Source organism: Procambarus clarkii, chromosome 90 (genome assembly GCF_040958095.1).
Source record: "Procambarus clarkii isolate CNS0578487 chromosome 90, FALCON_Pclarkii_2.0, whole genome shotgun sequence".
Taxonomy (NCBI): domain Eukaryota; kingdom Metazoa; phylum Arthropoda; class Malacostraca; order Decapoda; family Cambaridae; genus Procambarus; species Procambarus clarkii.
Window position 1 is genome coordinate 4,265,047 of NC_091239.1, and position 144,179 is coordinate 4,409,225.

Here is a 144,179-nt window from a genome sequence, read left to right on the forward strand (position 1 = left end):
GGCGCTGAGAGTATCCTTCATATCTTTGAGAGTGTACTTCATGCATCTGAGAGTATCCTTCATGTCTATGCGAGTATACTTCCTAGGGACTGAGAGTATCCTTCATGTCTTTGAGAGTATTTTTCGTGTCTCTGAGAGTATCCTTCATGTCTATGAGAGTATCCTTCATGTTTCTGAGTGTCCTTCATGTCTCTTAGAGTATCCTTCATTTCTCTGAGAGTATCCTTCATGTCTCTGACAGTTTCCTTCAGGTTTCTGAGGGTATCCTTCATGTCTCTAAGAGCTTCCGCCAAGTCTTTACGAGTATACTTCATGTCTCCGAGAGTATCCTTGATATCTCTGAGAGTATCCTTGATGTCTGTGAGAGTATCCTTGACGTCTTTTAGGGTATCCTTACTGTCGCTAAGAGTATCTGTGATGACTTTGAGAGTATTCTTCATGTCTTTGAGAGTATCTGTTAAGTCTCTGAGAGTATCTGTTAAGTCTCTGAGAGAATCCTTCATGGGTCTTAGAGTATCCTTCATATCTCTGAGAGAATCCTTGATGATGCTGAGAGAATTCTTAATGTGTCTGAGAGTATCCGTGATGTCTCTGAGAGTATCCTTCATGTCTCTGAGAGTATCGTTCATGTCTTTGAGAGTATCCATCATGCCTCTGAGAGTATCCTCCATGTCTATGAGAAAATCATTCATGGGTCTTAGAGTATCCTTGATGCCTCTGAGAGTATGCTTCATGTCTCTGAGTGTATCGTCATGTGTCTGAGATTATCCTTCATATCTCTGACAGTATCCTTCATGTCTCTGTAAGTATCCTTCATGTCTTTGAAAGTATCCATCATGTCTTTGAGAGTATCCTTCATATCACTGGGAGTATCTTTCATGTCGATGAGAATATCCTTCATGTCTCTCAGAGTATCCTTCATGTCTCTGAGAGTATCCTATACGCCTCTGAGATTATCTTTGATGTCTCCGAGAGTATCCTTCATGGAAGTCTGAGAGAATCCTTCATGGGACTCAGTGTATCCTTGATGTCTCTGAGAGTATCCTTTCTGTCGTTGAGAGTATCAGTGATGACTCTGAGAGTATCATTGATGACTCTGAGAGTATCCTTCAAGTCTCTGAGAGTATCCTTCATGGCTCTGAGAGTATCCTTCATAGGTCTGTGAGCACCCATAATGTCTCTGAGAGTGCATTAAATATCCACCCAGCTCTGCTGACCACACCGTCTCCCACTCTCAGCATCTGCTGATATAAATTGTCAGGCTTTACAGTTAGTCAAGTATATATGCTAATTATATGAAAATGTAGCACTCTTAAATATTGCTGCTGGTGTCTGTCAACACAAACTGTTAGTTCGTGGATAGCAAGACAATAATGCATCAATCTGCACTAAACTGTTATAATGTTTTGTTGCACTTATTACCACTTCAGCTTTGGTCTAAATCAGTGGTCTTCAACCTTTTATAATGTTGTCAACCCCTAGTGGTGATTAAGTAGAAGTTGTCCACTCCCACCCTGAAAAAGTTTCATTAAAAATCTCAAATTTTAATATTTAAAATCTACTTTTCATATATCATTTCTATGACTATGTAAACAGAAAAAAGCAGTCTCTCTTATTTTTTTTAACTTTTACATATTCATCCATATATTTACACACCTCGTCTCTAACTAAGAGGATCAATATACACAAGATAACATTAAGTATGCCATTTAGACGCATTTTCCTTCACTGAAGTAGCTCTTCAGTGAAGGAAAAATTCTTCTTCATTTTCCTTCACTGAAGTTGCTGTGGCTCAGTAATGCACATGCGTTGCTGAGCCACAGCAACACGTGGCCGGGTACTGCTAGTCTATATAAATAAAAATGGAAATGTTCGTTTGTTTAAAATCGCTAATCTCCAAGAGTTCTTTACCGATTACTTTGAAATTTTCGCACAACGTTCCATCCGAGTTAGTTTTTATATACATATTATATTGATGTCACATCTGTGACGGGAGATTGTGGAGCCCAGGTACACAAACTCGTGAACGGCCTCCAGCACATAGTCTGCTATATTTATACAGGGTAGCTCATTGACATCTTGTCTCATCACTTGTGTCTTCTTCAGGGTGATTGTCAGGCCGAATGCGGAACAAGGCTGCGGCAAAGCGGTTGAGTAGCTGCTGCAGGCCTTCTGCTGTGTGTGTGGTGATTGTTGCGTAGTCGGCGAAGAGGAACTTCTTGAGGATTCGCATCTGTACTTTTGTCTGTGCTTGTTACGACCCTGGGTTCTCCAGTGGAAACCAGAGGTCAAAATTGAGCTATTAAACTTCCTAAGTAGTACAGTTGGCGCATTTCGAATGGAAATTGTTTGTATCTTCCCTGCCAGACGTAAGACTATTATTGTTTCTCAAAGAGCATTTAAAGACTGAGCTGGGGGTTGATTATTAAATAATAACATAGGCACCAACTTTGCTTACTAATACTTTCTAATCATTCATAAAGTAACAATACGTTGCATAGGGGAAGATCTTTAATGTGCTTAGCTGCACGATCAATTAGGCTCCTCCGGCACCACGACATGAGGGAGGCAGCTGGTCGCTAGCTCGCCTTCTCTCTGGCTGGTGTGTGTGGATAAGACCTACTCTGTGGCTGTCCCTACTCTCCTTCCTTCTCCTCTTACTTATTTCCCTTACCTGAAGTTCCTGTATCCTTAAGCTAAGTACAGGGCATTAGTGAGTGTGCCTACTCTGGTAGTAACGATTGGTGAGACCTGGGGATAGTATTTTGCCAGTGTTTGGGTACCCCTAAGTGTTGTGTTTTGTATTAGGGTCCCACGTGGTTCACTACCCTAAGCTGCATCCAGCTTCAGTGCTTATCCAGTAGTACTTTACCCTAGCTTGTTATTAGTGTAAACCTTGTATCCTGCCTATGTGGACCAAGGCTTTTAACGTAAGATAGTGTGGTAAAGTTATTATTATTATTGTTATTGGTGTGAGTGTATATGGGGGGTTGTTAAGGGTTAATAAATAAGTACATGAATTACAGAGTATCTCTTCTTCCAAGGTGGGAGCGCAGTGATCAACCCTTAGACTAACATTATGGTCTTGTAGCAAGTTATTACTACTGTGGATAGTTTATTTTGGGGGCCGGGCCTTTTAGCTCTCCCATATTTGATACTCTTGTCTTCTAACTACCTTACCCCTTAATAGTACCAGTACCCCATAGAAGCCCCACTCATATCATTTGTAACAAGTGGGGCCAGTCCGGGAGGAACATTATAAGTGTAAAAAATTAGATTCTTGAGTGCCAAAATTAAAATTTTTTATTTCCGCAGAACGGTTGTGTGCTAGCCTAGGGTCCAGCTCATCTAGCAAAGGACATTCTTGCACTGACTGGACACCCAGCTGGATCCCTTCACGATTAAGGTTAGTGTGGCCTTGTGTTAGGGGCCGTGCAAATTTTTGTTTTTTTTCCAATTTTTATTTTTTAATTTTTTCTTTGGCTGGGAGCTAAAATTATTAGTGATGTCTTCTGAAATGCAGAACTGGCAAGGGAGCCTTCAGTGGTAGAGATAAAGAAACTTAAAAAGTCTAATTTAGTATTGTTAGGCCAGGAATTTGGCCTAGAATTAAATGTCGCAGATAAAAAGTGGACTTTGGTGAATGAAATATTACAACATTGTATTGATGAACAACTATTGGCAAGTGATACACCTTTATGCCAGCCTAGCCAAGCAGAAAGTGCAACTCATAGGGAAAGTGAATTAGCTTTAGAGTTAGCAAAAATAAAATTAGAGGAGCAAAAACTCAAAACCGAGGAGGCTAGAATTAGAGCGAATGCCACTGGACCTCCACCTGCCGGGGATTCAAACCCCAGGCATTATGAGAAAAAGCATAATTTGCCTGAATTTTCCGAGTCTGACCCTGAAAGGTTTTTCAACCATTTTCAGAGAGTGGCCACGTCCATGAACTGGCCAAAGGAAGAGTGGGTGAAAATCCTACAGGGAAGACTTAGGGGTAAAGCACAAGATATTTTTATAAACATGCCTGACGACGAGTGTTTCGAATATGATAAAGTCAGGGAATGTATTTTGCGGGCATATGAAATTACTCCTGAAGCTCACCGCCAAGTTTATCGTAACCTTAGGCCTACTCACAACCAACCGCTCACTGAATTTGTGAATGATCAAATTCGATTATTTGATAGATGGATTCGCTCGGCGAAAGCCGAAACATACGAGGCTCTCAGGAACTTAATTTTAATGGAGCATTTTATAGATGTTATGCCAGAGAATGTTCACAGTATATTAAGGAAGGATAGAGTTAAATTCTAAAATAGGGGATTTGGCCAAGTTGGCAGAAAACTACCAATTGGCGGGCAAAAGGCCCAATAAAAATAATTATACCCCACAGAGTAGCAAACCTTATACCCACAGCCAGTCCAGACCAGCTCATTCTAACCCTTTACCTAATGCACCTTCTGTTTCAGACATAACTAACCCTGTTAAAGTGTCTAGCCCAACGGCACCTAAAGGTGAACCGAAGGGTAATTCTGTTAGTAATGTCTCTTCTCCCCGACGTTTTTGTGGTCACTGTAATCGTCCAAACCACACTATTAGCCGTTGTTGGCAACTGCACCCTGAAAAAAGACCCAATGCTCTAGTTGTGACACAGGGCTTGAGGCTTTCAGAAGGGTTAGGGAGTAAGACCTCCAACCCACAGTGGTTGGACTTGCTTACCCCATTCTTATCGAAAGGGAGACTACTTTTGTCTGAGGGTTCTTCCTGGAAGGACGTGGTGATCTTCCGAGACACCGGTGCCATCCAGACTTTAATTTTAGAGAGTGCGTTGCAAGGTGCCAACACTCTCGACACTGGAGAGGTGGTACTGGTCGAGGGTGTCACTAGTGATACTCGGGCAGTACCCCTCCATAAGGTTACCCTGGAATCTGATTTCCACAAGGGTGTTTGTACAGTCGGAGTCACTTCATACCTACCTTTCCCTAATGTTGATGTAATAGTTGGTAATGATTTAGCAGGGGATAAGGTAGGGGACTCCAGACTGCCTATTATGTTGCCTACCCCTAAGGTTTGCCTGGATCCACCCGCCGCAGAGGATAATGTTGTGTACCCTGCGTGCGCGGTGACCAGGTCTATGGGACTTAAATGTAAGGGCAGCCCTGTGCTTGCCAAGGTGGTAAATCCCGAGGTCACGAGGAGCTTTCCGAGTGGTGAAAACCAAGTGGACCTCGCGGACACATTCATGGCCCGACTCGATGACGTGGCCGAGGACATTGTGGAGAGCCTGCCACCGCCATCTACCGAGAGTAGTGGGGAGGTGGAGAGAACACTGTTGAGCCTCGGCCAATGGCATCTGACCAAGGCCTAGATGCCTCCTTGAGTGAGTTACAGAAAGCTGACCCCACTCTTGCAGATTGTCATGAAACAGCCGTCTCTATGGAGGAAATTGTAGACGCAGCAACTGGGTACTACTACAATGATCGGATTTTGATGAGAAAATGGAGACCACAGAGTGCTCCCTTGTCAAATGAGTGGGAGGTAGTCCACCAGGTTATGTTGCCGACCTGCTATAGAGAAAGAGTTTTGGCAGCTGCTCATGATGATCCTATGGGGGGACATCAAGGTATTAATATTACGTATCACAAAATTTTAAAGTATTTTTTCTGGCCCAAGCTGAAAAGCGATGTGGCAAAATTTTGTAATGCGTGTATTGTTTGTCAACTGGTTGGGAAACCAAACCAGACTCCACCTAAAGCTCCTCTAAGGCCTATTGTCGTGCCAGAGGAACCATTTTCTCATGTGGTAATGGACTGTGTTGGACCATTACCTAGAACTAAGTCTGGTAATATTTACCTAATCACGATGATGTGTATCACTACTCGTTACCCAGAGGCTTTTGCTGTAAGGAACATCCGAGCAAAAACTGTTGTTGCTCGTATGTTGCAATTTTTTTCCACTTTTGGACTGCCTCGGGTCGTGCAAACTGACAATGGTACTAATTTTAAGTCTGATGTTTTCGAGCAATTTTGTAAGGAACATGGAATAACTCATAAGGTTTCCAGCCCATACCATCCACAGAGTCAGGGGGTAATTGAACGTTTCCATCTAACTCTGAAGCAGATGTTGAAGACATCGTGCGAGAGTTCCCACACCTTCTGGGATGAGAATTTACCGTATGTTTTGTTTGCGGCTAGAGAGGGATTACAAAGTTCACTGGGCTGTTCTCCTTTTGAGTTAGTCTTTGGCCATAAAGTTCGTGGACCCTTGCAAATGTTACAGGAGAATCTGTTAGGGAACGTAACGTTATCCGAAGGTTCGGCTTTCTTTGCGCAACACCACCAGAGACTCAAGGACTGCAAGGCGGCTGCATTAAAGTATCTTGGCAAGGCCCAAGAAAAGATGAAAGAACGTAACGATGCTAAATCTAAGTTACGGGTATTTCAGCCTGGCGACCCTGTCCTGGTATTAAAGCCTCGACTAGGGAACACTATGTCCCACAAGTACGAAGGCCCCTACATTGTGACAGAAAAGACTGGGGACCTCACGTACAAAGTGAGGCACTCTGACAAACGTAACCAGGTAATGCTCATACATGTAAATCGACTGAAGAAGTTCCAGGGCCCCAGGCCCATTGCACTAACCAATGTTTCCATTTCCAGTGAGAGAGGGGATGATTGTTCTGGGGACCCAACTAATCTCATTTTCAATAATTCTAGTTCTGTGAATGCTGTGGAGGAACTGTCCCATTTGCAGATGGCCCAACGTGAAGAGGTGCAGTCGTTGGTTGATGAATTCTCCAGTCTGTTCGGGGAGGTCCCGACCCAGACTGATGCCATTTGCCATGATGTCGAGTTGACGGACTACACTCCCATTCGCCTTCAACCCTATCGGATGAGTCCAGAAAAGAAGGCCATCGTACGGAAGGAGGTCGACTTCTTGCTCCAGCACGGCCTCATCCGGCCGAGCCAGGGCTCTTGGTGCTCGCCCTGCCTTTTGGTCCCCAAACCAGACGGCTCCTGGCGATTATGCACCGACTATCGGCAGCTCAACAAGGTGACCATTGTGGATGCCTATCCGCTGCCCCTCCTCGAGGACTGCATCGACGAGTTGGGAAATGCCAAGTACGTTTCGAAATTCGACCTCTCGAGGGGGTATTATCAAATCCCACTCACTGAACGTGCTAAACAGCTCACTGCGTTCGTGACACCCGAGGGTGTTTTTGAGTATCAAGTGTTACCGTTCGGCTTGCGTAATGCCCCTGCCACGTTCCAGAGACTCATGAACTCTCTACTCGCTAAGGTGCCAAATTGTCGGGCGTATTTAGATGATATCGTGCTGTTTGACAGTAATTGGGCTGACCACATAGCTAGGTTACGCCAGTTGTTTGCCATCTTGAAAAGGGCAAATCTTACCTTAAATGCTAAAAAGTGTCATTTTGGCCAAGGCACAGTGACGTACCTCGGTTATGAAGTGGGCCAAGGAAAAGTGTTACCTCGGCAAGATAAAATCAATGCCATTCTGGAGTATCCAGTACTAAAGTCTAAAAAGGACGTTCAAAGATTTATCGGTATGTGTGCGTACTATCGACGTTTTTGTCAGAACTTTTCCAGTGTTGCCACTCCTCTCACAGACTTGTTGCGGAAAGCCGTTAAATTTAAGTGGTCATCAGACTGTGCAGAGGCATTTAAAAATTTGAAATTGATCTTAGCTTCCGCCCCAGTGCTTGCTAGTCCAAGGTTCGACCGACCGTTTAAAATTCATGTTGACGCGTCTGACTCGGGTGCTGGTGCAGTGTTGTTGCAAACTGGGGATGATCAGGTGGAACACCCAGTATATTATTACTCTGTGAAATTCGACAAGGCGCAACGCAATTATTCAGTGGTAGAAAAAGAGGCGTTGGCGCTAGTGTTAACATGTAAAAAGTTCGAAGTTTACCTCACAGGTAATATAGTGGAAGTGTACACGGACCATAACCCACTAGTCTTCCTGACTCAGATGAAGGGTAAGAATAAACGCATCCTCAGGTGGGCGTTGTACCTACAGGACTTCAATCTTTCCATTACCCACCTACCGGGCAGACTCAACGTGATAGCCGACGCTCGAGCTCCTCTGTCCCGGTTGCCTGAATACATTCATCTGAGCCACAGAAAGCCATTTACCAACTGTCATGCTTTAGTTATTTTTTTTTAGGTTCTCCTGTGACATTAAATATTCCGTGTCCAATTTATTTACTTCCCTGTTCTTTTATTTTTGTTGTGTATGTTTTTTTTCTTTCAGAGAACTCCTTTGTATTTTTTTTTTTGCAGAGAAATTGCTTTTGATTGATTTTTTGTTTTTGTCATGTTTTTCTTTTTGTTCTCTGTATACTCTTACAAAAAAAATATGACTACTATTCTAGTGTCACATTTTTTTTTTTCTCTGAAGGGGGGAGGAGTGTTACGACCCTGGGTTCTCCAGTGGAAACCAGAGGTCAAAATTGAGCTATTAAACTTCCTAAGTTACAGTTGGCATTTCGAATGGAAATTGTTTGTATCTTCCCTGCCAGACGTAAGACTATTATTGTTTCTCAAAGAGCATTTAAAGACTGAGCTGGGGGTTGATTATTAAATAATAACATAGGCACCAACTTTGCTTACTAATACTTTCTAATCATTCATAAAGTAACAATACGTTGCATAGGGGAAGATCTTTAATGTGCTTAGCTGCACGATCAATTAGGCTCCTTCCGGCACCACGACATGAGGGAGGCCAGGTGGTCGCGAGGAGCTCGCTCTTCTCTCTGGCTGGTGTGTGCGTGATAAGACCTACTCTGTGGCTGCTCCCCTACTCTCCTTCCTTCTCCTCTTACTTATTTCCCTTACCTGAAGTTCCTGTATCCTTAAGCTAAGTACAGGGCATTAGTGAGTGTGCCTACTCTGGTAGTAACGATTGGTGAGACCTGGGGATAGTATTTTGCCAGTGTTTGGGTACCCCTAAGTGTTGTGTTTTGTATTAGGGTCCCACGTGGTTTCACTACCCTAAGCTGCATCCAGCTTCAGTGCTTATCCAGTAGTACTTTACCCTAGCTTGTTATTAGTGTAAACCTTGTATCCTGCCTATGTGGACCAAGGCTTTTAACGTAAGATAGTGTGGTAAAGTTATTATTATTATTGTTATTGGTGTGAGTGTATGGGGGGTTGTGAAGGGGTTAATAAATAAGTACATGAATTACAGAGTATCTCTTCTTCCAGGTGGGAGCGCAGTGATCAACCCTTAGACTAACATTTATGGTCTTGTAGCAAGTTATTACTACTGTGGATAGTTTATTTTGGGGGCCGGGCCTTTTAGCTCTCCCATATTTGATACTCTTGTCTTCTAACTACCTTTACCCCTTAATATTACCAGAACCCCATAGAAGCCCCACTCATATCATTTGTAACAGTGCTCAATGTCTGGATAGTTTATAGAGCTTTCCATCAGATCTTGTACGAAGATAGATGCCTTCTGTGGTCCAAAGGCATGCTTGACGAGGATCACGAAGATGATGCCGAATAGGGTTGGAGCAAGAACACACCCCTGTTTAACACCACTGTTGATGTTGAATGGTTTAGAAGTTGACACGTCGTACACGACTATCCCCTTCATGTCCTTGTGGAACGATTGTATCATGCTGAGTAGGGTGGGTGGGCAGCCAATTTTGGCCAAGATCTTGAAGAGTCCGTCCCCACTAACGAGGTCGAAGGCCTTTGTAATGTCAATGAGGGCGATGTACAAGGCTTTTCTCTGCTCCCTGCGCTTTTCTTGAAGCTGTCTCCGGGAGAACACCATGTCAGTGGTCGACCTTTCTGCTGGGAAACCACACTGTGACTCGGGTACACTCTTTCGGCAAGAATCTGAACCCTGACCAAGACGACCCTGGCGAAGAGTTTGCCAACGACGCTGAGAAGGGAGATGCCGCGATTGTTGTTGACATCGCTTCTGTCACCTTTATTTTTGTAGAGAGTGATGATGTTTGCATCTTTCATGTCTTGTGACACCGAGCCCTCCCTCCAGCACTGGCACAGAAGTTCATGCTACTCAGTTTTAAGTGATCCACGAGTGCACTTGAGAACTTCAGGCGGAATCCAGTCGTTTCCTGGGGCTTTCCCTGAGGAAAGTGAATCCACTGCTTTCTAAACTTCTTCCACAGTTGGTTCAAAATCAAGTTCTTCCATGATGGGCAGGCATTTGATTGCATCCAAAGCCGCTACGCTGACCAAGTTCTCTCTGGAATAGAGTTCGGAGTAATGTTCCACCCATCGATTCATCTGTTGATCACGGTCTTTAATGATCTCTCCAGTGGCTGACTTCACAAGAGCCGTCCTGTTTTGTGTGGGGCCTGTTGCCTGTTTGATCCCTTCGTACATGCCTCTTATGTTGCCAACAGTGGCCGCAGTCTGGATGCTGAAACAGAGTCGAAGCCAGTAATCGTTAGCACAACGCCTCGCAGTTTGTTGAACACTACTACGGGCAGTAGGGATCTCTGTAGGTTCCTTTCTGAGGGCAGGGTCTTGTAGGATGAGAGAGTTCGTCTCTTTTCCTCTACGAGGGGTAACAGTTCCTCTGCACTGGCCTCGAACAAATATGCTGACTTGTTTTGCCTCTTGCCGAAGGTGGGCATGGCAGTGTTGAAAATAGTGCCCTGAGATGTGACCACCTCTCACTTGCGCTATCGCAGGGTAATACAAGAAGGGAATTTACCAGTGCCGCAGTGAATTCCTCCACCTTGTGAAGGTCACGGGTCTTTTTTACGTTAATGCGTGGTCTTCCCTCCTACTTTACTCGTGGATTTTCCAGGGCTGGAATTTTACTCTGCAAACGACAAGAGAGTGGTCGGTGTCACAATCTGCGCTCTGGAAGATGCGGGTCAGTTTGACGTTTCTCAGATTGCTATGTCCCGTAAGCACCAGGTCGAGTTGATGCCAATGCTTAGACCTGGGATGTCTCCAGGAAACCGTATGCTGGGGCTTGGTGTCGAAGAAGGAATTGGTGATGAAGAGATCATGACGGCAGCAGAACTTCAGGAGGCGTTGCCCACTCTCATTCATCTTCCCAAATCCAAACTGGCCCAGGCAGGAAGGCCAAGAGCTGTGATCAGAACCAACTCTTGCATTCAAATCTCCCAGGAGAAAGACTGTCTCTTGTTGAGGTATGTCTCTGAGAGTTAGGCCGAGGTCATCATAGAACTCGTCCTTCGCTTCGGTGGAGGAGGTCAGTGTTGGTGCATTGGCATTGATGAAGCTGATCATTCCTGCTGCTGTATGAAGCTGAAGTTTGATGATCCTTGCAGACCCCTCCGTGGGTGGTACTATGGACCCTAACAACCTGTTCCAGATGGCAAAGGCAACGTCATGCTCCCTTACCTCTTCTGGTGGTTTGCCCTGCCAGAAGAAGGTAAAGTCCTTCTCCCGTATGCTGCCGGTCGTGGGCAAACGTGTCTCCTGCAGGGTGACTATGTCCATCTGGAGCCTGCGCAGTTCATTGTTGATCACAGCTGTCTTGCGGGCGTCGTTCACTTCCAGTAGATCTTCCGAGAGACCCTGGTGTCATTGTCAAGAACTAACATGCTTAAAAGAAATTAGAACTAGAGACTGCTATGGGGAGTATATCTTCGCCAGCTTCAGAGTCAAAGGTGCCGAGTCTGTCCTGTCTGTGGGTGCAGTTTATAGAATTCCTAACACTGATGTGTCCGAATTCAACTCAAACCTTAGAAATCTAATACTTGATAACAGACTGAACAAAAAACCACCTAATTATCGCAGGGGACTTTAATATTGACCTCTGCGAGCCAGAACACCCTACTGCTGTTAGCTTCCTCAACTGTATGAATTCCTGCTTCCTCATACCCTTAATCACTAGACCTACTAGAATCACTGATAGCACTGCCACGACTCTAGATCACATCTGGACAAACATAACCTCTATGCTTACTTCAGGTATAATCACCGATAGCACTACAGACCATTACCCCACATTTCTCTTAACTAACATTAGCAAACCACCTCTTGAGTCAAGAGAGATACGTTTTAGACTACACAATGAAACTGCTATAGACAATTTTATAACTGCTACTGATAATGTCAACTGGGAGTCCGAGTTAGGTAACATAGAGGACATCAACCTAGCAGTTCAATCTTTTCTTAAAAAAACTCTTAGCCTTTATAATACCCACTGTCCTATGCTTACAAAACAAGTCACAACCAAAAGGCTTAACAATCCCTGGCTTACAAAGGGAATACTTAAATCTATTAATAAAAAACATGACCTTGAGAAGAAGTATAGGTTAGGAATTGTCTCCAAAGAATTCTCAAAGAATTACTCATTATTGCTATCTAAGATAATTAGACGAGCCAAAACTAAATACTACGAAGATAAATTTACCCAAATAAAGAGCAACATTAAATAAACTTGGAGAACAATTTCACAAATATTGGGATCAAAGAAGTCTATAAATAACAAACCGACTCTCCTGTCTAATAACGATGGTCAGTTTTCAGCCTCTGATTCTGCTATTGAGTTCAATAGGTTCTTCTCTTCCATTCGTTCATCCCTTGCTAATGATATTCCATCTTCCAGTACTGACATTAAGGACTATCTTACAGGTAACTATCCACAGTCTCTGTACCTAAAGCCTATTAATTCCACTGACTTCAATGAGATAATCCTTTCCCTTAAAACCAAGTCTGGTGCCCTTGAGGAGATACCAACTTTAATCTACAAAAAAGCCTCCAGATCTTTAGCCCCTGCTATTGCTTTGCTCTTCAACAAGTCACTTGAACTCCAAACCTTTCCAGATATTCTAAAAAAAAGCGAGAGTAACGCCTGTCCACAAATGTGGTGATCTCACAGATGTTAACAACTACAGACCTATATCAATCCTGCCAAACTTGTCAAAAAATTTTGAAAAACTAATCTATAAGCAGCTTTACTCATATCTAGCTAAACTCAATATACTTAGCCCTTGCCAATATGGCTTCAGGCCCAAAAAAAGCACTAACGATGCACTTATTAGTATGCTTAACTCGATTCATACAGCTCTTGATAAAAATGAGTTCCCTGTTGGGTTATTTGTGGACCTGCGTAAAGCTTTCGATACTGTCAACCACCAAAACCTTCTTCTTAAATTACATCATTATGGTGTCAGAGGCCTCTCCCTACAATACCTCAAATCCTACCTTACTGACAGGCTCCAATGTGTTTCTGTGAATAATACAATTTCTCCCACTCTACCCATCAACATTGGTGTTCCCCAGGGCAGCATACTTGGCCCTCTCCTCTTTCTCATCTACATTAATGACCTTCCAAATGCCTCCCAACACCTCAAACCAATTCTATTTGCTGACGACACAACCTTCATTTACTCCCGTTCTGATCCCCTTGCTCTAAATGCCACAGTAAATACTGAGCTTAATAAAGTCTATCTGTGGCTAACTGCCAACAAACTCACCCTTAACATTGACAAAACTTTCTATATTCTGTTTGGCAATAAATCCTCTAATCAAATAAATCTCAAAATAAACAATACCCAAATTTGTAACAAATTAGATGGCAAATTCTTTGGCATTCTCATTGACCACAAGCTGAATTTCCAGGGACACATTCTAAACATATCAAAAAAAGTTTCAAAAACTGTGGGCATTCTTTCTAAGATCAGATATTATGTACCACGCCCTGCCCTGGTGACTCTCTATTACTCCCTTATCTATCCATATCTCAACTATGGTATTTGTGCTTGGGGCTCTACTACCCAAAATCACGTACGTCCTCTAATTACTCAACACAAAGCTGCTATTAGGACAATATCCAATTCTGGCCCCAGACATCACTCGGTACCCCTACTCAAATCTCTGAATATGTTAGACATTAAGTCACTGCACATTCTCTCATGTGTATTATACATATATAAAACGCTAAACTATAATGCCAATCCTGATCTCAAAAGCTTCATAGAAGGTTGTAACAGAACCCATGAGCATCACACCAGAAATAAATACAGTTTTGATATTCCCAGAGCACGACTTAATCAAACCAGAAATGCTCTACAAATCAAGGGGCTCAGAATGTGAAATGACCTTCCCAACCATGTTAAAGACTGTACCTCTCTCAACCAGTTTAAGTTAAAAACGAAGCTATACCTAATAAATTCCCTGTAACCCACCTTACCCCTCTGTTGTCAACCCATGTATGTTTTTTGTTTTTCAAATCAACGCTGTTTGAATGTAATTTTCTGTAATAATTTGTAATTGTATTTGTGCTGCTTTTTCAACAATGTTCCCCCCCTCTTTTACCTCTATTTTTATTTGTACTCAACACATCTTATTCTTTTTACCCATTAGTTTTAAGCTTTAGTCATTAATGTTTTTCCTGCCCGAAACGCTTTGCGTAATAGTGGCTTTAGGCATTGTATGTACTAGCTCTATCTATAAAGCCAACAAACTTTGTAAAATCTCTTTATGCATGTACCTTACCTAAATAAAAATTATTAATATTATTATTATTATTGTCCTTACATTCCATGTGCCCAATGTGAGAGCTGGGTGGCTCTCAAACTGCCCAGCTTGAGGCGGGCAGTAGCTGTCCTATGAAATCGGATAATTTCTCCCACCGACGGAAGCAACCCCTGGCGCCTCACTCTACACCAACTGAGTTGTAGGCTGATCACCGGTAACTGTCGCTTCCCGTGTTCAGCCATCGCCAAGGCGATGCTGGAGTGTCCTCTCCAGCGGCACAGGCCTGGGCAGTAATTATGGAGGACCAGCTGTTGCCCATGCAGCAGATCCACCCTCTCCACGCCACCGATGTGATCCAAGGGAAGGGTAGGCGCCGATACACTTGGCACCAGTGTCGTCTCAGGAGTTGCCAGAATGTAGTTGTAAACAGCTGCAAACTGCCTTAGGGACTACGACTCCGGATTTTTCCTCAGGGTTAACTCCCGAAATCTTTCCCATGAGTGGGGTTTAGCCGCAAGATAGCAGAGGTTTGAATTCGGGGTTTTCCTTCCCCTAGATGAGCTGCCTTTCCAGGCTAACGGTTAGAGTCCCATCTGCCCGAAGCAACTCGTTTTAAGGTGCCAGAGACCCGCCTTCGCCCCTTCCTCTGTTGGTAGAAGCAGTTCCGCCAGCTATAAACGCTAAGCCACACATGCAGGCCAGGAGCTGGACTTGGTTGTCATTGGCTATTTGAGACGCATGCCTTCAGGAGCACTTTACAGGCTGTGGGAGCTTATCTCCTCAATCCTTCCACCCGGCTATAACAACTATTGGAACCTGGCAGTTTTAGGAAGTATAGTTCTGATAAGCCACCCAGTTGTCATCATAATGCCAGATCTGCTCTTACAGCCAGGGTAGGCCAGGTATAAAAACATAAGAACATAAGAACAAAGGTAACTGCAGAAGGCCTATTGGCCCATACGAGGCAGCTCCTATTCTATAACCACCCAATCCCACTCATATACTTGTCCAACCCGTGCTTGAAACAATCGAGGGACACCACCTCCACAATGTTACGCGGCAATTGGTTCCACAAATCAACAACCCTGTTACTGAACCAGTATTTACCCAAGTCTTTCCTAAATCTAAACTTATCCAATTTATACCCATTGTTTCGTGTTCTGTCCTGTGTTGATACTTTTAATACCCTATTAATATCCCCCCGGTTTTGTCCATTCATCCACTTGTAAACCTCTATCATGTCACCCCTAACTCTTCGCCTTTCCAGTGAATGCAACTTAAGCTTTGTTAATCTTTCTTCATATGAAAGATTTCTAATTTGGGGAATTAACTTAGTCATCCTACGCTGGACACGTTCAAGTGAATTTATATCCATTCTATAATATGGCGACCAAAACTGAACTGCATAATCTAAATGGGGCCTAACTAGAGCAAGATATAGCTTGAGAACCACACCAGGTGTCTTGTTACTAACGCTGCGATTAATAAATCCAAGTGTCCGATTTGCCTTATTACGAACATTTATGCATTGATCCTTTTGTTTTAAATTCTTACTAATCATAACTCCCAGATCCCTTTCGCAATCCGACTTCGCAATCTCAACACCATCTAGCTCGTATCTTGTAACTCTATCATCATTACCTAACCTCAGAACTTTACATTTATCAGCATTAAACTGCATCTGCCAATCCTTTGACCATTTCAAAACCCTATCTAGATCAACTTGAAGTGATAGTGAGTCCTCCTCCGAATTAATTTCCCTACCGATTTTCGTATCATCGGCAAATTTGCAAATGTTGCTACTCAAACCTGAATCTAAATCATTTATATATATTATAAACAACAGAGGTCCCAGGACAGAGCCTTGAGGCACTCCACTTACAACATTTTCCCACTCTGACTTGATTCCATTTATACTAACTCTCTGTTTCCTTTGGTATAGCCATGCTCTAATCCAGCTTAATATAGCACCCCCAATACCATGAGACTCTATCTTTTTAATCAGTCTTTCATGTGGCACTGTATCAAAAGCTTTGCTAAAGTCAAGGTATACAACATCGCAATCCTTACCACTATCAACTGCCTCAACAATGCTAGAATAAAAAGATAACAAATTTGTTAAACATGAACGGCCATTTATAAAACCATGTTGCGACTCAATTATTAATTTATGTTTTTCAAGATGAAGACGAATTTTATTTGCTATTATAGATTCGAGTAACTTTCCCACAATAGACGTTAGGCTAATTGGTCGATAGTTAGACGCAAGTGATCTATCTCCTTTCTTAAAAACTGGTATCACATTAGCAACTTTCCAAAACTCTGGCACTCTGCCTGACTCTATTGATTTATTAAATATGGTTGACAGTGGGTCACAAAACTCCTCTTTGCATTCTTTAAGCACCCTGGCAAACACTTCATCCGGCCCTGGGGATTTGTTTGGTTTGAGTTTTACTATTTGTTTAAGAACATCCTCCCTGGTAACTGCTAAACTCGTCAACCTGTCCTCGTCCCCACCCACATAGACTTGTTCGGCTGAAGGCATATTGTTAAGTTCCTCTTTAGTAAATACAGATACAAAATATTTATTAAAAATACTACTCATCTCTTCATCACTATCTGTTATTTGACCTGTCTCAGTTTTTAATGGACCTATCCTTTCCCTAGTCTTAGTACGATATAACTGAAAAAACCCTTTAGGATTTGTCTTTGCTTGCCCTGCTATGCGAACTTCATAGTTTCTTTTTGCTTTCCTTATCTCTTTTATTTTTATTTATGCATATACAAGAATGTACATAAGGAATGTGAGGATACAATTATGGTAATTACAGTCTTGTAAAGCCACTAGCACGCGCAGCGTTTCGGGCAGGTCCTTAATCTAAGAAAATTTTAAGGAGGTAAATACTTGCAAAATTTATAGACAAAAAAATGATAACAGATTACATGGAATGAAAAAAAAAAAAGATGAGAGAAAATTATAGGTACAGTATATTAAAGCACATAGGTAGCTATGATTGATTGCAATGACAGCTTAAAATGGTAGTTGACAACAAATTGGTAGGCACAATACAGCAGAAACAATATAAGATTGATTGCAATGACAGCTTGAATGGTAGTTGACAAAAATTGGTAGTCACAATACAGCATATGGCTAGCACATAAAAGAAGACAGCAATGAACACAATGATAAGGTTGTTTGATATTACATAAAAATTAGGAGATTGGGTACCACTAGGTACAGAGCAAATTAAAGCTCAGTGTAGGAAACTAAATAGATGAAGTTAGGTACTTTTTGGTTTTGCTTTTAAATAAGGCAAAAGTTTTACAGTTTTTCAATTCACTAGGGAGTGAGTTCCATAGACTAGGTCCCTTAATTTGCATAGAGTGTTTACACAGATTAAGTTTGACCCTGGGGATATCAAAGAGATATTTATTTCTGGTGTGGTGATAATGGGTCCTATTACATCTATCCAGGGAGAGTTTCAGAGCATGGTTTGCATTTAAGAACAGGGTTTTGTAAATGTAGTTGACACAAGAGAATGTGTGGAGGGAGTTAATATTTAGCAAGTTTAGAGATTTAAACAAGGGAGCTGAGTGTTGTCTGAAAGCAGAGTTAGTTATTATTCTGATAGCAGATTTTTGCTGTGTGATGATGGGCTTAAGGTGGTTTGCAGTGGTAGACCCCCATGCACAGATACCATAATTAAGATAGGGGTAGATTAGTGCATAATATAGTGAGAGGAGAGCAGAGTTAGGAACATAATATCTGATTTTGGAGAGTATACCAACTGTCTTAGAGACTTTCTTAGTTATGTGTTGAATGTGGGTGCTGAAGTTGAGTCTCTTGTCTAGGAATAGGCCAAGAAACTTGCCATCATTTTTATTACTGATGTTAATGTTGTCTATCTGTAGCTGAATTGCATTTGATGATTTGTTTCCAAATAAGATGTAGTAAGTCTTTTCGATGTTTAATGTTAGTTTGTTCGTTGACATCCATAAGTGGACTTTTTTTAATTCATTATTCACAACATTATTTAGTGTATGTGGGTTGAGGTTTGAGTAGATAAGGGTAGTATCGTCAGCAAACAATATAGGTTTGAGAATATTAGAGACATTAGGCAGATCGTTTATATATATAAGAAATAGAAGAGGTCCTAAGATGCTGCCCTGTGGCACTCCAACGGTAATTGGTAGAGTGGAAGAAGTTGTATCATTGATGGTTACATATTGGTGTCTGTCACTAAGATAGGATCGGATGTAGTCAAGGGCAAGGCCTCGGATTCCATAATGCTGGAGTTTAAATAAGAGGTAGTTGTGATTAACAGTATCAAAGGCTTTTCTTAGGTCAATGAAGAGTCCAATCGGAAACTCATTTTTGTCAAGGGCTGAGTAGATAATGTCAAGGAGACTAATGATTGCATCATTGGTACTCTTTTGGGACCGGAAGCCAAACTGGCAGGGGCTGAGTATGTCGAATTTTACGAGGTAGGAATAGAGCTGTTTGTAAATAATTTTTTCAAATATTTTTGATAGAATGGGTAGATTTGATATTGGTCTATAATTGTTTATGTCCGCCGGATTGCCTCCTTTATGGACTGGCGTTACTCTTGCTTTTTTGAGGATATCAGGGAAGGTGTGACACTCTATAGATTTGTTGAACAGTAGTGCTATGGGTGGGGCAAGGGCATGGGAGGCTCTCTTGTACACAATGGACGGAATTTCACTGGTGTTCCCTGCCTTGGTTTTTAGAGAGTGTATGATGGACACAACATCTGCCGGGCTGATTGGTGAAAGGAGAAGAGAGTTTGGATAGCTGCCTGAGAGATATGTGTTAATATGTGTCTGAGTCTGTGGGATTTTACTGGCAAGATTAGCACCAACCGATGAAAAGAAACTATTAAATTCATTTGCCATTTCTAAATCAGTTGACGGTATATCCCCATCCTTGTAGAGTTTTATTTGGTTATGTGAGTGTTGTTTAGTTCCTAGGATACTAGAGATAGTTTTCCAGGTGTTTTTCATGTTACCTTTTGCTTCATTGAATCTATTCACATAATATGCAAGTTTTGCCTTTCTTATGATACTGGTAAGCATTGATGAGTACCTTTTAGCTACTTCCCTTGAAACTAGGCCAATCCTAACTTTCTTTTCATATTCATGTTTCTTGTTGATTGAGTTGAGAATGCCATTTGTGAGCCATGGATTGTTTAATCTTTTGTCAGTTACTTGCTTTGTAAGAAGGGGACAATGAAGGTTGTAGAGGCTTAGAGTTTTGGAGAGGAAGAGGTTAGCTAATGAATTTATATCATGGGTATTAATGAATTCAGAATCCCAGTTAATATTGTGAAGTGCCTCTGTAAGATTGTCTAAAGCTGATTCACTGTGTAGCCTAAATGAAAATTTCTTGCTTTTTGGTGGTGTTATGTCCATGTTCGCTATGAGAAAGGTAGGATAGTGGTCAGTTGTTCTGTCGTAGATTATACCAGATACAAGGGGAGCTGTTATGTTTGTCCATATGTGGTCCAAGGTAGTGGCTGATGTTTGAGTAACTCGGGTAGGTTTGGTGATAGTGGGGATTAGCATACAGGAGTTCATGCTGTTAAGGAAAGAGTCAACTTGAGAGCAGTTTTGTTGACCCAGGTCAATATTAAAGTCTCCTCCCAGAATGATGTGGTTTTTGTTGAGATTGTTGTTTATAATAAGATTCCTTAGGTTGTCTGAGAAAGAAGCTATGTTAGTATTAGGAAATCTATAGATGGCTCCAATAGTCAAAGAGGATTTAAGGGATTTAATTGTAAACTGAGCAAAAGTATATTCACAGTAGTCATCTCTGTCACTAATAACACTGTTGCAGATAAATGTATCTCGGTAATATATAGCTGTGCCACCACCTTTTTTATTAGGCCTACAGTTATGAATGGCTTTATAACCAGCTAAGTTGTAGAGTTGGGTATAGTCTTTATTTAGCCAAGTTTCTGTTAAAATAATGAACGATAGGTTAGTACCTAGTGCTGTGAGTAGTGCATTTAAATCGTCAAAATGTTTACCAAGTGATCTAACATTTTGGTTATAAACTGATAGACAGGTGCTATTTTGGAGTTTGTTTTTAGCCTGGTGTGCTGTGAAATACTTGCAATAATGATGATCAATGTGCTGGTTGGTATAGATATGAGACAGAAGATTTTGATCAGGATCAATATCAGTGTGCATAGAGATGCAGAGGGATCACGATACAAGATACACGATAAAGCAAAACACAAGAATAAAAGCAGATACAATAAAATAGTAACAATTTAGAAGTAAAATAAAGATCCAATAGATAGCCAGGGAGGACACAGAAGTTACATAAAATAAAACACAAAAAATCAGTAGAGACTGACAATATAAATGTAAAATAAAAAATAATAAGAAAAATAATATTAATCATAAAAAAATGATCTTGAAGATAATTAGCTTAGTAATGGTTAATTAACAGGGTAATAAAAAGCCCTAGGTTTAGTGACAAGGGGATTAACTAAGAACAAATAATTAAGAGTATAAAACAGGCAAAGATGACAAACAAAAAATAAAGTAAAAATTAAAATAAAAATAAAAATAAACACCTTTGGAAAGGAAAGGCAGAGCTTAAGTACACTTTGGTTGTATGTGAGACTACAAATTATGTTCTGGTTATTCAGCTGATATCCCACAGTCATCCAGGAAAGAAGTGAGGTGTGCCTCAGTGGTTATGACATAAGTTTTTCCAGAGTCAGTCTTCCTAGCTATTATTTTACCATCGCGCACAAAACAATGTTTAATAGCAGTGGATCTATTGCGAATTCCACGTAGTTTAAATAAGAGATTTTGTCTGAATCTGGTAAGACATTCGTTCACATAAACCTTGGATTTCCTAGCGACTGCAGCAGTGATAAGGTCTGCCTTGCGGGAGCAGCTATCCAACTTCACGCGTATCCTTCTGTTGTTTGCACCAGATGATTTGGTACCCACTCTATAAGCTGACTTAATGTCTCTTGCTTCGATTGAATAATTCAACTTAGTACGCAATTCCTGGATCACGATGGCAGTACAGTCTTCTCTGTCAGTTTCATGGGGAAAATCCTGTGATGAGATGATGACAGAATCAAGGAGCTTAAGTTGGTCTGATTCGTCTTGGGTTGCAGTTTGTTGCTGTTGTAGGGAGTTAAAGTGGTTCTCTAACTTTTGTAACATCTCTTCTTGCTTCTTAGAGGTTTCTGCTGGTTTAAAGTTAGTAACCGAGATCCGAAGAGAGCTTAATTCATGTTCGAGGTGGCCGACTCTGGCAGACAGATCTTGGTTAGCCTTGTGCATTGCCAAAGCATCACTCTGAAGCTTCATTATCAGGTCCGACTGCTCTCGGATTATAGACTTTTGGTCATCATGTATTTGAGTCAATAATCTGAGCCATGGATTATCAGCGGGACGCTTAAAGTCAGTACATGGGGAGGCAGCTCGTTTAAGTTGCTCCATATGGTTACATAACTGTTGTAAGGCTCGAGTCAGTGACGACGCTTCAATCAGCTGAGAAGGTTTGTTATTGTTGACGCAGGGAGGGTCGGTACTCCCCCCGGTAGCCCCTAAGGGGGAGTTTTAACATTTTCTTTAAAAAATGTTTTTTAACATTTCTAACCAGTTGTACGAATTCCTGTTCTAAAGTGACCTCCCCATTTTTAATCCTTTTGTACCAAGCTCTCTTTTTACCTATAAGGTTCTTCAAATTCTTTGTTATCCACTTTGGGTCATTAGTATTCGATCTATTCAATTTGTATGGTATACTACGTTCCTGTGCTTTGTTTAGAATATTCTTAAATAAGTTATATATTGAATCCACATCGAAATCCCCATTTAAGTCACCTATCGCTGGGTTCATGTCTCGCTCCAAGACCGGCCCATACCTCATACCCAAGACTTTCCAATCAATTTGACCCAAAAAATTTCTTAGGCTATTAAAATCAGCTTTTCGAAAATCTGGCACTTTAACAGAATTTTCTCCTACTGGTCTATTCCATTCTATGCTAAATCTGATTTCTTTGTGATCACTGCTCCCTAGCTCACTCCCTATTTCGATGTCATTAATTTGCGTTTCCCTGTTAGTTAACACTAAATCTAAAATATTATTTTCCCGTGTTGGTTCCTTAATGTGTTGCGTAAGAAAGCAATCGTCAATTAATTCTAGAAAATCTTCTGCTTCAATATTCCCTGTTTAATATTGTTCAACCAGTTTATTCCGCTAAAATTAAAGTCACCCATGACATAAATACTGTTAGATCTAGATGCTCTAGATATTTCATCCCATAGATGCTTTGCTTCCATTCTGTCTAAATTTGGTGGCCTATATATTACTCCTATTATAATATTATTAGCTTTTTCGTTTAATTCAATCCAAATAGTTTCTGTGTGTGGCTCTGTTTTGATTCCCTCTTTGAGACTACATTTCAAATTGTCCCTAACATATATGGCTACTCCACCTCCTCGTCTAATATATCTATCTGTGTGAAATAGTTTAAATCCATATATTTGATATTCAGCTAATAGTTCTCTATTTTCTACATTCATCCACGTTTCGGTAAGTGCAATAATATCTATTTTTTCTGTGCAGACAAGAGCATTTAATTCGTTAATTTTATTTCTTAGACTTCTACTGTTAGTGTAATATACCCAAAGTGAATTGTTATTTTGCGGACCTTCTCTTTCCCTGATCGTTTTGCCAATTCCTTTCTCCCACAAACACATACTTTTATTACCTCCTTCCTCCAAATCAATTCCCATACCTCTATCTACTAACAGTTTAAACCCAAACAAACACCTCTAACCACTTCTTCTAACGAGTTCGCAACAGCAACAACCCCAGCTCTCGATAGATGCACCCCATCACGAGCATACATTTCATTTCTTCCATAGAAGTGTTCCCAGTTGTCTATGAAAGATATTGCATTTGATTTGCAATATCTTTCCAGCCGGCAATTGACATCAAGTGCCCTCGATATCCATTCATTTCCCACTCCCTTTCTTGGAAGAATGCCACATATGATCGGGATTCCTCCCTTGCTCCTAACTAACTCTATGGCTGTTTTATACCTCTGAATCAGTTCCTCACTCCTAACTCGACCAACATCATTTCCTCCCACGCTAATGCAAATAATGGGATTGTTCCCATTACCAGCCATAATATCATTCATGTTGTTTATAATATCACCAATGCCAGCTCCGGGATAGCAAACCCTTAACCTGTTCCCCCTATCTCTAGCACAAAACGTTCTATCCAAATACCTTATCTGGGAATCTCCCACAACTAATGTTTGCTTAGGTACTTCCTTTACTTTCTGAGGGGCCTGCGCTTCCTTTCTCTTCGTTGCTTTCCCTTTTGCGCGATCCACAGTCTCTCCACAGCACTCGTCCTCCAAAACGTCAAATGAATTAGAAGTTGCTATGGCGTTTGAAGGCGGCTTTATCAAAGTCTTCTTAAGGCCCCTGTCTTTCACAACTCTCCAAGACGAGGTCCCTTTACTGCTGGTCTCCTCCTTCGTTACTTCTAAAACAGTATCTTGTAAAAATAATACTTCTAAAACAGTATCTTGTAAATGGAAGGATACTGTTAACCCTAGTTGAGCCACATCAGGTTCGGAAGGTTCGTCAGATGTTAAACAATGTGGTTATTGCCACAAAAGAGGACATGTTGCCCGTTATTGTTTTCAATTGCATCCAGAATTAAGACCTATACCTAATGCCTTGAATGTGAGTAAAAGAAGGCAAGGAAATCATAATTCTGAAATTTTGTGTAAGGGCAAGCCACAGTGGTTCGCTGGTTTCGCTCCTTTTATGATTAAGGCCAAAATGATTGGAGTTGTGGATAAGTGGGTTCCTGTAGTCATGTTTAGGGACACTGGGGCGGAACAATCTTCGATTACTTCTCGTATGTTGTTCCAGGTCAAGAAAATTGACCTGGAAGATGTAATGCTTTTACAGGATATAGCAGGAGCAATTCAACGTGTTCCACTTATGCAAGCATTCGTTAAGTCCTCCTCAAATCTTCCTATACGCATGATCTATGTATTGTAGGTGTGTGTAATACTTTGCCAATACCTGGAGTCGACATCATCCTAGGGAATGACATTGCTGGTAACTTGAGAAACAGTCATCTCCCCATAATGGTTGCAGATCCAGGTCGAGTTTTCTCAGAAGTGAGTGAGATTACTCCCATAGTAATCTCGTTCCCGTATGTGCCGTAACCAGATATCAAGATCCTAAGCCCAAACGTTACGATGTTGATGTTGATGATGGAAATGATGCTAATGATGGAAACGATATTTCCATACTTACAACCGGAGGGATGGCTGGAAAACCTCCAAAGACAGAACCGGAAATCAACTTAGCAGATACTTTTTTAGCCCACTTGGTTGAGGTTAGTGCAGGTGAGTAAGTGTTGCCATGTAATAAAGGTGTCCCCCCTGTTACTACCTCTTCTTCTTTTTCTAATGTTGAATCCCACACTCTGGCCCAACTTCAAAAGAGTGAAACTAGTTTGCATGGAGGTTTTTCTGAAGCTGTTCCAGAGGAGGATGCTTTGGCTGATGATGTTGGATACTTCCTCTGCTGATGAGACGATGGAGATCTAAGATATCTTCCTCTTCAGAGGACAGTGAGAGTGTTACTCAGCTTGTAGTCCCCCAAAGCATACCAAGAACAAGTCCTTGCAGCTGCTCATGACGATCCTTTAACTGGTCACCAAGGAGTCAATCGAATGTTGTTCCAGGTAACAAAGTACTTTTATTGGCCCAAACTTAAAAGGGCTATTGTCAGATACTGTAGACAGTGTGTAACCTGTCAAGTGGTGGGGAAATCCAACCAACTGTACCTAGAGCTCCCCTTCATTCAATTGCCTTTCTTCGTGAACCTTTTTCTCACATCTTAGTTGATTGTGTAGGCCCTTTAAGTCGGACCAAGTCAGGTCATGTATATATGTTAACCATTAATGTGCAACTACAAGATTCCCGGAAGCATACCCAGTACGTAATATCCGGGATAAGACAGTCATCCATCACATTTTTAAATTTTTCACTTTGTTTGGACAAAGATTGTCTTTGTTTGTACATTCAGTCGAACAATGGGAGTAACTTTTGTTCAGCTGGGTTCCAACAATTTTGTCGATGGTACAATATAAAGCATCAGCGTTCCAGAACGTACCTACTGCTGATAACCAAGTTTCCGTTCCAATATTCAAAAATAATAACTAGTGACAGTTTGTTGACCAATAAGGAGACGGAAAATGGTTTTCTGAAACTTCTTCAAACTTAAGTTTTATTTATTTAGTTTACATCGTTAATGAGCCATCTTTTCATAATTGATTAACAACTTAACATTAACACAAATAAATTAAAACAATTAATTTTATTATTTATGCAATTTTAGGTTTTCATATATGCTTTAAAAATACAGTATTATATTTCAATAATTGTTCATTTAGTGTTAGTATGGTTCATTAATAGCATTTGACCTTCCTTTTTTACAATAGCGAATAAATATATGTGGATTCAAAATGTTGACCAATTTCGTTCAAATTTTACATACTTTGTAACGCGTATACATTCTCCAAGATGTAGAAGCTATATTGGCATTGGGCAATAAATTTATATGATATATAACAAAATACAGCATAATAACATACTAATTATTATTTGTGTTATTATGAATTACCAAGAAGGAAGAGTGATAATTATTATTTGATTATATTATTATTATAATAATTATAATAATTATTATTTAATAATTATAATAATTATTATAATAATTATAATAATTATTATAATAATAATTGATGTATTTAATAATTATCGCTCTTGCTTTAGCTTTGTCTTGAAGGAAGCCAGCTCCGGGTGAAAGAGGGCTGTGACGATCTCTGTCTGGAACCCGTAAGTTTGACTGGGACGTCGACCTCCTGGAGCTCGTGCGGCCCAGGCTCTGCTTCAGGAGGCTGGGGTCGTTCTTGCCCTTGATGGGGTTGTTGTTCTCCGGCCCCGACTACGGCGGTCTCCGGGTTTGGAGATCCTGTGCGTTCTTTCACCAACTTTGAAGTCAACTTCGGAGCTCACAGTTTCTGCGACGGCACTGGAATCAATCGTATTGGTGTTTGCCTTTCCATTGGAGACTTTCTGCACCGTAGAGAGGGGGGAACCTGCTGTTTCGGTAACAGCGTCTCCTCCGTATCAACCTACATTGGCTTTGCGGCCTGGAAGGGCCACACGAGACCGACAAGCAGAGCGCAACTCCATAGTTTCCTGAGACTGATGGATGTCTACTACTATTATGAATTACTCAGTAATGCTAGAAAGGCACCAGCTGCATATCCACTTTGTGGATCCTCCTTACTACTATTCTTCTTTGTGCATTGGACAGGTGCTTTCATCTCTTTATCATTGCATTATCCTTCAATTCAAGTTAATAGGAGCTGTTCTTATCATCAGCACTTTTTTTTATTCATATAAATTCCATTTCTTAGGATATTGGGATGAAAGTTTCACGGTGCTGATGCCAAATAATTAGAGAATTGCGTAACTTTTTAAATAATTTATCATGTTACACAGAAATCACAATTGCGTGATGCATCAAATGAGCAAATCCACATGGGGGGAGTTGTGTAAAACCCTGGTTTGTGCCTCGGAGAGGCTGCAGGATCCAGTAAGTTCAGTAAAACTTCGGTTTCAACTTCTTTTGACCATGTCGTAGCTCAGTCGATTAAGGCAGTGTCTGGGATGCACCTCGGACGCACGTTCGAATCCTCGTCATGGCCCTTGTGGATTTGTTCATTTGATGCATCACACAATTGTGATTTCTGTGTGTAATGATGTAAGGGCGAAGAGGGAGAACGGCCTATTGACATAGCTCGAGTGCATGGGGGTGAGTTGTGTAAAACCCTGATTTGTGCCTCGGAGAGGCTGCAGGATACAGTAAGTTCAGTAAAACTTCGGTTTCAACTCCTTTTGACCATGTCTTAGCTCAGTCGATTATGGCAGCGTCTCGGATGCACCTCGGACGCAGGTTCGAATCCTCGTCACGGCCCATGTGGATTTGTTAATTTATCATATAATTCGAATATTTTTCCTTTTCCGGCCCCTTCTGAGCTATTATTTAGACCAGTGCTATTCAACCTGGGTGGACATGCTACCTTATAGTGGACGAGATTAAGTGTGGGGTGGACAACTGTCTAAGGGTAGACTACTAGGTGGATGAGATCCTCACCTGCACGTTTCTCTATAATATACAAGAGACTCTCTCTTTCTCTCTCTCTCTCCTATATTTCTTAAAATTCATATTACAAATACATATTTACCTATTATAACATCGAAGTTGCCACCTCACCTACACGCACGACTCGATAGTACAACCACACGAGGGACTGTCTCACTATTGGTTGTCACTATTGGTTATTGACTGTCACTATTGGTTATTGGCTCAGCAATGCATGTGCGTTGCTGAGCCTTAGCAACCTTTCCCTGTTCCCCTGTCCTCCCCCACCATTCCCCCTCCCCCGTCCCCTCGTCCCCCAAACATTACCCACTCCACGTCCCCTCATCCTCCCCACCATTTCCTTCTACACCGTCCCTTCGTCCTCCTCACCATCCCCCACTTCCCCGTCTCCTCATCCTCCTAACTATTTCCCACTTCCCTGTCCCCACGTCCTCCCCCACCATCTCCAATGTCCCTGTCCCCTCGTCCTCTCCACCATCCCCCACTTCTCTGTTCACTTGTCCTCTCCACCATTTGGTGGAGAGGACAGAAACAATGGGAGCCGGTCGGCCAAGCAGACAGCACACTGGACTTGTGATCCTGTGGTCCTGGGTTCGATCCCAGGCGCCGACGAGAAACAATGGGCAGAGTTTCTTTCACCCTATGCCCCTGTTACCTAGCAGTAAAATAGATACCTGGGTGTTAGTCAGCTGTCACAGGCTGCTTCTTGGGGGTGGAGGCCTGGTCGAGGACCGTGCCGCGGGGACACTAAAAAGCCCCGAAATCATCTCAAGATAACCTTAAGATAACCATTCTCCAATTCCCCGTTCCCTCGTCCCCAACATCCTCCACTCCCCCGTCCCCTCATCTTCCCCACTTTTACCCTGACAGCCCTTCGTCTTCCCCATTTTTACCCCCAGCTCCGTTCCCTCGTACTCCCCGCCATCCCCCACTCTCGTCCCTTCGTGTTCCCTACAATTCCCCACCCCGTCCCCTCCCCTGTCCCTTTGTCCTCCCCATCATGCCCCACTCCACCGTCAACTCATCCTCCTAACTATTCCCCACTCCACCGACCCCCTCTTCCTCCCCACCTTCTCCCATTACCCCAGTCCCCTCATCCTCCCTACCGTTCCCCCTCTCCCCCCCCCATCCCCTTGTCCTCCTCACCATTCCCCATTCCCCTGTCCCCTCCACCATTCCATATTCCCCTAGTCCCCTCGTCTCCATCATCCCACACTCCCCTGTCCCCTCGTCCTCCTCACAATTACTCCCTCCCCTGTCACCTCGTCCGCCCCTCCATTCCCCACTCCAGTCCTCTCTTTCACCTTTCCCCACTACCTTGTCTGATGCATTCCCAAATGATCTGATGTTTCAATCAAATAATTGCAAACATCAAATGATCTGATGTTCCCATCACTGAAATATAAGAAAAATAGTTACAAAAAAAATAAAAACAATGAAAACTGAAAAAATAAACAATACTCGCAAAGTGAACAGTATAGTAAACAACACAGCTCTTTCCAATGCAATGTCACTCAAAATAATTAAATCAAATCGATAATAAATGGAAATCTATGAAAATTCAATATGTCAATGTAATCGAAATCATTGAAATGGAATTGTAACATATTTAGTATAGTGTGTGTTGCTCTTATGTGCGACAGATGGTGCTGTTTCTTACAAAAAAAGATACCTGTTTTTACCTGTCACAGGTGTGGCATTTATAATTAAATGATGGTAAACAACATAGCTCAATTCCATCGCAATGTCACACAAAATAATTAATTCAAAATGAAAATAAATCGAAATCTATGAAAATTCTATTTATCAATGCAATTGGAAACATTGAAATGGAATTGTAACAAATTTAGTAAAGTGTGTGTTTCTATTACGTGCAACAGATGGCACTGTTTTTTTTTTTTAAAAGCATGATTTTACCTGTTACAGGTGTGGCATCTATATAGTAGGTACATAAAAATATGTGTGTGTTCGAATGCAATGTTGTGTCAAAATTTTAAAGCAAGTAGTGAAGAACTTTTGGAGATTACAGCGTGTATTGCTTTTATGTCAAACAGATGGCATTGTTTATCAAAACATGCATGTTTTTCCTGTCACAGGTGAGGCATGTATGTAGTAGGTATATAAAAAGACTCACCTTTTCAAATTCAACGTTGTATCAAAATTTCAAAGCAATCTGTAAAGAGGTTTTGAAGATTTCCCTCACATGAAAACACAGTTTTTCCGAAAAGCATGTTTTTCCCGTCACAGATGTGACATCTTTTTTTTTTTTTTTGAGATATATACAAGAGTCGTTACATTCTTGTACAGCCACTAGTACGCGTAGCGTTTCAGGCAGGTCCCTGGAATACGATCCCCTGCCGCGAAGAATCGTTTTTTCATCCAAGTACACATTTTACTGTTGCGTTAAACAGAGGCTACAGTTAAGGAATTGCGCCCAGTAAATCCTCCCCGGCCAGGATGCGAACCCATGACATAGCGCTCGCGGAACGCCAGGCGAGTGTCTTACCACTACACCACGGAGACTGTTAAATATAATATAATATGTAATATATAATATGTATAATATATAATATGTAATATATATAATATATAATATGTATAATATAATATAATATATGTATGTAAACATCAATATAATATGTATATAAAAACTATCTCGGATGGAACGTTGTGTGAAAATTTCAAAGTAATCGTTAAAGAACTCTTGGAGAATAGCGATTTTAAACAAACGAACATTTCCATTTTTATTTATATAGACTAGCAGTACCCGGCCACGTGTTGCTGTGGCTCAGCAACGCATGTACATTACTGAGCCACAGCAACTTCAGTGAAGGAAAATGAAGAAGAGTTTTTCCTTCACTGAGGAGCTACTTCAGTGAAGGAAAATGCGTCTAAATGGCATACTTAATGTTATCTTGTGTATATTGATCCTCTTAGTTAGAGACGAGGTGTTTAAATATATGGATGAATATGAAAAAGTTAAAAAAAATAGGAGAGACTGCTTTTTTCTGTTTACATAGTCATAGAAATGATATATGAAACATAGATTTTATATATTTAAACGTGAGATTTTTAATGAAACTTTTTCAGGGTGGGAGTGGACAACTTCTACTTAATCACCACTAGGGGTTGACAACATTAAAAAAGGTTGAAGACCACGGATTTAGACCAAAGCTGAAGTGGTAATAAGTGCAACAAAACATTATAACAGTTTAGTGCAGATTGTTGCATTATTGTCTTGCTATCCACGAACTAACAGTCTGTGTTGACAGACACCAGCAGCAATATTTAAGAGTGCTACATTTTCATATAATTAGCATATATACTTGACTAACTGTAAAGCCTGACAATTTATGTCAGCAGATGCTGAGAGTGGGAGACGGTGTGGTCAGCAGAGCTGGGTGGATATTTAATGCACTCGTATACCTCCTTCATATCAAGTTAAGTCAACAGAAACAAATGCCCAACAAACTTCGGCTTAAGTATGGAATGAGTGACGTCATTAGTTCATCTCTTCAACTGGTGACGAAGGATTACAAACTGTGATGGCAACAACATTTTGCTTTCCTGGAATATAACCAAATGTGGGATTAAATTCTTGAATTATGAGCAAATATCTAGCAAACTTTCCAACTGGATTCTTATTTTTGAACAAGGGAATTAATGGTTGGTGATCTGTAAGAACATGAACTGGGTAATTATAAATTGTATCCCTGAAATGTTTAAGTGCCCAGACAACTGCCAAGGCTTCTCATTCTGTTACGCTATAATTTTTCTCTTCTTTAGATAATGTACGGCTTGCACAAGCTATTGCGTGATCTCTGTGACCTTCTGTTTGAAGTAATGCAGCACCTAAACCTATGTCACTATGTTAGGGACCGGAGCCCAGCATCCGAGCACGGAGCAGTGACGACCGCGCCATCTGTGGGTCAGCTCCCGAAACCCCCTCCAAATGGAGACGCCATCTAGTGAGGACAGGATATACTGGCCACAGGGGCTGGTTTTCCGTCCTGATCAGCTCATAACACAGCCGCTGCTGACCTCTGGTGAGGTGACGCTTAGACAGCAACGCCATCTATGGAGTGGATAGGTGGGCGTTTGTGTCTAAGCCTGTGAGGTGCCCTAGAGTGTAACCAGTACTGATGACGTGTCAGATTACAGAGTCGACTTGGGACTACTGAATCGGACGGTGGATCAGTCTACCCAAGGCAGCCATAGGACCTCCACGTGTTTGCTGCAGAAGCTGTGAGTCACCCCCCGGATGAACACTGTTGTGTTAGCCTGCCTGTGACGTGGAAGTAGAGGAATTGTCGTACCCAGAGCTGACTGGTGGAGAAGACTAGCCACTGGTGTGTTGGGGTGAGGAGAGTGATCTGTGTAATCACACGAGGCTCCTGCCTAGGGCTCGCAACCCTAGTATCGGTCGTGGAGTGGCCTAACCAGCGGAACTGATTGGAACCTGCCAGCTACAGGCTGGATTTGTGGTTGAAGGCCTCCATGACGGTGCACCCAGTGGGACTGTGATTTGGCTGGCCTGTGGCCAGGGTAGACTCGCCGAGGGAATCAAAGGATTCATCGTGAGGCCACAAGAGAACCAGGACCACTCGTCTTGAGCACCGTGAATGTCCTGCGCCTTCAGAGGAAGACCATTCTGTATATTATAGTGTTTATACCCCCCGTGTGACTGTTTATATATTTATTTATGGTGGTGGTATAATTATATATTTAAGTTTAGTGCAGTTTTATCCCTTCCCCTTTAATTTACTTGCATTACGGAACACACCCCTTGAAAAACACTACTAACTTGGGGCCGGATACCTAAACTCTACTAACATCAGAGAAAGAACCCAGTTGCGACCCAGGAGGGCCGTAACACACTAGCATCTGTAACCAACGTAAAAGGTTTAGAAAAATCTGGGTACCTAAGGACAGGTGACGAGATCAAGGCTGCATGAGTTTTTTTTATGACTGATTCCGGGCCACTCCCCAAACAAAGGGTTCATCTTTTCTTTGCAACTTGTAAAGTGGGGCGGCTATAATAGAGAATCCAGTAATAAATGAACGATAAAATCCTACAAGACCTGTGAACTGTGTTACGGCTTCAGCGGTACGAGGCGTTGGAAAATCACGAGCAGCAACAATTTTTTATTCATTCAATGTAATACCTGAAGGTGTAACTGTATGAACTAGGAAATTTATCTTCTCCTTTAAAAATTAACATTTTGCAAGCTTATTTTTAAATTTGCTTCCGCGAGCTTTGCAAGTACTTTCTCAACGTTCTGGGAATGAGTCTGAACATCTTGCGACATGATTATGAGATCATTAAGGTAAACTAGAAGAGTACTTCCTATCAATCTACGAAATAGATTTGTCATGAGCTGTGAAAAGGTTATTGGACTACTCCGCAAACCAAACGGTATTCTTTTGAAATGAAAATGATCATTGGGAGTACTAAAGGCTGTCAATTGTTTACTTTCCTCATCAAGGGGGGATTTGCCAGAATCCCTGCAACAAATCTAATGTTGAGAATACTTTGTTTCGACCAATACTTTGCAACAAATCATATAGGACTGGAAGTGGGAAACGATCAGGTATCGTTACTCTGTTAAGCTTCCGATAATCGATTACAGGTCTCCAAGACCCATCTCCCTTTGGTACAAGAATCAATGGAGCGTTCCATGGGGAATTACTCGATTCAATTACATCACTCTGTAACATTTTCTCTATGAGTCTATCGGCTTCTGCTCTCTCAGAATGGGGAAGACGGTAATCTGGTACATAAATAGGTGTAGTTCCTTGTTCAAGGGGAATTTTATGAGTAATAAGAGGAGTGAGACCTAACTTTTCTCCTGGTAGAGCAACAACAGCTCTCTTCCTGTTCAAAATTTCCAAAAGCTGAACCACAGAGTCAGGAAAATCAGTAGGACTGAGGTGTAGTGCTTGCACCTCTGGCTGAGATCCCTGTTCTCCTGGTGTGAGAGTACAAACAGTACGATCCATAGACACATCATCCACAACTCGCACCGGTAACGAGTAATGGCAAAATCTACAACATGAGTGCCAGACTGGAGATGGATGTCGGCATTACTAGTGTTTGCAATATACAGTGTAACAGTACCATCCTGCACTGTGTGCCAGGAGGGTTCAACAAACGTACCATTCACTTTAAACGTTTCACTTTCCGCAATCACATCCGACAACTCAGGCACTCCCTGAACCTAAACTCTTATTCTGGTGAAAGAATGAGAGTGCAGCACAGTGTCAGTAGCCGTGGAACCACTGACTTCAGAGATGGAAGCTGCCAGGCGAGCGAGACAACAAGAATCCATTAGGGCGTCCCCTTCCAGAAAGTCCTGATACTCACTCTCCTTAACAACTGCACAACTACGATGCTTCAATCGAGTGCCTGTTTTCTCGGGTATGCTACCACGACAAGGATCTAACAAACCTACGCTAGCAAGGCGGGTGTTAACAAAATTAACGTAGTCTGATTGAAGGTTGAACTCATGGCCCTGTCGATACATGCTACACAAGGGTATGACGTGGTCTTTGATACTAATGCTCCAACGATGGGAAACAATGCAATATTTTCATCAATCATGGTGTACAGACCTAAGAGAATGTCTCCAGGAAAATGAATAATGTCAACAACTAAACATGTTATAGACAATGTGACATCATTTAACTTGAGTGGGAGGTCAATTTCACCCTGAACTTTTACTTTATTTCCTGAAACACCACTTAGAAAAGGTATGGGTGACTGTTTTACTGTAGTAGGGTGCTTACTTGCAATGTCTTTAAGAGCTAAAGGCTTGACAATATTAATTTTTGCACCAGAGTCAAGAAAAACTTTTAAAACTCTACCATGTACAATGGCTGAGACTAGGGGACCATCACTTGAGACTGGAAAAGTTACTACTTGTGACTTATGTTGTCTGGGATATCTGCGTCTCATCTGGGTCAAATTCACTGTGGTTCTGTCAACATCTACAACTGGGCTAGAGTCAGTGTCCTCTGTCAAATGTCCAAATCTATTTTGGGTAGCTACTGAATACACAGGGAGGGCACTAGGACTGGCTAGCTTGAATTGGTTAGCGGATGGCCTTGGGGGTTTCCCGACGACATGGAGTGAACATTCTGAACTCCAGAATTCTGTGACCGAGTATTATAATTCCAAGTTGCATTATAGCTGGGCTGGGAGTTGTAATTACGCGAGTTCTGATAATGTCTTGGACGCTGTGCGCCTCGCCAAGACTGACCGTGGAAGTTACGAGGTGGGGATGTCCTTTTCTTAGCTCTACAATCTGCAGTGTGGTGACCAACTTGTTTATGGTACTTGCAATATGGGAGCCTAGAATGATTAGATTGACGAGGGAACCGAGAGAATTGTCTAGGTGGTGATGATCTAGGGGCGGACCAACAGTCCCTTGCGAGGTGGTTACTCTTACCACAATGCCAACATGAGGGAGTGGATGGTTGTGGACTATGGCGTCTCGGCAACTTATGAGGAGGCGAATTTGACTGGGGGCTACGAGCATGGGTACGGTTCTGCGACCAAGAGTTTTGAGAGTTTGTGGGAGGATGCTGAGAGCTTGTTACTACATTTACGGTATCAGAGGGTAGCAACAGTTGACCACTTTGGGGAGCTAGTTTATCGGCGGCATTGTTAATAGCCTCAAACACTTCACCAATTTCATGTTTAACTCCAAAATTCTTTTGCTCAATGATCGGTTTAGTATGCTCTGGGGCAAAATGCATTAATGTTCCAAATGCTATAATTTTGGATGATATCATATCATATTTCACATTTATCATAGCCTCAGGGGATAAATTATTGTCTTTATCTACCCAAGACGAACTAATCATAGCAGACACCAGAAGAAATAGAAATAGAAATAAGTTTATTGAGGTAAAATACACACAAAGGGATGAGGTAGCTCAAGCTATTCTCACCCCATTCAGTACAACGTGTTAATATATACATAGCCACACATCACAAATAAACATATTGCCAAACATTCTGAGAGGTAAACATATACATTTCCTCCTTCACAAGGAGTATGTTATCAGACGTACACACAAATACTTTTATGACCTAGGTATACTGTATAGACAATTTGCAAGAGACATGCAGATAATTCAACAAAATATTACAATCTTGGTGCAAAATTCTTATATCTCTCAAGAATATCATCAACCTTTCCGTTGTGACACATCCAGGCTATTTGTTCAGGAACAGTCCTTATCTCAGTGTTTCTATATACATTAATCAACGGACAATCAAGAACATAATGGGCCAGGGTGTGAGACCTTAACATACCACATAGTTTACACCTCGTGTCATTATCATGAACATCTAACCCATATTCCCAGTAATATTTGTACCCAAGCCTGAGCCGCATGTACACAGAGTCACTCCAAGCATTTCTCCTTTTACCATAAGTGAAATGGGTGTTTTGACTCACACACATGTAGTGTTGCATGGTTTGACTACTCTCATACATTATCTCTCTCCTCTCCACTCCCGCCTGTGCCTGAATATTTCTGATTTTGCTTCTTATTTGTCTCATTGTGAATTCACATTCAATGTCAACTTGTGGTTTTGATGTGGCACGTTTGGCCAAGTCATCCGCCACCTCGTTGAGCACTATTCCAACATGAGATGGAATCCACATGAATTTCACACTATAACCTTTCAGCTGTATCTCAGTTATTCTTCTCTTACAGTCCTCAACTATAGACATGAAGACTGGGTTTCGACTGTTTAAGGACTCCAGTGCTCCTCGGCTATCGACAAATACAAAAACATTTTTGTCGTCATGACGTACTTCCTCCAAACACGCCAGAATGGCCTGCAGTTCAGCTTGTGTGGATGATATATAATTACTAAGCCGGAGTTCAATTATCCTGTCCACAGTCCCAAACTCCGTATAATCCCTTATTAGGACACCACACCCGGCCCTGCCATCCTCCGCCACCGACCCGTCGCAATATACATGTAAACTGTTGCCTCTTGGTAACCGAAATATCATGCTTCCATACAAACACCGTAATTGTCCCGGTTCATGATGAATCTTTTTCGCCTTGAGGGGTACAATTTCGACGTCTATTTTCTGTACTTTCCAGGGAGCAGACATATTACACTGTCGAGAGGGTTTACAGCAGTCAAGTACGTCGTATTCCCTGAGGTCATGAGCTAATCCCCTCGTGTAGCGTGTCTCCCTCAGTTTCCTGGAAGTGTGTACGTCACTCAAGCAGGTCTGAACGCTCTCAAACAGCTTAACCCCTCCTTTTCTCCGCATGAAGCGAATAGATACTCTAGTGTTAATGTCACGGACTCTATCACACACACTCTGTAAATTTAATTCCATTCTCATTATTTCAATCATTGCATTTCTTTGACATCCAAGAATAATCCTCATAGCCTCGTTCTGTATCAGCTCTATTTTTTTAATTCTGCCTTGGCCTGTGTAAGACAATACGGGTGCTGCGTAGTCTATCAGGGACCGAACAGTACTTATGTATAACATCCGCAAGATAGGTACCCCAACACCTTTACCAGAAAAAGCCAGTGCTTTCAGAGGATGCAGACGGGCTTTACATAAGGTGCTGATATGATTTATTTCAGCATTTTTACTCTCACATGTGTATACAACATACATGCCCAGATACTTGTACTTCTGAACACGGCTCAGTTCCACACCATTTAGAGTAAGTGTTATATTTCTTCGTTTCCTATACTCGTATTTGGTTTTATCTGCATTTATAACTAAGCCTAACTTGTGACAGGTTGTACCAAGTATGTTAAGAGCAGTTTGAATTTTGTTCCCAGAAGTGCCTTGTATAAGAATGTCATCAGTATATATGATCGTCGTGACCCCTGGAGGATACATCTCTGATGCTAATCTGTTCATTAATACATTGAATAAGGTGGGACTTAATACTCCCCCTTGTGGGGTACCTAACTGAAACCTCCGTTCCTCAGACATGTAACCCTGGTAATACACCTGACCTTTTCTGCCTTGTAGATAATCCCTTATCCAGTGTAGCAATCTCCCTGTTATTCCCAGATTGGCTAATTCGTATAAGATTACTTCCCCATTGGCTTTATCAAATGCTCCTTGTAGATCAACAAAAACTCTACAATTGTCATCCACATTAGACAAACACTTTAAGAGACAATCCGCAGTACTTTTGCCTTTGATAAAACCAAAGAGATTACTGGACATGTTATCACCTACAAGGTAGAGTAGCCTATTTAACAAAATCCTTTCCATCATTTTACAAAAGCAGGATATTAAGGAGACAGGTCTGTAGCCTCCGTTAGACTTAGAGATAGGAATGATGACAGCCTCTTTCCATTTTCTTGGTAACTTTCCCTCTCTATAACTCATATTAAACAAATCAAGTAAGGGACTAGGTTTCATACCGGCTAAATAATTAAGTATGTCATACGTTACTCCATCTTTTCCCGGAGCAGTAGAGCTGCCACTTTTTATAGCATCCAGTAGCTCATCGTGAGTTATCTCAGTGCATGTTATAGATCTTGTATTTAAGGCACATAAAGTTACTCTATTTCTAATATTTTCCCATGACTCAATGGTGACTCTCGTGTCTGCAGGTAAGGACTCCATACCAGCAGCACTTGCCCATTTATCTACTAACTCATTAGCAACTTTCCCTGGATCTGAATGAGCAATGAATTTGGTCTTACAACCCCTGACTTTGTTTACTGCTCTCCATATGTCTTTCAGGTTCTTAGTATTACCAATGGACTGAGCAAAGTCTTGCCAGTATCTGTCCCGCGCCTCCTTCCTCACCTGACTGCATTCCCTAGCCACTTCCAACATTGTATTTTTCTCTTCATCCCTCATTCCATATTTTAACCATTTTTTATGTGCACTCCGTAGCATTCTCTCCCACCCCTTGACTTGCTGATCATTGGAATATTTAAATTTCTTAGGTCCATGCGTCTTGCTTCCCCTGCCCCCGTTATTTTTCCTCTGTACTAATTTCTCTATGTTCTCGACCATGTCCTCGTAAAAACTATCAACGCAGAGCGGCATGTAATGTTGATACCAATCTCCCATATTTTGAATAAAATAATTTTTCATATCTTTATTAATATGTAGCCTTTTCCTTTGAAAGTGGACTTGTTTTTTCCCCAGTGGTAATTCCACGTTCAAGGCAAAGTGGTCACTAAGTAGTTCCCGAACAACCCGAGCCTCCCCCATAATCCCCTGAGAGTTTAAAAGGCAGGCATAGTCAAGCCGTCCTCCCCTGATGTGAGTTGGTTCATTGTTTCCCAAGAGACAGGTATCTGGATGATCTTGTAGAAACTGTAACCACCTGACCCCATTAGTATTAATACTACCCACTGTCCCAAGGCTTGTGTGCCGAGCATTAAGGTCCCCAATGACCAGTGAAGGATTAGTATAAATGCAGTCAGGTAAATAGTTAGCGTCGAAGCAGTTCCTGGATACATACAAATTAACTACAATAAATTCCCCTTCCCTTAATGATAATTTAACACAGACACTCTCTATACCTTGCGTTTTTGATGGCGGTTCTACTAACTCTTCTGGTATGGAGTTCTTAACATAAATCGACGTGCCTCTGACGTTATTTGCGGCGAAGAGGTTAAACCCTTTATAGCCATTTAATTTCAATAATCCTTCATTCCTATCCCCTGTCTCTTGGAGAGCTACAACATCAATATCATTTCCCATCACATAACAATGAACATCTGTAACCCTGTTTCTTAAACCATTAACATTCCATGACAACACTTTCAGTCTAGGGTGATCCATTATTAATCAATTCACTGTTTAAGTCATCCCCAATAAGTTCACTAAATGATAGCCATACCTTGTATAACATCTCCCACCTCCTCCCAAGTTCACCAGTAAAAGCGACATTGCGATTCTCAAGAGATTTTTTCAGCCCTGTGACGTCCATTATTGGCCCAAATGATTCCTTCATTTTATGTGTAATTATAGGGTTCTTCCTTTCACTACGACTATCATCATTCACACACACTTCACTTTCCTTCATTTCATCACTCAATATTTCATTCTTGTCCTCAACCACTATATCCTGACTATCCTTCACCGTTTTGTGATTTTCCTTGACCTCCTGAACGTTCAATTTCGCCTCGATGGACTCGATTCTCTGCCCAAGATGTCGGAGGAACTCACCAACTTTTCTAAGTTCAGCCCACACTTCCTTGACCGTATCATTATGACCCTCTTTCTGAGCCACAGTAGCCACTTCACTCACCGTTACACTGTCCCTGCCGGAGTCCTGAGTGGTGGCGTGACTGCTTGTTGCTGGAGCCTGCCTAAGTAAAGGTGACTCCTTTACCCACGCATTCGTCCGGTTCACTGGCACTGTTTGGGGCAGACTGTTTTGCTGTGCTCCCGGTGTCTGGGCAAGAGCTCTAGCTTGCTCTGTAACATTCACAGGCCGGGGAACATCCATACTCGGCCTCTTGCTACACACAGTCGAGCTGGCATTGTGAACACCTCCACAGTTGCAGCATCTGGGAACTATTTTCTCCCCCAGATTAAGTCTGCTTCTACACACATTAGAGAGGTGAGACTTTCCGCAGAAACGACATCGTGGATCATTTTGACAGCTCCAGGATTTATGCCCCCATCTGCAGCATTTCAGGCATATTATGGGCTCTTCCACATACTTTGCTACATGCCTGTAGCCAGCCCCGGTGATGAACACTTTCTCGGGATTTTCACCTCTCACTAGAGCCAACACCTGACTCCTAGCTTCACATTTAATAAGGTGACGCTTGGCCCACACAAATCGTTGGTCGTCGAGGATGAACTCGGGGTCCAGAATCTGAGGGTATTTGAAAATAATTACCTTTGTCAGCTTCTCGTTCCCCTCCGGTATTTCCATAACAATTCCATCATATCCTTGCTGGCTAAGAAACTTCACTGCCTCCATAGAACCTACCGTTAAGTAAGGTCTGTTTACACCTTCCTTCAGCAGGGGCTCGAACTTGCGGTGTTCTCTTCCAAGTGTGACGGTCCACAGCAGCTTCTGATGATAGGCCAGTGTGCATGAGGCAGGGAAGAGAAGCCTCCATCTCCGCTGTCCCTCACCTTCCTGACATCGTTCCGTCCGTTTGTCTGCATCAGTCTCGGCGTCGTTCTTCATTCTCTTGTCGTTTCCGTTAAGTGTACCATTACTGTCAACACTACGCCTTGCATCCTGTCTTCTGCGTTTCTTCTTATTCCTTGTCAGAACTTCTTGAAACACGCCCTCCTCGTCTGACTGGCTGCTTTCAGAGTCCATGTTAATATCTCCGTGGGAAGTAGCCAGTTCTACTGGTGACTGAGTCTCCATCTCAGTACCCAGCATGGGGGGAGGGGAGGGGGAAGGTGCGGAGCAGGTATCTTGACCCGACCGCGTCCCAGGTAAGACTGAGCAGACACCAAGGCATACAGATACTGATCGAGACGGCTAGTAAACGCATTAAACGATTCACCAGGCTGCATGGTGGCATTGGCAATTTTCTTGACTAACCTATACGGGTCAAGGTCTCCTTTGTTAACAAAGCGCCGGCGAAAGAAATCCTAAAATTCCGACCAAGACTGGAGGCTAACAATGGCTTTCTCATCAACAACAAAACGTGCATCACCTTTGGTTGTGTCCACAGCTGACCGTGCAATTGCAAAGTATTCGGCATCAGTAGGCTCAGAAAAACGTGTGACTGTTTTCTCTTCAACCCTTACTAAACCATGACTCTAATAAGCGGGATTCACCAGCAAAAAGTGGAATAACCATTTCCTGAGCTGATCTCTGGACATTGGAACGAGCAACTGTTCCAGTTGAGTCTGAAGGGGTTTCAACAGTGGTAGGCATTGTCACTACCGAGGAAGTGGCAGTTGGTCGCAAATTATAATTAAGTACACTAGGCATAAGGAATAGAGTACACACAAAAAATATAAACACTCAAAAAAATATATCAATCTTGCCTAAGGTAAGGAAATGGCAGAATTAAATTTATTAAATTGTACTAGGCAACAAATAATTAAGAACAAGCAAAATTGTGAATTAAATTAGCAATCTGGTATGAATATGGCTGGAATTTGAAGCATGTAAATTAATTAAACCAGGCTAAGCATAGCAATTTAGAATAAAAACTGAAAAGTGCAATTGCAAAATTTCATTAAAAAGATTCAACACAACAAGTGGCAATGCAAGAAAAATGGATGTAGCACAGAAACTGGACACAGGAATGTATATAACTTGCTATGTAACATTATAATGGGAAATGTTGAAGGAATAAATTTCAAATTAAGGCCCTGGAGGAATTAAAAAAAAGTTCTATTGTGCAAATTCTTAACTGCTACTAAAACAATAATTTCTTACTTCACTGGAATTTAAATTTACCAATAATACTCTAATAGCACAATTAATATTCAATGAAATTACTGTGGGAAGCAGGAATGTTGAAAATGACTCAGAGAAACTGTGTGAGTGGAGTATGTAACCAGCTCCAATATTTAATGTCACTGAATGGTTAATTCACAGGATATTATGGATAATATTATGTAAACCACTATTAATACATGGTACACGAAGGTGTAGCTCTTAATTACTTAACTCAAGACTGCGGCCAAGCCAATATGACTATAGCCAAGACGAAAAAAAAAACTGCGACAAGGCGTGTGAAGAGGCACATGCACTGTTTGTTTACATCTGAAGCGACAGGTAGCGTTCATGGCGGCAGTGGCTCGAAGCTCGGGGGAACCCACACTATAATAATAATAATAATAATAATAATAATAATAATTTTTATTTAGGCAAAGGTACATACATAAAGAGATTTTACAAAGTTTGTTGGCTTTATAGATAGAGCTAGTACATACAATGCCTAAAGCCACTATTACGCAAAGCATTTCGGGCTGGAAAAAACACTACTGACTAAAGCTTAAAACTAATGGGTAAAAAGAAAAAAATGCGTTGAGTACAAATAAAAATAGAGGTAAAAGAGGGGGGAACATTGTTGAAAAAACAGCACAAATACAATTACAAATTATTACAGAAAATTACATTAAAACAGCGTTGATTTGAAAAAAAAAAAAAAAAAACATACATGGGTTGACAATAGAGGGGTAAGGTAGGTTACAGGGAATTTATTAGGTATAGCTTCGTTTTTAACTTAAACTGGTTGAGAGAGGTACTGTCTTTAACATGGTTGGGAAGGTCATTCCACATTCTGGGCCCCTTGATTTGTAGAGCATTTCTGGTTTGATTAAGTCGTACTCTAGGAATATCAAAACTGTATTTATTTCTGGTGTGGTGCTCATGGGTTCTGTTACAACCTTCTATGAAGCTTTTTAGATCAGGATTGGCATTACAGTTTAGCGTTTTATATATGTATAATACACATGAGAGAATGTGCAGTGACTTAATGTCTAACATATTCAGGGATGTGAGTAGGGGTACCGAGTGATGTCTGGGGCCAGAATAGGATATTGTCCTAATAGCAGCTTTGTGTTGAGTAATTAGAGGACGTAAGTGATTTTGGGTAGTAGAGCCCCAAGCACAAATACCATAGTTGAGATATGGATAGATAAGGGAGTAATAGAGAGTCACCAGGGCAGGGCGTGGTACATAATATCTGATCTTAGAAAGAATGCCCACAGTTTTTGAAACTTTTTTTGATATGTTTAGAATGTGTCCCTGGAAATTCAGCTTGTGGTCAATAAGAATGCCAAGGAATTTGCCATCTAATTTGTTACAAATTTGGGTATTGTTTATTTTGAGATTTATTTGATTAGAGGATTTATTGCCAAACAGAATATAGAAAGTTTTGTCAATGTTAAGGGTGAGTTTGTTGGCAGTTAGCCACAGATGGACTTTATTTAGCTCAGTATTTACTGTGGCATTTAGAGCAAGGGGATCAGGACTGGAGTAAATGAAGGTTGTGTCGTCAGCAAATAGGATTGGTTTGAGGTGTTGGGAGGCATTTGGAAGGTCATTAATGTAGATGAGAAAGAGGAGAGGGCCAAGTATGCTGCCCTGGGGAACACCAATGTTGATGGGTAGGGTGGGAGAAATTGTATTATTCACAGAAACACATTGGAGCCTGTCAGTAAGGTAGGATTTGAGGTATTGTAGGGAGTGTCCTCTGACACCATAATGATGTAATTTAAGAAGAAGGTTTTGGTGGTTGACAGTATCGAAAGCTTTACGCAGGTCCACAAATAACCCAACAGGGAACTCATTTTTATCAAGAGCTGTATGAATCGAGTTAAGCATACTAATAAGTGCATCGTTAGTGCTTTTTTTGGGCCTGAAGCCATATTGGCAAGGGCTAAGTATATTGAGTTTGGCTAGATATGAGTAAAGCTGCTTATAGATTAGTTTTTCAAAATTTTTTGACAAGTTTGGCAGGATTGATATAGGTCTGTAGTTGTTAACATCTGTGAGATCACCACATTTGTGGACAGGCGTTACTCTTGCTTTTTTTAGAATATCTGGAAAGGTTTGGAGTTCAAGTGACTTGTTGAAGAGCAAAGCAATAGCAGGGGCTAAAGATCTGGAGGCTTTTTTGTAGATTAAAGTTGGTATCTCCTCAAGGGCACCAGACTTGGTTTTAAGGGAAAGGATTATCTCATTGACGTCAATGGAATTAATAGGCTTTAGGTACAGAGACTGGGGATAGTTCCCTGTAAGATAGTCCTTAATGTCAGTACTGGAAGATGGAATATCATTAGCAAGGGATGAACCAATGGAAGAGAAGAACCTATTGAACTCAATAGCAGAATCAGAGGCTGAAAGCTGACCATCGTTATTAGACAGGAGAGTCGGTTTGTTATTTAAAGACTTCTTTGATCCCAATATTTGTGAAATTGTTCTCCATGTTTGTTTAATGTTGCTCTTTATTTGGGTAAATTTATCTTCGTAGTATTTAGTTTTGGCTCGTCTAATTATCTTAGATAGCAATAATGAGTAATTCTTTGAGAATTCTTTGGAGACAATTCCTAACCTATACTTTTTCTCAAGGTCAGGTTTTTTATTAATAGATTTAAGTATTCCCTTTGTAAGCCAGGGATTGTTAAGCCTTTTGGTTGTGACTTGTTTTGTAAGCATTGGACAGTGGGTATTATAAAGGCTAAGAGTTTTTTGAAGAAAAAATTGAACTGCTAGGTTGATGTCCTCTATGTTACCTAACTCGGACTCCCAGTTGACATTATCAGTAGCAGTTATAAAATTGTCTATAGCAGTTTCATTGTGTAGTCTAAAACGTATCTCTCTTGACTCAAGAGGTGGTTTGCTAATGTTAGTTAAGAGAAATGTGGGGTAATGGTCTGTAGTGCTATCGGTGATTATACCTGAAGTAAGCGGAGAGGTTATATTTGTCCAGATGTGATCTAGAGTCGTGGCAGTGCTATCAATGATTCTAGTAGGTCTAGTGATTAAGGGTATGAGGAAGCAGGAATTCATACAGTTGAGGAAGCTAACAGCAGTAGGGTGTTCTGGCTCGCAGAGGTCAATATTAAAGTCCCCTGCGATAATTAGGTGGTTTTTGTTCAGTCTGTTATCAAGTATTAGATTTCTAAGGTTTGAGTTGAATTCGGACACATCAGTGTTAGGAATTCTATAAACTGCACCCACAGACAGGATAGACTCGGCACCCTTGACTCTGAAGCTGGCGAAGATATACTCCCCATAGCAGTCTCTAGTTCTAATTTCTTTTAAGCATGTTAGTTCTTGGTGGTAGTAAAGAGCAGTGCCACCACCTCTCTGAAGTTGACGACAGTTGTGGATTGCTGAGTAGTTAGGCATGTTAAAGAGTTGAGTAGTATCATCTTTCAACCATGTTTCAGTAAGTATAATAAAAGAGAATTTGTTGTCAATAGCTTCAATCAAGGCACTAACATCATCGAAGTGTTTACCTAGGGATCTAACGTTCAAATTGATTACAGAGATATTGTGACTATGAGTTAATACATTGTTTACATCATGTGCTGCAAAATATCTGCAATTTAGATCATTAAAGTGATTATTGTCATAGATAGTGGATAAGAGGTTAAGTTCTGGGTCTATACTTGACTGCATAAAAAAAGCTGATTGCAGGAAAAACAAGAAAAACAAAAAGAAAAAAATGTACACAATACTGTACCAAACAAACACAAAAGGGGCTTACAGGGGTACAATGGAGTAAGGGAGTATGGCTAGGCTAAGAAACCTAGGTAATGAATGAGATTAAAGAAAAAAACATATAAACATGGACTATACAAAACACAAGATATAGATATACAAAACAAAAATATAAACAAGACTAAGCAATACAAAAAAAAAATGAGCAAAAATGAAAAATGAGGTAGATTGCTTACAGGTACTCTCAGGTACACTGTAAGTAACAATAGACAGAAAATATATATCAATATAGAAAAGAATGTCACAATACAATGAGATAAGCAATTACATGAACAGATGAAAAACAAATCTGCTGTAAAATAGGAAGTAATTATAGCAAAACACAATATAATAATATAACAATACAATAAGAGCTTACAAAGTATTGAGTCTGCTAAATTAGAGAATAATTATGGCAAGACACAACAACAAATGCAAGTAAACAAAGAATTGAAACAATTAGAGGTAGAATTAAGGTCACTAGATAGCCATGGAGGATACACAAGTTTGGCGGAGAGAACAAAAAATCAGTAGAGACTGTCAAGATGAATATATAAAAAAAATTGACAAATGATAATTGTAAAGTAAAATAATCTTAAAGATAATAAATTTTATTAAGCTTAGTTTTAACTTATAATTAGTATGAACTTAATTAAAAGAACAAAAATGAGATCAATAATTGATTTCAATAAATGACATAGATCAATACAAATAAATTTAAAATATAAATGGAATAGGGTAAGATTAGATTTAAGAGTAAAATTTTAGGTAATTAAGTCAAATTAAAAACTAGGAATGTGTGTGTGATGTTGAGGGCGTGACAATAATTATATCGTCGAATGGCGAGTGAAGGCCAGTTGCTATGGAGACGTGTTAACAGACGTTTACTGTAGAATGGTGTAGCAGAAGGCTGTAGCGATGGTGAGAAGAGGCAATGTGGCGCTGCGGCGTCGTGACTGGGAGCTGGCGACGCTAGTCAGACGGTCGTAGTCTTTTTTTCAGCAATTGTTTCTCAATAAATTGCACAACACAGCTGCAGAGCAGTTGAAGCTGTAGAAGATGATTGCAATAGCTGGAACGGTACAGGCAACACACACAAGGCTTGTTGATGTGGGCTTGGGTGGAAGTGTTGGTGGTGGTGGTCCAGGTTCCCAGGTGGCGCGGGAATCTTCCTTTCTCCTCACTGATGAATTAGCGTTCTCACAGGAAAATATTGACCCTTACTTCTGAGACGTTGACCTGGAGTAGTGGTTGATGGTAGGACCCAGGACTGGTGAAATACCATTGAATGTCGATGCGTGGGTGGCAGGAGGCAGGAGGCGCTGGACACACATGATGTGACGTGGGCACTTGCGATTTCGTAGCTCAGAAAATTTATTATGAATCACACCGCTACTACCAGTATTCGTTGCTTTCTTTGGTTGTAGATATACACAGTAGAAACTTCAGTAGTTTTATTGAATAAGGCAACAAGGTGTATAACTGGCCAGTTGTTGGAAATTTCCAACACTGAATACAACACTGTTGTATTCTCATTAATTATTACTAATTCTACTAATCATTGTAGTGAATAAAATTAACCCAACGTAGTGGAGAGAATCATTGAGGAAAATTGTGGACACGAGGAGGTAACGAAGCCATTGTCAGAGGACCAACAACATAGAGAAGATGGGCTTGATGGCAGTGGAGGCGCAGAAGCTGGTGCCAGTGGAGATTCGGCAGATGCTGGATCACAGGGAACTACGTAAGATATAATCTTCACAAAAAGTAACATTTAAAGTTAAGAGTGTGTGAATTAATGAATGAATGCTCAAACTAAAGTAAATAAATAAATAAATAAATGTTTATTCAGGTAAGGTACATACATACAAGAGATTTTTACAAAAATTGATAACTTTAATGGAACTTTAAAGACCACACAAAGGTCTTTAACATGATTAGGAAGGTCATTCCACATTCTGGGTCCCTTGATTTGTAGAGCATTTCTAGTTTGATTAAGTCGTACTCTTGGAATATCAAAACTGTATTTGTTTCTGGTGTGGTGCTCATGGGTTCTGTTACAACCTTCAATGAAGCTTTTGAGGTCAGGATTGGCATTACAGTTCAGCGTTTTATATATGTATAATACACATGAGAGAATGTGCAGTGACTTAATATCTAACATATTCAGAGATTTGAGTAGGGGTACCGAGTGATGTCTGGGGCTAGAGTTGGATATTGTCCTAATAGCAGCTTTGTTGAGTAATTAGAGGACGTAAATGATTTTGGGTAGTAGAACCCCCCAAGCACAAATACCATAGTTGAGATATGGATAGATGAGGAAGTAATAGAGCGTCACCAGGGCAGGGCGGGGTACATAATATCTGATCTTAGAAAGAATGCCAACAGTTTTTGAAACTTTGTTTGATACATTTAGAATGTGTCCCTGGAAATTCAGCTTGTGGTCAATGAGAACGCCAAGGAATTTGACATCTATTTTGTTACAAATTTGGATATTGTTTATTCTGAGATTTATTTGATTAGAGGATTTTTTGCCAAACAGAATATAGAAAGTTTTATCAATGTTAAGGGTGAGTTTGTTGGCAGTTAGCCAAAGATGGTCTTTATTTAGCTCAGTATTTACTGTGGCATTTAGAGCAAGGAGGGTCAGGACTGGAGTAAATGAAGGTTGTGTCGTCAGCAAATAGAATTAGTTTGAGGCGTTGGGAGGCATTTTGAAGGTCATTAATGTAGATGAGAAAGAGGAGAGGGCCAAGTATGCTGCCCTGAGGAGCACCGATGTTGATGGGTAGGGTAGGAGAAATTGAATTATTCACAGAAACATACTGGAGCCTGTCAGTAAGGTAAGAATTGAGGTATTGTATGGAGTGTCCTCTGACTCCATAATGATGTAATTTAAGAAGAAGGTTTTGGTGGTTGACAGTGTCAAAAGCCTTACGCAGGTCCACAAATGACTCGACAGGAAACTCATTTTTATCAAGAGCTGCATGAATCAATTTAATCATACTAATAAGTGCATCGTTAGTGCTTTTTTGGGTCTGAAGCCATATTGACAAGAGCTAAGTATATTGTGTTTGGCTAGATAAGAGTAAAGCTGCTTGTAGATTAGTTTTTCAAATATTTTTGACAAGTTAGGCAGGATTGATATAGGTCTGTAGTTGTTAACATCTGTGAGATCACCACATTTGTGGACAGGGGTTACTCTCGCTTTTTTTTAGAATATCTGGAAAGGTTTGGAGTTCAAGTGACTTGTTGAAGAGCAGTGCAATACCAGGGGCTAAAGATGTGGAGGCTTTTTTGTAAATTAAATTTGGTATCTCCTCAAGGGCACTAGAATTGGTTTTAAGGGAAAGGATTATCTCATTAACGTCAGCGGAATTTGTAGGCTTTAGCTACAGAGATTGTGGATAATTACCTGTAAGATAGTCCTTAACATCAGTACTGGAAGATGGTATGTCATTTGCAAGGGATGACCCAATGGAAGAGAAGAACCTACTGAACTCAATAGCAGAATCAGAGGCAGAGAGCTGATCATCGTTATTGGACAGGAGTGTTGGTTTGTTATTTAAAATCTTCTTTGATCCCAATATTTGTGAAATTGTTTTCCAAGTTTTTTTAATGTTGCTCTTTATTTGGGTAAATTTATCTTCGTAGTATTTAGTTTTGGCTCGTCTAACTATTTTAGATAGCACTAACGAGTAATTCTTTGAGAATTCTTTGGAGATGGTTCCTAACCTATACTTCTTCTCAAGGTCATGTTTTTTTATTAATGGATTTAAGTATTCCCTTTGTAAGCCAAGGATTGTTAAGCCTTTTGGTTGTGACTTGTTTTGTAAGCATAGGACAGTGGGTGTTATAAAGGCTGAGAGTTTTTTGAAGAAAAGATTGCACTGCTAGATTGATGTCCCCTATGTTACCTAACTCGGACTGATACAATAGATGACTTATATCTGGAAAAATCTTGGTTGCCCAATGTTGCACGTTTTCCAGAACAGCTATGTCCTGAAAATGTGGTCTCCATACTTCGATACAGTAATTAAAATGGGTCTGCACCAGAGATTTATACAATTGAATTACTACCTTCCTTTCCTTAAAGTCAAAGATACGCTTAATTATTCCAAGAGTTTGGTTAATTTTTTGACTGCTACTTCTACCTGTTGTGCAACTTTCAGTGAATGGTGGATTTTGACTTATGTCATTTTTTTGTCATCAATCTGCTGTAATGGAATGTTAGTAATTTGGTAGTCATGGTTGTTATGTCCCACATGCAAGGTCTTGTATTTGCCAATATTAAAAAAAAGAAACATTTGTTAGTCTTCTGATCATTTGTGGAGTTCATGTAGCTCCAGTCAGCATTGTGGCTGACTACATCTGACCTCCAGTCAGATGTAGATCAGGTTTTTCTATGAGCTACAGAAAATAATATGGTGTTTAACGAAGATAAGTTCCAGCTTATGCGCTATGGAAAAAATGAAAATATAAAAACGGAAACCACGTACAAAACTCAGGCAAATCATAACATAGAACGATAAGGCAATGTAAAGGATCCTGGTGTACTCATGTCGGAAGACCTTACCTTTAAAGAACACAATAAAGTAGCCGTCACAACTGCAAGAAAAATGACTGGTTGGATAACAAGAACTTTTCACACTAGAGATGCCATACCGATGATGATACTTTTCAAAACGCTTGTGCTCTCTAGAGTGGAGTACTGCTGCACAGTGACAGCCCCTTTCAAAGCTGGAGAAATTGCTGACCTGGAGAGCGTGCAGAGATCCTTTACTGCTAGAATCCACTCAGTAAAACATCTAAACTATTGGGACCGACTAAAGAGCCTAAAACTGTACTCCCTTGAGCGCAGGCGGGAGAGGTACATAATAATTTACACGTGGAAAATATTATAGGGGCTGGTCCCAAACCTGCACACAGAAATAACATCACATGAGACCAGAAGACATGGCAGGATGTGCAGAATACCCCCGTTGAAAAACAGAGGTGCAACTGGTACTCTGAGAGAGAACTCTATCAACATCAGAGGCCCCGAGACTGTTCAACACGCTTTCTCTACACACAAGGGGCATAACTGGCCGACCCCTCACAGTGTTCAAGAGAGAACTGGATAAGCACCTCCAAAGGATACCTGATCAACCAGGCTGTGACTCATACGTCAGGCTGCGAGCAGCCGCGTCCAACAGCCTGGTTGATCAGTCCGGCAACCAGGAGGCCTGGTCGACGACCGGGCCGCGAGGACGCTAAGCCCCGGAAGCACCTCAAGGTAACCTCAAGGTAAGGCATTTAGCTGGTCAGAGTGGAAGTGGCATAATTATCAGTGAACAAAATGTTTACCTTGTTCAATAGCAGGACTATCAGTGTTTTATTCATATTGCCATAAACTCGATTACAATCATTCTTTGCAACACGAATGTTGGTGGCCAAATGCAGGATCATTTTGATTACGAATCTTGTTTCACAACTTGACATTTACGTGGACCTGAGCTGCAAAGGGAAGCCAACACCCATGGAAGACATTACTAGCTCCTTGTAGTTTGTGTGGGCCTTTGCTAAGGCCAATTAAGGGTAAGGAAATTGAAATTGAAATAAGTTTATTGAGGTAAAATACACACAAAGGGATGAGGTAGCTCAGGCTATTCTCACCCCGTTCAGTACATCGTGTTAATACATACATATACACACATCACAAACCATAAACATATTACCAAACATTCTGAGAGATAAACATATACAATTCCTCTTTTACACAAGTAGTATGGTATCAGCCGTACACAAATACTTTTATGACTTAGGTATACTGTATAGAAGGGTAAGGAAGGTGGCCAATTTTTAATTTTATTTATATATACAAGAGTTCTTACGTTCATATAAAGCCATTAGTACGCATAGAGTTTCGGGCAGGTCTTTACTCCTAATTTTTTTCTGGAATACGACCCGCCAAATCGTCAAGGTATCAATTACAACTGGATGAACAAAGTCGTAGAGATAAGGATTGGTATCTAGTCAATTCTTCCCGACCAGGATACAAAACCAGGCCAAATCGCTTGCGAAGCGTAGGGCGAGTGCGTTACCATCGGGGAATGTTATCTGGCTAATATAGAGCTTTAGCACGAGTTTCCCCCCACCTCCGGAAACGGAGGGTGAGCAAAGAAATACGATTGTGTAGTGGCCAAAGGCTTGGGAGTACCCAGAGCATAGGTTCAAATCCTCCTCATAGCTCCTACTGATTTTTTCTTGTAGCGTATATTTTCCATATAACCGACATTGAATTTCTTTAGAAGAAATCTCACCTGGAGCAGAGACATGAAACTCACTTGCAGAAACACCAGGCACATTGACTGTGTTCACAATAACTCTTGCACTTACTACATTTATCTTATTTATGGTGGAATAATTGCTATAATTTTCAAATCATTTGGCACAGTGCCAGTTTCTCATATTTTCTGGTATATTCTCCTCACCAACTACATTTCCTTTGCATCAGTGTCTTTAACAATTTCTGCATTTACAGTCAGGTGCATTATCCTGCAACCAATGATTTGTTTACTGATTGTAGTCCTATTATTGTAGTCACATTTATAAATCTAATCTTTACTTTTCAGGAAAGAGAAGTTATCTAGAATAGCTAGAATGCCTGTGAGACGTGATGCTGTGCGATACGACGGACATCACCTTCAACGTGGGAACTGTTTGATATTTAATCATCGTATATTTGACTCCTATACTGGTTTTATGGTAAGTAATTACAGCAGTATTTCAAGAATGACGACGTATTTAAGAGCATTCATGTATTAATTTATATATATCGTTACCTCCTTGATAAAATGAAGATATCTTATATCTTTTACCAGTTCAGTTTATACATTCTGGGCTGGAGTAAAGACTTTTTAAAGACTAATTATCGCATTATAAGAGTGCCTCCTGTGAGGGAATGGTGTTCTCTCAGCAAGACTTGTAACCCCTTGGCTGGCGTGCAATTTGGTGCAATGCTACGCACTGAGCATTGGATATCTATTCTAAGATATCACCTTTATCTAAGAATACAAGTTCCTCAGGTAGGGTATGGGGTGGTTATACCTGCTGGTTATACCAGCAGATGGCAGTTCTCCCTTCACCACGAGGAAGATATCAGACACGATCCTTATCTGGCCAGATATCTTCAAGAACTTGTGCCGTTGCTGTAGGCACTTTACGTTGTTGATAGCCTCTGTGAACGGCTTGCACGCCTGTCTTCGCCTTGCTGCACTCTGTGATGCTCCAACATTAAAGTAATCTCGGGCACTTCCTTATTATTCACTACACTCACTACATTTTTCTACAGAGTAAATTAAAACATTGGCCTCCAATTGTTTGGCCAAATGTTATACATTTCCAACATGCATATTCTGTAGCCATTTGTTTGTCACTGTTATTCATAGTACCTCAGTTAGTTTTAGCAGTCTCTCCATATGACCATTTTCCAATGGTTTTACCTGGAGAGGGTTCTGGGAGTTCTTCTATTCCCCCAAACCCGACCCGAATTCAGGCTTGACTTGTAAGAGCTTGGTCCAACAGGCCATACATGGACCAACATGATCCATGACTTACATGGTCCAGTACCAAGATGGTCCTGCACGGTCCGCAGGCCCATATATCCACTAGTGCTGGTTGGTCCAGCACTTCTTGAAGGAAACTATCCGGTTTACTCATAAATACGTCCACGTTTCTTCCAGAAATATTTCTTATTCTCGCTAAGAGGATGTTGAACAACCGTGAAGCTCTGATGTTTGCGCAGTGTTTTCTGATTGTGCCTATGGCACCTCTGTTCGTCACTGGCTGCATTTTCTTCCATGTCGTTCACTCCAATATGTTGTTATTTTGCTATATAAATTTGGGATCTGGCCCTTCAGTATTTTCCGTGTGTATATTATTTGATACCTTTCTTCTCTCTTTTCTAAATATGATGTTTACCTATACCTATACATGTTTACCTATACATGATTTCACATCTCTGCATTTGTTTAACATGTGAAAGTCTTGAGAGAAAATCTGGAAACATTTTACAAGCTTCAGCAGAAGAAGCATTTCCTCGCAGGAGAGGTCACCCGGGGTGACCATTGATGGTAATCAATAAATCTCATCTGATGTATGCACTGCTGTTTCAGCAACAAGATATGTCTTTGTTTGCTATTCAACAGGATTTTGTAGTTTGAATAGGCTTGTATTTACAATATTACCCATATATATTGACAGACGTCCATCTCCTTACATAATTTAGTAATACTAATGATTTACAAGATTTTTAATGCTGTTCAGCTATACTACTAAGTAAGCTGATATATCAGCTGGTGTCATCAGTTTTAGCACAATTTGCTCAGTCATTAAGTAAAAATCAATCTGAGTTTTATAATGCTGAAGATCTTTATTATCATTTTTATTATTTGGTGCTTTAGTATTAACACTAGCCTTATCTTAATCTGATTTTTATCACCAGAGTGATTTTGAAAGTAAAGTTGATTGGATGATCCTTATTAGCAACATATAACTGGCAATAGTTGACCACTATAATCCCCTTGCATTAGGGTTTAAACGGGATTAGATTAAGTTTATATCTACGCTGCCAGAAGTGAATACCGTAAATCTGAGTAGATGGCGATTACTTTGACAACGATTATAGTTATAATGTGATATATTTGTCATTCTCATCTGAGAAACTCCAATACAGCTCATTACTCACATTTGATATTGTAACCAAATCATAGTACTTTTTTGGTATTTTGGTATTTTTTTGACTCCCACAAGCAATTATTACCGCCTGCACAATTCCTAGAGGAATTGAGATAGTAGATAAAGACAAAATATTTAGCACGGGAGGGACACAAACAAGGTGACACAGGTGGAAACTTTCGTACCAAGACGTTAGAAAGGGACGTTGGAAAGAACTTTTTCAGTGTCAGAGAGTTTAACAAATGAAATGCATTAGGCAGTGATGTGGTGGAGGCAGATTCCAACCATAGTTTCAAATTTATCAGAATTTACTCAAGGACCATATTAGGACACTATGCTAGTGTCCTCGACGAGGACAGGAAGCTGGCGAAGATGCTCAAAGGTCTTCCAATTTGCCCTGATGATCTTTTCCATCTGTATTTTAAAACCCAACAGCGTTTTGGCGTTTACGACTTCGGCGGGTAGGCGGTTCCACGGTTTTATAACCCTGTGGGTGGAAAAAACCTTCTATTTTCTTTCCTACAGTGTGGCTTGATGAGCTTGAACCCGTTGCTCCTCGTTCGTGCCACATCTGATCTTTTGAAGAAACTTTTCGGATTTACATCGTCCAAATTGTTTAGTATTTTGAAGGTTTCGATGAAATCCGCCCTGTCATGCCTGGTCTCAACAAATCCACAAGGGCCGTGACGAGGTTTCGAACCTGCGTCCGAGACCTGGTCGACCTGCGTCCGAGGCCTGGTTGTAACAAACTAGGCTGGTTGTAAGAATTATCCAGAGTGGTTTATCGACAAAAGAGAATGGGAAGCTGAGCCCGCATGGTGACCTGGGGACCTGACCCCCAGGGGAATTCGCGGTGGAAATAACCGACGCCTTGTTCATAGCTGCGTATAATGAATCATCCTATAGTATTCAGTAATTTAGAGAAAATTAGCCTTTATTCATTTTGCATTAAAATTGTATTGTATAATAGTACTGGGTACAATATCAAGAGTATTCTAATTATTGAGTTTAAGTCACCATCAGTGACGTCACGAATCAGATCTAACTTGTAAGGCGGAGTGACCGGCGGTCATAGGTCATCAGGGGTTGACATGTCTACTATTTCTCAAAGTTCAATTAACCATTTTTGGGGGATCGGGAACAGCTCTGCCGTTAGATGTTTGTGTAATTTAATTTCAGTAAAATAATTCAACCAGTCTGGATCAATTCAGTACAAACAGAGGTTAATTGTTATAACTTAAACCTTGCTAGTAACTGGGTAGAACTTTGACTAGGCGGAAGGATACAATGTTCTAGCCTGGGCTAGGCCAGACGAGGACAATCAGTGTGATCTGCAGAGCAGCTGGGAGAGGTCAAACATCTTACCTCTCCCCAAGACCAGCCCAACATCTTTAGCTGGTAAAACATAGAGGTATAGTTGCTATGGTTATTTATAGAATAGTCTTCATTGCCATTCAGGTCAAGTAGGGAGTGTTAAAGTGACAGGGAGTGAACATATTTAGATTTTGTTTTAGTTTTTCTTTTAATAAATTAAATTTGTTAATATTTTGCATTTTATTATTTCCATGTGTTTTATGTGTAAACTTGTCCTGGTCACGTGGTCCACACGAGGTAGAGTTGGATTGGGCGCCGATTCTAACATCGATTCTAACATCGAATCATTCCCGTGTAATTAATTTCACACTCTTAAGTTTCCACGGTCATCGAGTGGGGATCAAGCCCCAAGGTTGATTAATTAGCGTGATCGATCCAGACCTCAATCATTGCTCTGTGTTGCTGGTCTGGTGGTGGCAGCGTAGAGGCGACTCTAGGGTTTTGCTCAAAGCCTAGGTCACGTCATACTGGGTGTAGAATCCTAAGTCGGTCAATCGTCTTAGGACCACGTGGCGTGGAGTTGGCTTTGGTAAACGTTTTGGAGTCCCTTGGTAGAGAATGAAAAGTAAGAATACGGTTAGAGGGAGTAGAAGGTAGATAAGTAGAGAGAGAACCCCAACCCGTGTTACAATGGTGGCAGCGGTGGGATGGTTGGATGGATCCTAGTGATGGGTAACAAACTAGGCTGGTTGTAAGAATTATCCAGAGTGGTTTATCGACAAAAGAGAATGGGAAGCTGAGCCCGCATGGTGACCTGGGGACCTGACCCCCAGGGGAATTCGCGGTGGAAATAACCGACGCCTTGTTCATAGCTGCGTATAATGAATCATCCTATAGTATTCAGTAATTTAGAGAAAATTAGCCTTTATTCATTTTGCATTAAAATTGTATTGTATAATAGTACTGGGTACAATATCAAGAGTATTCTAATTATTGAGTTTAAGTCACCATCAGTGACGTCACGAATCAGATCTAACTTGTAAGGCGGAGTGACCGGCGGTCATAGGTCATCAGGGGTTGACATGTCTACTATTTCTCAAAGTTCAATTAACCATTTTTGGGGGATCGGGAACAGCTCTGCCGTTAGATGTTTGTGTAATTTAATTTCAGTAAAATAATTCAACCAGTCTGGATCAATTCAGTACAAACAGAGGTTAATTGTTATAACTTAAACCTTGCTAGTAACTGGGTAGAACTTTGACTAGGCGGAAGGATACAATGTTCTAGCCTGGGCTAGGCCAGACGAGGACAATCAGTGTGATCTGCAGAGCAGCTGGGAGAGGTCAAACATCTTACCTCTCCCCAAGACCAGCCCAACATCTTTAGCTGGTAAAACATAGAGGTATAGTTGCTATGGTTATTTATAGAATAGTCTTCATTGCCATTCAGGTCAAGTAGGGAGTGTTAAAGTGACAGGGAGTGAACATATTTAGATTTTGTTTTAGTTTTTCTTTTAATAAATTAAATTTGTTAATATTTTGCATTTTATTATTTCCATGTGTTTTATGTGTAAACTTGTCCTGGTCACGTGGTCCACACGAGGTAGAGTTGGATTGGGCGCCGATTCTAACATCGATTCTAACATCGAATCATTCCCGTGTAATTAATTTCACACTCTTAAGTTTCCACGGTCATCGAGTGGGGATCAAGCCCCAAGGTTGATTAATTAGCGTGATCGATCCAGACCTCGATCATTGCTCTGTGTTGCTGGTCTGGTGGTGGCAGCGTAGAGGCGACTCTAGGGTTTTGCTCAAAGCCTAGGTCACGTCATACTGGGTGTAGAATCCTAAGTCGGTCAATCGTCTTAGGACCACGTGGCGTGGAGTTGGCTTTGGTAAACGTTTTGGAGTCCCTTGGTAGAGAATGAAAAGTAAGAATACGGGTAGAGGGAGTAGAAGGTAGATAAGTAGAGAGAGAACCCCAACCCGTGTTACAATGGTGGCAGCGGTGGGATGGTTGGATGGATCCTAGTGATGGGTAACAAACTAGGCTGGTTGTAAGAATTATCCAGAGTGGTTTATCGACAAAAGAGAATGGGAAGCTGAGCCCGCATGGTGACCTGGGGACCTGACCCCCAGGGGAATTCGCGGTGGAAATAACCGACGCCTTGTTCATAGCTGCGTATAATGAATCATCCTATAGTATTCAGTAATTTAGAGAAAATTAGCCTTTATTCATTTTGCATTAAAATTGTATTGTATAATAGTACTGGGTACAATATCAAGAGTATTCTAATTATTGAGTTTAAGTCACCATCAGTGACGTCACGAATCAGATCTAACTTGTAAGGCGGAGTGACCGGCGGTCATAGGTCATCAGGGGTTGACATGTCTACTATTTCTCAAAGTTCAATTAACCATTTTTGGGGGATCGGGAACAGCGCTGCCGTTAGATGTTTGTGTAATTTAATTTCAGTAAAATAATTCAACCAGTCTGGATCAATTCAGTACAAACAGAGGTTAATTGTTATAACTTAAACCTTGCTAGTAACTGGGTAGAACTTTGACTAGGCGGAAGGATACAATGTTCTAGCCTGGGCTAGGCCAGACGAGGACAATCAGTGTGATCTGCAGAGCAGCTGGGAGAGGTCAAACATCTTACCTCTCCCCAAGACCAGCCCAACATCTTTAGCTGGTAAAACATAGAGGTATAGTTGCTATGGTTATTTATAGAATAGTCTTCATTGCCATTCAGGTCAAGTAGGGAGTGTTAAAGAGACAGGGATTGAACATATTTAGATTTTGTTTTAGTTTTTCTTTTAATAAATTAAATTTGTTAATATTTTGCATTTTATTATTTCCATGTGTTTTATGTGTAAACTTGTCCTGGTCACGTGGTCCACACGAGGTAGAGTTGGATTGGGCACCGATTCTAACATCGAATCATTCCCGTGTAATTAATTTCACACTCTTAAGTTTCCACGGTCATCGAGTGGGGATCAAGCCCCAAGGTTGATTAATTAGCGTGATCGATCCAGACCTCGATCATTGCTCTGTGTTGCTGGTCTGGTGGTGGCAGCGTAGAGGCGACTCTAGGGTTTTGCTCAAAGCCTAGGTCACGTCATACTGGGTGTAGAATCCTAAGTCGGTCAATCGTCTTAGGACCACGTGGCGTGGAGTTGGCTTTGGTAAACGTTTTGGAGTCCCTTGGTAGAGAATGAAAAGTAAGAATACGGGTAGAGGGAGTAGAAGGTAGATAAGTAGAGAGAGAACCCCAACCCGTGTTACAATGGTGGCAGCGGTGGGATGGTTGGATGGATCCTAGTGATGGGTAACAAACTAGGCTGGTTGTAAGAATTATCCAGAGTGGTTTATCGACAAAAGAGAATGGGAAGCTGAGCCCGCATGGTGACCTGGGGACCTGACCCCCAGGGGAATTCGCGGTGGAAATAACCGACGCCTTGTTCATAGCTGCGTATAATGAATCATCCTATAGTATTCAGTAATTTAGAGAAAATTAGCCTTTATTCATTTTGCATTAAAATTGTATTGTATAATAGTACTGGGTACAATATCAAGAGTATTCTAATTATTGAGTTTAAGTCACCATCAGTGACGTCACGAATCAGATCTAACTTGTAAGGCGGAGTGACCGGCGGTCATAGGTCATCAGGGGTTGACATGTCTACTATTTCTCAAAGTTCAATTAACCATTTTTGGGGGATCGGGAACAGCGCTGCCGTTAGATGTTTGTGTAATTTAATTTCAGTAAAATAATTCAACCAGTCTGGATCAATTCAGTACAAACAGAGGTTAATTGTTATAACTTAAACCTTGCTAGTAACTGGGTAGAACTTTGACTAGGCGGAAGGATACAATGTTCTAGCCTGGGCTAGGCCAGACGAGGACAATCAGTGTGATCTGCAGAGCAGCTGGGAGAGGTCAAACATCTTACCTCTCCCCAAGACCAGCCCAACATCTTTAGCTGGTAAAACATAGAGGTATAGTTGCTATGGTTATTTATAGAATAGTCTTCATTGCCATTCAGGTCAAGTAGGGAGTGTTAAAGTGACAGGGATTGAACATATTTAGATTTTGTTTTAGTTTTTCTTTTAATAAATTAAATTTGTTAATATTTTGCATTTTATTATTTCCATGTGTTTTATGTGTAAACTTGTCCTGGTCACGTGGTCCACACGAGGTAGAGTTGGATTGGGCGCCGATTCTAACATCGAATCATTCCCGTGTAATTAATTTCACACTCTTAAGTTTCCACGGTCATCGAGTGGGGATCAAGCCCCAAGGTTGATTAATTAGCGTGATCGATCCAGACCTCGATCATTGCTCTGTGTTGCTGGTCTGGTGGTGGCAGCGTAGAGGCGACTCTAGGGTTTTGCTCAAAGCCTAGGTCACGTCATACTGGGTGTAGAATCCTAAGTCGGTCAATCGTCTTAGGACCACGTGGCGTGGAGTTGGCTTTGGTAAACGTTTTGGAGTCCCTTGGTAGAGAATGAAAAGTAAGAATACGGGTAGAGGGAGTAGAAGGTAGATAAGTAGAGAGAGAACCCCAACCCGTGTTACAATGGTGGCAGCGGTGGGATGGTTGGATGGATCCTAGTGATGGGTAACAAACTAGGCTGGTTGTAAGAATTATCCAGAGTGGTTTATCGACAAAAGAGAATGGGAAGCTGAGCCCGCATGGTGACCTGGGGACCTGACCCCCAGGGGAATTCGCGGTGGAAATAACCGACGCCTTGTTCATAGCTGCGTATAATGAATCATCCTATAGTATTCAGTAATTTAGAGAAAATTAGCCTTTATTCATTTTGCATTAAAATTGTATTGTATAATAGTACTGGGTACAATATCAAGAGTATTCTAATTATTGAGTTTAAGTCACCATCAGTGACGTCACGAATCAGATCTAACTTGTAAGGCGGAGTGACCGGCGGTCATAGGTCATCAGGGGTTGACATGTCTATTTCTCAAAGTTCAATTAACCATTTTTGGGGGATCGGGAACAGCTCTGCCGTTAGATGTTTGTGTAATTTAATTTCAGTAAAATAATTCAACCAGTCTGGATCAATTCAGTACAAACAGAGGTTAATTGTTATAACTTAAACCTTGCTAGTAACTGGGTAGAACTTTGACTAGGCGGAAGGATACAATGTTCTAGCCTGGGCTAGGCCAGACGAGGACAATCAGTGTGATCTGCAGAGCAGCTGGGAGAGGTCAAACATCTTACCTCTCCCCAAGACCAGCCCAACATCTTTAGCTGGTAAAACATAGAGGTATAGTTGCTATGGTTATTTATAGAATAGTCTTCATTGCCATTCAGGTCAAGTAGGGAGTGTTAAAGTGACAGGGAGTGAACATATTTAGATTTTGTTTTAGTTTTTCTTTTAATAAATTAAATTTGTTAATATTTTGCATTTTATTATTTCCATGTGTTTTATGTGTAAACTTGTCCTGGTCACGTGGTCCACACGAGGTAGAGTTGGATTGGGCGCCGATTCTAACATCGATTCTAACATCGAATCATTCCCGTGTAATTAATTTCACACTCTTAAGTTTCCACGGTCATCGAGTGGGGATCAAGCCCCAAGGTTGATTAATTAGCATGATCGATCCAGACCTCGATCATTGCTCTGTGTTGCTGGTCTGGTGCTGGCAGCGTAGAGGCGACTCTAGGGTTTTGCTCAAAGCCTAGGTCACGTCATACTGGGTGTAGAATCCTAAGTCGGTCAATCGTCTTAGGATCACGTGGCGTGGAGTTGGCTTTGGTAAACGTTTTGGAGTCCCTTGGTAGAGAATGAAAAGTAAGAATACGGGTAGAGGGAGTAGAAGGTAGATAAGTAGAGAGAGAACCCCAACCCGTGTTACAATGGTGCACAGCGGTGGTTTCAACAATTTTGTTTGAAATTGTTGAAAGGCTCACGCGTCTAGCCGTTCGAACACGTGCGCGGATGCTAAGGAGACAGCCGCGTGCCAGGATTAGCAGTGCGCCCCACAACAGTGCGTTTGAGTGGGGATTGGCGAATCTTGGGTCATGCGGGCTGATATGATTAAGGTTTAGTTAGTAAGATTAGGCATTTAAAATTAGATTTATTGAAAAGGAGACCGCTTCGAGTTGATTGGACTGGGTACCATACTCTACCCATTGCAATTAATTCAGAGGTGTTGGGAGCCGCGTTACTCTCAATAGCAGTTCCTTGAGGGCTGTCGGGGGGGGGGGGATATATCTGTGGGACGCCAGTAGATAGTCCGAGGGCGTTATTAGACGACCCAAAACGCTAGGAAAAACGTAATCCGTGAAGGGCGTTGCGGCCTCCGAGGGACGGACTAGTAACCTACCTAGCAGCGATTCAACAACTAAGTGATCGCACACTTAGTGGAGGTTGAGTCGTCCCTAGTCATAATTGTTGCTGAAAGCTGCGTGTCGCTCTGTTGGAACCTAGATGGTGTGGCCCCTAGGCTAGGTGTGGTACGGCGAGCCGGTAAGGACAATTATAGGATTAAGTCGAGTGCATTTTTTAATTAAGTATACTTCAATTTATAAAGTAATTTCCGTTTATTTTCGTTGTTCTAGAGATTAATTTTTTTTCCCTTACATTCAATCCCCGGTTAAAATTTTTTTTATCAAAGTGTTTAGCATTTTCTTGCATATTAGGCTAAGTGCGTACATTAAGCTTTGCTATTCCCTGTTGTATAAGTCTAAGTCAGAGGCGTTGTTGCTAGAGTGTAGTTAATCCTCTGGACTTAGGGCTATTGGTCGGTCACTATAGTAAGTGAAGGAGTTTAAGGGATAGTAAGTTGCGTGTAAATGCTTAATAGAGTCCGTGGAATATTTCTAAGTATTTTGGGATAAGTTTTCGGCTAAGTCAATGTCGGAAAGTCGTTAACTGTAATTAATTTGTATTCGTGGGTCACGTGTATGTTCTGGGCGTCATTAGGATTCTCCAGTCGATGCGAGTGATATTGTCTAGTTTTTACCAGTAAGACGGTAGAATTGTGTTTGTAGACTTAGAATTCTGTTTTCAGTAGAAACGTAGGTGGAAAATTTTTTAAGTCCAGCTTGGGCTAGAATCTGACTTTTTGGCGGAAATTCTAATTTTCATGTTTTGTGTATATTCTGGGGCCAGTATTACTCTCTAGTGCGCGCAAGGGACGTAATTCTGTCTGTAAGCATTAAACAGTGATAAGTACATTTTTGCCGAATTAAAGTATTTTTTCGAGAAAATCGTGTTGTAATTTTGTCAGAGTCCATGGGAGGTGAAAATCTCGGATTTTGACGAAAAATCGAATTAGTGAGTGTTGAAACCGCCCGATGTGTCAGTATTGTTCTGCATACAACGTCAGTAGTAAATAATAACGTATTTATATCTGGAAACGAGAAACCCAAATTTTTGTGAATTAAAGGAGTTTTGTGATATTTGGGGTGATAGAATATTTTTCCCTCGCAGTCAGAAAAATTGGCAGAGTCCAGCAATTGAGTAAAAACGCAGTTTTTTTTTATAAAAAGTCAATTTTGGTAAGCAAATATATGTCCTGGGCGTCTATATTAATCGCTAGAGCGGGTTATTAAAGTAAAACTAGTTATTTTCCTTCAGAACATAAATTTTGATTTTTCAGCGTTTAAGCGAAAAAGCGCGGGACTTAGTTTTTTCAGCGCAGCTGGTCCCGCTCCACCAGTCATCAGTGGCCACGCTGCTCACTTCAAGCGCGTTTAGTATTCAAGTACAGTAAATATTCTTTATTATTCCATCACGAGTGCTGCGCGTTAGTTGCGTTATCATTTAAATTGTTTTATATAAATTAGATTTTTTAATTTTTTTAACGTAAAGGACTTAGGTTTCAGCGATAGAACTGCGGGATATTTCACGGTCAGACACGAGTGCGGGGCAGACACTCATTCATTGGATTCACTTCAGCGATTCTCTCGATAAATCGTGTATTTCCTATTTTGGGATTTAGTAGTTTCTTGGAAAAGAGTTGTGATTTTTTTTTATTTGTGTAAGATCACGGTTGTAGTGAGTCCGGGTCGAGGGTGTACTAAAGGGTAGTTTAGAAGAGACATGGCACACCAGGAATCACAGAAAATGTTTAACCCAGATAGTGACCAGTCAGTAGGGACCAGTGGAAGTGGAAGGGTAGAGGACAGCACCTCTTCCGACACCACTGGGGATCGCTCAGGTGGCTCAACTGACGCCACAGGTGGGGTCAGTGGGACTGAAGCGACGAATTCACGGGTTCTGCATGGGACTGGGCAGTCGAGGGTATCTTTCCATCCCTGGAGAGATACTATTATTGACATGAGTGGGGAGTCTTGCGAGGAGTCGTCCCAAGAGTGGGGAGAGCCGTCTTGGGCTCCCCCACATATAACATCGACGCCATGCCAACAGGGCAGACAGGGGGTCTCAGTTAGTATGGCAGGACGTCCCACTTCGCTCGGTAGAGAACAGCAACCCGTTCAACGGAAAAATGAACAACCACACCAACAGCAGGAACTACCCAACATAACACCAATACCACAGCACCTAGGTACACCTCATCCGTCACTACAACCACCTCAACCCCACCTCCCATACCAACCCCATCCTCAGTTCCCATACCAACCCTTCCCCCAACCCCAGGCCACCCCATACCCATACCCATTCCAACCCCAGGCCACCCCATACCCATACCCATACCCATTCCAGCCCCAGGCCACCCCATACCCACCCCAACCTCAATCCACACCCCAGCCTGAGGTCACCCACACCATACCTCAACCCCAACCTCAATCCACACCCCAACCCCAGGCCACCCACACCATACCTCAACCCCAACCCCAGGCCGCCACAGCCTTAGACAGGCAGATGCGCACGGAGACGCCGGGCACTCAGTTGTCGCCATACGTAGAAGCGTTAAGTAAAGGCGAGGGAGCCAAGCCGAGGAACTGTGGCGCGGGTTCATCAGGCGGGAAGCAGCCCTCAGCTGCAAGTTCGAGCCACCCTGCGCGGGGTAACAACAGAGATCCGCGGAGGTGTTACTCCTGCTGGAAGCGCGGGCATATACAGATGGATTGCGAAGTCACTCCTACGAAAGCATGAAAGCAGGCTCCTAGTGATGGTAGGCCTACTTTTGAGGTGAAAGTGGAAGGTGTAAGATTGACAGCTTTTGTTGATACAGGAAGCCAGGCAACGGTAATTAAAAAGTCAGCCTTCAGCAATTTTAAGTATGCACGTCTTAAACGTTGCGCAAAGACATTAACAGCGGTCAATGGGGAAAAGATTGAGATCGTAGGACAAGGTACAGTTAATTTTGAGATTGATGGGGAATTGCAGCCTCACACATGTACGATCGTAGAGAACCTTGATTTTCCTGGTCACATCTTAATGGGAACTGATTTTCTGTCGCGATTTGATTATTCCTTGTCTGCTCAAAAAGGGGCTAGGAACTGCAGGTTGCAGTTGGGACAGACTTCCTACCCAGTGGAGATGATCGACCATCCCCCAGTTGTAGCTTCAATTAAGAGGAAGCTGAAATATAATGCGCACTATCCAAAATTTATTTTTAAGTCTCTTCCAAACACAGTTAAGAGGTCATGCGCATTGCATGCATTGACCAAACAGAGTTGCCCACCACATTCTGTTAAATTTATTAAAGTAGCCGTGGGACGTCACATACAACCAGGTACCACCCTTCAGGTGGCTGGGAGATGTGATAGTTTATTAATTCCTCATCACTTAGTTGTAGTGCTCGATAAAGGTGCACTCATTCCAGTTGTCAATCTTTCACATAAGACTTTTCGCTTCAGGGCAGGTGATAGGGTATCTCAGGGAACCATGGTGGAGGACACAGAAATCTTTCACCATGAGTCAGCTGAGACGCCAGCCGTCACTGCACAATGTAGTGCACTGAATATGTTGAACACTAAAACACCATCCAAAGTACAATACGAGACGAGAAATGCTGCACAGAATGTAGAAGTGGAAAAATTAATTTCAGCACTTGATTTGCAACATGTTGCACAGGCGGATAGGAAGGCACTGAGAGGAGTTTTACGAAAATTCCCGAAATTGTTTGCGACAGAGGATGACCAGATTGGTCTCCTTGATAAGATCGAGCACACCATTCCAACTGGTGACCATTTGCCTGTGTACACAAGACAGTGGAGGTTGCCGGAACAGGCAAAGAACATTATCAGGGAGGAGTGCCAGAAAATGTTGAGACAGGGCGTAATAGAGCCTAGTACGTCACCATGGCTCTCTCCTGTTGTGCTAGTTCGGAAACCGGACGGTAGTTATCGTTTCTGTGTTGACTACCGGAAGGTGAACGAACTAACTAAGGGTGATGTGTATCCGTTGCCCCGAATACAGGAGATAATAGATCAATTTGGTGCTGCTAAGTATTTCTCAACTCTTGACGCAAAATCGGCGTATTGGGCGATTCCGGTGGCAGAACAGGATAGGGAAAAAACAGCATTCTCGGATGGTAGGCACACTTATCAATTCCGTAGGATGCCGTTTGGTTTGAAGACAGCGCCTTCGTCGTTTCAGAGGGCCATCAACTTTATCCTTAGTCCGGTACTGGGTAGGCATTCTTTAGCGTACCTGGATGATGTTGTGATATATTCCAGGACGTTTGAGGAACACCTACAGGACTTGACTGAGACTTTGAAGTTGTTAGACCAGGCAGGTTTCAGGCTGAATGTTCAGAAGTGCACCCTGGCGGCTCAGAAATTCAAATTTCTGGGGTTCCAGGTGTGCCCAGACGGTATCCGACCTGACCCAGATTCTTGCCGCGCCATTGCTGACATGCCTACTCCAAGGACAGCGAAGGACGTGCGTAGGTTTTTGGGGGCGGCCGGATATTTTCGTCGTCATATTGAAGGTTTCGCTGGCATTTCAGCACCCCTGACTGATCTGACAAAGAAAAATGCGAAGTTTGTGTGGAAATCTGAACATGACGAGGCCTATCGCAAACTGAAAGACCAACTAACCACGACACCGGTATTGGCTATTCCTGATTTTGAGAAAGAGTGGGAGGTGCACACTGACGCCAGCGGTATTGCTATTGGCGGGTGCTTAATTCAGCGAGACGCAGATAATTTACCCCATCCAGTAGCCTATTTCAGTAGGAAGGTCAAAGGACCTGAAGTTCGTTATTCAGCTACGGATCGGGAGGCACTGGCAGTAGTAGAATCAGTTAGGTATTTCGAGCCTTACCTATTTCAGCGGCATTTTGTAATCTACACAGACCATCGAGCATTAACACACATATTTAAAAAGCGAACGAAATGCCCACGAATGTCACGCTGGTCTCACGAACTTTCGGCCCACTCATTCCAGATCTTGTACAAGCCTGGTCCAGCACATGTTGTGCCAGATACGCTAAGTAGAAATATAGCGGCAATGCAGATTAATGAAAATATTGAAACCATTCCATCAGATAAAATGAGAGAATACCAGATGAGCGAGCCTAGATGGAAAGAAATTATTGAGTATTTAGAGGGAGGAAAATACCCGAAAAAGAAAAAGAATTTACCTATTCATGATTTTGAGATGAAACAGGGCGTCCTGTATTATGTTAATAGCCAGAATGATAGGGCAGTATTTCAGCTAGTTATTCCGGACGCGTTGCGGTCATCAGCGTTCAACCCGTTCTCGCAAATTCGTAAAGTCAATATTGACTTATTAACTACGTGCATAGGTGATATACGAAAACATAATAGATACCCTTAAAAAGATTCATAGAAAACACCAACCTTACCTAACCTTTTTAGTATCTTAAGATAAGCATCTTATTGCTTCGTAATTACAATTATTACTTAACCTATACCTATAATAGGTTAAGTAACAATTGTAATTACGAAGCTATAAGATGCTTATCTTAAGATACTAACAAGGTTAGGTAAGGTCGGTGTTTTCTATGAAGCTTTTTAAGGGTATCTATTATGTTTAGTATATCACCTATGCACTTATTTAATAAGTCAATATTGACTTTACGAATTTGCGAGAACGGGTTGCAGCGTTAAAGCTTGCGCATGCTTCAAAAATTGCAGGGCATCCGGGGATCTTTAAAACGCACTTAAAAGCAAAGTCTCTATTTTATTTTCCAGGATTACTTTCTGAGGTAATCAATTTCGTGAAGTCGTGCCCTCGTTGCCAGAGGAGGAAAGGCACCCTTAAGGTACAAGCCCCACTTCAGGAATTTCCTGAAATTCGTGAACCGTTAGATCGTGTGGGGGCCGATCTGATTGATTTACACCACAGTCATTCAGGTAACAGATATATGTTGGTGCTAGTTGACCATCTGTCTAGATACACTACACTAGTTGCATTACCTCAGAAGGATTCTCGTACGGTTGCAGATGCGTTCTTGCGTAGGTTCGTTACTGTATTCGGACCTCCTAAAGTTTTAGTCTCTGACCGGGGTCAAGAATTCAATGGGAATATATTTAGAGAAGTTTGTAAGATTTTAGAGACAACTTCGGCTTTTACAACAGCCTACCGCCCACAAGCAAACGGAATGACGGAACGGACTAATCGCTCAGTCAAGGATATGCTTGCAATCCTTGCTGAACATGATGCAAACACCTGGGATGAACACCTACCCTATGTTCAGTTCGCCTTGAATACTGTCATCCACCAATCAATTAACACCTAACCACTTCATTTGTTTACTGGTAATTCATGCAATTTCCCGTCAGGTCTGCTTAACAGACATAATGTTGCATACGGGGAGGACTATCCTTCAGAGGTCCTTGGAAAAATGAGAAATGCATGGAATATTGCAGCTGAAGCGTCCAAGAAGGCACGGACTCGGTATGCTCATTTTTATGACAAGAAAGTGCGCCCTCTTGAGTTGAAGGAAGGAAGCCTCGTATTGAGAGTGAATGAGGCTGCGCCCGCCAATCAGAGCAGGAAACTAGCTCCGAGGTGGCGAGGACCATATAGAGTAATTAAAAGGGCGGGGCCGGTTAATCTTGTTATAAAGGGAGTGTTCGAGGACCAGGTGGAAAGGACAATTCATGTAAATAAATTAAAACATTATCATGCTAGAGAGGAATTAGAACTGCCTTCAGCGGGTCTAGTTCCTGACTCAGCAGTGCTGACTCATGGCTTCACCGACGAGTCAGAAGATGAGGATGACCCTCTGTCATCGCTCATCAGTAGTCAGGTGCAGTCTCGCCACCCTATGGTGACGAGATCTCGCGCTATACAGTAAAGTAACTTCCCTAGTTAGTATAATTTAGTATTCATTAGATTTTCCTGTAAAGGCAATGAGGTGTACTATCTCTATACTTAACTCAGGTAGCAGCTTTTACCGTGCTCTGGGGTTCCACCTCCACCAAACCCAGAGTATATCTATGCTTCCGCTGTGTTGTGTCTGTCTGTTCCCAGGTCTGATTGGTACACCGACCCAGTTGTTCCAGCCACACGTGAACCCTTGTCTGTAAAGACCGAGGTGGGAGGCACGTTACACAAAGCCCTCCCCCCACCAGACCCAGTAACCCATACATCAGTTACTTTGGGGATAAGTGACTGTCCAAGAGTCACCCGGCCGACGCCTCACGTCACTAACGAGGTTGTCAGGGCCAGCGAGCTGTCCACATTATAGCAGTCACCGGAGGTGCCATACAACGCCGGGGTAGCTGTCTCGAGATCACCAATACCCACCTGCTGCGTCATCAAGACTGCAGCCATTCCAGCAGTGGTGAAGGAGAGGTCAAGAAATGGAAAGCACGTAGCAGTACTCAAGAATTTCGCCGGAAGATTAATGATTACGTCATCTGAAGTAACAAGAAAGCAGAAGTAAGGCGGTCACAGGTGGAAGGCACGGTTTCCCTACAGAGTACCGGGACTCGCCAATAGAAGGTCGCAAAATTGTCTCCTTTGGCCTAAAGTCGGCGGTACGAGGGTATACACAGTTGGTGTTTACGGCCTAGTAACCTGGTGACATCAAGAAACGCCTGAGATGACGTGAGCAATGATGGAAGACGAGATTCACCTGTTCTGCAAACAAGCAACCCGCCTCTACGACCTTCTGACACCACTCCTGCTAAGAGACACCGTTGGTACATCCAGTCCTGCTCTGCTGTGGTCATCTGCGCCGTCAAGTTTAACATCAAGACTGCCGTGTGAACTGTGATTGATACGAAGGCGTGTGGACTGTCGAGAGCAAGATTAATGGCCGAAGTAACAGTATTCTACAGCTGTCACTTGGCACTCAGCTCTACTACACTCTGTCGTCATTCAGGAGTACCGGATGGGAGTACAAGAGGACCAGGTATTGATGTCTACACATGGGGAGAAGCAAGATCGACACCGTCATCGTCAGCGACTACATTCAGCATCCAGCAGCATCGATTTTTTTTTTCTTCTCGTTTACTCAATATGAACAATTGATACAAACAACAAAGTTGGCTCTGAACATCTGTGTAAAGAATATCTGGACACTTTTGTTTAAATGTTGAAAAACAGATTTAGAATCAATACTTTATAAATGTTGAAAAACAGATTTAAAATAATTCTGGTATAATATATGACTTTTACGCTATAAATTGGTCAGTAATCAAAATCGAAGCCCCTGTGTAATTGTCTCAGCCCAGAACAAACGGTTATGGAAAATTATGTTGTGATACTTTTGCAGAATGTTTGAACACAGGAGAGGCGGACCAATATAAACATTGACACTTCTAGTGAGTGAGAACACTTGGCTGTACAGTCAGCTGAAACCTGTGATATAGTATAGGATTTTTTTTTTTATTTTTAGATACATGTAATAAACATTAGGTGTGTTCCTTAACATGTCAAGGTTGACATTGATGGGGAGTGGGTAGTACACGGATGTGAACCTGATAGTTCCGTAGTACGCTCCCGGATGACTGAAAGTTCAGTCTGAAGTTATAACTTTAATGTTTGTTTGAGCACGGTGTGGCCGGCTCTAGAGGACACATGGACTTGGCTAGTGAAGAGCCAAGGGAGTTTAATAGCTAGTCTTTGATGGTAGAGTAGGGCCATGTTATTTAGCTATGTCAGTAAGGATAGGATGTATGTTTCCTGATATTGGAGGATTGCTGTCAGTTGACAGCTGAGAAATTTATGAAATGTGAACATATTTATTATGATGTTGGACTATTATTTGTCAAATTTTATTAGTTAGGTTAGCTTTTGTTTGTGGCATGAGTTGAATTGTGGGTTTGGATACTAAACCTCGTGATTTTTTAACAAATTAACAAGGTTTACTAAGTGCTTGTGCGGGGGGGTTGTAACAAACTAGGCTGGTTGTAAGAATTATCCAGAGTGGTTTATCGACAAAAGAGAATGGGAAGCTGAGCCCGCATGGTGACCTGGGGACCTGACCTCCAGGGGAATTCGCGGCGGAAATAACCGACGCCTTGTTCATAGCTGCGTATAATGAATCATCCTATAGTATTCAGTAATTTAGAGAAAATTAGCCTTTATTCATTTTGCATTAAAATTGTATTGTATAATAGTACTGGGTACAATATCAAGAGTATTCTAATTATTGAGTTTAAGTCACCATCAGTGACGTCACGAATCAGATCTAACTTGTAAGGCGGAGTGACCGGCGGTCATAGGTCATCAGGGGTTGACATGTCTACTATTTCTCAAAGTTCAATTAACCATTTTTGGGGGATCGGGAACAGCTCTGCCGTTAGATGTTTGTGTAATTTAATTTCAGTAAAATAATTCAACCAGTCTGGATCAATTCAGTACAAACAGAGGTTAATTGTTATAACTTAAACCTTGCTAGTAACTGGGTAGAACTTTGACTAGGCGGAAGGATACAATGTTCTAGCCTGGGCTAGGCCAGACGAGGACAATCAGTGTGATCTGCAGAGCAGCTGGGAGAGGTCAAACATCTTACCTCTCCCCAAGACCAGCCCAACATCTTTAGCTGGTAAAACATAGAGGTATAGTTGCTATGGTTATTTATAGAATAGTCTTCATTGCCATTCAGGTCAAGTAGGGAGTGTTAAAGTGACAGGGAGTGAACATATTTAGATTTTGTTTTAGTTTTTCTTTTAATAAATTAAATTTGTTAATATTTTGCATTTTATTATTTCCATGTGTTTTATGTGTAAACTTGTCCTGGTCACGTGGTCCACACGAGGTAGAGTTGGATTGGGCGCCGATTCTAACATCGATTCTAACATCGAATCATTCCCGTGTAATTAATTTCACACTCTTAAGTTTCCACGGTCATCGAGTGGGGATCAAGCCCCAAGGTTGATTAATTAGCGTGATCGATCCAGACCTCGATCATTGCTCTGTGTTGCTGGTCTGGTGGTGGCAGCGTAGAGGCGACTCTAGGGTTTTGCTCAAAGCCTAGGTCACGTCATACTGGGTGTAGAATCCTAAGTCGGTCAATCGTCTTAGGACCACGTGGCGTGGAGTTGGCTTTGGTAAACGTTTTGGAGTCCCTTGGTAGAGAATGAAAAGTAAGAATACGGGTAGAGGGAGTAGAAGGTAGATAAGTAGAGAGAGAACCCCAACCCGTGTTACAATGGTGCACAGCGGTGGTTTCAACAATTTTGTTTGAAATTGTTGAAAGGCTCACGCGTCTAGCCGTTCGAACACGTGCGCGGATGCTAAGGAGACAGCCGCGGGCCAGGATTAGCAGTGCGCCCCACAACAGTGCGTTTGAGTGGGGATTGGCGAATCTTGGGTCATGCGGGCTGATATGATTAAGGTTTAGTTAGTAAGATTAGGCATTTAAAATTAGATTTATTGAAAAGGAGACCGCTTCGAGTTGATTGGACTGGGTACCATACTCTACCCATTGCAATTAATTCAGAGGTGTTGGGAGCCGCCATACTCTCAACAGCAGTTCCTTGAGGGCTGTCGGGGGGGGGGGGATATATCTGTGGGACGCCAGTAGATAGTCCGAGGGCGTTATTAGACGACCCAAAACGCTAGGAAAAACGTAATCCGTGAAGGGCGTTGCGGCCTCCGAGGGACGGACTAGTAACCTACCTAGCAGCGATTCAACAACTAAGTGATCGCACACTTAGTGGAGGTTGAGTCGTCCCTAGTCATAATTGTTGCTGAAAGCTGCGTGTCGCTCTGTTGGAACCTAGATGGTGTGGCCCCTAGGCTAGGTGTGGTACGGCGAGCCGGTAAGGACAATTATAGGATTAAGTCGAGTGCATTTTTTAATTAAGTATACTTCAATTTATAAAGTAATTTCCGTTTATTTTCGTTGTTCTAGAGATTAATTTTTTTTTCCCTTACATTCAATCCCCGGTTAAAATTTTTTTTATCAAAGTGTTTAGCATTTTCTTGCATATTAGGCTAAGTGCGTACATTAAGCTTTGCTATTCCCTGTTGTATTAGTCTAAGTCAGAGGCGTTGTTGCTAGAGTGTAGTTAATCCTCTGGACGTAGGGCTATTGGTCGGTCACTATAGTAAGTGAAGGAGTTTAAGGGATAGTAAGTTGCGTGTAAATGCTTAATAGAGTCCGTGGAATATTTCTAAGTATTTTGGGATAAGTTTTCGGCTAAGTCAATGTCGGAAAGTCGTTAACTGTAATTAATTTGTATTCGTGGGTCACGTGTATGTTCTGGGCGTCATTAGGATTCTCCAGTCGATGCGAGTGATATTGTCTAGTTTTTACCAGTAAGACGGTAGAATTGTGTTTGTAGACTTAGAATTCTGTTTTCAGTAGAAACGTAGGTGGAAAATTTTCTAAGTCCAGCTTGGGCTAGAATCTGACTTTTTGGCGGAAATTCTAATTTTCATGTTTTGTGTATATTCTGGGGCCAGTATTACTCTCTAGTGCGCGCAAGGGACGTAATTCTGTCTGTAAGCATTAAACAGTGATAAGTACATTTTTGCCGAATTAAAGTATTTTTTCGAGAAAATCGTGTTGTAATTTTGTCAGAGTCCATGGGAGGTGAAAATCTCGGATTTTGACGAAAAATCGAATTAGTGAGTGTTGAAACCGCCCGATGTGTCAGTATTGTTCTGCATACAACGTCAGTAGTAAATAATAACGTATTTATATCTGGAAACGAGAAACCCAAATTTTTGTGAATTAAAGGAGTTTTGTGATATTTGGGGTGATAGAATATTTTTCCCTCGCAGTCAGAAAAATTGGCAGAGTCCAGCAATTGAGTAAAAACGCAGTTTTTTTTTATAAAAAGTCAATTTTGGTAAGCAAATATATGTCCTGGGCGTCTATATTAATCGCTAGAGCGGGTTATTAAAGTAAAACTAGTTATTTTCCTTCAGAACATAAATTTTGATTTTTCAGCGTTTAAGCGAAAAAGCGCGGGACTTAGTTTTTTCAGCGCAGCTGGTCCCGCTCCACCAGTCATCAGTGGCCACGCTGCTCACTTCAAGCGCGTTTAGTATTCAAGTACAGTAAATATTCTTTATTATTCCATCACGAGTGCTGCGCGTTAGTTGCGTTATCATTTAAATTGTTTTATATAAATTAGATTTTTTAATTTTTTTAACGTAAAGGACTTAGGTTTCAGCGATAGAACTGCGGGATATTTCACGGTCAGACACGAGTGCGGGGCAGACACTCATTCATTGGATTCACTTCAGCGATTCTCTCGATAAATCGTGTATTTCCTATTTTGGGATTTAGTAGTTTCTTGGAAGAGAGTTGTGATTTTTTTTTATTTGTGTAAGATCACGGTTGTAGTGAGTCCGGGTCGAGGGTGTACTAAAGGGTAGTTTAGAAGAGACATGGCACACCAGGAATCACAGAAAATGTTTAACCCAGATAGTGACCAGTCAGTAGGGACCAGTGGAAATGGAAGGGTAGAGGACAGCACCTCTTCCGACACCACTGGGGATCGCTCAGGTGGCTCAACTGACGCCACAGGTGGGGTCAGTGGGACTGAAGCGACGAATTCACGGGTTCTGCATGGGACTGGGCAGTCGAGGGTATCTTTCCATCCCTGGAGAGATACTATTATTGACATGAGTGGGGAGTCTTGCGAGGAGTCGTCCCAAGAGTGGGGAGAGCCGTCTTGGGCTCCCCCACATATAACATCGACGCCATGCCAACAGGGCAGACAGGGGGTCTCAGTTAGTATGGCAGGACGTCCCACTTCGCTCGGTAGAGAACAGCAACCCGTTCAACGGAAAAATGAACAACCACACCAACAGCAGGAACTACCCAACATAACACCAATACCACAACACCTAGGTACACCTCATCCGTCACTACAACCACCTCAACCCCACCTCCCATACCAACCCCATCCTCAGTTCCCATACCAACCCTTCCCCCAACCCCAGGCCACCCCATACCCATACCCATTCCAACCCCAGGCCACCCCATACCCATACCCATACGCATTCCAGCCCCAGGCCACCCCATACCCACCCCAACCTCAATCCACACCCCAGCCTGAGGTCACCCACACCATACCTCAACCCCAACCTCAATCCACACCCCAACCCCAGGCCACCCACACCATACCTCAACCCCAACCCCAGGCCGCCACAGCCTTAGACAGGCAGATGCGCACGGAGACGCCAGGCACTCAGTTGTCGCCATACGTAGAGGCGTTAAGTAAAGGCGAGGGAGCCAAGCCGAGGAACTGTGGCGCGGGTTCATCAGGCGGGAAGCAGCCCTCAGCTGCAAGTTCGAGCCACCCTGCGCGGGGTAACAACAGAGATCCGCGGAGGTGTTACTCCTGCTGGAAGCGCGGGCATATACAGATGGATTGCGAAGTCACTCCTACGAAAGCATGAAAGCAGGCTCCTAGTGATGGTAGGCCTACTTTTGAGGTGAAAGTGGAAGGTGTAAGATTGACAGCTTTTGTTGATACAGGAAGCCAGGCAACGGTAATTAAAAAGTCAGCCTTCAGCAATTTTAAGTATGCACGTCTTAAACGTTGCGCAAAGACATTAACAGCGGTCAATGGGGAAAAGATTGAGATCGTAGGACAAGGTACAGTTAATTTTGAGATTGATGGGGAATTACAGCCTCACACATGTACGATCGTAGAGAACCTTGATTTTCCTGGTCACATCTTAATGGGAACTGATTTTCTGTCGCGATTTGATTATTCCTTGTCTGCTCAAAAAGGGGCTAGGAACTGCAGGTTGCAGTTGGGACAGACTTCCTACCCAGTGGAGATGATCGACCATCCCCCAGTTGTAGCTTCAATTAAGAGGAAGCTGAAATATAATGCGCACTATCCAAAATTTATTTTTAAGTCTCTTCCAGACACAGTTAAGAGGTCATGCGCATTGCATGCATTGACCAAACAGAGTTGCCCACCACATTCTGTTAAATTTATTAAAGTAGCCGTGGGACGTCACATACAACCAGGTACCACCCTTCAGGTGGCTGGGAGATGTGATAGTTTATTAATTCCTCATCACTTAGTTGTAGTGCTCGATAAAGGTGCACTCATTCCAGTTGTCAATCTTTCACATAAGACTTTTCGCTTCAGGGCAGGTGATAGGGTATCTCAGGGAACCATGGTGGAGGACACAGAAATCTTTCACCATGAGTCAGCTGAGACGCCAGCCGTCACTGCACAATGTAGTGCACTGAATATGTTGAACACTAAAACACCATCCAAAGTACAATACGAGACGAGAAATGTTGCACAGAATGTAGAAGTGGAAAAATTAATTTCAGCACTTGATTTGCAACATGTTGCACAGGCGGATAGGAAGGCACTGAGAGGAGTTTTACGAAAATTCCCGAAATTGTTTGCGACAGAGGATGACCAGATTGGTCTCCTTGATAAGATCGAGCACACCATTCCAACTGGTGACCATTTGCCTGTGTACACAAGACAGTGGAGGTTGCCGGAACAGGCAAAGAACATTATCAGGGAGGAGTGCCAGAAAATGTTGAGACAGGGCGTAATAGAGCCTAGTACGTCACCATGGCTCTCTCCTGTTGTGCTAGTTCGGAAACCGGACGGTAGTTATCGTTTCTGTGTTGACTACCGGAAGGTGAACGAACTAACTAAGGGTGATGTGTATCCGTTGCCCCGAATACAGGAGATAATAGATCAATTTGGTGCTGCTAAGTATTTCTCAACTCTTGACGCAAAATCGGCGTATTGGGCGATTCCGATGGCAGAACAGGATAGGGAAAAAACAGCATTCTCGGATGGTAGGCACACTTATCAATTCCGTAGGATGCCGTTTGGTTTGAAGACAGCGCCTTCGTCGTTTCAGAGGGCCATCAACTTTATCCTTAGTCCGGTACTGGGTAGGCATTCTTTAGCGTACCTGGATGATGTTGTGATATATTCCAGGACGTTTGAGGAACACCTACAGGACTTGACTGAGACTTTGAAGTTGTTAGATCAGGCAGGTTTCAGGCTGAATGTTCAGAAGTGCACCCTGGCGGCTCAGAAATTCAAATTTCTGGGGTTCCAGGTGTGCCCAGACGGTATCCGACCTGACCCAGATTCTTGCCGCGCCATTGCTGACATGCCTACTCCAAGGACAGCGAAGGACGTGCGTAGGTTTTTGGGGGCGGCCGGATATTTTCGTCGTCATATTGAAGGTTTCGCTGGCATTTCAGCACCCCTGACTGATCTGACAAAGAAAAATGCGAAGTTTGTGTGGAAATCTGAACATGACGAGGCCTATCGCAAACTGAAAGACCAACTAACCACGACACCGGTATTGGCTATTCCTGATTTTGAGAAAGAGTGGGAGGTGCACACTGACGCCAGCGGTATTGCTATTGGCGGGTGCTTAATTCAGCGAGACGCAGATAATTTACCCCATCCAGTAGCCTATTTCAGTAGGAAGGTCAAAGGACCTGAAGTTCGTTATTCAGCTACGGATCGGGAGGCACTGGCAGTAGTAGAATCAGTTAGGTATTTCGAGCCTTACCTATTTCAGCGGCATTTTGTAATCTACACAGACCATCGAGCATTAACACACATATTTAAAAAGCGAACGAAATGCCCACGAATGTCACGCTGGTCTCACGAACTTTCGGCCCACTCATTCCAGATCTTGTACAAGCCTGGTCCAGCACATGTTGTGCCAGATACGCTAAGTAGAAATATAGCGGCAATGCAGATTAATGAAAATATTGAAACCATTCCATCAGATAAAATGAGAGAATACCAGATGAGCGAGCCTAGATGGAAAGAAATTATTGAGTATTTAGAGGGAGGAAAATACCCGAAAAAGAAAAAGAATTTACCTATTCATGATTTTGAGATGAAACAGGGCGTCCTGTATTATGTTAATAGCCAGAATGATAGGGCAGTATTTCAGCTAGTTATTCCGGACGCGTTGCGGTCATCAGCGTTAAAGCTTGCGCATGCTTCAAAAATTGCAGGGCATCCGGGGATCTTTAAAACGCACTTAAAAGCAAAGTCTCTATTTTATTTTCCAGGATTACTTTCTGAGGTAATCAATTTCGTGAAGTCGTGCCCTCGTTGCCAGAGGAGGAAAGGCACCCTTAAGGTACAAGCCCCACTTCAGGAATTTCCTGAAATTCGTGAACCGTTAGATCGTGTGGGGGCCGATCTGATTGATTTACACCACAGTCATTCAGGTAACAGATATATGTTGGTGCTAGTTGACCATCTGTCTAGATACACTACACTAGTTGCATTACCTCAGAAGGATTCTCGTACGGTTGCAGATGCGTTCTTGCGTAGGTTCGTTACTGTATTCGGACCTCCTAAAGTTTTAGTCTCTGACCGGGGTCAAGAATTCAATGGGAATATATTTAGAGAAGTTTGTAAGATTTTAGAGACAACTTCGGCTTTTACAACAGCCTACCGCCCACAAGCAAACGGAATGACGGAACGGACTAATCGCTCAGTCAAGGATATGCTTGCAATCCTTGCTGAACATGATGCAAACACCTGGGATGAACACCTACCCTATGTTCAGTTCGCCTTGAATACTGTCATCCACCAATCAATTAACACCTAACCACTTCATTTGTTTACTGGTAATTCATGCAATTTCCCGTCAGGTCTGCTTAACAGACATAATGTTGCATACGGGGAGGACTATCCTTCAGAGGTCCTTGGAAAAATGAGAAATGCATGGAATATTGCAGCTGAAGCGTCCAAGAAGGCACGGACTCGGTATGCTCATTTTTATGACAAGAAAGTGCGCCCTCTTGAGTTGAAGGAAGGAAGCCTCGTATTGAGAGTGAATGAGGCTGCGCCCGCCAATCAGAGCAGGAAACTAGCTCCGAGGTGGCGAGGACCATATAGAGTAATTAAAAGGGCGGGGCCGGTTAATCTTGTTATAAAGGGAGTGTTCGAGGACCAGGTGGAAAGGACAATTCATGTAAATAAATTGAAACATTATCATGCTAGAGAATAATTAGAACTGCCTTCAGCGGGTCTAGTTCCTGACTCAGCAGTGCTGACTCATGGCTTCACCGACGAGTCAGAAGATGAGGATGACCCTCTGTCATCGCTCATCAGTAGTCAGGTGCAGTCTCGCCACCCTATGGTGACGAGATCTCGCGCTATACAGTAAAGTAACTTCCCTAGTTAGTATAATTTAGTATTCATTAGATTTTCCTGTAAAGGCAATGAGGTGTACTATCTCTATACTTAACTCAGGTAGCAGCTTTTACCGTGCTCTGGGGTTCCACCTCCACCAAACCCAGAGTATATCTATGCTTCCGCTGTGTTGTGTCTGTCTGTTCCCAGGTCTGATTGGTACACCGACCCAGTTGTTCCAGCCACACGTGAACCCTTGTCTGTAAAGACCGAGGTGGGAGGCACGTTACACAAAGCCCTCCCCCCACCAGACCCAGTAACCCATACATCAGTTACTTTGGGGATAAGTGACTGTCCAAGAGTCACCCGGCCGACGCCTCACGTCACTAACGAGGTTGTCAGGGCCAGCGAGCTGTCCACATTATAGCAGTCACCGGAGGTGCCATACAACGCCGGGGTAGCTGTCTCGAGATCACCAATACCCACCTGCTGCGTCATCAAGACTGCAGCCATTCCAGCAGTGGTGAAGGAGAGGTCAAGAAATGGAAAGCACGTAGCAGTACTCAAGAATTTCGCCGGAAGATTAATGATTACGTCATCTGAAGTAACAAGAAAGCAGAAGTAAGGCGGTCACAGGTGGAAGGCACGGTTTCCCTACAGAGTACCGGGACTCGCCAATAGAAGGTCGCAAAATTGTCTCCTTTGGCCTAAAGTCGGCGGTACGAGGGTATACACAGTTGGTGTTTACGGCCTAGTAACCTGGTGACATCAAGAAACGCCTGAGATGACGTGAGCAATGATGGAAGACGAGATTCACCTGTTCTGCAAACAAGCAACCCGCCTCTACGACCTTCTGACACCACTCCTGCTAAGAGACACCGTTGGTACATCCAGTCCTGCTCTGCTGTGGTCATCTGCGCCGTCAAGTTTAACATCAAGACTGCCGTGTGAACTGTGATTGATACGAAGGCGTGTGGACTGTCGAGAGCAAGATTAATGGCCGAAGTAACAGTATTCTACAGCTGTCACTTGGCACTCAGCTCTACTACACTCTGTCGTCATTCAGGAGTACCGGATGGGAGTACAAGAGGACCAGGTATTGATGTCTACACATGGGGAGAAGCAAGATCGACACCGTCATCGTCAGCGACTACATTCAGCATCCAGCAGCATCGATTTTTTTTTCTTCTCGTTTACTCAATATGAACAATTGATACAAACAACAAAGTTGGCTCTGAACATCTGTGTAAAGAATATCTGGACACTTTTGTTTAAATGTTGAAAAACAGATTTAGAATCAATACTTTATAAATGTTGAAAAACAGATTTAAAATAATTCTGGTATAATATATGACTTTTACGCTATAAATTGGTCAGTAATCAAAATCGAAGCCCCTGTGTAATTGTCTCAGCCCAGAACAAACGGTTATGGAAAATTATATTGTGATACTTTTGCAGAATGTTTGAACACAGGAGAGGCGGACCAATATAAACATTGACACTTCTAGTGAGTGAGAACACTTGGCTGTACAGTCAGCTGAAACCTGTGATATAGTATAGGATTTTTTTTTTTATTTTTAGATACATGTAATAAACATTAGGTGTGTTCCTTAACATGTCAAGGTTGACATTGATGGGGAGTGGGTAGTACACGGATGTGAACCTGATAGTTCCGTAGTACGCTCCCGGATGACTGAAAGTTCAGTCTGAAGTTATAACTTTAATGTTTGTTTGAGCACGGTGTGGCCGGCTCTAGAGGACACATGGACTTGGCTAGTGAAGAGCCAAGGGAGTTTAATAGCTAGTCTTTGATGGTAGAGTAGGGCCATGTTATTTAGCTATGTCTGTAAGGATAGGATGTATGTTTCCTGATATTGGAGGATTGCTGTCAGTTGACAGCTGAGAAATTTATGAAATGTGAACATATTTATTATGATGTTGGACTATTATTTGTCAAATTTTATTAGTTAGGTTAGCTTTTGTTTGTGGCATGAGTTGAATTGTGGGTTTGGATACTAAACCTCGTGATTTTTTAACAAATTAACAAGGTTTACTAAGTGCTTGTGCGGGGGGGTTGTAACAAACTAGGCTGGTTGTAAGAATTATCCAGAGTGGTTTATCGACAAAAGAGAATGGGAAGCTGAGCCCGCATGGTGACCTGGGGACCTGACCCCCAGGGGAATTCGCGGTGGAAATAACCGACGCCTTGTTCATAGCTGCGTATAATGAATCATCCTATAGTATTCAGTAATTTAGAGAAAATTAGCCTTTATTCATTTTGCATTAAAATTGTATTGTATAATAGTACTGGGTACAATATCAAGAGTATTCTAATTATTGAGTTTAAGTCACCATCAGTGACGTCACGAATCAGATCTAACTTGTAAGGCGGAGTGACCGGCGGTCATAGGTCATCAGGGGTTGACATGTCTACTATTTCTCAAAGTTCAATTAACCATTTTTGGGGGATCGGGAACAGCTCTGCCGTTAGATGTTTGTGTAATTTAATTTCAGTAAAATAATTCAACCAGTCTGGATCAATTCAGTACAAACAGAGGTTAATTGTTATAACTTAAACCTTGCTAGTAACTGGGTAGAACTTTGACTAGGCGGAAGGATACAATGTTCTAGCCTGGGCTAGGCCAGACGAGGACAATCAGTGTGATCTGCAGAGCAGCTGGGAGAGGTCAAACATCTTACCTCTCCCCAAGACCAGCCCAACATCTTTAGCTGGTAAAACATAGAGGTATAGTTGCTATGGTTATTTATAGAATAGTCTTCATTGCCATTCAGGTCAAGTAGGGAGTGTTAAAGTGACAGGGAGTGAACATATTTAGATTTTGTTTTAGTTTTTCTTTTAATAAATTAAATTTGTTAATATTTTGCATTTTATTATTTCCATGTGTTTTATGTGTAAACTTGTCCTGGTCACGTGGTCCACACGAGGTAGAGTTGGATTGGGCGCCGATTCTAACATCGATTCTAACATCGAATCATTCCCGTGTAATTAATTTCACACTCTTAAGTTTCCACGGTCATCGAGTGGGGATCAAGCCCCAAGGTTGATTAATTAGCGTGATCGATCCAGACCTCGATCATTGCTCTGTGTTGCTGGTCTGGTGGTGGCAGCGTAGAGGCGACTCTAGGGTTTTGCTCAAAGCCTAGGTCACGTCATACTGGGTGTAGAATCCTAAGTCGGTCAATCGTCTTAGGACCACGTGGCGTGGAGTTGGCTTTGGTAAACGTTTTGGAGTCCCTTGGTAGAGAATGAAAAGTAAGAATACGGGTAGAGGGAGTAGAAGGTAGATAAGTAGAGAGAGAACCCCAACCCGTGTTACATGGTCGACGACCGGGCCGCGGGGACGCTAAGCCCCGGAAGCACATCAAGGTAACTTCAAGGTAGGTAAGGAGAGCATCCCAGATGCTGCTTTAATCAACTGAGCTACGACATGGTCAAAAGAGTTGAAACCGAAGTTCTACTGAACTTACTGGATCTTGCAGCCTCTCTGAGACACAAACCAGGGTTTTACACAACTCCTACTTTGATGCATCACACTATTGTGACTTTTGTGTGTGTGTAATGAAAAAAGGGCGAAGAGGGAGAATGGCCTATTGACATAGCTCGAGTGCATGGGGAGGAGTTGTGTAAAGCCCTGGTTTGTGTCTCGGAGAGGCTGCAGGGTCCAGTAAGTTCAATAGAATTTCGGTTTCAACTCTTTTGACCATGTTGTAGCTCAGTTGATTAAGATAGTGTCTGGGATGCTCTCGGACGCAGGTTCGAATCCTCGTCACGGCCCTTGTGGATTTGATGCATCACGCTATTGTGATTTCTGTGTGTAATGCCTGGTCTGTAGTGTTGTTAGCCCAGTGACCCTCAACCGTTCCTGATACGAGAGATGACTAAGCTCTGGTAAGTAAGTAAGGGCGAACTTGCCCTTCGGCTGTGGCAACACCACATGTTGCTCGGTGTAACAAAATAAACAGTTTCAAATGTAGATATGATAGAGGAAGATAGGCTCTGGAAGCTGTTCACCAGTTGATTGACAGTTCAGAGGCGGGACCAGAGAGCCGAAGTTCAACCTCTGCCAGCGCAACTTCGTAAGTACATGTGATTGTGTGAAGTGACGAGGAATGTGTAGACGGAGCCAAACGTTACACGCGTCCCAGTTATATTAATGTTAATCTTAGTGTGCTACCGGCATTGTTCTGATACCTTATTTATTGATGTTTATAATTATAGTGTGTTGTGGACATTATCAGCTATGTTGTATATCATCTATGTTGTATATTCATGTATATCAGCAATTATAGTATGTTGTGGACATTATGTGGACATTATGTGAGCCAGGCTCACAAAGAGCGTTTGGGAAAATGCCAAACTGACAGTGCACACCAAGGCACAAGTCTACATGGCATGTGTGGTGAGTACACTTCTCTACGGCTCGGAATCCTGGACCCTGCGCTCTCGCCAGGAGAGACTTCTCAATACCTTTCACATGCGGAACCTGAGACGCATCCTTGACGTCACGTGGAAAGACCACGTCACCAACAAGTACTCGAGAGAACAGGAGTCCCTTCAATGTTCACTCTCCTGAAACAGAGACGCATGCGATGGCTGGGACATGTCACACGCATGGTCGATGGCCGCATACTGAAGGACCTCTTGTATGGAGAACTGGCATCAGGAAGGAGACCCACCGGAAGACCTCAGCTGCGTTTCAAAGATGCCTGCAAACGCGACCTCAAGCAGATGAACATCGATATCAACACTTGTGATGCAGCAGCTGCGGACAGATCTGCCTGGAGATGAAAAGTGCAGAAGGAACTCCAGCAATTCGAGGATGAACTGAAGAGGATAATAGATTTCAGAGGAGGATAACAGCGAAGGATAATAGATTTCAGAGGAGGTCTCGACCACTGTCAGACGCACCCGCAACGGCGTTTATCTGCGCTCGCTGCAGTCGAGACTGTCATTCTCGGGTTGGCCTTCACAGTCACAGCAGGCGCTACATCTAACTACACTACAACAACTAGACACCCAGGGCACAACTCCATAACCCCACGGGATTGACGGATGCCTACTACTACTAGGACATTATGATGTCATATATTGCATATATATTTATTGTTTATGTTTGTATGTGCAAACTTTCTTTACTAATTAAAGTTCATTGCTTAATTTGAATATTAACAGTTATATAACTACAATCATTCAACAGGAGCGTCATGGGAATGATCACGACCGTGACCAAGCTCAGACGTTGTTTGAAAATTTAGGGTTTAAAGTGACGGTCCATAATAACTTGACCGTCGCCCGGGTCAAAGCTGAAATTCAGGACTGTAAGTATCTTTTACTATATATAATGTTCGTTAGACTTTTATTACATAAACGTTTTAGCTCCAAATCATCTTAACATATTTATTTTTATCATCTTAACATATTGGATTCCATAGATTTATTTACAGTACAGTAATTACATAAATATTGATAACATCGCCACCATAACCTCGATCGTGTTTTGTATTTTAATGCAGTTGAACCCCTCTAGGTTATTGTGGTTTATGCAGTGTGCTTTGTCCTCTAAATGTTGTTTAACATTTACTCCCTCATTAACAAACTGATTCCGCATATAGGAATCAGGAACATAGGAATCTTGTATGCAGAGAGTAGGGACTCTCACTTTCCCCTTCTATCTCATTCACACTTGCCATGTCTGTCCATCTTATTATTATCTTCCGTGCCTCAGTTAGTTGAATACAGTTTCCATCATAAATTTGTTTAGTGCTAAAAATACATGTAGAGCACAACCTCAATGCAGCGAGCTATATGGAACAAACCCAGCGAGTGAGGGACATATTGCAACCAGAGATGCCTTCAGGAAGCATTTGTGAGAGGGAATATTTTTAAAAACAAGAAAAATACACTGCTTCACCTGTTTCTTTCTTGTAATGTTGCTTCCTTATACAAAAATCACTTAAAATGTGATTAAAGATATATTAGGTGTTAACATTTATGCTTTAAAATTTCCCATGCTCTATGGGCAACATAGAGCATGGGAAATGCTCTATGTTGCCCATAGAAATACTGTATTGATGCAGTACCCCATCAATACCTGTATCTTTTCCATTTTTCTAAGGAGGAGCATTTCTCTCCCATTGGTATATCCTCTGGTATTCTTTCCTGTACTCTTTGTAGGAGCCCACCACCAAAACAATATCACATTCTCATTTGCCCTTCTTTTCTCTGTGTGACCTATGATGCTTTTCTCAGTTTGACCTATAATACTTTTCCCAGTGTGACCTATGAAACTTTTCCCAGTGTGACCTATGATACTTTTCCCAGTGTGACCTATGATACTTTTCAGTGTGACCTATGATACTTTTCCCAGTGTGACCTATGATACTTTTCTCAGTGTGACCTATGATACTTTCAAAGTACAGAACTGTAAATATTACCTCCACCTACTTTGAGTTTCTTCTCTACTGATTAAAATTTTCTAAGGTTCACCTTTAATATTACTGTTGATACGATATTAAGTACACAGATATATACAGTAAAACTAAATATTACTAACACTGTAAATATTGTAAGCATAAAGATAGACTGTACTCCATAAGGTACACTTGGTATCATGTAAATGATGAAAGGTTAGAAATAACTAAATTGATAATGCTTAAGTGTGTATATAATAGAAAAACTGCCAGTGGAATATCTGGAAGTTTGTCTCATGTTAGTGTTATGTGAGATATGACAGAGTCGAATATCAGTAGGAGCCATGAGGAGGATTCGAATCTATGGTCCTTAATCTAACATATCAAGTAAGATGAAAAGGTACATTGTAGCAAAATGTATATCAACATATAAATAATATATAAATTAACAAAGGTGATTACACTAGTGATGATATGTCTTGTATACTAACATTGTGGAAGTTGATAATACAAGTTACAGTTTAAGTTTGAAGCACAAAGTAGGAAACTATGAGGATGAAATTAGATACTTTTCAATTTACTTTTAAATAAGGCATAGACATGTTTTTAATTCATTAGGCAGGGAGTTCCATAGACTGGGTCCTATTATTGGCATGGAGAGTTTGCACAGTATTAGTTTGACTCTGGGGACATCAAGGATATATTTATTTATAGTGTGGTACAGAGTTTGCTAGAGTTCTGATAGCAGATTTTTGCTGAGTGATGATGGGCTTGAGGTAGTTTACAATGGTGGAACTCCATACACAGATACCATATGTTAGATAGGATAGATTAGCGCGAGGTATAGTAAGAGGAGAGCAGAGTTTGGAATATAATTTCTGATTTTAGAGAATATACCAATTTTTTCTGAGACTTTTTTGGATATGTGTTGTATGTAGGTGCTGAAGTTCAGTCTCTTGTGTATTTATAGGCCAAGGAACTTTCCCTCGATTTTATTGCTGGTGTCAACATTCTCTATCTGATGTTAAATTTGATTTGAAGATTTATTACGAAGTTTAGTTTAGTTCATTGATTATGCACCCCATACCCATCTTGTGGGCGGTAGTGGAAAGGGTTACAGAGGCACATAATGGGCTCAGGGACTGAACCCCACAATTCATTTAGTTACAATCTTGATGAGCTAGTTATAAAATTCAATATAAGTCGTCACATCAACAATGGGTTCGAGATCGACCACAAGTACAGTTTCTAAATTAAGCAACTGACATATGTGGAAAGCTAGTGTCGCAATTGATATGTTTGTCCTGCACACTGCCCCATCCCCCATCCAGTGGGCAGCGGTGGATAGGTTACAATCACTTAGTTACTACCTACGGTTAGCAAACTGGGGATATTTGGCTAAAATTTCTGGTAGCAGATCATTTTGAATGAAATATTGACACATCGTTGGAACATTGGTTATAGAATTGTCTCTAAATTCACGTATCTTTTCGCACTCCGTCACATAGTGACGGAGGGTGTGCGAATAATTTTGTTGACACAGCTTACATTTGGTCAGGTCTACATCGGCAGATAATGAAAATTCCCAGAGATACTTCTAACCGAGTCTAAGCCGAGCAGTAGTAACATCTAGAAGTCTGCTAATTTTATTGGATGATCCATAAATGTGTGGCTCCTCTTGCATGATAGTATGATGATAGATGGAATTACTGGATGGAATGATGGAATTATTACAAAATAAAATATATTTGGTCTTTTCTATGTTATGCAAGTTTGTTGATTGCCAACCATGAGTGGACTTTTTTAATTCATTATTTACAATATTATTTAGTGTCTGGGGGTTGGGGTCAGAAAAATTGAAGGTAGTATCGTCAGCAAATAGTATAGGTTTAAGAATGTTAGAAACATTTGGCAAATTATTGATGTACATAAGAAATAGGAGAGGTCCTAGGATGCTGCCCTGCGGCACTCCTGCTGTCATTGGTAGAGTGGGGGAGGAACGAATATAGTTCAGAGCAAGGCTTCAGATACCATACTCAGTTTATATTCATATTCAGTTTGCATCATACCATTGATGCAGTTTAAGTAAGATGTAGTTATGGTTTACAGTATCAAAGGCTTTTATCAGGTAAATGAAGAGGCCAACTGGGAATCAATTTGTTGTATTTTTTGCCACTCTTTGAGCATTGGACAGTGTGTTAATAGATGATGGTGATTTTAAATAGATTTTGAATAGGTGATCTAAAAATAGATGATTTTAAAAGATGTAAGAAATGAAAGAATAAAATTTGAGATGATAAAAGCAATTGTTTGAGGAGAATAAAAGAAAAATTTATAGTGATACTGAAGCAAGAGACTTTAACCAGATAAATCTTTATACTGTATTAACAGTTTAAAGGCAAGGAGACAGTGGGGAGCATCTAAGTCCATCACTGACAGAAAACACTTGCTGTAAGATGAGAAAACAACCTTCGCTTAATGCGCATGATACCTAAGCATGTTCGAGATAGGATCAAATGGGTAGAGATGGGAGCAACTGAGGGACCTCTTAGGAGAGTTTCAGTCCTTTAAGTGCCTCATATCTGAGAAAGGTTCTACGAGGCTGCTTTCCTAGATAACTCCACAGAAAACAATCACAAAACACAGAAACCAATAAGAAAATATCAATTAGGGACAGTTTGTAGGGGGGTTAAATTAGGGACAGATGATCGAAGCCATAGAGGGCTGCAAGGAGGATATAAACCCATTCAGAGATCGAGTAACACATGCTTTAAGTTGAGAACAAATGGTAAAAAATAGCCCAAACAACAGCTGATAAGGTCAGCCAGTGATTACTGAAATTGGGACTTTTCAGTATAGTCCAACTCGCAAATCATCAGAAACAAATACTCTATTATGTCAGAAATTAGCTCTCTTGTGGCTAACTATTCAGTATGCCCCTTAAGGAGCAGGGTGATTTGTAGAGGTACCTATCTCTGTGGATTAACAGATCCACCATGAGCTTGATATGTTAAGCATGTTTACGAATTGCCAGTGAGTTAAACACAAACTACCGGGGTTTGCTCAGAAATTAGTATTCGTTACACTTAACGCTCTAACTTTCTACGAGACTTGATATACATGTTGCTCTTGACGAGGTCGGAAGAATAATATATATATTTTTTATTATTGTCAACTTAATTATCTGAGTTTAAACTTCCAATATTTAATGCTGATGATCTAATGAAATTTATTTTTACACTCCTATTTTCAGTGGCTTTCGGTACTGATCACACAGATTGTGATATGCTAGCTGTGGTGTTCATGTCACACGGGGAACAAGATATCTTGTGGTGTAGGGATGGCCACATAAAAGCCGAGTATCTTTTTGAGAGCTTTCAAAGCGATCAATGTAAATCTCTCGCTGGAAAACCAAAGTTGTTCTTCATACAGGTAAGACTGTCATGTATAAAGCATGCTTAAATACTTAACATTAACCTAAATAATTAACAGCATGCTTATATAATTAATATTAACTCACAATGACCATAAATTTCTGCCACCTAAGTGGGGGAAATTTTCTGACTGTCCTGGACTGTTATGAAATTGACTTGATGATGGCTCACGGTGTTCTGAAATGTACCTTTTTCATTGTGTGTATTTGTTCTAGCTATGTTATTGGAATTTTTATTTTAATACTTAAATGTCTATGCATTTTAATATAATAATAATATTAACAATGACAATAACAATAATAATGATAATAATAATAATAATAGTAATAATAATAATAATAATAATAGTAATAATAATAATAATAATAATAATAATAATAATAATAATATTAATAATATTAATAATATTAATAATATTAATAAAAGAAGAATAAGAATAATATTTATTTATTTACAAGGTACAATGGGTTGGTGAGATTACATAAGATTGGTATTTTTTCATTCATGCAAAGCTATTAATGGTGCATGAGTTAGTTTTTTAAACTTTGTTCAATGTTAACAAATCTTTTTTGACTAGTTGTATATGAAAAGGGCTGCAATTGTTCCAAGCTTCAGAACTGCAGCCTAAATAGAGAGGGAGATTGTTTTTCAACGAATATTACACATTTTCAGTAAGTTACTTCAACCACACGTTTCAGATATAACCATTCTATGACACTTTTCTGACACATTAGCATATAATAAAGGATCTGTTGCCGCGGATTTTCCAAAATATGTTTAGTTTTACTAATACAAATAGTCAAAGTTCCCCCCCCCCTTAAAAAAAATGCAAATATATCATGTTTATTGCTATTATAAAATCAATAAATGAACTTAGGAAAAAACGCTGGCATCAGATTTTAGAGATATAAACTTTACATATAAGGTGTATGTTTCATGTAAATGTAATAAAAATGAAAGAGTAGCAACTCCGTTTATTTTATTTGATAAGTAAATCATTAAAAGTTAAAGTCTAAGGTACTGCCATCTGTCGCTGAGGTTGACATCAACCAATTTCCTCCAAAATTGGCACCCTTTCAAGTAAGCTTATGTGCAGTCAGGTGATTAATTTTCATGCAAATCGTCCGATAAACAAATAAGAAAAATAACATTAATTTTTTTTTTACTTAATTTTTTTATAAAACTAATTTTTTTAATAATCGCTATTGTGATAACTGAGAGTCATAGACATGATGTCAGTTGACACGTGTTTGATGTTAATTTTTGAAAATTATGGAAAATTTTTGACACAATATTTTTTTTCTCCCTTCTATTTACGCTACGATGCTGAGACTTGGACCAAATTACTCACTTTTCATATACAATTCGTCCAAAAAGTTTGATTGAAATCGAACTAGTTTTCATTAATTGCATATTTGGAACTGATGCCTCCTTAACACGCATAGCGTTTCGGGGCAGGTCCTTAAGCTAACATATCAGGTAAGATGAAAAGGTATATTGTAGCAAAATGTATATAAACATATAACTACAATATAAATTGACAGAGGTGATTACATCACCATATACAGTATGTCTTAAGTACTAATATTAGGGAAGTGGGTAGTACAATATATGGTGAAAGTTTTAGGCACAAGGAAAGATACTATAAGGATGAAATTAAGTACTTTTTGGTTTTACTTTTGAATAAGGCATAAGTTGGACAAATTTTTAATTCATTATTGAGTGAGTTCCATAGACTGGGTCTTTTTATTTGCATTGAGGATTTGCATAGATATAGCCTGACTCTGAGGATAACAAAGACATATTTATTTCTGATGTGGCGCTCATGACTTCTATTACACCTGTCAAGGAAAAGTTTCAGATCAAGATTAGCATTTAGGATCAAAGTTTGCTTCATGTATATATCACATGAGAAGGTGTGGAGTGAGTGTATGGCTAGCATGTTAAGGTATTAACATGTTTAGCATGTTAATTTCTCTGAGCTTTAGTAGTTGTCAGGGAAAGTCGAAAATTCTAGTTTGGCAAACTGGAAACTTTACTTATTAAGACTACTCAATAGCTTGGTCGTTAGATCTTCGGCCTCACAGGCGTGGGGTCCATGGTTCGAGTTTATTAGAGCCCAAGTGAATGGAATAAGATGATTGATTGATGAAGATTAAGCCACCCAAAAGGTGGCACGGCCATGAATAGCCCGTAAGTGGTGGCCCTTTTGAGCCATTACCAGTATCAAGAGCTAATACTGGAGATCTGAGGAGGTGCGACTGCACCCTGCGTGACGGGAGATGTCTCCCCCAATAAGATGAGGCACTGTTTGGGTTATATATGGTCCACACGCCGGCGAGTTCACCTTCATCAGTAAATTATGGCCAATCCTCTACAGAATTATCACAGTGACAAAATACAACTTTACTTCCAGCATCACACTGGCAGGCGGTGTTTAACACCACCGCCAGTAACAGGTGATAGCCTGTTATAACACAGGCTTCAGTTACATCAAGAATTAACAGACTGACATTACTTCTATCTCGTAACTCAACTCACGTTGCTCACGTGGCCCCACAAAGTGAGGTGATTCGATGAAATATCTGTGCCCAAGCTTACCATCAAGTGCTGTTGGCTAGTTGGGAATATAGCCTCGGCTTCCAATGACCTTAGTACAGTCACGGAAATCGAGTTGTTAAGGAACCAGGTACGCCATGGTGCATAGTGCTCTTGGCTGTCTGGGTTCGAACCCTTCTGGGGTATGGAGTTTTCAGTTGCATATTGGCTTGAGGACGATTCAAGCTAACATATGTTGTTGAATATGACCGAAAGGGTAAGATTAATGACTCTAACCCGAATCTTCTCAATATTTCTGATGCTTTTCTTCACTGTCGAGGGTAGATGAAAAAATAATTCTCCAAAATTTAATTTCACACTTTATTTATGGTCTGACGCCTCGAACCGTTTTGCAAGACACTTCTTACATTTTCAAAGACAATTTTACATATTCTGCCAATGCTAATATTCGCTTGTGGTGAGGTAATACAGGACATGATTGAGATGTATAAGTGAATCAATGGGTACATCATTGCGTGTTTTATCTTCTTGCTTCTGTGTTGGTTCAGGGTCTTGAAGTGGGTAGAATGTTCTTATTGGCTTTTGATTGCTGGTTTTGACTTTTTGATGTGTAGGGCCTCGCTGGTGTCGTGTCTCCTGTTGTCATTGTATCTGTCGATAATTTTTGTGTTGCTTGTTAAGCTTTCTCTTGTGATGGTCTGGTTGTGTGTGGAGATTATATTCTACTTTTAGCCCTGTTGCTTATGTATTGTTAATCGCCTAGAGAATGACGTTGTTGTCTTGCCTATATACTGAGATCCTTGTGGCTGACAGTCCTCAAGTGGGCAGGTGAAGGCATAGACGACGTTGGTTTCTTTCAAGGCATTCTCTTTGATCAACAGCCAATAAACACATATTTACATTCTACTCACTTCAAGACCCCGAAACAACAGACCACTGTTTAATTAATATATATGTATGAAATACAAACAGACCACTGTTTAATTCCCTTTGACTCTCAATATTATTTGTTGTGTATTCACTTAACCCTGCGGTATTTTTTTCCCTAATATACTGTGCCCTGAAAAGTTCATTCCCTTTGTATTAATTTACTGTCACTTTCCATTACATCGTCTGACCTTATCAATCCTGAAATTCTACACTTTCCGCCACCATTACCAACTTCTTTACATGTATACACTTTCTGTTTTATGTGACTGCCAGAATGTCAGAACGGACAAGTTCTGTATAATATAGACTGCAGATATGTAGAGAGCTACGAACATATTTTAGATATAAATTTTCTCGTAAAATCTTCATTAATTATATCTTTGACATGATGTTTTGCAGGCATGTCGTGGAGAGCGTCTGGACACTGGCGTGACACTGGAACGCTCTCGACCTACTGATGAGACTGACTGCGGTTACTTGTCCTACAGAATTCCGGTAGCGGCTGATTTCCTAATCTGCTGGTCCACCATACCAGGTATCGTATGTATAATTGTGCAAAACAGTTATCCCTGAGGTCATGAGAACTTTGTACCTAGATGCCTTTAATATATCCAGAATATATAGTGTGTGATACACTAGCCAATATGCTGTTGGGCAGTGTGTGAGAGAAAGAGTGTGTGTGAAAACAGTGGAAGTTGGGTTTGAACCAGGTGCCAGGAAGGAGGCCTGGCTACCGGTTCTTAACTGTTTGCCTTTGTTCACACGGCAATAATTGGGGACCTGGTGTAAACAGATCTCTGGATTGTGGTCCATTGAAAACTGATAGGTTAAAGGTTAAGATGAACCTTGAGAGGGAAGAGCTGTTAGCCTGTTAACAGGAGTCATAAATTTTCTACACATGTTCCCTCGTGTATAAAAACTAAAAAATAATAAATATTTTCTGACACTCAACAAGCAGCTCTTCCCTTCAGCTGTCTATGATAATTGAATAAATGCATGATATCAGTTAGCGGTGCTCTGTGCTTAGAAAGATGGGCATACTGGAAAACAGTAAGAATGAGACAAAAGGGAGTTTAAAATGGAACCTAAGAATAAGATTTAAGGATAAAATGAGAAAGAATGTGGCTATAAATAATGGGAAATTGTGTATAAAGATAAGAAAACTTAGCCAAGCTTCTCAAAGTACCGGGGAAATGTGTGTGAGGAGCACTTCTTTAGGCCTATTCTATGAATGTGAATTTAATTTTTCTCAAACTATGATTAATTTCAGGTCATTATTCATGGCGCAACATCTCTAATGGTTCCTGGTTCATACAGTCGTTGGTTCATGTCTTGGGCAAGGAATACACCTATGAAGATTTGCTGTCCATGATGATAAATGTCAATAGATATATGATTATTAACTACGAATCCCACTGCCCTTGTGAGTATTTCCTTTAAATTGAGTATATACGCTGGAATAGGAATATGCCTAATTCATTTATACCAATTTATGATTTATAGCAATTTTCCATAAGAATACGGTATTTATCTGTACAACAGTCAAATAAAAATCAATATGTTTTTTGATGCAGGTAAAGGTTAAATTTCTGAGCATAGGCCACTCGATAATTTCCTCAAGTAAGCTTCAACCTCCCCAGGACATCGTGGAAGCTCAATTGAGAGTCAAACCTTCTTCCAACACTAGTTTAGCAGGAATCTTTTCTAAACACCCTTGCTCCAGCCTTATAGAAAATTCCATAAGGTTCCTTACTCATCTTTAAGGATGAGTAAGGATCTTGGCCGAGCTTGCCAACTGTTGAACACTTTTATAATACTTTCTTTGTAATTTTTCTTAACTACAAAATTTTCTTTGTATCTTCCTAAAATTTGTATTAGCTAATTATCTAATACCCAAGCAGTTTTACATTTGCATTATAGCTAAATGTCATTTGATGTATGTACATAGCCACATAGGCAAAATATAAAAATTTTGATTGCTAAACGTGTTTCATATGCAGTGAATGTTATATGATAAACATATTTTACAATCGCTACCAGACATCTTGAGGTTATCTTGAGATGATTACGGGGCTTAGCGTCCCAGCGGCCCGGTCCTTGACCAATCCTCCTTTTTGTTACAACCCTCCCCCCCCCAGGAAGCAGCCTGTAGCAGCTGTCTAATTCCCAGGTATCTATTTACTGACATGTGAACAGTAGCATCAGGGTGAAAGAAACTCTGCCCATTTGGTATCGAACCCGGAACCTCAGGACTACGAATGTGAAGCGCTGTCCACTCAGCTGTCAGGCCCCTTGATTTGTCAAAGACATGATTTGTCTTTTTGAAAGATATCATACTGCAGATTCTTTATAGGAGACTGAATATAGATAGGTCAATAAAAAGCTTTATTAAATCTCTTGTGAGGTAGCAAATTGACTAGTCACATAATTAAAGATATTCAGGGAATCATGAAAGACCTACGTGAGCTAAAAATGAACCAGTATCATTATAAACTTTAGCAACGGTTGTGAGTCCAACCTTGTTATACCTTATAGTATGTTGAGGAACAGCAGCTGCCTGTTCTGGACAGAAATCTTCACAATTTGAGAATGTAATGTTTTTTAAATACAGAGCAATTAGTCATATTCATGAGGAAATCTTCCCATTCAATCTTTGTACAGGAGCAGTTCTAATCTTTTCAGTTATCGATAGATTGTGTCCGGATGGTATCATACCAGCCCTTGTATAAGGTACTGTACTAATATGATTGTCAGTACAGTACAGTCCTTGATATTCCTTAGATTGTTATGTTGCTCAGTTTGTGTTCCCAAGTGATCACGATGACACCAATCAAAATAATTATATTTTGATCAGAATGGTTTTCATATTAGGAAATATAACTGATTTTAAAAATACTTTTCTCCCATACTCATATTGATGAGTTTACTTTTCACTTTACTTTAAATTTCTTTCATCCTAAACCTGCTCCCAACACTATTGAGCACACTGAGCTCTGCCCTCTCTCCATATCTTAACTCAAAACTCTTACCAATACCTTTCGTCTCTCTATATAAAGCTCGCCTTTCGACAAACTAACACTCTTCGTAGCACTCTAGTTCACACTGCTCCTCCTGCTTCTAATGCTGCTGGTGTGCACTCTATTTTCTGTTCGTCTTGTTCTCTCGAATACTTTGGTGAAACGTACACTAAATTACAGACTTAAGGAACACAAAAGAAGTGTTAAGTCTGCAGACACGAACAATTCTTTCTTCTGTCATGTTAGGGATTCTAATCATCCTATTGATTGAGCTTCCTCTAAAATAATCTTTCCTCCCTCTACTCTACACAGACACCGTCTTGTCGAATTGGCTCTAATACACAGCCCGCCCAACATGAACCTGAGTCCTGGCTTTGTTGCTGTTGACTTTTTCCCTTTCTCAGTATATTCTCAAATGTTCAAAACTTTCTAACAAACGTGACTTAACATAAGCCTACCCTTCCTTTTATGTCTCTTTGTCTTTATCTTGTTTCTCTTAGGATCCCTTTTTTATTCCTATTATTACACCTAATCTTCCGTATCATTTACCTTGCTCTTATCTTCTAAGATTTCCACCTCCTCACCTATCTCTTGCCTACTTAATGCCCTTGCCTCCCTCATCTTAAGAGGTCCCGACCTCTCCGTAGGGTGCAGTCGCACCTCCACAGATCTCCAGTATCAGCTATTGATACTGGCTCCAAACGGCCACCACTTACAAGCTATTCATGCCCATACCATCTTTTGGGTGGCTTAATCTTCATCAATCAGTCAATCTCGTCTAATCACTATCGACTTCATTATGGTCCAGGACGGACCGAAACGTCGTCATCTCGTCAATTTCTAGTGTGTGGTCAACTGTATAATAATAAATAATAATAATAATAATAATATTTTATTTAGGAAAAGTACATACATAGATGCATAGATAGGTAGAGCTAGTACATACAATACCTAAAGCCACTAGTACGCATAGCGTTTTGGGCAAGGTGAGATGGGGGAAAAACACTTAGACTAAAACTTAATTGCTTAAAGTATAAATTGCGTTGAAAAGAAATATAAAATAAAAGATAAAAAGGGGGGAACATGGTAGAAAATAGTCAATATACAAGTTGGTCAACAAACAGCATTTTTTAAAAATAGTACGACATGGGTTGACATTTAGGGGTAAGGTAGGTTACATGGAGTTAATTAGGTAGTACTTAGTTTTCATCTTAAACTGGTTGAGAGAGGTACAGCCTTTGACATGATTGGGAAGGTCATTCCACATCCTGGGTCCCTTAATTTGTAGAGCATTTCTAGTTTGATTAAGTCGTACTCTTAGAATATCAAATAGGTATTTGTTTCTGGTGTGGTGCTCATGGGTTCTGTTACAACCTTCTAAGAAGCTTTTAAGCTCAGGATTGACATTACAATTCAGAGTTTTAAATATATAGAGTACACATGAGAAGATGTGCAGTGACTTAATATTTAACATTCAGAGATTTGAGTAAAGGTACCGAGTGCTATACTGCTGCCGAGCATCAGAAACAAATACCTACTTGATATTCTAAGAGTACGACTTAATCAAACTAGAAATGCTTTACAAATCAAGGGACCCAGAATGTGGAATGACCTTCCCAATTATGTCAAAGACTGTACCTCTTCCAACAAGTCAAAGATAAAAATTAAGTACTACCTAATTAAGTCCATGTAACCTACCTCACCCCTAAATGTCAACCAAGTCTACTATTTTAAACAATGCAGTTTGTTGACCAAATTGTATATTTGCTATTTTTCTGCCATGTCCCCCCCTTTGTTATTTTTTTTATTTTCTCAACACAATTTATACTTTAATCTCAATTAGTATTAAGTTTTAGTCGTAGTGTTTATCCTGCCCGAAACGCTTTGCGTAATAGTGACTTTAGGCATTGTATGTACTTGCTCTATCTATAAATCCTTCAATGTTTTGCATCTCACCTGGTAGGTATGTACTTACCTGAATAAATATTTGATTTGATTTGATTACATAATAATCATAATAATAATCGTAATAATAATCATAATAATAATCATAATAATTACATAATTATTACGTACATAATAAATTATAATCTGCAGCAGAAAATTCACATAGGTATGCCAGAAGATGTTTATAAAATTTGGGCAAATTAGATGTGCCCAAATTCTCTATTTGGACACGAGCTCAAAAACTATTTGCCACCCCCGCCCTAGGCCACCTATTAACCTTCCCCAGAGTGCAACCCCACAACAATTACCTAACTCCTTGGAACCTATTTTACTTCTAGAGTGAGTAGTTTTATCAGGTGAAAGGAAACGTGGCCAAATTTATTCTGTCTTGTCTGGGAATTGAACCCTGGTCCCTTGGTTCTGAGTCGAGAAAATAGACCACTGTGCTAGAGGTCTGTGCGAGGAGTTGATACTTGCAAACTTCAAAATTGCGTTTAATGAAATATATGAAATGGGAAACATTAGTGAAACTATTGATGACATTCATGGGACGGAAATTCGAATATACAGTAGTTGTGTTCTGTCCATATGTAATAAAAAAAACTCTTCAACAATATTGGAAAGGTAGTCATGCTTCAAATGACTTCCAAACATTAAAAAGCAGGAGCAATGATTTGATTTTTCGAACACAGACAAATTCACAACAAGAATCGACAACGTTGTTCTTATCAACTCATTGCCGTATGGTATTGTCGACATATACAATATCATATACATATACAATATCATATACATATACAATATATATTCACATATACTATACACACGACCTAATCCCCTTTCAAAATTTGATGTTTTCATAATTTCTTCCCCTCACTACAGGCAAACTTTAATTAATAAAACAATGAAGTTTATAATTATAAACTATATTAATAATTATACAATTTCTCACAATAACTGAAAAAATGTTTTATGATATAAAAATAGTGTTTTATCATTTTATGCACAGTTGGAAAGGGACCTAAATACAGTGCAAAGTTTTAGGGATAATGTGACTGCCGGATTAACGTAAAATAACATTTGAAATATGACATTATATTTATCAAAGGTATTTTAATATTTAAAGGGAAAATTTAAAGTGAAAGCATCATCTTGCTTCCTAATTGTTAATTCTGCAAATCACATCAGATTGTGTTGATTCATTGTATTTCTTTTATTTTAAAACAATGTGTAATTATTTTGTTTTACGTTTATTTCTGCAGCTAATCACCACATGCATGGAATGAAACAGACAGCCAGTATTGTCGCTACTCTGATGCGCAAGGTATACCTTACACCTAAATACTGACAACATGATGAGTGAAGAAACTCAACATGATCAGTCAGGCTTGCACTGGAGGCACCAATAACCTTGTAAGAACACGTTCAAATTTCTGAACGTGCAGATCCTCATGTATCCTTGTTGTCTGAGATAGATAAGTTCTTGTGTTGGCCAGTAAAACTCAAGAAGAAACCCTGTAAATTCTCTAGAGAAAGGAAAGCAAAAGAAAACAAGCCACTGTGGAACTTCCATCGGAGTTCGATGATGTCCCACTAGAATAGCCAGTCAAGTGGGACATCAATTAGTCTGTAAAGTCTGGCTAATAACAAGGCAAAGTCTACATTACTGTAAAACTGTATTTATATCCAGTTATTGTTGCTAATTGCTCAGTGAAAATTATACTTTTAAATAAACAAATTAAGTTGTGTAAATTAGTGTGTTCTTCTGGTAGTGAGTGTTCTTCAAGGATAAATCTAAGCATTAAATTTGAATAATTGTCTTTAATAATATCTAATATAATTGTTGTAAATTATTTTGTTAGCTGACAAGTTTAACACCAAGTGAACAAAGAAGTTTGCAGGTATCTTGTAGAGTTTGTTTTATTTTCATACAAATGAACCTTATCAGGTAAAATGTCTTTCATTGCCATGAGTGATAACATTATCATGTAGAAAAGTCTCATTACCGTGACTTTGAAGAAATTAGGTTAGAACATTTTAGGAACGTGACCCCTCTTTGTTGAGCTATTAGCATGCTTTTACCTCTTAGTATGACTAACAGATGACTTGATTTATGCATTTATTAACTGATTTCAGATAAATCTGTGGACAATAGATCTACTTTTCGTAACCTTAATAACCATAAAAAACAGATTAGTGTGCTGTATTCATAAAAAAAAATTATGTTAAGGTATGTACATTGTGCCAGTGATTGTACATTGGGTGGCTTGATACGAGTGGATTTAAAAAGAAGGCACCAAGCCGGGGAGACTATGTAGCACCATCAAAGTTGCAGGATATTCAAACAGCGCTAAATGTCACCAAGGATGCCAATACGAGAACAAAAGCGCATAAGGCGAGCGATATCAAAGGTATCTGCCACCAAGGACTCTAATGAGGAAGACCACGAATTTGCAGCAGTCGCGGCCTTACGTTTGTGTGGTTTCTCCTCACCTCGGGGAGCTGCTAAGCCAAACAGAGTGACGGAGCGTAGTTCCACCCGTTGAGGGAAAGGGAGGGGGGCGGGATGGGGGTGATCAGCTGTAGTGCTTTGGCTTAGTCCTCGCTAGTGGAACTAGGCAAGCAGTATAACCCGTCCTCAACTCAAGTACATTACATCCAGCGGTCGACCCCACAGACGCATATATCAAATGAACAAATCCACAAGGACAGTGATGAGAATTCGAACTTACGCCCGGGATGATCCCAGACGCTGCATCAGGCGATTGTGCCACGACATGGTAAAAGGGCGGGCGTAAGTTGGAAACCTCGTCACGGCCCTTGTGGATTTGGTCATTTGATATATCACACTATTGTGATTTCTGTGGGTACTGAAGTAAGGGCGAAGAGGTAGAACAGCATGTTGAAAGAGCCCGAGTGCATGGGGGAATTGTGAAAAACCCTGGTTTGTGTCTCGGAGAGGCTGCAGGATCCGTGTGAGGTTAGCAGAACTTCCGGTTGCAATTCTTTTGACCATGTAGTGGCGCAATCGACTAAGGCAGCGTCTGGTATCATCCCGGGCGTAAGTTCGAATACTCATCATGGCCTATGTGGATTTGTTCATTTGATATATCACGCAATTGTGATTTCTGTGTGTACATGCTTGTTAAAAATGGGAGTCTGTACTATGGAGGATCTAGTATAAATGGATGTAGGGGCAGTAGTTAGCATTAAGAGTTATCAAATATGGGAGATCTAAAAGGCCCGGCCCCCAAGTAAAATATCCACAGTGAATATTAATTGGCTACACAATGTCAGTCTAGAGGTTGATCATAGATCTCCTACACAGGAACAATGGATATTCCTTTACTAACTTATTTATTAACCCCTTAACAACCTCCCATATACATTCACACCAATAACAATAATAATAATTACTTTACCACACTATCTTACGTTAAAAGCCTTGGTCCACATAAGCAGGAAACAAGGTTTACACTGAGAACAAGCTAGGGTAAAGTACTACTAGTGAAGCACTTGAAGCTTGGGCAGCTTAGGGGGTAGTGAGCCCACGTGGTACCTTAACACAACACAACACTAATGGGTACCCAAAACACTGGCAAATACTACCCCAAGGCCTCCACCAATCTTACAAACCCAGAGTAGGCACACTTTAAAAAACACAGGACTTAACTTAATGGTACAGGAACTTAAGGTAAGGGAAATAAGTAAGAGGGAAGGTAGAGGAGTGCAGAGCAGCTCAGAAAGGTCTTGATCCCCACGAACGCCAGTCAGAGAAGAGAGAGCGTCTCCACTCTCCTCCCTCAGTTCACTCGCTGCCAGCAGAATACTCAACTAATCGTACAGCATTCCTATCCTAAGTTTACTCAGGTTTACTTTACAAATGATTAGAAAGTATTAGTAAACATAGTTGGTGCCTATTTTATTATTTAATAATCAACCCCAAGTTCAGTCTTTAAATGCTCTTTGAGAAACAAGAATAGTCTTACGTCTGGCAGGGAAGATACAAACAAATGCACCTCGCCATGCATCCCCCTACTAAAAGGTAGTTTATTTCGCTCATTTTTGACCTCTGGTTTCCACTGAGGAACCCAAGGTCGTAACAATGCTGTTCATTCAAAATGGAAAATTTCCCAAATATATATTAATATTATAATATATTAGCACATTGTGGATATATAGGCATAGGTTAGTTTAGGTTTTTAGGTTCTGTTGGCGATTATTTGTATTTGTAGTACACGGGGTGAAGCATTTACAGCGTTGTAGTTCGAACAAAATTCTTCACTTGTTCCAGAATTATTCGAACGAAATCAGTTGTAAGTCGTGTGTAAACCCTTTTTCACTCATAAACTCTGGCAAAAGTATATTTGTGCAAGTTCAGAGTTAAATTAACCTCCTTTAAGCATTTTAATAGGTTAGCTAAATCTTTCAAATGGTCCTCCCAATTATTGTGATAAATTACAATATCATCCAAGTAAGCTCTACATTATGGTATGTCTTTTAACACTAAATTCATAAGACACTGGAAAGTTGCAAGGGCATTTTTCAACCCAAAAGGCTTTACAGTGAATTCAAACAACCCACCGCAGTTATAAATGCACTCATCTCCTGTACTCTTGGTGTTAAAGGAATTTGTCAGTACCCTTTTGGCAAATCTAGTTTGGTTACAAACTTGGCTTTACCAATACTCTCTATGCAATCATCTAATGTAGGTATTGGATAATTATCATCCACAGTCAATACATTTATCTTACGGTAATCAATGACCGACCTGTGAGTTCCATCTTTCTTTGGAACTAAAATACTGGGATTACTCCAACTGCTGCTGCTAGGTCTCCCCAATCCATGTTGAAGCATGAAGTCAACTTCTTTCTGAATGAGATTCAGCTTTGCAGGGTTGATTCTATATGGGTGTGACTTGACTGGTTGGTTGTCACTCACCTCGATGTCATGGTGAATAACTGTAGTCTGGGTGGGAATATCGCCAAAGATGTCTGCCTTAGAAGTCAGCAACTGCTCCAAGTCCTGCTTCTGCTCTGATGACAAATGTTCCACCAACTTCTGGATGTTAGACAACCACTCCACACTGCTAAAATAAGGTACACGAGCATTAAGTACATTATAAAATTACATTCCCCACAATTCTCGTCCACATGGTTCACACTAAGCCCCTGATTGGTACTGATAGTTCCTTTCAGTGTTAATTTCATTCTATTTACATATACTACTTGTTCTTTTGTCTTGAGCTCAGGTGTCTGGATTACATAATTGGTGGGACTAAGTTTCTCTATCACTCTATATGGACCTTGGAACCTATGCAACAATGTTGGTAACTGTCGTGCCATTAGTACCATCACTTTATCACCTGCTTCAAAATTTCGTTGCTTTGCATTTTTATCAATTGTACTTTTATTTTGCATTAAGCCTCTTTAAGATGAATCAAAGCTTTAGCCCTGCTTTTGTTTAACTTATCTTGTAATTTATCAACATAATTTACCTGCGCAACACTTTTTGGACTTCCAACTATTTAACCTCTTAAGATGGTTATTAGACTTCTCACATCATGCTCAAAAACTAATGAATTGGGTGAACACCCTAGGGACTCCTGATAAGTATCCCTCAGTGCAATGACCATCAGTGGAAGACCATCATCCTAGTCTCTGCCAGTTTCCATGCAACTAGTTTTCAGCATTTGTTTAAGGGTTTGATGCATCCCTTCCAAAGCACCTTGGCTCTCAGGATGGTAAGTAGTGGATGTCTTATGGAGGACGGCAAACTCCCGACAAAAGTGCTGAAAACCGTGTCCCCGCGGCCTGGTCCTTGACCTGGTCTCCTTATTGTCACACACCCCCAGGAAGCAGCCCGAAGCAGCTGTCTAACTCCCAGGTACATATTTACTGCTAGGTGAACAGGAGCATTATGATGAAAGGAACTCTATTCATTTTTGTTTCCGCCTCCACCGGGGGTCGAACCCGGAACCTCAGGACTACAAATCCAAAGCTCTGCTCACTCAGCTGTTAGACGCCCTTACCACTTTCTTTGTAGCACTTTTCACAGGAAATGCCTCAGGAAAGCGTGTAGTCTGACACATTATGGTGATGAGATACAAATTACCACTCTTGGTTCTAGGCAATGTGCCTACTACATCAACAATGATATTGGTAAAGGGTTCCTCAGCCACCACAATTGGCTGTAAAGGGACTTTTGGTATTACCTGGTTTGGTTTGCCAGTTTTTACGCATACAGGACATTCATTACAATACTGAGTGACATCCTTCTTTAATTCTGGCAAGGTAAAATACTTGCTTATTTTATTGTATGTTTTTGTAATACCCTAATGACCGCCTATTTGTGAATCATGGGCTACACTTAGCACCTTTTTTCTATAACCCCTCGGTAGGACTACTTGATTAACCACCTCCCAAGTGTGTGACACAGGTGAGCTCCTAGGTCTCCATTTCTGCATCAACACCTCGTTAGTGTAATAATAAGTCATAGTCTACGATTCTGCCTCTAGTTCAGTTACTGCCTTATTATGCAAGTCCGTCAACGTAGGATCAGTTTTTTTGCTGATAAATAAAATTTTATTTTAGTCTCATGTCTGAAGATGTGGTAACTGGACTATACTCTCCCCCTATCCCTTTTCCTAGGTGGTGTCACGGGTCTTCGCTCCCACTACACCTGCGTGCCTCTAACCACCCTGGGAGCACCCCAGTCTACCACGGGCTGAACTCCTTTCTTGCACCCCAGCCTTGCACTCGTGGCGAGTGGGGAAGCTCGACTTTTCGTCTCAGCCACAGAGACCGAAACCTGGAACACTTTGGTTGAGCTTGCCCAACATAAACAAGCTGTGTACAGGTGAATTCTTCCACCTGAAATATCCCATGGCAGCGTCCATAGACACAGCTCCTGAGGTCACCAGCTGGGTTGCCCGTACTCACGACACAACCACACCGTTTTATTGGTGTTATCAATAGTTTTTAGCATAGATTTTTGTGACAGAATGAGTAATGTGCAACAGTCAACCGTTCTAATAATCATACAAGAGATGGAGGGGACAATGTAAACACAATAGTAAAGTAAAAGTGAGTTTACTGAACAATGTTTACACTGGGATACGGGTGATAAACTCGGCAACGCTGTCGGATGTGACTTTACTCTGGTAAGCTACATCTGGCAACTCCATCAGCTGATCCATTTAAATCGTCGCGAAACTGTCACCTGGATCAATAAACAAGTTGCAGCCTCGCACCTGTGCCAAGCAGGTCTACTACGGGCTCACCATAGCCCGTGCTACTTGGAACTTTTTGTTCCCAGTACCTGAATCTTAAACAACAACAACAACGTCACCTGGATACTAGTTGTCTCCTCTCGCTGGCACAAATATTTGGTTCACTTCTTCACAACGTGAGTGGATAATGTTCTTCCATAATATGTACTATTAGTTCATACCTGAAATAAATTCACACATGTTTAAATTCCTACATATATGTTAACACATGTGATCGCCTAACAATATATACTAGTACTACTACTAATAATAATGAACTAACTTCACCTAGCTCAAGGGAAACGGAGAGGGAAAGATTATCTACCTTGATTCTCTCTGCTACAAATAGTCATAGTTTCCTCCTCGTGATGGCAGTCAGGATGCTTGGCTCGTAGATCTGCTCCTCGATGACCAGGGATCCGGCTTATAGGGTTTTCTCGGCGACTCGTAGTTTAGTGTGTCATGACCATGCCAGGTCTTCTCTTGGCAGTCCCTTCTTCTGACGTGAGAAGCTGGAACTGCTGACATCTTCCTCCCTCGCACACGTGAACTCCCTGACACACTTAGTGATCTCGTGCACGACGTACTTTCCCTGCACCGTGGATTAGACCCCTGTCACTTCAGCTTACCGCAGTTGTACCACGGGACAACCCATAGGAACTCTAGAGCAGCTCCTTCCAGTGTCAGCCCCTTGGTCATAGACTTGATGGCCCTAGCTCCTGGCGCCCTCTTCACCAGCTGAACTATGTCTTCTTACACTCCCCTTGAGTTTACAAGGGGAGTTTACGTTTTGGCTTGGGGACCATTCAAGCTGGTTCGCATATGTGTTGTTCACGTGGCCCCAAAAAGTGAGTTGATTCAATGAAATATCTGCGCCCAAGTTGACCTCTAAGCACTGTCGGATGTTGGGTAAATAGTCTCACGACTACCAACATTTTTGTACAGTCAGAGTAATCTAGTGGATAAGGTACAAGACATGCTAAGGAGCATAGCACTCCTGGCTTTCTGGGTTCGAATCCTTTTGGTGTGTGGAGTTTTCAGTTGCATATTGGCTTGGGGACAAGTCAAGCTTGTTCGCATTTGTGTTGCTCACGTAGCCCCAAAAAGTGAGGTGATTCGATGAAAAATCTGTGCCCAAGTTGAGCTCTGAGCGCTGTCGGATGTTGGGTAAATAGTCTCACAACTTCCAACATTTTTGTACAGTCAGTTTGGTCTACTGGATAAGGTACCAGATACGCCAAGGTGAATGGAGGTACGGGCTGTCTGGGTTCGAATCCTTTTGGAATAAGGAGTTTTCAGTGGTGTATTTTCTTGGGGACCATTCAAGCTTGTTCACATTTGTGATGCTCGCGTGGCCCCACAAAGTGAGATAATTCAATGCTCCCAAGTTCATCTCGGAGCGCTGTCGGTTGTTGGGTAAATAGTTTCATGACTTCCAAAATTTTTGTACAGTCAGTTTGGTCTAGTGGCTAAGGTACCAGATATGCCAAGGTACATAGCCCTCCTGGCTGTCTGGGATCGAATCCTTCTAGGATGTCGAGTTTTCAGTTGCTTATTTTCTTGGGGACCATTCTAGCTTGTTCACATTTGTGTTGCTCACGTGGCCCCGACAGGTGAGGTCATTCGATGAAATATCTGTGCCCAAGTGGATCACCGAGCGCTGTCGGATGTTGGGTAAATAGGGTAATGATTTCCAAAAATTTTGAACAGTCAGTTTATTCTAGTAGTTGAGGTTCCAGATACGCAATGATGCATAGATCTTCTTGCTGTCTAGGTTCGAATCCTTCCAAGGTGAGGAGTTTTCGTTTGCATATTGGCTTGGGGACCTTTCAAGCTTATTCTCATTTGTGCTGTTCACGTGGGTCTCAAAATGTGAGGTGATTCGCTGAAATATATTTGACCAAGTTGACCGATGAGCGCTGTGGGATGTTGGGTAAATAGTCTCACGACTTCAAACCTATTTTAAACAGTCAGTTTGGTATATTGGATAAGGTACCAGATACACCAAGGTGCATAGCGCTCCTGTCTGTCTGGGTTCGAATCCTTTTGGGGTGTGGAGGTTTTGGTGCCATATCGGCTTGGGGACCATTTAAGCTTGTTCACATTTGTTTGGCTCATGTGTCCCCAAAAAGTGAGGTGATTCGATGTTCCCAAGTTGATCTTCGAGCGCTTTCAGATTTTGGGTATATAGTCTAATGACTTCCAACAATTTTGTATAGTCAGTTTACTCTAATGGCTGAGATTCCAGATACTCAATGATGCATAGCACTTCTGGTTGTCTAGGTTCGAATCCTTCCAAGATGAGGAGTTTTCAGTGTCATATTCGCTTGGGGACCATTCAAGCTTGTTAGCATTTGTGTTGTTCAAGTGGCCCCAAAAAGCGGGGAAACTCTATGAAATATCTGTCGTCAATTGACCACTAACCGCTGTCAAATGTTGGGTAAATAGTCTCACGAATTCCAACGTTTATGTACAGTCAATTTGGTCTACTGGATAAGGTACCAGATACGCCAAGGTGAATAGAGGTCCTGGGGGTCTGGATTCGAATCCTTTTGGGATAAGGAGTTTTCAGTTGTGTATTTTCTTGTGGACCATTGAAGCTTGTTTGCATTTGTGTTGCTCACGTGGCCCCAAAAAGTGAGGTGATTCGATGAAAGATCTGTGCCCAAGTTAAGCTCTGAGCACTGTCGGATGTTGGGTAAATAATCTCACGTCTTCCAACATCTTTGTACAATCAGTTTGGTCTAGTGGCTAAGGTTCCAGATACGCAATGGTGCATAGGGCTCCTGGCTGAGTTCGAATCCTTCAGGGTGTGGAGTTTTCGGTTGCATATTGGCAAGGGGACCATTCAGGCTTGTTGACATTTGTGTTGTTCACGTGTCCCCAAAAAGTGAGGTGATTCGATGAAAGATCTGTGCCCAAGTTGATCTCTGAGTGCTGTCAGATGTATGTTAAATAAACTCACGACTTCCATCATTTTTGTACAGCCAATTTGGTCTACTGGATAAGGTACCAGATTCGACAAGGTGTATATCGCTCCTGGCTGTCTGGGTTCAAATCCTTCTGGGGTGTGGAGCTTTTAGTGTCATGTTGGCTTGAGGACCATTCAAGCTTGTTCACATTTGTGTTGCTCAAGTGGCTCCCAAAAGTGAGGTAATTCGATGTTCCCAATATGATCTCTGAGCACTGTCGGATGTTGGTTAAATAGTCTCACGACTTTCATCATTTTTATGCTGTCACTTTGGTCTACTGGAAAAGGTAACAGATACGCCAAGGTGCATAGCTCTTCTGGGTGTCTGGGTTTGAATCCATCTGGGGGTGTGGGGTTTTCAGTTGCATATTTTCTCTGGGACCATTCAAGCTTGTTCGCATTTGAGTTGCTCACGTGGCCCCAAAAAGTGAGGTGATTCAGTAATATATTTGTGCTCAAGGTGACTTTTAAGCGCTGTCGGATGTTGGGTAAATAGTCTCACACCTTCCAACACTTTTGAACAGTCAGTTTGGTTTAGTAGATAAGGAACAAGGCATCCTAAGGAGCATAGTGCTCCTGGCTGTCTGGGTTCGAATTCTTTTTGCGTGTGGGGTTTTCGGTTGCATATTGGCTTGGGGACAATTCAAGCTTGTTCGCATTTGTGTTGCTCAAGTGGCTCCCAAAAGTGAGGTAATTCGATGTTCCCAATATGATCTCTGAGCGCTGTCGGATGTTGGTTAAATAGTCTCACGACTTGCATAATATATGTACAGCCAGTTTGGAGTACTCGATACGGTACCAGATACGCGAAGGTGCATAGCGGTCCTGGCTGTTTGGGTTCGAATCCTTTTGGGAAAAGGAGTTTTCAGTGAATATGGTTCCAGACGTGCTAAGTAGTATAACGGTCCTCGCTGTCTGAGTTCGAATCCTTTTGGTGTGTGGAGTTTTCGGTTGCATATTGGCTTGGGAAAAATTCAAGCTTATTCGCCTTTTTTTGCTCACGTGGTCCCAAAAAGTGAGGTGATTCGATGAAATCTCTATGCCCAAGTTGACCTCGGAGCACTGTTGGATGTTGGGTAAATAGTCTCACGACTTCCAACATTTTTGTACAGTCAGTTTTGGTGTATTAGGTAAGGTACCAGATATGCAAAGGTGTATAGTGCTCCTGGCTGTCTTGATTCGAATCCTTCTGGAGTGTGGAGTTTTTAGTGTCATATTAACTTGAGGACCATTCAAGCTTGTTCACATTTGTGATGCTCACGTGGCCCCAAAAAGTGAGATAATTCAATGCTCCCAAGTTCACCTCGGAGCGCTGTCGGTTGTTGGGTAAATAGTCTCATGACTTCCAAAATTTTTGTACAGTCAGTTTGGTCTAGTGGCTAAGGTACCAGATACGACAATGTGCATAGTTCTCCTGGCTGTCTGGGTTCGAATTCTTCTGGGATGTGGAATTTTCAGTTGCCTATTTTCTTTAAGACTATTCAAGCTTGTTCGCATATGTATTGCTCACGTGGCCCCAAAAGGTGAGGTGATTCGATGAAATATCTGTGCCAAAGATGATCACCTAGCGATGTCAGATGTTGGGTAAATAGTCTAATAATTTCTAATAACTTTTTACTGTTAGTTTGCTTTAGTCACTAAGGTTCCAGATACACAATGATGCATAGCGCTTCTGGCTGTCTAGGTTCGAATCCTTCCGAGGTGAGGAGTTTTCGGTTGCATATTGGATTGGGGAACCTTCAAGTTTGTTCTCATTTGTGTTGTTCACGTGACCATAAAAAGTGAGGTAATTCGATGTTTCCGAGATGAGCTCTGAATGATGTCGGATGTTGGGTAAATAGTCTCACGACTTCCACCATTTTTGAACAGTCAGTTTGGTCTAGTGGCTAATGTACCAGATATGCCAAGGTACATAGCCCTCCTGACTGTCTGGGATCGAATCCTTCTAGGATGTCGAGTTTTCAGTTGCGTATTTTCTTGGGGACCATTCTAGTGTGTTCATATTTGGGTTGCTCATGTGGCCCCGACAGGTGAGGTCATTCGATGAAATATCTGTGCAAAAGTTGATTATCGAGCGCTGTCGGATGTTGGGTAAATAGGGTAATGATTTCCAACAATTTTGAACAGTCAGTTTACTCTAGTGGCTGAGGTTCCAGATACGCAATGATGCATAGATCTTCTGACTGTCTAGGTTCGAATCCTTCCAAGGTGAGGGGTTTTCGTTTGCATATTCGCATGGGGACCATTCAAGCTTGTTAGCATTTGTGTTGTTCAAGTGGCCCCTGTTACAGCCCTATTGGGTCGCAACTGGGTTCTTTCTCTGATGTTATTAGAGTTTGGGTATCCGGCCCCAAGTTAGTAGTGGCTCCCAAGGGGTGTGTTCCATAACGCAAGTAAATTAAAGGGGAAGGGAAACAAATACACAAAATAAATATATATTGCTACCACCACCATAAATAAATATATCACAGTCACACGCGGGGTTGCTATTACAACACTTCTTATTTACAATAACTCGTCTTCCTCCGAAGACAGGGATGCTCCACGGTGCTCACGATGAGTAGCCCTGGTCCTCTTCTCGTGGCCTCACGATGAATCCTTAGATTCTCTAGACGAGTCTACCCCGGCCACAGGCCAGCCAAATCACAGTCCCACTGGGTGCACCGTCGTGGAGGCCTTCAACCACAAATCCAGCCTGTAGCTGGCAGGTTCCAATCAGCTGCGCTGCGTAGGCCACTCCACGACCGATACTGGGGTTGCGAGCCCTAGGCAGGAGCCTCGTGTGATTCCACAGATCACTCTCCTCACCACAACACCCCAGTGGCTAGTCTTCTCCACCAGTCAGCCCCGGGTACGACAATCCCTGGTTCTGCCACCTCACAGGCAGGCTAACACAACAGTGTTCATCCGGGGGGGTGACTCACAGCTTTTGCAGCAAATGCGTGGAGATACTACTGCTGCCTTGGGTAGACTGATCCACCGTCTGATTCAGCAGTCCCAGGTCGACTCTGTAATCAGACACGTCATCAGTACTAGGGACACCCTAGGGCACCTCACTTACAGGCTTAGACACAAACGCCCACCTATCCACTCCATAGATGGCGTTGCTGTCTAAGCGTCACCTCACCAGAGGTCAGCAGCGGCTATGTTATGAGCTGATCAGGACGGGAAACCAGCCCCTGTGGCTGGTATATCCTGTCCTCACTAGATGGCGTCGTCCATTTGGAGGGGGTTTCGGGAGCTGACCCACAGATGGCGCGGTTGTCACTGCTCTGTGCTCGGACGCTGGGCTCGGGTCCGTAACAGCCCCAAAAAGTGGGGAAACTCTATGAAATATCTGTGTTCAATTGACCTCTAAGCGCTGTCAAATGTTGGGTAAATAGTCTCACGAATTCCAACGTTTTTGTACAGTCAATTTGGTCTACTGGTTAAGGTACCAGACATGTCATCAGTACTAGGGACACCCTAGGGCACCTCACTTACAGGCTTAGACACAAACGCCCACCTATCCACTCCATAGATGGCATTGCTGTCTAAGCGTCACCTCACCAGAGGTCAGCAGCGGCTATGTTATGAGCTGATCAGGACGGGAAACCAGCCCCTGTGGCTGGTATATCCTGTCCTCACTAGATGGCGTCGTCCATTTGGAGGGGGTTTCGGGAGCTGACCCACAGATGGCGCGGTCGTCACTGCTCCGTGCTCGGACGCTTGGCTCGGGTCCGTAACAGCCCCAAAAAGTGGGGAAACTCTATGAAATATCTGTGTTCAATTGACCTCTAAGCGCTGTCAAATGTTGGGTAAATAGTCTCACGAATTCCAACGTTTTTGTACAGTCAATTTGGTCTACTGGATAAGGTACCAGATACGCCAAGGTGAATAGAGGTCCTGGCTGTCTGGGTTCGAATCCTTTTGGAATAAGAAGTTTTCAGTTGTGTATTTTCTTGGGGACCATTCAAGCTTGTTCGCATTTGTGTTGCTCACGTTGCCCCAAAATGTGAGGTGATTCGATAAAAGATCTGTGCCCAAGTTGAGCTCTGAGAGCTGTCGGATGTTGGGTAAATAATCTCACGACTTCCACCATTTTTGAACAGTCAGTTTGGTCTAGTGGCTAATGTATTAGATATGCCAAGGTACATAGCCCTCCTGACTGTCTGGGATCAAATCCTTCTGGGATGTCGAGTTTTCAGTTGCGTATTTTCTTGGGGACCATTCTAGCGTGTTCATATTTGTGTTGCTCACGTGGCCCCGACAGGTGAGGTCATTCGATGAAATATCTGTGCCCAAGTTGATCACCGAGCGCTGTCGGATGTTGGGTAAATAGGGTGATGATTTCCAACAATTTTGAACAGTCAATTTACTCTAGTTGTTATACTCAAATTCTATGTCAGTTAAAATGTAACCAATCACAGGCAAGTAGGCCTCTGACGTCATGCCAGACAGAGGAGCATCAGCTATGCTCCCAGCAGCCTCAGTTCTCCTCACAGACTCAGAGTAGGTGAACCTCGGTTGGCCAGATATATACCTTGTTGTCTCGGTCAATAAATATATACAGAAGCCACTACTGTGTCTACATTCTACTCGAACCAGGCAAACGAATACTGGTAGCAGCAGTGGGACCCAGAAATTTTTTTTCTGGAAACAAAAGTTCAAGTACCCAGCCGCCACCGCCACCGACATAAGCTGCCATCCTGCCACCCACGCATTAAATATTGTGCCAGACCGGGGTCCTGTCATCAACCACTACTCCAGGCCAACGATTCAGAAGTCAGGGTCAATATTTTCCTGTGAGAACACTCATTCATCAGTGAGGAGGAAGGAAGCTTCCGGCGCCAGCCATTTTTGAATCTCGCGCCACCACGTGGGAACCTGCATCACCACCACCACCGCCGCCCAAGCTGACAGTATCTAAGCTTTGTGAGTGTTCTAGCTACTGAAATCGTGGTCAGCCATCGTCGCAAGTATCAACTGATTATTGTGGGTGTTGTACAGTTATTCAAGAGGAATTGGTGAAAAAAAAGACTACAATTGTTTGACTAAGTGTCGTCACCTTGCCTCCCTCCCAAGCTCACACACCTCGTCACCTCTCATCATCGCCACCAGCCCCTGTTACATTGTTTTGTGTGAACTTCTCCTAGAAAATTGTGTTCTCCACCGCCATCGTCGCAATATCGTCGTCTCCGAGTTTATCTTCGCGCTCCCAACATCAATTCCGAGCTTGGGGGTCTCCACGGAGCTTCGTACCACCGCCGCCAGGAGCGCTGCCATCGCACCAGTTTGTAAACAAGCTCTCACATGGTCCTCTTCACACGTCTCGTCACCGTTTTTTGTTTTGGCCACTGTTATATTGCAAATCCTGCAGCCCTGAGTTAAGTAATTATGAGCTAAGATATCGTGTGCTATGATTTAATGAGGTTTAACGCAACTATATCCAAAATATCTTATGAATTAACCTTTCAATGACTTGTTAAATATTGGAGCCGGTTTAGTACTCCATTCCCACAGTTTCTCTGAGTCCTTTCAATATTCCCTGCATTGTTTCCATTATTCATTACTTGTTACTAGTGTCATTAGTGAATTCAAAGGTGAGAGAAATAAGAAATAATTGTTTCTAGCAGTTTATTTTGCATAATAGAAATTTGTTTGAGATTTCCATAGACAATAGAACATAGATTTTTTTTTTATATTTCTCCAGACCTAACTTGAAATTTATCCTTTAAGCATTTTATTTTAAATTTTTACCATAGCAGTTATATACATTCCTGTGTCCAGTTTATGTGCTACATCCATATTTCTTGCATTGCCACTTGTTGTGTTGAATCTTTTAATGAAATTTTGCAATTGCATTTCCCAGTTTTTATTCTAAATTGCTGTGCTTAGTCTGGTTTAATTAATTTACATACATCTAATTCCAGTCATTTTTAATGAAAGATTGCTAAATTTAGTTTACAATTTGATTGTTCTTAATTATTTTCTTGCCTAGCCCAATTTAATAATTTTATTTCTGCCATTTTTTTTTACTTTAGCCAAGTTGATATTTTTGTGTGTGTTTATTTTTGTGTATACTATCTCTGATGCCAGGTGCACTTAATTATAATCTGCGTTCAAATATTACTTCCACGGCTGTGACAATGCCTACCACTGTTGAAACCCCTTCAGACTCAACAGGAGCAGTTGCTCATCCCAATGGCCTGAGATCAGCTCAGGAAATGGCTATTCCTCTTTTTGCTGGAGAATCGCGCTTATTAGATTCATGGTTTAGTAAGGTTGAAGCGAAAACAGTTGCACGTTTTTCTAAGCCTACTGATGCCGAATACTTAGCAATTGCACGGTCAGCCGTGGACACAACCAAAGGTGATGCACGTTTTGTTGTTGATGAGAAAGCCATTGTTAGCCTCCAGTCTTGGCCCGAATTTAAGGATTTCTTTCGCCGGCGCTTTGTTAATAAAGGAGACCTTGACCCGTATAGGTTAGTTAAGAAAATTGCCAATGCCACCATGCAGCCTGGTGAATCGTTTAATGCATTTACTAGCCGTCTCGATCAGTATCTGTATGCCTTAGTTTCTGCTATGAATAATTCGAATTGGTTAGATAAAGACAATAATCTGTCCCCTGAGGCTATGGCCAAGATGATAGCATTTGGTATTTTAATGCATTTTGCCCCCGAGCATACTAAACCAATCGTTGAGCAACAAAATTTTGGTGTTAAACATGAAATTGGGGAAGTGTTTGAGGCTATTAACAATGCCGCCGATAAACTAGCTCCTCGAAGTGCTCAACTGTTGCCACCCTCTGATACTGTAAATGTAGTAATAAGCTCTCAGCATCCTCCCACAAATTCTCAAAACTCTTGGTCGCAGAAGCGTACCCATGCTCGTAGCCCCCAGTCAAATTCGCCGCCTCATAAATTGCCGAAACGCCATAGTCCACAACCATCCACTCCCTCATGTTGGCATTGTGGTAAGAGTAACCACCTCGCAAGGGACTGTTGGTCCGCCCCTTGATCATCACCTCCTAGACAATTCTCTCGGTCCCCTCGTCAATCTAATCATTCTAGGCTTCCATATTGCACGTACCATAAACAAGTTGATCACCACACTGCGGGTTGTAGAGCTAGGCAAAGGACATCTCCACCTCGTAACTCCCATGGTCAGTCTTGGCGAGGCACACAGCGTCCAAGATATTATCAGAACTCTCGTAATTACAACTCCCAGCCCAGTTATAATGCAACTACAAATTATAATGCTCAGTCACAGAATGCTGGAGCTCAGAATGTTCACTCCATGTCGTCGGGAAACCCCCAAGGCCATCCGCTAACCAATTCAAGCTAGCCAATCCTAGTGCCCTCCCTGTGTATTCAGTAGCTACCCAAAATAGATTTGGACACTTGACAGAGGAGGACACTGACTCTAGACCAGTTGTAGATGTTGACGGATCCACAGTAAATTTGACCCAAACAAGACGCAGTTATCCCAGACAACATTAGTCAAAAGTAGTAACTTGTCCAGTCTCAAGTGATGGTCCCCTTGTACCAGCCATTGTACATGGTAGAGTTTTAAAAGTTTTTCTTGACTCGGGTGCAAAAATTAATATTGTCAAGCCCTTAGCTCTTAGAGACATTGAAAGTAAGCACCCTACTACTTTAAAACAGTCACCCATACCTTTTCTAAGTGGTATTTCAGGAAATAAAGTAAAAGTTCAGGGTGAAATTGACCTTCCACTCAAGTTCAATGATGTCACATTGTCTATAACATGTTTAGTTGTTGACATTATTCATTTTCCTGGAGACATTCTCTTAGGTCTGTACACCATGATTGATGAAAATATTGCACTGTTTCCCCATCGTTGGAACATTAGTATCAAAGACCACGTCATACCCTTGTGTAGCATGTATCGACAGGGCCACGAGTTCAACCTTCAATCAGATTACGTTAATTTTGTTGACACCCGCCTTGCAAGCGTAGGTTTGTCAGATCATTGTCGTGGTAGCATACCCGAGAAATCAGGCACTCGATTGAAGCATAGTAGTTGTGCAGTTGTTAAGGAGAATGAGTATCGGGACTTTCTGGAAGGGGACGCCTTAACGGATTCTCGTTGTCTCGCTCGCCTGGCAGCTTCCATCTCTGAAGTCAGTGGTTCCACGGCTACTAACACTGTGCTACACCCTCATTGTCTCACCAGAATAAGAGTTAAGGTTCAGGGAGTGCCTGAGTTGTCGGATGTGATTGCGGAAAGTGAAACATGTAAAGTGAATGGTACATTTGTTGAACCCTCCTGACACACAGTGCAGGATGGTACTGTTACATTATTTATTGCAAACACTAGTAATGCCGACATCCATCTCCAGTCTGGTACCCATGTTGTAAATTTTGCCCATTACTCGTTACCGGTGCGAGTTGTGGATGATGTCTCCATGGATCATACTGTTTGTACACTCACACCAGGAGAACAGGGATCTCAGCCAGAGGTGCAAGCGCAACACCTCAGTCCTACTGATTTTCCTGACTCTGTGGCTCAGCTTTTGGAAATTTTGAACAGGAATAGAGCTGTTGTTGCTCTACCAGGAGAAAAGTTAGGTCTCACTCCTCTTATTACACATAAAACTATGGTATTTGTGCTTGGGGCTCTACTACCCAAAATCACTTACGTCCTCTAATTACTCAACACAAAGCTGCTATTAGGACAATATCCAACTCTGGCCCCAGACATCACTCGGTGCCCCTACTCAAATCTCTGAATATGTTAGACACTAAGTCACTGCACATTCTCTCATGTGTATTATACATATATAAAACGTTAAACTATAATGCCAATCCTGACCTCAAAAGCTTCATAGAAGGTTGTAACAGAACCCATGAGCACTACACCAGAAATAAATACAGTTTTGATATTCCTAGAGTACGACTTAATCAAACTAGAAATGCTCTACAAATCAAGGGGCCCAGAATGTGGAATGACCTTCCCAACCATGTTAAAGACTGTACCTCTCTCTACCAGTTTAAGATAAAAACGAAGCTATACCTAATTAATTCCCTGTAACCTACCTTACCCTTCTATTGTCAACCAATGTCTGTTTTTTTAAAGAGCACTGTTTGTCGACATAATTGTATTTGTTCTGCTGTTTCAGCTATGTTTTATTTCTTGTTTTCATTCTACTCTTTATGCTCAATTAGTATTAAGCTTGTCATTTAAGTTTTTCATGCCCGAAACGCTTTGCGTAATAGTGGCTTTAGGCATTGTATGTACTAGCTCTACCTATAAGTCAACCAATCCTTGTAAAAATTTCTTGTATGTATGTACCTTACCTAAATAAACATTTTTTTTTTTTTTTTTTTTTTTTTTTATTTGTTAAAATTCCCCTTGAACAAGGAACTACGCCTATTTATGTACCAGCTTACCGTCTTCCTCATTCTCAGAGAGCAGAAGCAGATAGACTCATAGAGAAAATGTTACAGAGTGATGTAATTGAATCGAGTAATTCGCCATGGAACGCTCCATTGATTCTTGTACCAAAGGGAGATGGGACTTGGAGACCTGTAATCGATTATCGGAAGCTTAACAGAGTAACGATACCTGATCATTTCCAACTTCCAGTCCTATATGATTTGTTGCAAAGTATTGGTCGAAACAAAGTATTCTCAACATTAGATTTATTGCAGGGATTCTGGCAAATCCCCCCTTGATGAGGAAAGTAAACAATTGACAGCCTTTAGTACTCCCAATGACCATTTTCATTTCAAAAGAATACCGTTTGGTTTGCGGAGCAGTCCAATAACCTTTTTACAGCTCATGACAAATCTATTTCGTAGATTGATAGGAAGTACTCTTCTAGTTTACCTTAATGATCTCATAATCATGTCGCAAGATGTTCAGACTCATTTCCAGAACCTTGAGAAAGTACTTGCAAAGCTCGCAGAAGCAAATTTGAAAATGAGCTTGCAAAATGTTCATTTTTAAAGGAGAAAATTAATTTCCTAGGTCATACAGTTACACCTTCAGGTATTACATTGAATGAATAAAAAATTGTTGCTGCTCGTGATTTTCTAACGCCTTGTACCGCAGAAGCCGTAAGACAGTTCACAGGTCTTGTAGGATTTTGTCGCTCATTTATTGCTGGATTCTCTATTATAGCCGCCCCACTTAACAAGTTGCAAAGAAAAGATGAACCCTTTGTTTGGGGAGTGGCCCAGGATCAGTCATAAAAAAAAACTCATGCAGCCTTGATCTCGTCACCTGTCCTTAGGTACCCAGATTTTTCTAAACCTTTACGTTGGTTACAGATGCTAGTGACATAGGTTTAGGTGCTGCATTACTTCAAACAGAAGGTCACAGAGATCACGCAATAGCTTGTGCAAGCCGTACATTATCTAAAGAAGAGGAAAATTATAGCGTAACAGAATGAGAAGCCTTGGCAGTTGTCTGGGCACTTAAACATTTCAGGGATACAATTTATAATTACCCAGTTCATGTTCTTACAGATCTTAATTACTCTACACCAGTATTATCTTACCTAATCTACTGTCTTCACTAGTATTATCTTACCTTCTCTCCTGTCATCACAGGTATTTTCTTACCTTCTCTCATGTCATCACAGGTATTTTCTTACCTTCTTAACTGTCATCACTTATATTATCTTACCTACATTCCTGTCAACACTGGTATTATCGTAGCTACTCTCCAGTCATCACAGGTATTATCTTACCTACTCTCCTGTCATCACTGGTATTATTTTACCTACCCTACTCTCATCAATAGTATTATCGTAGCTACTCTACTGTCATCACTAGTATTATCTTACCTTCTCTCTTGTCATCACTGGTAATATCTTACTTACTCTACTGTCATCACTAGTATTATCTTACCTAATCTACTGTCATCACCAGTATTATCTTACCTTCTTTCCAGTCATCACTGGTATTATCTTACTTACACTACTGTCATCACTAGTATTATCTTACCTAATCTACTTTCATCACTGGTATTATCTTACCATCTTTCCTTTCATCACTTGTATTATCTTACCTACTCTCCTGTCAACACAGATATTATCTTACCAACTCTCCTGTCATCACTGGTATTATCTTATCTTTTCTCCTGTCATCACTGATTTTATCTTACCTATTCTACTGTTTTCACTGGCATTATCTTGCCTACCCTTCCTGTCATCACTAGTATTATCTTACCTTCTCTCCTGTCATCACTGGTATTATCCTACCCACCCACCTGTCATCACTGGTATTATCTTACTTTCTTTCCTGTCATCACTGATATTATCTTACCTTCTCTTTTGTCATCACTGGTATTATCTTGCCTACTCAACTGTCATCACTGGTATTATCTTACTTTCTCTCCTGCCATCGCTGGTACTAACTTTCCTTCTCTCCTGTCACAACTGATATTATCTTACCTTCTCGCCTGTCATCACTGGTATTATCATACCTACTCTACTGTCATCACTGGTATTATCTTACCTACTTTCCTGATATCACTGGTAATATATAACCTTCTCTACTGTCATCACTGGTATTATCTTACCTACTTTTGGGCATCACTGGTATTATCTTATGTACTTTCATGTCATCACTGGTATTATCTTACGTTCTTTCATATCATCACTGGTGTTATTTTTCCTACTCATCTGTCATCACTGGTATTATCTTACCTTCTCTCCTGTCATCACTGGTATTATCCTACTTACTCTACTGTCATCACTAGTATTATCTTACCTAATCTACTGTCATCACTAGTATTATCTTACCTTCTCTCATGTCATCACTGGTATTATCTTACTTACTCCTCTGTTATCACTAGTATTATCTTACCTAATCTATTGTCATCACTAGTATTATCTTACCTAATCTACTGTCATCACTAGTATTATCTTACATAATCTACTGTCATCACTAGTATTATCTTTCCTTCTCTCCTGTCATCACTGGTATTATATCACTTACTCTACTGTCATCACTAGTATTATTTTACCTAATCTACTGTCATCACTAGTATTATCTTACCTAATCTACTGTCATCACTAGTATTATCTTACCTAATCTACTGTCATCACTAGTATTATCTTGCCTAATCTACTGTCATCACTAGTATTATCTTACCTAATCTACTGTCATCACTAATATTATCTTACCTAATCTACTGTCATCACTAGTATTATCTTACCTAATCTACTGTCATCACTAGTATTATCTTACCTAATCTACTGTCATTACTGTTATTATCTTACCTCTTCTCCTGTCATCACAGGTATTATCTTACCCACCCTCCTGTCATCACTGGTATTATCTTACCTTCTCTCCTGTCATCACTTGTATTATCTTACCTATTCTACTGTCATCACTAGTATTATCTTACCTACTCTCCTGCCATCACTGGTATTATCCTACCCACCCTCCTGTCATCACAGGTATTATCTTAACTACTCTACTGTCATCACTGGTATTATCTTACGGTCTCTCGTTCCATCACTGGTATTATCTTACCTTCTCTCCTGAAATCACTGCTATTATCCTACCTATTTTACTGGCATCACTGGTATTATCTTACCTACTTTCCTGTCATCACTGGTATTATCTTACCCACCCTCATGTCATTACTGGTATTATCTTACCTTCTCTTCTGTCATTACTGGCATTATCTTACCTATTCTACTGTTATCACTGGTATTATCTTACCTACCCTCCTGTCATCACTATTATTATCTTACCTTCTCTCCTGTCATCACTGGTATTATCTTACCTTCTTTACTATCATCACTGGTATTATCTTACCTACTTTACTATCATCACTTGTATTATCTTACCTACTTTCCTGATATCACTAGTATTATATTACCTTCTCTCCTGTCATCAATCTTATTATTATCAATCGTATTATCTTACGTTCTTTCATGTCATCACTGGTATTATATTACTTTTCTGTCATCACTGGTATTATCTTACCTTCTCTTCTGTCATCACTGGTATTATCTTACCTACTTTTGGGCATCACTGGTATTATCATACGTTCTTTCATGTCATCACTGTTGTTATCGTACCTACTCTTCTGTCATCACTAGTATTATCTTATCTACTCTACTCTCATCACTGGTACTATCGTAGCTACTCTACTGTCATCACTAGGATTATCTTACCTTCTCTCCTGTCATCACTGGTATTTTCTTATTTACTCTACTGTCATCACTAGTATTATCTTACCTAATCTACTGTCATCCCGAGTATTATCTTACCTTCTCTCCTGTCATTACTGGTATTATCTTACTTACTCTACTGTCATCACTAGTATTATCTCCTACTGTCATCACTGGTATTATCTTACCATCTTTCCTGTCATCACTGGTATTATCTTACCTTCTCTCCTGAAATCACTGCTATTATCTTACCTATTTTCCTGTCATCACTGGTATTATCTTACCTGCTCTTCTGTCATCACTGGTATTATCTTACCTACTCAACTGTCATCACTGGTATTATCGTAGCTACTCTACTGTCATCACTAGTATTATCTTACCGTCTCTCCTGTCATCACTGGTATTATCTTACCTTCTTAACTATCATCACTGGTATTATATTACCTACTGTACTATCGTCACTGGTATTATTTTACCTACTTTTGGGCATCACTGGTATTATCTTTCGTTCTTTCATGTCATCATTGGTATTATCTTACGTTCTTTCATCTCATCACCAGTATTATCTTACGTTCTGTCATGTCATCACTAGTGGTGACTATGTATGGTGACTTACCCTTCTATTGTCAACCAATGTCTGTTTTTTTAAAGAGCGCTGTTTGTCGACATAATTGTATTTGTTCTGCTGTTTCAGCTAAGTTTTATTTCTTGTTTTCATTCTACTCTTTATGCTCAATTAGTATTAAGCTTGTCATTTAAGTTTTTCATGCCCGAAACGCTTTGCGTAATAGTGGCTTTAGGCATTGTATGTACTAGCTCTACCTATAAGTCAACCAATCCTTGTAAAAATTTCTTGTATGTATGTACCTTACCTAAATAAACATTTTATTTTATTTTATTTTATTTTTTAAAATTCCCCTTGAACAAGGAACTACGCCTATTTATGTACCAGCTTACCGTCTTCCCCATTCTCAGAGAGCAGAAGCAGATAGACTCATAGAGAAAATGTTACAGAGTGATGTAATTGAATCGAGTAATTCGCCATGGAACGCTCCATTGATTCTTGTACCAAAGGGAGATGGGACTTGGAGACCTGTGTCGGAAAATCCGACACCATTTAACAATAATATCATACAGACAGATAAGAGCTGTGTTGTATAAACAAGTTACCCATAGAAAACGTAACTTGTAGTGGAATTACCGTCTAAAGAAAACGGGATATCATCACCACATACTATTATAATTCACCAACTATTATGGTGGGAATTATTCATAAAATACATTAGTCTTTGGACTTTACCATCATAAAAACATCTTATATAAATTAACTTAATTATCAATATTAAAGTAGAGTAAATGTGACCCTTCTATCACTTTCTGACATGTGAACAATGTAAGCCAGGCGTCAGAGTGAGGAAGGGGCAGCCATTGTTTATACTAGACCAGAGGCTCACACGGGAGCAAATTCGGCTCCTGTTAATTTTACTTGGACGAAGTGTTATGGAAACCAAAGGTGTACCATTATCACACGCTGTCAACAAATTCAAGTTAAGTGTTCTTTCCGAAACCCATGTATCTTTCATTTATGGCCATATATGTCATTATATAGGGTGACCCGGTTAGAACGCGACATAGCCTCAAACTAAAGGTAATTAAGCCAGGTCTTCATGTTCCATGTACTGTATAGTGTTTTCTCTGATATAGCTTGTCATATATAGTATTCTGGCTTCACAGCTAGCGCACTTTTGACAGGTCAAGACGAGGAAGGAAGATTTGTGCACCAGTTACTGGGTGATGGAAGCTACCTCAAAGAGGATAATTTGGTGTCTACTCCCTAGTTATACCTGGTGGACTAACCTGCTGTACTATAAGATAAGGAACCTTTTCAATGTATGTAGTCTATTCCTGTAGTTTGATTGGCTGCATATATATAAACTAATAAACCCCCCCTAATGTGTAGAGGATCGATTTGTGAGATTATGAGATTATTGCAGAAATACAGTCCACTTATCATTATACAAATTGCTATCGAAGTATATAAATTAACGTAAATATAAATTCATATAAATTAAATAAATATAAAACTCACAGGTCGGTACCCACATTATTTGGTCATCTTCGAACCGGATGACGGATTATTTGATCCTTTGAACCCACATTTGGTCATCTTAGTACCGGATGAACCAGTTATCCAGTGGATTCATTAAATATACTAGTGCAGTGTTATTTAAACAAAGCCAGCAGTCAAGTCGGCAGCGTAGCCTCGAGGGAGCTCAGGAGCCTCCCTCAGCCCAGTTCAGCTTCGTCAGCGGTTTCATGCACACCCACAGATATTTGGTGGCGTGTTATTTCGTGAAATGACAGCGCTAATATTGAAGCCAGCCAAAGTAGTGGCTGTGGTGTCGCGTGATTCTACGAATTTTGTGGACTTTATTTCGCGAGGTCACTAATAATATTTAATACTTCTAGATAATATTAGAAGTTTCATAGAGGCTAATTAAGAGGCTATTATCAATAATTGTGTATATTATTTCTCCAAAATAGAGAATCATTTAATATATATTGCACTAGTGATCACAGTATAATATTTACTAATTGCCAACCCACAACAGGGTAGGATAAAACCATTGACTAGTTGAACTATTATCGTTCATCCTAGTCCCATTATTACCATAGTCAGTTGTACTATATTCAACAACCTAACACCATTAATGAATGGTCCAGACCCTATTTTGGGTGTAATTTTTATCAACTCGAATTGAGTTGTAAATATAATAATTTACTTATGATCATTACACCTTTGAGTGATTAATTAGTGTCTCTACCATCCTAGGGTGATATAGAAGAGCTAACCTAAAGGTACTTCCAGTGACACTGGTTTATCACTCAAATCATTAGTGTGTATGATTGTATATATATATAATGTGTATTAATTTTAAGTGCTAACCTCTAGTAGAGGTAGGATTATTGCCTAGTGAGTTTAGAATTTACCCTAGGCTACCATTAGAGCTTGTTCAGTATTATGAGCAGCCCAAGTACAAGCCCCACAAGGCTTCACCAACTAGCCAGTATGGATAATGCAGGGAGAATGAAAAGAACCCTTGCAGGTCTTAAAGGCCACTTAACAAGACAGATCAAGAAATGTGAAGATTTGTCACAACAATCTCAAGTTGATTATGCTGACCTGGAAAGCTATTATCAAGAAGCTGCAGGTAAATTTGAGCAAATCAAATGTCAAATAGCAACATATGTGGCTGAACTTGCCAATACCAATTTATCAGAAACAGAAATAGACGACATTATGGTTGATCTTGCGAATTATGAAGATCACACTCAGGCCACGTTACAGCCTTATGTCAAATTAATCGCCCAGAACAAGGCAACAACAACATCAACAGTTGCATCTAATACGAGTCAAGCAGAAGCTCGACTCCCTCCAATTAATTTACCCACTTTCTCAGGAAAAGATGAGGAAGATTGGGATGAATTTTGGAACAAATTCGTTGACCTTGTAGACTCAAAACAATCTTTACCAAAGAGTAGTAAATTCTCTTATTTGCAAGGCCAATTATCAGGTGAGGCTAAAACAGTAGTATCCCATCTGAGATTAACTAATGACGGCTATGATCTGGCAGTAAAACTCCTCAAGGATAATTATGCTGATCCAGAAGTAAGAACATCACATTTAGTTCATGACCTGTTGCATTTACCCCCACCGGAGGCTTCAGCTGATTCACTCCAAGTCTTCAAGCTGGAGGTAGAATCATTGATCAATGCCCTCAGCCTGACAGCAGATACAAACAGGGCTGAGTGGGTCTTGAAAATAATTGTCCAGGAGAAAATACCTAGGGACATATTGAGACAAATGAGTGCTCATTACAATAAAAGTATCTTATCCATGAATGAAATATCTGAAGGTTTAAAGTCAGTAGTTCATCAATTACGAACACATGACAAATTAAAACCACCAAGTAAACCCTCAGAAACCAATAATAGTAAACCACAGAGTACCAAAGGTACTCCAAATCAATCTAGACAATATAATTCAACACCAAAGTGGAACAGTGGCAGTGTGGGCGTATATGCAGTTGGACCCTCCAAGCCTATAGTTACTGTGTCACCCAAGAACGTGACACCAAAGGGTACTGGAAGCTATGGAACATGTTTGTTCTGCAATGAGAAACATTCAATGTACCACTGCCCTAATTTTCCTGATAGTGACGCCCGTGTTGAGCGACTCAAAGATTTGCAACATTGCACGAGGTGCCTCAGGAAACATAACATCAAGGATTGTGATACCCAATTACACACCTGTAATAGATGTAACAAAGGTCAGCACCATGCAGCATTGTGCAGAGACACCAAAACAACGTCTCCAAACCCCAAGGTGGAAGATAGCATTCCCACCACAGTACAGTACTGCAAGGTGCAACAAACAAACAGTGTCCAATCGGCAAAGTCTAAAGGTAATACGACTTTGCCTACTGCCCAAATTACCATCCTGAATAAGAGGGCCAAGGTCCATACCCGTGGGTTGTTTGACCAAGGATCCCAGAGAACATATATCACTAAAAAGTTGGCAGATGAACTACAATTAAGGCCTGTAGCCCAGATGTCATTCAACATATCAGGGTTTGTAACAGATGCAGGACCTCAAGTCTACCAGGTGGTACAACCATCAGTACGTTTAGGCAGGTACGTCTGTAGAGTACAAGCCATTGTGGTGGACAAAATACCAGTAGACCTACAAGTTCAAGGTCTGAGAGCAACAGCCAAATTCCTGAGAAATAGAGGAATAAAATTGGCAGATAATATTAAGTCTGATCACCTCACCGACTTCGGTCTCCTTGTAGGGACAGACTATTGCCATCGATTCATCGGTAGCCCTACTAAATATCAGGGTATAACCATGTTAAACTCTGCAGGAGGTAAATTACTCTCAGGCCCAGTATCAAGCCTGAGGAGACCTATGCCTGCAGATAAACAATACCAGTAGAGATCTAAATTTGTCAGCTGATTATATTTCTCCAGTAGCATTATACTAAGGAGATTACAGCTGACTATACCAACAGAGGTTGATGTTAGTATCATCATTTAAAGCTGAAGATGAGTTCATGAGGCCTCAGTGGCAAATCAGTGAACAGTAGCCTAAAACAGCTACAAGTCACTGCGACCAATGTCACTGAACCCACTGCAGTCTCAGAACCATACTTTACTTTAATGATGAGCTATTCAATCTTCTGAATCAATTAACTAAATTAAACCCCAATAAATATGATGACTGATTTGATACATTTATTATTTAATCAAGATGTATTCCATGGGCCTCAGTGTTTATATATCAGTGACCAGTTACCTGAACAAACTTCAAGTTATACCAATGTCACTGATCTCACTGCAGTCCCTGAATCATACTTGACTGTAGTACTTGATCACATTCAGTCTTCTGGGTTAAATAATATGTAATAAGGCTTGAATATTAGCCTTTCAAGAGTTGACAGGGAAATGAAATCGCATTAGACTTCTAACCCCTGCAACTCTAGTACGGGACATCCGTCCTGTACGAACAGACACACAAATGTGTGATTACTAACTACTAACATCAAATTAATCTAATAATTCGAAGGAGGAGTATCGGTGTTCGTCTGTTCTAATTAGGACTTCGACCCGTGAGCAGCCCCTGGGGAATTATGTTGGAAAATCCGACACCATTTAACAATAATATCATACAGACAGATAAGAGCTGTGTTGTATAAACAAGTTACCCATAGAAAACGTAACTTGTAGTGGAATTACCGTCTAAAGAAAACGGGATATCATCACCACATACTATTATAATTCACCAACTATTATGGTGGGAATTATTCATAAAATACATTAGTCTTTGGACTTTACCATCATAAAAACATCTTATATAAATTAACTTAATTATCAATATTAAAGTAGAGTAAATGTGACCCTTCTATCACTTTCTGACATGTGGACAATGTAAGCCAGGCGTCAGAGTGAGGAAGGGGCAGCCATTGTTTATACTAGACCAGAGGCTCACACGGGAGCAAATTCGGCTCCTGTTAATTTTACTTGGACGAAGTGTTATGGAAACCAAAGGTGTACCATTATCACACGCTGTCAACAAATTCAAGTTAAGTGTTCTTTCCGAAACCCATGTATCTTTCATTTATGGCCATTAATGTCATTATATAGGGTGACCCGGTTAGAACGCGACATAGCCTCAAACTAAAGGTAATTAAGCCAGGTCTTCATGTTCCATGTACTGTATAGTGTTTTCTCTGATATAGCTTGTCATATATAGTATTCTGGCTTCACAGCTAGCGCACTTTTGACAGGTCAAGACGAGGAAGGAAGATTTGTGCACCAGTTACTGGGTGATGGAAGCTACCTCAAAGAGGATAATTTGGTGTCTACACCCTAGTTATACCTGGTGGACTAACCTGCTGTACTATAAGATAAGGAACCTTCTCAATGTATGTAGTCTATTCCTGTAGTTTGATTGGCTGCATACATATAAACTAATAAACCCCCCCTAATGTGTAGAGGATCGATTTGTGAGATTATGAGATTATTGCAGAAATACAGTCCACTTATCATTATACAAATTGCTATCGAAGTATATAAATTAACGTAAATATAAATTCATATAAATTAAATAAATATAAAACTCACAGGTCGGTACCCACAACCTGTAATCGATTATCGGAAGCTTAACAGAGTAACGATACCTGATCATTTCCAACTTCCAGTCCTATATGATTTGTTGCAAAGTATTGGTCGAAACAAAGTATTCTCAACATTAGATTTATTGCAGGGATTCTGGCAAATCCCCCCTTGATGAGGAAAGTAAACAATTGACAGCCTTTAGTACTCCCAATGACCATTTTCATTTCAAAAGAATTCCGTTTGGTTTGCGGAGCAGTCCAATAACCTTTTTACAGCTCATGACAAATCTATTTCGTAGATTAATAGGAAGTACTCTTCTAGTTTACCTTAATGATCTCATAATCATGTCGCAAGATGTTCAGACTCATTTCCAGAACCTTGAGAAAGTACTTGCAAAGCTCGCAGAAGCAAATTTAAAAATGAGCTTGCAAAATGTTCATTTTTAAAGGAGAAGATTAATTTCCTAGGTCATACAGTTACACCTTCAGGTATTACATTGAATGAATAAAAAATTGTTGCTGCTCGTGATTTTCTAACGCCTTGTACCGCAGAAGCCGTAAGACAGTTCACAGGTCTTGTAGGATTTTGTCGCTCATTTATTGCTGGATTCTCTATTATAGCCGCCCCACTTAACAAGTTGCAAAGAAAAGATGAACCCTTTGTTTGGGGAGTGGCCCGGGATCAGTCATAAAAAAAAACTCATGCAGCCTTGATCTCGTCACCTGTCCTTAGGTACCCAGATTTTTCTAAACCTTTTACGTTGGTTACAGATGCTAGTGACATAGGTTTAGGTGCTGCATTACTTCAAACAGAAGGTCACAGAGATCACGCAATAGCTTGTGCAAGCCGTACATTATCTAAAGAAGAGGAAAATTATAGCGTAACAGAATGAGAAGCCTTGGCAGTTGTCTGGGCACTTAAACATTTCAGGGATACAATTTATAATTACCCAGTTCATGTTCTTACAGATCTTAATTACTCTACACCAGTATTATCTTACCTAATCTACTGTCTTCACTAGTATTATCTTACCTTCTCTCCTGTCATCACAGGTATTTTCTTACCTTCTCTCCTGTCATCACAGGTATTTTCTTACCTTCTTAACTGTCATCGCCTTTATTATCTTACCTACATTCCTGTCAACACTGGTATTATCGTAGCTACTCTCCAGTCATCACAGGTATTATCTTACCTACTCTCCTGTCATCACTGGTATTATTTTACCTACCCTACTCTCATCAATAGTATTATCGTAGCTACTCTACTGTCATCACTAGTATTATCTTACCTTCTCTCTTGTCATCACTGGTAATATCTTACTTACTCTACTGTCATCACTAGTATTATCTTACCTAATCTACTGTCATCACCAGTATTATCTTACCTTCTTTCCAGTCATCACTGGTATTATCTTACTTACACTACTGTCATCACTAGTATTATCTTACCTAATCTACTTTCATCACTGGTATTATCTTACCATCTTTCCTTTCATCACTGGTATTATCTTACCTACTCTCCTGTCAACACAGATATTATCTTACCAACTCTCCTGTCATCACTGGTATTATCTTATCTTTTCTCCTGTCATCACTGATTTTATCTTACCTATTCTACTGTTTTCACTGGCATTATCTTGCCTACCCTCCTGTCATCACTAGTATTATCTTACCTTCTCTCCTGTCATCAATTGCATTACCTTACCTATTCTCCCTGTCATCACTGGTTTTATCTTACCTACTGTCTTATCATCACTGGTATTATCCTACCCACCCGCCTGTCATTACTGGTATTATCTTACTTTCTTTCCTGTCATACCTGATATTATCTTACCTTCTCTTTTGTCATCACTGGTATTATCTTACCTACTCAACTGTCATCACTGGTATTATCTTACTTTCTCTCCTGCCATCGCTGGTACTAACTTTCCTTCTCTCCTGTCACAACTGATATTATCTTACCTTCTCGCCTGTCATCACTGGTATTATCATACCTACTGTACTGTCATCACTGGTATTATCTTACCTACTTTCCTGATATCACTGGTAATATATAACCTTCTCTCCTGTCATCACTGGTATTATCTTACCTACTTTTGGGCATCACTGGTATTATCTTATGTACTTTCATGTCATCACTGGTATTATCTTACGTTCTCTCCTGTCATCACTGGTATTATCCTACTTACTCTACTGTCATCACTAGTATTATCTTACCTAATCTACTGTCATCACTAGTATTATCTTACCTTCTCTCATGTCATCACTGGTATTTTCTTACTTACTCCTCTGTTATCACTAGTATTATCTTACCTAATCTATTGTCATCACTAGTATTATCTTACCTAATCTACTGTCATCACTAGTATTATCTTACCTAATCTACTGTCATCACTAGTATTATCTTACCTAATCTACTGTCATCACTAGTATTATCTTACCTAATCTACTGTCATCACTAGTATTATCTTACCTAATCTACTGTCATCACTAGTATTATCTTGCCTAATCTACTGTCATCACTAGTATTATCTTGCCTAATCTACTGTCATCACTAATATTATCTTACCTAATCTACTGTCATCACTAGTATTATCTTACCTAATCTACTGTCATCACTAGTATTATCTTAACTACTCTACTGTCATCACTGGTATTATCTTACGGTCTCTCGTTCCATCACTGGTATTATCTTACCTTCTCTCCTGAAATCACTGCTATTATCCTCCCTATTTTACTGGCATCACTGGTATTATCTTACCTACTTTCCTGTCATCACTGGTATTATCTTACCCACCCTCATGTCATTACTGGTATTATCTTACCTTCTCTTCTGTCATCACTGGCATTATCTTACCTATTCTACTGTTATCACTGGTATTATCTTACCTACCCTCCTGTCATCACTGGTATTATCTTACCTTCTCTCCTGTCATCGCTGGTATTAACTTACCTTCTCTCCTGTCATCACTGGTATTATCTTACCTACTTTACTATCATCACTGGTATTATCTTACCTACTTTACTATCATCACTTATATTATCTTGCCTACTTTCCTGATATCACTAGTATTATATTACCTTCTCTCCTGTCATCAATCTTATTATTATCAATCGTATTATCTTACGTTCTTTCATGTCATCACTGGTATTATCTTACTTCTCTGTCATCACTGGTATTATCTTACTTCTCTGTCATCACTGGTATTATCTTACCTTCTCTTCTGTCATCACTGGTATTATCTTACCTACTTTTGGGCATCACTGGTATTATCTTACGTTCTTTCATGTCATCACTGTTGTTATCTTACCTACTCTTCTGTCATCACTAGTATTATCTTATCTACTCTACTCTCATCACTGGTACTATCGTAGCTACTCTACTGTCATCACTAGGATTATCTTACCTTCTCTCCTGTCATCACTGGTATTATCTTACTTACTCTACTGTCATCACTAGTATTATCTTACCTAATCTACTGTCATCCCGAGTATTATCTTACCTTCTCTCCTGTCATTACTGGTATTATCTTACTTACTCTAATGTCATCACTAGTATTATCTCCTACTGTCATCACTGATATTATGTTACCATCTTTCCTGTCATCACTGGTATTATCTTACCTTCTCTCTTGAAATCACTGCTATTATCTTACCTTCTCTCCTGTCATCACTGGTATTATCTTACGTTCTTTCATGTCATCACCGGTATTATCTTACGTTCTGTCATGTCATCACTAGTGGTATCTTACCTACTCTTCTGTCATCACTGGTGTTATCTTACCTACTCTACTCTCATCACTGGTATTATCGTTGCTACTCTACTGTGATCACTATTATTATTTTACCTACTCTCCTGTCATAACTGGTATTATCTTACTCTACTGTCATCACTAGTATTATCTTACCTAATCTACTGTCATCACTAGTAATATCTTACCTCCTCTCCTGTCATCACTGTTATTATCTTAATTACTCTACTGTCATCACTAGTATTATCTTACCTTCTCTCCTGTCATCACTGGTATTATCTTACTCTACTGTCATCACTAGTATTATCTTACTTAATCTACTGTCATCACTAGTATTATCTTATCTTTTCTCCTGTCGTCATTGGTTTTATCTTACCTATTCTACTGTTATCACTGGCATTATCTTACCTACCCTCCTGTCACCACCAGTATTATCTTACCTTCTCTCTTGTCATCAATTGTATTACCTTACCTATTCTCCCAGTCATCACTGGTATTATCCTACCCACCAACCTGTCATTACTGGTATTATCTTACTTTCTCTCCTGTCATCACTGGTATTATCTTACGTTCTCTACTGTCATCACTGGTATTATTTTACCTACGCTACTGTCATCAATGGTATTATCTTACGTTCTCTCGTTCGTCACTGGTATTATCTTACCTTCTCTCCTGAAATCACTGCTATTATCCTACCTATTCTCCTGTCATCACTGGTATTATCTTTCCTACTCTCCTGCCATCACTGGTATTATCTTACCCGCCCTCCTGTCATCACTGGTATTATCTTTCCTTCTCTTCATTTATCACTGGTATTATCTTACTTTCTCTCCTGCCATCGCTGGTACTAACTTTCCTTCTCTCCTGTCACAACTGGTATTATCTTACCGTCTCGCCTGTCATCAATGGTATTATCTTACCTACTGTACAATCATCACTGGTATTATCTTACCTACTTTCCTGATACCACTGGTAATATTTAACCTTCTCTCCTGTCATCACTGGTATTATCTTACCTACTTTTGGGCATCATTAGGGAGCCGGTCGGCCGAGCGGACAGCACGCTGGACTTGTGATCCTGTGGTCCTGGGTTCGATCCCAGGCGCCGGCGAGAAGCATTGGGCAGAGTTTCTTTCACTCTATGCCCCTGTTACCTAGCAGTGAAATAGGTACCTGGGTGTTAGTCAGCTGTCACGGGCTGCTTCCTGGAGGTGGAGGCCTGGTCGAAGACCGGGCCGCGGGGACACTAAAAAAAAAAAGCCCCGAAATCATCTCAAGAAGATCACTGGTATTATCTTACGTACTTACAATTCATCACTGGTATTATCTTACGTTCTTTCATGTCATCACCGGTATTATCTTACGCTCGTTCATGTCATCACTGGTGTTATCTTTCCTACTAATCTGTCATCACTGGTATTATCTTACCTACTCTACTATCATCACTAGTATTATCTTACCTTCTCTCCTGTCATCACTGGTATTATCTTACCTACTCTACTCTCATCACTGGTATTATCATAGCTACTCTACTATCATCACTAGTATTATCTTACCTTCTCTCCTGTCATCACTGGAATTATCTTACTTAATCTACTGTCATCACTAGTATTATCTTACCTTCTCTCCTGTCATCACTGGTATTATCTTACTGACTCTACTGTCATCACTAGTATTATTTTACCTATTCTACTGTCATCACTGGTATTATCTTACCATCTTTCCTGTCATCACTGGTATTATCTTACCTACTCTCCTGTCATCACATGTATTATCTTACCAACTCTCTTGTCATCACTGGTATTATCTTATCTTCTCTCCTGTCATCACTGGTATTATCTTACCTACTCTACTGTCATTATTGATATTATCTTACCTACCCTCATTTCATTACTGGTATTATCTTACCTTCTCTTTTGTCGTCACTAGTATTATCTTACGTTCTCTCCTTCCATCACTGGTATTATCTTACATTCTCTCCTGTCATCACTGGTATTATCTTACTTATTCTACTGTCATCACTGGTATTATCCTACCATCTGTCCTGTCATCATTGATATTATCTTATCTTCTCTCCTGTCATCACTGGTGTTATCTTACCTTCTCTAATGTCATCACTGGTATTATCTTCCCATCTCTCCTGTCATCACTGGTATTATCTTCCCATCTTTACTGTCATCACTGGTATTATCTTAACTGCTATAATGTCATCAATGGTATTTTCTTACCAACTCTCCTGTCATCACTTGTATTATCTTACTTTCTCTCCTGTCATCACTGGTAGTATCTTACCTACTCTACTTCATCACTGGTGTTATCTTACCAACTCTCATGTCATCACTAGTATTATCTTACCTACTCTACTTTGATCACTGGTATTATCTTATCATCTTTCCTGTCATCACTGATATTATCTTACCTTCTCTCCTGTCATCACTGGTATTATCTTCCCTACTCTACTGTCATCACTGGTATTATCTAACCAACTCTCATGTCATCATTGTTATTTTCTTACCTACTCTACTGTCATCACTGGTATTATCTTAACATCTTTCCTGTCATCATTGTTATTATCTTACCTACACTTCTGTCAACACTGGTATTATCTTACCTACTCGCCTGTCGTCACTGGTATTATCTTATCAACTTTCCTGTCATCACTGGTATTATATTACTTACTTTCCTGATATCACTGATATTATCTTACCTTCTCTCCAGCCATCACTGTTATTATCTTACCTACTGTACTGTCATCACTGGTATTATCTTACCTACTGTACTGTCATCACTGGTATTATTTTACCTACTGTACTGTCATCACTGGTATTATCTTACCTATTGTACTGTCATCACTGGTATTATCTTACCTACTTTAGGGCATCGCTGGTATTATCTTACGTTCTTCCATGTCATCACTGGCATTATCTTACCTACTCCTCTGTCATCAATGATATTATCTTTCATACTTTACTGTCATCACTGATATTATCTTACGTTCTCTAATGTCATCACTGGTATTATTTTACCTACTTAACTGTCATCACTGGTATTATCTTATCTTCTCTCCTATCATCACTGGTATTATTTTACCTTCTCTCCTGTCATAAGTACTGGTTTAGCACTTTTCCCTGGTAATCACTTTATCGTATATTCTCACCGTCCCTGATGACGTCACGTCCCAGTTCTGTGTTGACTAAATTTTCCTCTATGTTGGATATTAACAAATGCTTAAATACAGTGTAATACATTGTACATAAAATATTTTTATAATTACTACAGGCTATTTCGTTTGTTATCTTGTAAAGAAACGTGTTAGGTGCCTCATCTCTGGCCAGTATGACACGTCCAGGATCGGTCTACACCGTTGAAAACCAACATGAAAATATGTACAACTACATCGTAGATGCTCCCAAGGACAGCAGTCCCGGAACACTGACTGAGAACAGAGGAACAAAGAGACCTCTCTACACTGTAGGGGATACAGTGGAGATGATGTACGTCGACGTCGTAGATGCTCCCAAGGACAGCAGTCCCGGAACGCTGACTGAGAACAGAGGAACAAAGAGACCTCTGTACACTGTAGGGGATACAGTGGAGATGATGTACGTCGACGTCTTAGGTATGTCTTAGGTAACGACGTCTTAGGTAACGATCCTGGACGTGCCAACCAGAGCGGAAGTTAATAGGCTCCTGAGACTGCTGGATGACTACTAGGAATGACACGTCCAGGATCGTTGTACTCAGTCGGAGACGAATTGGAAAATATGTACATCTGCGTCATAGATGCTCTCAAGGACAGTAGTCACAGAACACTGACTGAGAACAGAGAAATGAAGAAACCTCTCTACACTGTATGGGATACAGTGATGAAGTACATCGACGTCTTAGGTGAAAATCACTGGAGCAGTCCCAAAAGACGGGATTTGTCCAGAGGGGAAAATAAAGAGATCTTCAGTTTTTGAGATAATATTGTCAATACACGTCGACGTCATAGGTTAACATGAAGCTAGTACTCCCGGAACACTCCCTGAGACCAGAGAGGAAGACAGACCGCTCTCCGACAACAGCTGCTTAACAGAAGGAAAAATAAAATCCGGCATAAGGCGACACTTCCCAAGCTCCCAGTGAACGACAAATGGTCTTAAGTCATCTATTGTGAAGTTTCTGGAATAATATTTTTTATTTTTTCTTCTCGTGGTTAACAATGTTTATATAAAATATAATGTAAAAGGAAAAAGGCTCTGTAAAAGGTAAAGTAAAAGTCATATGGGGGTGGGGGGACCAGGAGCAGGTTGGGTGTACTCACCTAGTTGTACTCACCTAGTTGTGCTTGCGGGGGTTGAGCTCTGGCTCTTTGGTCCCGCCTCTCAACCGTCAATCAACAGGTGTACAGATTCCTGAGCCTATCGGGCTCTATCATATCTACACTTGAAACTGTGTATGGAATCAGCCTCCACCACATCACCCCCTAATGCATTCCATTTGTCAACCACTCTGACACTAAAAAAGTTCTTTCTAATATCTCTGTGGCTCATTTGGGCACTCAGTTTCCACCTATGTCCCCTTGTGCGTGTTCCTCTTGTGTTAAATAGACTGTCTTTATCTACCCTATCAATTCCCTTCAGAATCTTGAATGTGATGATCATGTCCCCCCTATGTCATGTGTGTGTACTCACCTAGTTGTACTCACCTAGTTGTGTTTGCGGGGGTTGAGCTCTGGCTCTTTGGTCCCACCTCTCAACTGTCAATCAACAGGTGTACAGATTCCTAAGCCTATCGGGCTCTATCATATCTACACTTGAAACTGTATATGGAGTCAGCCTCCACCACATCACCCCCTAATGCATTCCATTTGTCAACCACTCTGACACTAAAAAAGTTCTTTCTAATATCTCTGTGGCTCATTTGGGCACTCAGTTTCCACCTGTGTCCCCTTGTGCATGTTCCCCTTGTGTTAAATAGACTGTCTTTATCTACCCTATCAATTCCCTTCAGAATCTTGAATGTGGTGATCATGTCCCCCCTAACTCTTCTGTCTTCCAGCGAAGTGAGGTTTAATTCCCGTAGTCTCTCCTCGTAGCTCATACCTCTCAGCTCGGGTACTAGTCTGGTGGCAAACCTTTGAACCTTTTCCAGTTTAGTCTTATCCTTGACTAGATATGGACTCCATGCTGGGGCTGCATACTCCAGGATTGGCCTGACATATGTGGTATACAAAGTTCTGAATGATTCTTTACACAAGTTTCTGAATGCCGTTCGTATGTTGGCCAGCCTGGCATATGCCGCTGATGTTATCCACTTGATATGTGCTGCAGGAGACAGGTCTGGCGTGATATCAACCCCCAAGTCTTTTTCCTTCTCTGACTCCTGAAGAATTTCCTCTCCCAGATGATACCTTGTATCTGGCCTCCTGCTCCTACACCTATCTTCATTACATTATATTTGGTTGGGTTAAACTCTAACAACCATTTGTTCGACCATTCCTTCAGCTTGTCTAGGTCTTCTTGAAGCCTCAAACAGTCCTCTTCTGTTTTAATCCTTCTCATAACTTTAGCATCGTCCTCAAACATTGAGAGAAATGAATCGATACCCTCCGGGAGATCATTTACATATATCAGAAACAAGATAGGACCGAGTACAGAGCCCTGTGGGACTCCACTGGTAACTTCACGCCAATCGGAGGTCTCACCCCTCACCGTAACTCTCTGCTTCCTATTGCTTAGATACTCCCTTATCCACTGGAGCACCTTACCAGCTACACCTGCCTGTCTCTCCAGCTTATGTACCAGCCTCTTATGCGGTACTGTGTCAAAGGCTTTCCGACAATCCAAGAAAATGCAGTCCGCCCAGCCCTCTCTTTCTTGCTTAATCTTTGTCACCTATCAAGCCTGTAAGGCAAGATTTACCCTCCCTGAACCCATGTTGGCGATTTGTCACGAAGTCCCTTCTCTCCAGATGTGTTACCAGGTTTTTTCTCATGATCTTCTCCATCACCTTGCAAGGTATACAAGTCAAAGACACTGGCCTGTAGTTCAGTGCCTCTTGCCTGTCGCCCTTTTTGTATATTGGGACCACATTCGCCGTCTTCCATATTTCTGGTAGGTCTCCCGTCTCCAGTGACTTACTATACACTATGGAGAGTGGCAAGCAAAGTGCCTCTGCACACTCTTTCAGTACCCATGGTGAGATCCCATCTGGACCAACAGCTTTTCTAACATCCAGATCCAGCAGGTGTCTCTTGACCTCCTCTCTCGTAATTTCGAACTCTTCCAAGGCCACCTGGTTTACCTCCCTTTCTCCTAGCACAGTGACTTCCCCTTGTTCTATTGTGAAGACCTCCTGGAACCTCTTGTTGTGTTCTTCACACACCTCTCTGTCATTCTCTGTATACCTGTCCTCGCCTGTTCGAAGTTTCAATACCTGTTCTTTCACTGTTGTTTTCCTTCTGATGTGACTGTGGAGTAGCTTTGGTTCGGTCTTGGCTTTGTTTGCTATATCATTTTCAAAACTTTTCTCTGCTTCTCTTCTCACCCTGACGTACTCATTCCTGGTTCTCTGGTATCTCTCTCTGATTTCTGGTGTTCTGTTATTCCGGAAGTTCCTCCACGCCCTTTTGTTCAGTTTCTTCGCTTCCATACATGCCCTATTATACCATGGATTCTTCTGTTGCTTCTCGGATTTTTCCCTTTGGGCCGGGATGAACCTGTTTACTGCCTCCTGACACTTTTGGGTAACATAGTCCATCATACCCTGTACAGACTTATCTCTGAGGTCTGTGTCCCAAGGTATTTCACTTAGGAAACTTCTCATCTGTTCATAATTCCTCTTTCGGTATGCCAGCCTTTTGATTCCTAGTTCTTTTTTGGGGGAGATAAGTCCTAGCTCTACCAGGTACTCAAAGTTCAATACACTGTGGTCACTCATTCCCAAGGGTGCTTCCATCTTAACTTCCCTTATATCCCACTCATTTAGGGTAAATATCAAATCAAGCATTGCTGGTTCATCTTCTCCTCTCATTCTTGTTGGTTCTTTGCTGTGCTGGCTTAGAAAGTTTCTTGTTGCCACGTCCAGCAGCTTAGCTCTCCATGTTTCTGGTCCTCCATGCGGGTCTCTGTTCTTCCAATCTATCTTCCCATGGTTGAAGTCTCCCATAATTAGTAGTCCAGATCCATTCCCCGCTAGCAACAGAAGCTGCTCTTTCTATTATGTTAATGGTGGCCATGTTGTTGCTATCATATTGTTGCGTCTAGGTCTTCTGTCATTTGGTGGTGGATTATATATGACTACGACTATAATTTTTTCCTTCCATTTGTTACAGTACCTGCTATGTAGTCACTAAAACCTTCACAGCCCTGAATATCCATCTCCTCAAAATCCCAGCCTTTTCTTACCAGCAGAGCTACACCACCCCCACCTCATCCTTCCCTCTCTTTCCTCATAACATAATAGTCCTGTGGGAACACTGCGTCTGTTATCGTTTTCGTGATCTTTGTTTCTGTGAGGGCTATTATGTCTGGGTTTTCCTCTAGTACCCGTTCTCCAAGCTCATTTGCTTTATTTGTTAATTCCATCTATGTTAGTGTACATCGCTTTGAGGCTCACTTTCTTCTGTTCCTTCTCAAAGCGCCTCCTTGGTGAGGGTTCTGCTGGTGGGGGAGGCTATTCCATGGGTGTGAGGACCTGTGAGGTGGATAACAGGGTCTCAGAGGATACTGGGATGAGGGGCGGGGGATCCAGTGAAGGGGGAGGGACAGGGAGGGTATGGGGTGAAAGGGGAGGGAGGACAGGAAGGAACGGGGGGGAGGGAGGACTCGGGAGGAGGGGAGGGGTAGAAGGGTGTGTGTGTGTGTGTGTGTGTGTGTGTGTGTGTGTGTGTGTGTGTGTGTGTGTGTGTGTGTGTGTGTGTGTGTGTGTGTGTGTGTGTGTGTGTGTGTGTGTGTGTGTACTCACCTAGTTGTGCTTGCGGGGGTTGAGCTCTGGCTCTTTGGTCCCGCCTCTCAACCGTCAATCAACAGGTGTACAGATTCCTGAGCCTATTGGGCTCTATCATATCTACACTTGAAACTGTGTATGGAGTCAGCCTCCACCACATTGCTTCCTAATGCATTCCATTTGTCAACCACTCTGACACTAAAAAAGTTCTTTCTAATATCTCTGTGGGTCATTTGGGCACTCAGTTTCCACCTGTGTCCCCTAGTGCGTGTGCCCCTTGTGTTAAATAGCCTATCTTTATCAACCCTGTCGATTCCCTTGAGAATCTTGAATGTGGTGATCATGTCCCCCCTAACTCTTCTGTCTTCCAACGAAGTGAGGTTCAATTCCCGTAGTCTCTCCTCGTAGCTCATACCTCTCAGCTCGGGTACTAGTCTGGTGGCAAACCTTTGAACTTTTTCCAGTTTAGTCTTATGCTTGACTAGATATGGAGTCCATGCTGGAGCCGCATACTCCAGGATTGGTCTGACATATGTGGTATATAATGTTCTGAAAGATTCCTTACACAAGTGTGTGTGTGCGTGTGTGTGTGTGTGTGTGTGTGTGTGTGTGTGTGTGTGTGTGTGTGTGTGTGTGTGTGTGTGTGTGTGTGTGTGTGTGTGTGTGTCTGTGTGTGTGTGTACTCACCTATTTGTGCTTGCGGGGGTTGAGCTTTGGCTTTTTGGTCCCGCCTCTCAACCATCAATCAACTGATGTACAGATTCCTGAACCTACTCGGTTCTATCATATCTACACGTGAAACTCTGTATGGATTCAGCCTCCACCACATCACTTCCTAGTGCATTCCATCTGTTAACTACTCTGACACTGAAAAAGGTCTTTCTAATGTTTCTGTGGCTCCGGTACTTAGCTTCCACCTGTGTCCCCTTGTGCGTGTATCACACGTGTTAAATAATCCATCCTTGTCTACCCTGTCAACTCCCCTGAGAACTTTGTATGTGGTGATCATGTCTCCCCGAGCTCTTCTGTCTTCCAGCGACGTGAGGTGCAGTTCACGCAGCCTGTCCTCATAACTCATGCCTCTTAGTTCTGGGACTTGCCTAGTGGCATACATCTGAAATTTTCCAGCTTCGTCTTCTACTTGACTAGGTACGGGCTCCATGCTGTGGTTGCATACTCCAGGTTTGGTCTTACATATATGGTATACAAGGTTCTGAAGGAATCCTTACACAGGTTTCTGGAAGCAGTTCTGATGTTAGCCCGCCTCGCACAGGCCGCTGATGATATTCTTTTGATGTGGGCTTCAGGAGACAGGTTTTTAGTGATATCAACTCCTATATCTTACTCTGTTCGTTTCGTGAAAGACTTCATCTCCCATTCGGTATCCAGTGTCTGGCCTTCTAGTTCCTCCTCCTCCTCCTAATTTCATTACCTTACATTTACTTGGGTTGAACTTTAGTAGCCACTTGTTGGACCATTCCTTCAGCTTGTCTAGGTCATCTTGAAGCCTAATACTATTTTCATCTGTCTTGATCCTTCTCATAATATTTGCATCATCAGAAAACATTGAGAGGAATAAGACAATTCCTTCTTGGAGATCATTTACGTATATCAGAAACAGTATAGGTCCAAGGACTAAGCCCTGTGGGACTCCACTGGTGACTCCCCGCCACTCCGAGACCTCACCCCTCACAGTGACGCGCTGTGTCCTGTTGTTTAGGTACTTCCTTATCCAGTGGAGTACCTTCCCTTTCACTCCTGCCTGCATCTTCATTTTGTGCACTTGTCTCTTTTGTGGTAATGTGTCAAAGGCTTTCTGGCCGTCCAAAAATATGCAGTCTACCCAGCCCTCACTCTCTAGCCTAATTTTTGTTGCCTGGTCATAGAACTAAATAAAACCTGTTAGGCATGATTTGCATCTCTGAACCCATGCGTATCTTGTGTTACAAAGTCCTTTTACTCCAGATGATCTACTAGGTTTTTTCTCACAATCTTCTCCATCATCTTGCATGGAAAACAAGTTAGGGACACAGGCCTGTTGTTCAATGCCTCCTGCCTGTCACCCTTCTTGTATATTGGGACAACATTTTTTTTTTGGTTTAATTGCTTGTAACATATAGTATGTACATGTATTGATGTATACTGGATCAGTTCTACCGATGTGCACCATTTGATATGGCTTCCTAAACCCCAGTGGATGATATGGCTTCCTAAACCCCACTGGATGATATGGCTTCCTGAACCCACTAATGATATTTTGTGACACCACCATTCTGTAATATTTGTTTATAAGCATGCTTGAGCTAGTTTACGACTGCACTAGGATAGAACCTAAGGACAGCTAGTTCAGAGAGGTGGTGCAGTACAGTGCATGATGATAATGATTCCCAAGAGTTGGAGTAAAGATTGTTTAAGGTGAAATAGTATGAGTTGTAGAGAACTTAGTTTTTGTTCTTTGGCTTATTTCCGGTGCCCTATGTTATAAGCCCCAGTAAACTGGTTGTTTTTATTTATTTTGTGTGTCTTTCCCCTAGACCTTATTGAAGGCTTGGTGGTAATATATAGTTTTTGACCACATTATTATTATTACGAGCGATGCTGTGGAGCATGTGGGCATGACAGAGAGAAAATTTGGGTTCCTGTCTGTGATGATTGTTCATAAGTAAAATGATTACCTGCTATTCAGAATCATTATCATGCCAATCCTTTGCTCAAGATCATTCCTGTTGAAATCCTAGGGTTAGGATTATTTTTGTTACTGTATAACTCCATTGCAGTTTTGTATTTGAACACGATCGTGAGTGACATCCTTTTGTTTTTATGTGACACAGAGGTGACAAGATAACAAGATGGTGCAAGAAGTTAGAGATTTTGCAGAAGCCATTAGTGTAGAAAATTGAGATCTTGACTAAGTCGTTTCTTATTTGTATGGGTAAGGTCCTAGAGATAGATGTTGGACCTAGAATGACTAAAAGTAAATTGTTGAGAACCATGTTTTTACATCTGATAGAAGATGGTATGTTAGATGACGAAGTGTTATAGGCATACCCTGATGAGACTGAGAATGCAGCTAGTGTCAGAAGGCAGGAACTAGAACTTCAGTTTAGACAAACTGAGCTCGAGCAATTTAATTGTGAAGAAAACACTAAGCTGAGGGAAGCTGAGTTAGAAGTAGCTAGACTCAGGGGAGAAGCTGAGTTAGAGGCAGCTAGACTCAGGGAAGAAGAAGAAGAAACCAAGCAGTTGTTAATTAAACAGCAGATGGCTGAGGCCCAGATTTGGCTAGAAGAGAAGAAGCTCGAAGCCGCAGCATCTGCTGGAAGTAAGGGCTCTTCAGGTATTGGTATTTATTTTTCTAGAGGGTTTGAACTACCCAAGTTTAATGAGAAGGACCCCGAATTATTTTTCCTGCACTCTGCAAAGTTAGCTACAAGTCTGAAATGGCCAGAGGTCTCTTGGTTGGCCATAATGCAGGGAAAGTTGAAAGGGAAAGCCCAGGACATTTTCGCTTCATTACCATTTGAAGATAGTTTTCACTACCCCACAGTAAAGAAAAGGATATTGCAAGCGTACGAAGTCAATGCAGAGGCACTACGACAAACGTTAGATGTTTAAAGCGCACACCTGATCAATCAGTCACAGATTTTGCTCGTGTAAAGAGTCTATCTTTGACAAGTGGCTAAATAGTATGAACATGCAAGATTTTGTCTCTCTTAAACAGCTTATGCTGATAGAAGAATTATTGTCTTGTCTGCCTGATAAATTGACTATGGTGTTAGCTGCAGGCAAGCGTTTGAATAAGGATGATCATGAATTAGCTATACTGGCGGAGGAACATGAGACTATTAATAGGATACCATACTGTAATTATAATATGGCACATAAAGCATTCACTTTTAGGCAGTAGTAGTAGTAGTAGGCATCCTTCAATCCCGTAAGGTTATGAAATTGGGCCCTGGGTGTCTAGTTGTTGTAGTCTAGTTAGATGTAGCGCCTGCTGTGGCTGTGAAGGCCAACCCGAGAATGACAGTCCCGACTGCAGCAAGCGCAGATAAACGCCAAACGGGCGCGTCTGACAGTGGTCGAGACCTCCTCTGAAGTCTATTAGCCTCTGCCTGCCTCTTAAGTTCATCCTCGAATTGCTGGAGTCCCTTCTGTACTTTGCATTTCCTGGCCGATCTGTCCGCAGCTGCTGCATCACAAGTGTTGATGTCGATGTTCATCTGCTTGAGGTCGCGTTCAGGCATCTTTGAAATGCAGCTAAGGTCTTCCGGGGGGTCTCCTTCCTGATGCCAGTTCTCCATACAAGAGGTCCATCGGTATGCGGCTATCGACCATGCGTGTGACATGTCCCAGCCATCGCATGTGTCTCTGCTTCAGGAGAATCAACATTGAAGGGACTCCTGTTCTCTCGAGTACTGTGTTGTTGGTGACATGGTCCTTCACGTGATGTCAAGGATGCGTCTCAGGTTCCGCATGTGAAAGGTCTCTCCTGGCGAGAGCGCAGGGTCCAGGATTCGGAGCCGTAGAGAAGTGTACTCACCACACATGCCATGTAGACTTGTGCCTTGGTGTGCACTGTCAGTTTGGCATTTTCCCAAACGCTCTTTGTGAGCCTGGCCAATATTGTTGCGGCCTTCCCGATACGTCTGTTGAGTTCAGTGTCCAGGGAAAGGCTGTCTGAGATTGTGGAGCCCAGGTACACAAACTCGTGAACTGCCTCCAGCACATAGTCTGCTATATTTATACA

At 41.2% G+C, this 144,179-nt stretch overlaps 3 protein-coding genes across 3 annotated transcripts in view; 1 reads left to right on the top strand and 2 right to left on the bottom strand.

Annotated features, from left to right (window-relative positions):
- The window catches only part of LOC138359304 (uncharacterized protein PF3D7_1120000-like), a 779-nt gene extending 716 nt beyond the window's left edge, over nucleotides 1-63 (bottom strand). The window contains exon 1 of the mRNA XM_069318440.1: nucleotides 1-63. This exon is cut by the window's left edge and continues 105 nt beyond it. Within this exon, the coding sequence (XP_069174541.1) occupies nucleotides 1-63 (63 nt within the window).
- A 2-nt stretch (nucleotides 64-65) lies between these two features.
- LOC138359305 (uncharacterized protein PF3D7_1120000-like) lies at nucleotides 66-734 on the bottom strand. The gene has a single exon (XM_069318441.1). It carries the CDS (start codon nucleotides 732-734, stop codon nucleotides 66-68), a length of 669 nt encoding a protein of 222 aa, XP_069174542.1.
- Nucleotides 735-52,535: 51,801 nt separating this feature from the next.
- LOC138359364 (caspase-1-like) lies at nucleotides 52,536-99,240 on the top strand. Its single transcript, XM_069318492.1, has 6 exons — nucleotides 52,536-52,652; nucleotides 84,590-84,710; nucleotides 89,056-89,234; nucleotides 93,125-93,260; nucleotides 93,996-94,148; nucleotides 98,952-99,240. Exons 1-6 carry the CDS (start codon nucleotides 52,548-52,550, stop codon nucleotides 99,035-99,037), a joined length of 780 nt encoding a protein of 259 aa, XP_069174593.1. The 5' UTR covers nucleotides 52,536-52,547; the 3' UTR covers nucleotides 99,038-99,240.
- Nucleotides 99,241-144,179: the final 44,939 nt, after the last annotated feature.

Bases quoted from the DNA above. Each gene is read 5' to 3' on its own strand.
- LOC138359305 (XM_069318441.1), bottom strand. From the start codon at position 734: ATGAAGCATACTCTCAGAGGCATCAAGGATACTCTAAGACCCATGAAT.
- LOC138359364 (XM_069318492.1), top strand. From the start codon at position 52,548: ATGCCTGTGAGACGTGATGCTGTGCGATACGACGGACATCACCTTCAA. The intron at 84,711-89,055 runs GTAAGTATCTTT...TCCTATTTTCAG, and splicing joins CAAAGCTGAAATTCAGGACT to TGGCTTTCGGTACTGATCAC. The intron at 89,235-93,124 runs GTAAGACTGTCA...GATGTTTTGCAG, and splicing joins CAAAGTTGTTCTTCATACAG to GCATGTCGTGGAGAGCGTCT.